Source organism: Tursiops truncatus, chromosome 3 (assembly GCF_011762595.2).
Source record: "Tursiops truncatus isolate mTurTru1 chromosome 3, mTurTru1.mat.Y, whole genome shotgun sequence".
Lineage (NCBI taxonomy): Eukaryota > Metazoa > Chordata > Mammalia > Artiodactyla > Delphinidae > Tursiops > Tursiops truncatus.
The window spans coordinates 33,836,380-33,980,558 of NC_047036.1; the positions used below are offsets into that span (position 1 = coordinate 33,836,380).

The 144,179-nt window shown below is 38.3% G+C and overlaps 1 protein-coding gene and 1 long non-coding RNA gene across 2 annotated transcripts in view; one reads left to right on the forward strand and one right to left on the reverse strand.

The window, feature by feature from the left end:
• Positions 1 to 20,252: 20,252 nt before the first annotated feature.
• C6 (complement C6) lies at positions 20,253 to 106,403 on the reverse strand. The gene is made up of 17 exons (XM_019929166.2): positions 106,261 to 106,403; positions 104,634 to 104,790; positions 103,210 to 103,354; positions 98,636 to 98,777; positions 93,786 to 93,924; positions 88,897 to 89,097; positions 74,952 to 75,192; positions 69,585 to 69,707; positions 59,818 to 59,984; positions 57,238 to 57,463; positions 56,161 to 56,332; positions 55,710 to 55,821; positions 52,435 to 52,567; positions 51,345 to 51,533; positions 46,537 to 46,624; positions 37,335 to 37,576; positions 20,253 to 20,665 (listed from the first exon to the last, which is right to left on the reverse strand). Exons 1-17 carry the CDS (start codon positions 106,401 to 106,403, stop codon positions 20,490 to 20,492), a joined length of 2,796 nt encoding a protein of 931 aa, XP_019784725.1. The 3' UTR covers positions 20,253 to 20,489.
• Positions 106,404 to 132,954: 26,551 nt separating this feature from the next.
• The window catches only part of LOC141278182 (uncharacterized), a 20,568-nt gene continuing 9,343 nt past the window's right edge, over positions 132,955 to 144,179 (forward strand). The window contains exon 1 of the long non-coding RNA XR_012330523.1: positions 132,955 to 133,146. This is a non-coding gene — a long non-coding RNA (uncharacterized lncRNA). The remainder of the gene's footprint in view (positions 133,147 to 144,179) is intronic.

The following is a 144,179-nucleotide window of genomic DNA, read 5'->3' on the forward strand; positions in this document are numbered from 1 at the left end:
ATTTTTGGATTTTGGTTGTAAAAGGTTGGATTAATCATGGTCGCTGGATCACAATACATTTTCATCACTGGTTTAGGCATGGCCTTCTTTTAGTTCTTTGTTTGTTTATGGAATAAACCTTAGACTTCTATTTTACATATAAATATTCATGCAATTAGAAACACATTGTCATTTCCAATAAGTGGCTAGACAAGAGTAAAGTCCTTGAACGGAACTCTCCTATCTTTTGCTCATGTTCAAAGGCAAAATAAGGTGTTACCAAAAATATTTGCATCTAATTAGCGGGAGTTGGTAAACTGCATATAAATATGTTTTCATTGGCATGAGAGTAATTAAAAATATTTTGAAAATTGAATTTGAATGGCTGTAGGTGGTGTATATGCTGCAGGTTCATCAAAAGAGCCCTCCCCCATTCTCTATTAGCACAAAACCCAATCTTTACCCATCTTATGTCCTGGCTCTGAAAGCACTGGCATTTTCCACCCATGTTTAAAGCTTCAAAATTAATATTTGACTACTCTTGGACACTAGACTTCTAAACACACTCTTCACTGTCTATGTAAAACAGACAGACATCATAGTACTGAAAAGAATTCCTAGAGGAAAGTAAGTTCACTATGGTAGAAAGTACTGGAGTAAGAATCAAGAGACTTGGATTCTAGTCCTTGTTTTGCTACTAACTAGTTGGTAATCTTAGGAAAGCCTCCCAACTTCTATGGAACTTCCCTCCGCTCCCTAACCTATTCTACTATCATTCTACTCCATCTTGCTCAAGTCAGAAACCTGAGAGATCTTTGCTATCTTTCTTTCTTTGATCCATTACATTCAAACCATGAGCAAGGCCTGTAGCTTCTACCTCCAAAATATATCTTGAATCTAGCTCCTTCTCTCCAGATCTTCTACAGCAATCCCAGTCGAAGCTACCATCATCTCTTAGCTGGGTTAGAGCTATAGCTTTTTAGATGATTACCTTGATTCTTCTTTTTAAAATGCAAATTGGGTTGTTTTCCTTTCTTACTTAAAACTATGACTTAGAATGAAATTAATACTTTCTACCATGGCCTAAAAGACCCTGAATGATCAGCCCCTGCTTGTATCTTCAATCTTATATTTCATTCTCTTGTATGGTCCAGCCACATTGGCCTTATTTCTCTATTTTAAAAGTATTTTGTTGAACATAATGATCATACTTATTTAAATGTCCTATGTCCTAACTTCAATATCTGGGTCACATGACAGTCTGTATTTATTGTCTACTTTTTTCTCTTGGTTATTGGTTTTATAACCATTATATGATCCTGTCTAGTAATTTTTAGTTAAATATTAGACAGTATATATATATATATATATATATATATATATATATATATTTTTTATTTTGGCAGTACACGGGCCTCTCACTGTTGTGGCCTCTCGCGGAGCACAGGCTCCGGACACGCAGGCTCAGTGGCCATGGCTCACGGGCCCAGCCGCTCCATGGCATGTGGGATCCTCCCGGACTGGGGCACGAACCTGTGTTCCTTGCGCTGGTAGGTGGACTCCCAACCACTGCGCCACCAGGGAAGCCCAGTATATATATATTTTAAAAAATGTAGAGGCTCCAGTTAATGCTATAACTCATCAAGGAACTTTCCCTCTTTTCTTTGCTAGGGAGATAGAGGGCAGCACTGATGGCCTTAGTCTACTCATTGACTGAGCTTGGTTGAGGTTGGATTACAGTTTATCCCAGGTCACCCCTGTTCTTAGGACTTGGTCTTCTGGGGCTTCTTAATGAGTGTCTTGTGGAACTGCATCTTCTCAGTGGAGAGATATGGTGTGGAATTTCTACTCTGATTTTGAGAGTTTTTTATTTAATAGCTTTTTTGAGCTATAAAATTCACCCACATTAAGTGTACAGTGGAATTCAGTGTATTTACAGAGTTGTGCAGCCATCACTACAATCTAATTTTAGGCTATTTTGAGAGGTTTTGGGCTTAGCTCTTTAGCCTCCTACCGCATGAAGCTTCGGAATTGACAGATGTCTTGAGGGAGAGACTTACTGTGTGCTGAAGCCCGTAAATCTCCATTTTTGTCACTCTCCTAGCCTACAGGACTGCTGGAAGTTCTGCTGGCTTTTCCATACCCCACCTGTGACACTGCCAGGAACCAGCCTGGATTTTCAGTTTCTAGAAGTGCTGATGTTTCCGTATCGGCACATGCCCTCATGTAAAATGTGGTAAGATATTGCCAGGGTCATCTCATCATTCCCTCAAGGGCTCCCGACTCTTACTTGTTCTTTTCCTCCCAGGTCTTTTGCTCCTAAGCACTGGGAGATTGCAAGAAATCCCTCTGCTTTTCTAAGGTCTCAGTTTAATGTTTTAGCCTCCTGTTCTGTATCTTTGGAATGTCAGTGAGGGAGAAAGTGGCCATGTGCCTGAGGCCGTTCACTTCTCCAGTTTTATCACTCCATCCTGCACAACCAAAAGATCCCACTGGTTTCTCTGTCTCCCAGCATTGGCCCCCTGCCTGTCCTCGCCCTGATTTTTGGCATGTAGCCAATGTCAGGATCAGCATGTGTCCCCGGGGACAGAAGCAAATCCTCAGCTCACTTCTTGAAAGTTCCTTCTCTGAAATGTTATCCCGTTTGGTCCTTGTTGCTTCTACAGCTTTCTTATGCCTTAATATATAATTTAAAATTTGTCTGGCTTTTCTTTTGTTTTCAACAGCATATTGGCCTCCAACCTACTTGAAAGCAATAGTTAAATTAGCCTCACTTCTTGGAAAGGCCCCAGTGCCTTTCTCGTCTCAGGGTCTTTACCTGGGCTGTTCTCATTGTCTGCTCCACTTGCCCTCAGACTTCACGTGCTGTCTGGCTTCTTCCAGTTCTTTGGATCTCATCACAGTTTGTAATAACTTACTTATTAATACTTAATCATTTATTTTCTGTTTTTTCCATAATAATTTATGCTCCATGAGTAAGAGTCATGTTTGTCCCTAATAATGCTTCTAGTAAGCTCTCAATTGAATGAATAAATACTAAAAAGAATTAGTGGATGAATAATTCAAAAAAGAAAATTGGGCTTTATTCTCTTAGGGAAATTATTTACTTATATGGTTTTTTTGTGTCACTGGTAGATAACTTCTAAATTTATATTTCTAGTCCAACATTTTCTTTATTCCTCTTATGCTTTTACTTTATTCAATTAAGTATATTTTGATCACTTGCTGTATCAGTAGCTCTGTGCCAGTTATTTTGAGGTTTACTACGAAGGATTTTAGTATAGCTCCTTTCCTCATATATAGTGCTATCAATTTTAGTAGACAACTCATAAAACTTACAATATATATAACACTGAAACATATAGTAAACATTCAGTATATTATTATTGTTGTTGTTGCTGTTATTATTTAAACAAGTACCCTAGGTCAAGTATACTTGCAGTGCCTTCTGAGAACCGATTTTTGCTGGTTTTCATGGGACAAGGAGTCTACGACAGAATGCATGTGAACTTTATTACTAATTACACTGCTTAGTTTAGCCTACTTTTTTATTTTATTTTTTTTAAGCAAGACTTTGTGGATAAAGGAAGCAGTTTGTTGATTTACATTTTGGTGCTAGCTCATTATCTTCTTGGAGACCACAATAAATAATTCACAGACAAGCATTTTGAGTAGCACTACTTGAGATGATTTCGGTACAGGTGATCTTGGCACCAACTTTTGAGTTAGAGGAGAAATTGCCTACCTTTTTTTTTTTTTCCCCCCCAGATTACCAGCCATTTACTAGACAAGAAAAAATGAAATAAATGAATCCAGCAGTCAACTCAAGAAGCAAATAATAAGAAATATAAACCAAAGGAAAGCAGAAGAAATTCATTCATAAGTATAGAAAAACATTAGTAAATGAAAATGCAGAAAAAAATTGTGTTTTCCTAAAAAATGAGAAAGAATAGATGATCCATTAACTGGTCTAATTAAGAAAAAAAGGTGAAACTCAGCAAACAAAATTAGGAATACACCAGGAGCATTATATATACAGAGGAACAGAAAAGAATTATACAAATATTCTACAGACTTCTATGTTAATAACTTTTAAAATTTAGATAAAAAGGAAATAATTCTAGGACTACATAGTTGTAAAAAGATGATGCAGAAAGAAGTGAAATGTTTAAATAGCTCAGTAAGCATAGGAGACACTGAAAAAAAAAGTTTTCAAAGGTACATTTTTTTCATATCTTAAGTTTTAAATATTCCTAAACTATTGAGACAGTTCCAGGGAATAGTGAAAAAAAGGAACATTTCATCTTTTTACAAAGCCAGAAGCTAGAGTGACGCTGACAAGCACACCTGACTTTCAAAAAGATTTTTACAGGCTGGAGAGAGCAAAAGAGCGGGGGAGGGAGAGAGAGAAACTGGCGATTTCGCAAGGACTTCACAAAATGGATCTAAGGAAAACTAAATTTTACTATCCAAGTGGGAGGCCAGGAATAGGCCTTAAGCCTTCTAAAACTCCTGTTGCTGAGGAATGAATGGCCTGGGGGATCAAAGTATTTCCTTGATTCTAAATCTCCATTAACTGTAAAACCATTAATTTTTTTTTTTTTTAGTAGCAGCGTGAATCAACATTTTATTTAATTTGAGAACTTACATTATACTTATGATTTTTCTTGCCATAATATATTTTAAAAAGACAAACAACTGTCTTCACACTTGGTTACTAGTCTTTCTTATTACTGATAGTGTGGAAGTTAGCAATGCCTTTTTTGTGGCTGCTCTTTTTTCTTATTTAACATCTTTATTGGAGTATAATTGCTTTACAATGGTGTGTTAGTTTCTGCTTTATAACAAAGTGAATCAGCTATACTATACAGGTATCCCCATATCCCTTCCCCCTTGCGTCTCCCTCCCACCCTCCCTATCCCACCCCTCTAGGTGGTCACAAAACACCAGGATGATCTCCCTGTGCTATGTGGCTTCTTCCCATGATTTATTTTACATTTGGTAGTGTATATATGTCTATGCCACTCTCTCACTTCGTCCCAGCTTACCCTTCCCCCTCCCTGTGCCCTCAAGTCCATTCTCTACATCTGTGTCTTTATTCCTGTCCTGCCCCTAGCTTCTTCAGAACCAGTTTTTTTTTTTTTTTTAAGATCCCATATATATGTGTTAGCATATGGTATTTGTTTTTCTCTTTCTGACTTACTTCACTCTGCATGACAGACTCTAGGTCCATCCACCTCACTACAAATAACTCAATTTCGTTTCTTCCATTGTATATATGTGCCACATCTTCTTTATCCATTCATCTGTCGATGGACAATTAGGTTGCTTCCATGTCCTGGCTATTGGTAAATAGAGCTGCAATGAACATTGTGGTACATGACTCTTTTTGAATTATGGTTTTCTCAGCATCTATGCCCAGTAGTGGGATTGCAGGATCATATGGTAGCTCTATTTTTAGTTTTTTAAGGAACCTCCATACTGTTCTCCATAGTGGCTATATCAATTTACATTCCCACCAACAGTGCAAGAGGGTTCCCTTTTCTCCACACCCTCTCCAGCATTTATTGTTTGTAGATTTTTTGATTATGGCCATTCTGACTGGTGTGAGGTGATACCTTATTGTAGTTTTGATTTGCATTTCTCTAATGATTAGTGTTGTTGAACATTCTTTCATGTGTTTGTTGACAATCTGTATATCTTCTTTGGAGAAATGTCTGTTTAGGCCTTCTGCCCACTTTTGGATTGGCTTGTTTGTCTGTTTGGGTTTTTTTGCGGTACGCGGGCCTCTCACTGTTGTGGCCTCTCCCGTTGCGGAGCACAGGCTCTGGACACGCAGGCTCAGCGGCCATGGCTCACGGGCCTGGCCGCTCCGTGGCATGTGGGATCTTCCCGGACCGGGGCACAAACCCATGTCCCTTGCATCGGCAGGCGAACTCTCAACCACTGCGCCACCAGGGAAACCCTGTTTGTTTTTTTGATATTGAGCTACATGAGCTGCTTATATATTTTGGAGATTAATCCTTCGTCAGTTTCTTCATTTGCAAATATTTTCTCCGATTCTGATGGTCGTCTTTTCATCTTACTTATGGTTTCCTTTGCTGTGCAAAAGCTTTTAAGTTTCATTAGGTCCCATTTGTTTATTTTTGTTTTTATTTCCATTTCTCTAGGAGGTGGGTCAAAAAGAATCTTGCTGTGATTTATGTCATAGAGTGTTCTGCCTATGTTTTTCTCTAAGAGTTTTATAGTGTCTGGCCTTACATTTAGGTCTTTAATCCATTTTGAGTTTATTTTTATGTATGGTGTTAGGGAGTGTTCTAACTTCATTCTTTTACATGTAGCTGTCCAGTTTTCCCAGCACCACTTATTGAAGAGGCTGTCTTTTCTCCATTATATATTCTTGCCTCCTTTACCAAAGATAAGGTGACCATATATGCATGGGTTTATCTCAGGGCTTTCTGTCCTGTTCCGTTGGTCTGTATCTCTGTTTTTGTGCCTAAATTGCCTACAATGACACATTCTTTTCTCTTTCATCGCAGACTGTCATAGTACTTTCATTTTACTCTCCACCATTTTTCTCTCCTCATTTTTCCTCCATTCCTTGCTATTTTAGAGCAGTAAACATTCTAGAGGTAATGGGTAGGAATGAAATAGTTCCCTTAACCAGTGGGTGTGGATTTCTGTGATTCCTGAGCTTAAAGCTAGAGTCAGCCAGTGCATCCAGCCAAGGTGGAGGACTTGAGCACAATCTGTAAGGGAACAAACTTTCAGAGAAAGGTTCAGGTAGCCAAGTGATCTTATTGCACTGGTACAAACCTGGGAAAGGTGTGGAGGCTTTAAAGTGGGTGTAAGAAAGTGGGTGAGGGATAGAGTTTGGATTAGCACCAGTGTCCAAGGACTCAGAACAGGTAGGTAATATGATTCCTGTTATAAATTGCCTGCCTCAGCCCAGATCTGAAAGAGTTTTCCTGATTGGGCTTTTAATTGAATGTGTGCTTTTATTTAAGTTCTGGAGATTCTATTTTAGTAGATGGAGGTGGGACTTGGGAGTCAATATATATATATTTTAATTAATTTATTTATTGTTGGTTGGGATGGGTCTTCATTGCTGTGTGTGGGCTTTCTCTAGTTGTGGCGAGCAGGGGCTACTCTTTGTTGTAGTGCACGGGCTTCTCATTGCGGTGGCTTCTCTTGTTGCAGAGCACGGGCTCTAGGCACGTGGACGTCAGTAGTTGTGGCACGTGGGCTCAGTAGTTGTGGCTTGCAGGCTCTAGAGCACAGACTCAGTAGTTGTGGGGCATGGGCTTAGTTGCTCCATGGCATGTGAGATCTTCCCGGACCAGGGACCAAACTGGTGGCCCCTGCATTGGCGGGCAGATTCTTAACCATTGCGCCACCAGGGAAGTCCTGGGAGTCAATATTTTTAAAAAGCTCTCCAAATGATTTTGATGATTACCAGGTTGGGGAACCACTGCTAGGAGATTTCTTATTGTGGTAACAGTGTCTCCACTTTCTGAGGGAGGTATCGTTTTCGAAGCTTGTTGTGACATTGCACTGCTGTATTAGTTATGGTATCCGATCTCAAGGGGATTGCGCCCCTACCCCCCCACCTCTCTCTCTCTCTCTCTCTTCCAGAGTGCTAGTGCCAGAGCTGCTTTGCTCTACATGACCTTGCTCTTTGATCACAGTTGATTGGTCTAGAGGTAGCCATCTTACTGAAGCAGGATTTATTTATTTATTTATTATTTGGTTGTGCCAGGTCTTAGTTACGGCAGGCAGGCACCTTAGTTATGGCATGCATGTGGGATTTAGTTCCCTGACCAGTAATCGAACCTGGGCCCCCTGCATTGGGAGGGTGGAGTCTTAACCACTGCGCTACCAGGGAAGTTCCCTGAAGCAGGATTAATGAGAGTCTTTCTTGGGGTTTTAACTTGAGACTCAGAGAGCCAAGTTTTATCTACTCATTATTTCCTTAAAATCTGGCTATCATGTTTTCTACTGTGGGATAGAGCTCATCTGTGGAGATAGAGAATAAAGCAGAATGCTTATAGAAACTTAAATATGAGATAGGGAGACAGTCTTGATAATATTCAAATCCAAGTATTTTGGAAGGTTCTAGCAACTGTGGTCCCTTGTTATGGGGTCAGGAGCAAAGAGGGCAGGATATCCTTACTATTTGCAGGAATGATGTTGGTCTTCTGCTTTGTAAAATGATTTTTTTAATTAAAAAAAAAAACAACTTCCAAATTCATGGAGAACTCTGATCTGTTATGGCTAATGACATGTGGGGTATACCAGATGTGGCAGACAGAACTGTGACTCCCCAAAGCTGTCTGTCCTGATCTCCAGAACCTCTGACTGTGTTACCTTACATGTACAAAGGGACTTTGCAGATGTGATTAGCTTAAGTATCTTGAAATAGGGAGATGATCCTGGATTATCTGGGTGGGACTAATGTAATTACAAGGGTTCTGATAAGAGAAAGTGAGAAGAGAAGAGAGAGATAAGGAGGAGAATGTGATGACAGAAGCAGAGGTTGGAGCGATGAGATTTCTGGGTTTAAAGGTGGTGGAAGGGAACCACATGCCAAGGAAGGCAGATGATCTCTAGAAGCTGTAAATGACAAGGAAAGGGATTTACCCCTAGAGCCACAAGAAGGAATGCAGACTTGCTCTTAGCTGAGATCCATTTTGGTCTTCTGACTCCCAGACCATAAAATAATAAATGTATGTTATTTTAAGCCACCAAGTTTATGCTAATTTGTTATAGAGGCAGCACCCGGTGAAAGCAAAGGCGCAATTGAGACTTTCTTAGTGTTATTGGCCAATCCTGTGGTGCTAAGGGGATGGCTTCCAGTGACTGAGGACCCAGAAGCCACACTCCTGAGTTACTCTCAGTTCAGTTGCCCATAGCTCCACGAAAACATGTCTTATGGTCATTGATTCTGGTACCCTTGCATTAACAGACAGAAGATACTGGGCTTGGACCCGATCCTCCTTCTTTGCTCCTGCCCAGCCACTCTCTTTGGGAAGGGAGGCAAGCAGTAAAGTCCTCCAAAGACTACAGCCATTGTTTAGACAGAAGAGCAGAAAGTCACAACAATCTGAAAAATGAGATCTCTGGTCTTGAGTAAAATGGGCATATTGATCGGGTGAAGAAGACAGCGTCCACAAAGTGAAATTCAACCCCAGAGCTCTGCTCTTTCCCTCTGTCTACTCAGGCCCCATAATGAGAGGCTTGTGAGCAATCAGGGCTGTGATCGCTAATGCTCAGTGCGGAATGATTAGCTGCCATCAGCCAGGCAAAGAGTACTAACTGATGCTTGTTTATAGTTAAATAGAATCCAGCTCTTTTTGTTTGCTTTTTTAATCTGCTCTCACCTAGGTTTTTGGCTTTATAAGAGCACGCAACTCTCCTTTGGAGAGTGGGAGACCCTACTCAGTGTCTCAGTGTCTTTTAAACACTTATTCAAACAAACATTTTGGAGAGCACACCATAATTGCATGTTACAGTTTTACAAAGCCATATTTTGGATAGAAAATGGGTACATGTTAAAATACGTCCTATGTTCCAGATCAGACCACAATGCTGTGTTCTGCTTACGTGGTTGTCTCTTACTCTGAGGTGAAAAAGAAGCTCTGTTTTACTTCTGAATATCTCCCTTCCAGACTGAGATTGATGTGCAGAAATGGAATGAAGTGGTTTGTATCATGTGACAACAAAAAATTAGATATTGCTTTGGGTTTTTACTATGATTTTATAAGGTATGATGTCTCATACGTGTAATGGTGGGAAGCCCATGGCTTCTCTCTTTTTACATTTATTTTTAAACAGTTTCAAACTTACAAAACATCTCAGGAATAACACTAAGAACTCGATACACATTTCACCAACCAGATTCACCAATTGTTAACATTTTGCCACTTTTATAATTCTTTAATATATATGTGAGGGAATTTATATATTCTATATTCATATATATATTTCGCACCCCTGAACCATTTGAAAGTAAGACGTGGACATCATATCCTTTATTCTTATGTACTTCAATGTATATTTCCTGAGACAGACATTCTCGAGCATAATTATTCTAGTTATCTACTGCTATATGACAAACCAGTTCCAACTTAATGGTGTAAAACAACAGCTATTTTGTATTGCTTATGGATTCCGTGGGTCAGGAATTTGGAGTGAGAACAGTGGAGATGGCTTGCCTCTGCTTTACGCTGTCTGGAGCCTCAAGGGGGAAGACTCAAACCTCTGGAGATGTCTTAAACACTGGAATCTGGAACTACCTAGAACTTTCTTCATTCACATGTCTGGTGTCTGGACTGGTTATCTCAACATCTGGGTTAAGTTGTGACTGCTGACCAGGACCCTACATGTGGCCTCTTTGTGTCTTGGTTTCCTCACTGGGTTTCCTTACTTGGGTTGCCTCAGTGCTGTTGGGTGTCTGCGATGGCAGTTCAGGGCACTAAGAATGAGTGTTTCTGTGAACAATGTGAAAGCGTCAGGGCCTTTTTTGGACAGCCTCAGAGTCACATAACGTCACTTTTGCTCTACTTCCTTAATGAAAGTCGTCAGAAGTCTGCCAAACTTCAAGCGTAGGGAGATTAGAACCCACATCTTTTTAATTTATGTTTATTTATTAATTTTGGGGGGTAAGATATGCAAAACATACAATTTACCATTTTAACTATTTTTAAGTGTATGGTTTAGTGGCATTAAATACGTTCACATTTTTGTGCAACCGTCACCACCATCCATCTCCAGAAATTTTCCGTCTTCCCATCTCAAACTATGTACCTGTAAAACAAATAACTCCTTATTCCTTCCTCTCCCCAGCCCTTGGCAACCACTATTTTACTTTCTGTCTCAATGAATTTGACTATTAGAAGAAACTCATACAAGCAGAATCATACAATGTTTGTTTTATTTCACTTAGCATAATGTCTTCAAGGTTAATCCAAGTTGTAGCATATAGTCAGAATTTCTTTCCTTTTAAAAGCTGAATAAGGGCTTCCCTGGTGGTGCAGTGGTTGAGAGTCCGCCTGCCGATGCAGGGGACACGGGTTCGTGCCCCTGTCCGGGAGGATCCCACATGCTGCGGAGCGGCTGGGCCCGTGAGTCATGGCCGCTGAGCCTGCGCGTCCGGAGCCTGTGCTCCGCAACGGGAGAGGCCACAACAGTGAGAGGCCCGCGTACCACAAAAAAAAAAAAAGCTGAATAATATTCCATTGTATGTAGTATATACTACAGTTTGTTCATCCACTCATCTGCTGATGGACAATTGTAGAACCCATATCTTAATGGAAGAGTGTCGGAGATTTGCAGCAATCTCTATAACCACTACAATAACCACAGTATAATTATAAAATCAATACATTTAGCACTGATACAGTACCGTTGGCCCCTGGTTCTTGAGTTAGACTGGCCAAGTTTGGAGTCTGTCCCTGCTTTTTATGAGGTATAGACTTTTGGTAAGTAGCTCTGGCCTCTGATCTTTAGTCTCCTCATCTCTAACTACCTATGTCTTAGGGTGGCTGTGAGGCCTAATAAAATACTTACGCGATGATTCTGGCACCCAGTAGTGGCTGAGTAAGCTTTAGGTCTCCCTTTCACCTCAGAGAATTAAACATGTCACTGAGCGCTCAACAGGCCTACAATTAATTACTGGTTGGCTGGGAAGCTTTAGAGGCAACTTTGGTTTTCTAAGAAATAATGAAGAAATTTATTATACACTTAAATTGTTGCCTTATGAGTTCCCATTTCTGAAGGTTCATCTTCTTTTTGTTAGATGCAGGTTAAGCATCATCAACCAAGAGAGAGAATTCTCCATTTATTAAAAACAAGTTATAGTCATTTAAAAGAAAAACGTATTATCAATCTACCAGCATCATGAAGGTACAGCAAACCTAATTTCTGAATCAGGATACCTTTGGCTACAAGTAGTAGAACACCCAACTCAAAAATAGCTTAAGCTATAGAGAAATTGTATTATTTTATAAGAGGAAGACCAGCAGCATGGATGCTCCAGAGTTGGGTAATTCAGTGACTCAGTGATCCCACAAGGGTCCACAAAAGTTTTGGTCTAAGAGACCACAAAAACCTCTATTGGAGCCTCTTCCATAGGTTGGCCTAGACCACAAATGGAAACCTTCTCATGGTGGCAAGATGGCTGCAGTAGTTTCCAGCATCACATTCAGACATGGCAACATTCAGAAGAGACCATCTTTTCCTGTGAACTCTTGGAGAGTGAGAACTCCTTCTAAGAAGCCCTCCAGAAGATTCTCCTCACTGCTCATTCATCAGATTTGCATCACTTGCCCATGTCCAAACCACCTGTGGAAGGGAAATGGAACCCCCATTAACTGACTTAAACCAATTGTGGTTAACTTCTTGGGTCTGGTGTTGGGACTGGCACCAGCCTCTCCTGAAATACTGGCCATTGGCCGGGAGCTGAAAAAATGTGGGAGGAGGGGCAATAAATACTACCTGCTACAGCAGCGGTCCCCAACCTTTTTGACACCAGGAACTGGTTTCATGGAAGACAATTTTTCCACGGGGTTGGCGGGCAGGGAATGGTTCAGGTGGTAATGTGAGTGACAGTTCAGGCAGTAATGTGAGCGATGGGGAGCCATGGGGAGCGGCAGATGAAGCTACCTATGCTCCCTTGCCTGCCGCTTACCTCCTGCTGTGCGGCCCAGTTCCTAACAGGCTGCGGACAGGTTGGGGACCCCTGTGCTACAGTATACTAGTTAGATTTTGTTATATCCAAGCATTAGAAATTAGAATGAAAAATCCATTTTTGTATATCTGCATCATTAGCAAATGCCTGAAGTTCTTTAGAATGTAGTTAAGCAATTGACATGAAACATAATAGTAATGATTTGGTAATCAAGAAAGATGAAGTAGATATAATTAACTTTGAAATGCTTTTTAAAATAATAAGTGTTTCTAAGAGTCTAAAAAACTTCCCAAGTATAGTAAGGAGTTTGTTAAAAGTGTGTTCACCATTTTTGCATTTATGTTTCTTTATAGTCTTAGCAGGTAAACTCTCTATGTAAGGATTTATTTTCTTGCAATTTTAATTTTCCACTAATCAATTTCTCTGTAAAATGATGGGTGCAATTAAGAATGTATTTAAGGGGCTTCCCTGGTGGCGCAGTGGTTGAGAGTCTGCCTGTCGATGCTAGGGGACATGGGTTCGTGCCCCAGTCCGGGAGGATCCCATATGCCGCGGAGCAGCTGGGCCCGTGAGCCATGGCCGCTGAGCCTGTGCTCTGCAACAGGAGAGGGCACAACAGTGAGAGGCCCGTGTAACGCAAAAAAAAAAAAAAAAAAAAAGAATGTATTTAAGAACTAAGTATAATCACTCCCTTTTGCTAATTTTAATTTCTTCTGTATTTTTGTCCCAAGCATACTAGTGATTATAGGCCATGTTCACAGCAGTACAATTCCTATTTACTCAGTAATGCCCATAGGAAAACCGAAATTTGCACAAGTGAAAGAGATCAGCTTCCCAGGTCATCATGTCATCTGTTACAGTTAATATCAGACAAGTAGGCTAGATAACAGTGTAACAAATATACCCCCCCAACCCCAATCTCAGAAACGTTTATATTTTGTTCATGCCATATACCCATAGAAGTTGAATGGAGTATAGAGGACTCTGCTCATGCTACTGACTCAGGGACTCAGGTTGACGGGGGAGCCAGCATTTCAAATGTGCCACAGGGAAAAGGGGGCTTGGGGGAAACTTCACGCCAGCAATTACACATTTTGTCCAGAAGCTACACATGTACTTCTAGTCATTTTATTTGTCAGAACCAATTACATGACACCCTAACCCATGGGGGCCAAGAAGTATGTTCCTGCCAAGTCCCTGGGAGATGGAGAACCAGCAACACTGGTGAGCAGTATTTTTGACAACTGCAACAATGTACCAGTGTATATCACTGTCTTTCAACGGGAGGGGAGACATGCCCTAAGGAACAATTAGTCCTCAGTTGTTATAACCAAAATGGAAATGCTTCAGTTAGGGTGGTGCTCTATACCCTGGTATGACTACAAATACAGCTTCAGCAAGGACAGAAAATCTCATCTCATGACTTGAACTGCGGTATGGCTTTTCCCTCATGTTAGGTAAAAATGTAGCCTTTTTCAAATCTGTGTGTCACTGCATACTGGAAGGGTGGTATCAAGCAAGTAATCCTTGGAGTGTATTTCCAGCTGCCCAGTCTAATTTCCTCTTCACTTTCTAATCATGGGTCTTCTGTCCACATTGCTTGATATCATAGATTGTTAGGTTTTTGATTGTAAATGTTGGGCCATCTCCATTTATTTGGTATAAAGGATGATTCATTCTAAAGAGAACTTAAAACCTTTATTGCTGATTTTGATAATTGTGGTCATGCCTGTGCAAGCACAGTGAACAAGTACATTTAATCAACTTAGTCTGAAAACTTAGTCTGAATATTTAGTCTGAATGCTCCAGCCATTTCTCGCCCCTGAACAATCTAAGTCAGTCCATGGACTCTTTAATAAATCAAGCTTCAATGGCAAGAATGGCAATAGGGGAAGTGTCTCATGTGACAGGAAATAAAGGGAGAAGTCCAGCCACTCTTCTCCATTGGTGTTAAATAATAATAGTAATAATAATAATAGTATTTGAATAGTTGAATGCACATTTCATTCTAGGCTCTTTAGTAGTTGCTGTGTGTATGTATGTGTGTGTGTGTGTGTGTGTGTGTGTGTATATATATATATATATATATATATATATATATATATACACACACACACAAATATATAGTACACTCTAGCCAATCCTCAGCACAAATAGAGTGAGTTGGCTGGTATCGTCTGGTTTTCATATGAGGAAACAGTCTCAGATGTTTGTCCAAGTTCAAACAGCTACTCAGTGTCTCCAACTGTAACAAAACTTTGAGAATTTAGGCTTGATTTTATTTTATTAACTGTCCAGTTTTCTTTTAATTCCCTAAAGATGTTATTTGTACCTGTAATTTTTAAATAGCTTTCTATTTTGTATAATACTGATTTAATTATATCTTTAAAATCTTCCCAGTGTACTGTAAGTACGTCCAAAATCTTTGCAGAATTATAGGTCTAACCCTGTGACTTAGCAGGTATTCAGACAATGCTTTCAATGAATGAATGCATCCGTGTGAGGTTCACATGTCTGGCTGAAAGCTACTACCTGCTTTACGCATGCCAATCCAGACCAGTTGAGCTGGCTTGAACTCCAAGGCCTATTTGCTATCAGTTTTCTAAACAAGCAGAATTAGCTATGTGTTTTTTCTATCTAAGTAGAAGAGAAGATTTAAGAATGATTTTCATGACTGATTATATTAAAAAATGCATGCTGAATAATATATTTAACAACAAACAACAACAAATAATAACAAATGTGTGAGCGCAAGAACAAATCAAAATGAAAATAACTTATTAAAGAATAAATTTTGTACTGTATTTTCTAAAGTTTTTGCAATAAGCTTGTGTTACCTTCATGACTGGAATAAAAACAAAAAAGATTTTAAAAAAATGCATGCTGACTGTAGAAAATCTAGCAAATGCAGAAAAACATAAATAAGAATATAAAAATAACTCCAAATTCCAGAGATTCGTTCTCCCAGTCATTGTTTTTAAAGGCATGTGTATACACACAGTTTACACAACTCTCAGTATATATAGTATTGCAGCCTGACTTTTCACTTTATTATGTCCTTTAAAATCTTTTTTAAAAGATGCTTGTCAGTGGTCTCATACTGTTTCATCATATAAAGGGGGCATAATTTATTATTGGACGTTTAGGCTCTTGTCATTTTTTTGCTATTATAAATAATGTGATGAACATCTTCTATATAAATCTTTGTGAGCATGATTTTCAATGTACCGTCCGTCCTTTGGAGTCCCTTGACTGGTGACACGTACCTCTGCTAACTGATATTTGACACATGGGGCTGAAGCTGTGTAGCTAGAACTTATTAAGAAGACAAATAGTGTAGCAGTGGCCTGTCTCATGCTCATAAAATAAAATGGATACAAGTATAATTTTGCAGGCCATTTATTTGGTTAAAAACTGGATGCCTCATTGATTCCACACACAATATATCCCAAAAGAATGAAGGTGACCTTGGAGACAGCCAATCATTCAGAATCCAGTTAATCAAGCCTCAGGGTATTTGGTTCCCAACACCAACCAGAGCCATCATGATATGTCAGATTCTTGTTACTCAGGATTTAGGAAGGGATGTGGGTTCTGTTTAGCTTGTGGGTGCTCTTCTGGAAACAACAGAAGATCTCAGTCTTTAACTCTAAGGAATGTTGGTTGTGGGAGTTGCAGGCTTTTGTAGAAAGAGTAACAATTTAGTCTAAAATTTAGTGAGCTTTACTGAAGACCGCCAAAAAGAGGAAATCATCATTTAAACTTGAATATCACCCCACCAGAAGACTGGAAAAAAGCACAGTCTTAGAACTCTGTGCTTCTAGGACATCTGAGATATATAGCGCATCTATTTATAAAGTTCTTTAAACTGGGGTCTCATTTATTTTGTCAATATCTTGCAGAATCAACAAAAATTAAAATCCATGTTAAAAAAAAGACCTGAGTTGCTTTCCAGTTATTTAAGCTACAGGCACCAAAGCTTAGCATTCATCTCTAATAGCCTAAGAGGATGAAGATTTTACCTTTGATCTAGAATTTGTTTAATCTTCTAGGACAGTGCAGGAGATTCTAGGTCCAAATTCCAGGTATTTAATATGTTTCAGTTTTGCGCTCTGCTTCATGATGACAATTTTATCACTAGCTCTTAACACTGTACTAAATTGCTATATTAATATTAATGTCATATAGCTGATTCACTTTGTTATACAAAAACTAACACAAGGTTGTAAAGCAATTATACTCCAATAAAAACGTTAAAAAATATTAATGTCAAAGTGTGAAAAATTCAACGGGTAAATGGTATACAAATTAGCCTAATGCAAACTTTAATGGATTCCTGCACTAAAAAAATCCTTTGAAACAAAGGTAACTAAAGTGGTAAAAAAGACCAACCAATGACCATTAAAAGGGAAGATTGCTACAAGTTAAAGAATAAAATACTTTAAAGCAAACAAGCAAGCTTGACTGATTTTAATCAAACAATATGAATGCAATAGCTGGTATAAACCTTCGATTATATTATGGGGTATAAACAGGAAACATTTTTTTCCCAGTCACAGTGCTGTGAGTTGAATTGTGTCTGCAGTAAAAGATAAGTTGAAGTCCAAACCCCTGGTACCTGCGAATGTAAACCTATTTAGAAATAGGGTCTTTGCAGATGTAATCTAATTACGATGAGGTCATTAGAGTGGACGCTAATCCAACAAGGCTGCTCTCCTCATAAGATGATGCACATTTGGGCAGACAGACATGCACAGAAGGAAGGCAGTGAAGGTGGCCATGAGGTAATGGAGGCAAAGACTGGAGTGATGCATCTGCAAACCAAGGAATGGCAAGGATTTCCGGCAAACACCAAAAGCCAGAAGGGGCAGGGAAGAATCCTCTCCTAGTCTTCAGAAGGAACGTGGCCTGGTGGACAGATTGATTTCAGATTTCTGGCCTCCAGAACTGTGAGACTATGTTTCTGTTATTTTAAGCCACACAGGTTGTGGTACTTTGTTATGGTAGCCCCAGCAAGCTAATAATAGTCATGGTTTTCTCTAGGTTCTGCCAAATCCCTGTCTTCTCTTGCCTCAATTACGTCTGAGACAGATCACATGGATTGCTGGTCAGTCACTATTTTAAAAAGTCAGTCCAGTTTAAGCCTCTAATCTTATATCCAATTTACATCTCATCTCTTTCCCCACCTGCAGTGTCAGCCAGGCTTCTGGGTCAGAGGACTTGGGGTCTTGATGAGGATTGTGCTTGCAAATTTCCTACCCCTCATAGAAGTGATGGAGAGGCATGTCTCATTCTAGGACACCTTGTCCCCTGCATCTGCTGGATCTGGTGTTGGAAGGAAGTGGACTCAGAGAGACGGCAGGAGTCAGTGATGGGGTGTCCCCTTTGGTCTTGTTCTCAATGAATCTGGTCCTATGTTATTGGTGGCCCCTGTGTTTCCCTGGGGTGGTGTTTGCTTTTCTCCTACCAACACTGTCCCCCAGAACTTCCTGTGAGAGAGACAGCTAAGTCTCCATTTGGTGCTTCCCGTAGGTTCATGTCCAAGATGCAGGGTGGCCTCAGAGTGCCTGCTTTTCCTCTTCTCTCTGCTCCTTCCTAGGGAGCCATGGGAACCACCAAAGTTCTCCATTCTTTCCTTACACCCTGGGACTGAGATGGAGAAAGGGCTGCATCCATCTTTTTCCCAGTCATGCCACAGCACTCACTTGTCACTATGGAAACAGTGCAGACCACTCTGTCATCATCCTGTCTTCAGCATGCCCTAGGCAGGAAGTGGTCTTGTGCTCCTGTAAGAGAGAACTCTCCCGGTGTGAATCCATGCCTCCCAGAAACTCCTCCAGCAACCTGCTCACCAGTGGCAGCTCTGATTCCACAGCCTCCAGCCGTCGAGGGCAGCACTGTATATCCTGGATGTCGGTGCCCTAACAAATGATTCTTTCAAGGCTTTGGTTGCCTGGCTTCAGTGGATACTTACAGCATCCTCCTCCTCGGCAAGGAGAAGAAAAGGACTTGAGGGAGATAACAGGACTCTTACTATGAGCACTGCCTTCCTGCGCCTGCAGCTCCCTATGGCTCCCCTCCCACCCCTAGTCTTGCTGTACAGCCCGGAAAGGTGTGGAGCTGGTGTGAGAATCGTCAGTCCTGAGCAAAGTGTCTTGACTCAGTTGTTGGTGGTTCTCCTTTGAATGTGGGAATATTTCATGCCTAAACTTTGCCCTCACTTTGGCGTCTTGGGAGTGCTGAAGGCGCGAAGCTTACAAGAGTGGCCTGCACCATTTTTGTAGTGAGAGGGGTGTAGGGTGGCATGACTGGGGAAAAGATGCGTCACTGACTCCTGGGCAAAGATCAATTCCCACTCAATTGCCGTTACACCAGGAAAATGTGTTTTCTCTTTCTTGGTTTTTCCCTTCCTCATGCTTAGCCTTTGATATTCCAAGATGTTTTATATTTTTGCCAAGATCTTATGATTAATGAGACGGAGGAGTGAGATTTAATGTATAAGGTCTAAAGAGGGTGCTGCCAGGTGCTGTGACTCATAGACCCCTTCCATTAGCTGGGCATCCCAGTGAGTTTTAGAGGAAGGGAATCTGCTTCCACTCACCTGCTTGGAGATTGGCTGGCTGAAGTTTTGAGATCATTATTTCAGTAGTTGTATTAGCTGTTTGATGACTCCATTTCTAGGCTAAGTGTTCTCACAATGCGACACCCCTGATCATCATGAGCAGTCCCACATGGAAAGTTGTTAGAAATACAGATTCTCAGGCCCCACCCCAGAACTATTGAACCAGAAACTGGGGCTAGGTCGCAGGCATTTATATTAGCAAATGCTCCAAGCGATTCCACTGTGCACTCGTGTTTGAGAACTGCTGTTCCAAAGATGTTTCTCTTCCCCAATTCAAAATGATACTCTAAGAAGTGGGTGTCTACTTGGTATGGCCTAATACGAAAGATATGCCTTACCTTAAAAATTATTCCTTTGAAGTTCTCTTATGATTTTCCATCCATCACACACTTTAGCTTAAAAGCTTTCTGATGCACTTTAGCTGAGGCAAAGAGAGTCTCCTAAGGAGAAAACTCCAGAAGTTTATTAACTACTTCAAGCAAGGCAACTTCCACTTGAGTCCAATCATCCTTACTGTGATGCTTATTAACTATAGAATATTTCCTCGTGTAAGACGAGGATTAAGGATGGGACTCACCTTTCCTTGCATTATCTTCTCCATAGCAATTATCACCATCAAACATACCATATATTTTATTTGCTTATTTTATGTTCTGTATGTCCTCCTCCACATGAATGTGAGCTTTATGAAGGCAAGGGCTTTTGTATGTTTTAGTCACTGCTGATTCCCCAGCACCTTGAACAGTACTGGGAACATTGTAGACATTCACAATTATTTGTTGAGTGAATGCATGAAGGTTGGTTTTCAAGAATGTGTTATACAAGTTGTTGTAGATTTCTATGCTTATTGATTCATTGAAGAAAATTACAGTTTTTGTTCTGATTTCTACTTGTCAGGATGCTTAATACCACAGGCTTCATAAGGTCCTCAGAAGTCCCATCATTTTAGTGCAACATGAACAGAAGAATTTATTAGATTGATGTGGACGTTATTACCTAGGGGTATGCTACAGAGCATCATGGATGGGAACTGGACAGGGGAGAAGACACGGGAGGCAGGGAGAACAATAATGTGAAATGAACACAAAAGGATTTATGTTGGTAACTCCTGGGTATGACAGTCTGCTGTTGGTTCAGGAGTGTCCTTTTGTAGCGATTATTTTGGGGCAGTAAATCTGTTTATCAGTAACTGTGTTAGGTCTAACACATCCCAGGATGCAGTATTTCCACTTTCCTGTTGGCACACCTGACAGCTCCTACTTCACAGATGTTCACTGTTCTCTGGCTCATTGATGATCCCATTTTGACGCAGAAGAGCTGGTTTCCACTCTTGAAGCACTGGGAGGGCAATAGGCAGACACACTTGGAGGTGGCAGCTGCAATGAGAGAGACAGTGTGACTCACCACAGTGCTTTAAGGTTTGATTTTACCTAACTTGTCCCCAGAGCAGTGAGCACTTTGGTGGCAATGAGTGAGAATGCTGGAACAAAGGCAATGACCCAACTGTGGCTGAATGGAGTGATCTGGGTATAAGAGAGGAGAGGGCACTGGTAAGTCCATAAGGTGCAAGAGCTGGGCTACCTCTGACCCCTCCCTCTCACTCACTGCCCACATCCAATCAATCCATTTACACAATGTCTTCAGTCTGTCCTTCATGTTCTTTTCTCATTGGCATCACCTGGGAACAGTTATATAAGGTATCATTTATTGAGCCTGCACCATGAAACCACACACTAGGCCAAGTGCTTTGTGTAATTTATTTCATTTAATTCTCACAATAAACATATGAACTATATGGCATTATACTAATTCTACAGATGAAGAAACTCAGCTCAGAGAGGCTAAGTGATATGCCTATGGTCCCACAATTAGTAAGTGGTAGAGGCATATTTTAAATCGTGAATGACTCGCAAGCCTGAACTCCTTTAACATAACTCTGTGTCACATTTTAAATTTCTTTCTAGACTATTCCTGGGTTATGACTAGGGATCTGGATTTTTAATAAGCAGTTAAATTGGGTGATAATTTTATAAGGCCTGGTTTCAAAACCACCCCAACACTTCATAATTCATATAAATCTTGTGTTCATGAAAGAGTTTTAAAATGATCATTTAGGGGTAAAGTTACCAAAGCCAAGCATATTAAACCAGTTTTAAGTAAATGGATATAGGCTCATTTATACATACACATGTTTTAGTCAAAGTTCAAGGTCCTCCACAGATGGTCTCAACATCCCTGCACAACATTATCTTTTCTGCTTTCTCTGTCCCAGGTAGAGTGACTCCCTCTCTCTTTCCCAAACAAGACCCCGAAGGTGTTCCAGGTTGTGTCCTTTGCCCACACTAGCCCCTTCCTTTGCCGGACTGATGTGCTCTTTCCAGTTCCCCACATGTCTGATGTCTACAAGCCTCACCTCTTTCATGAAGCATTTTATAGGCACATACCCCGACGGATGTTTCCTTTAAATAAACTTTAATGGTGTAAATTTGTCAGCACTACCTCTGATGTTTTCATACTTTCTTGTTAGTTAGCTTTTCATATGTCTTTCTCCCAAGACAGTTATAAGTGCTTTGTTAGAGAGCAGTAACTGTGGTTCTTCCATCTGTTTATCCCATTCAGTTGTTAACAAGGTGCTCAATTAATTCTGCTTCATCAATTGATTTCAATTCTGAATTTGAGGGTGCAGGTATAAGTATTCAAAAAGAAATGTATTTGGTGGATCTGTGATAATTTATGTTGCCAAAATATCTGAGTCAGCCTGAGAATCAGGCTCTAGTCTCTTTGGGGCAGGTATCAGTTCTTTCCCACGTGTCTCAACTGATGGGAGAAAATAGGGAAAGGGAATGGGGAGATGATCATTAAGCGTATAAGCTTCCTGTCCTCAGTAGGAAATAGTTCATGAACAGGCGTGAATTTCCCTTTTACACCTTTGCCAACCAGCTAGAGAAATTCTAGATGGGGAGAGTCTTGTTTGTTGTTGGAAACTATAGGGTTTGGTGAAGGACAAGAGACTGTTCTACCTCTAGAGAGGATGTCAGTTCCCCAGGCTTGTGGAAAGGCCATGGTCACCACTCTTGTAGTATGGTTATAGCTTAAATACTTTTAGCAAGATGATTTTCAGATTATTAGCATGAAAAGGCCCTTCCTGTCACCTCCACTAATTCTTGTTTCCATCCTTATGAAACCCTTCCTGGCCAGAAGGTATTTACCTCTCTTACCACTTTTGTCACATACTGTCTTATATTAAAGTTATTCATGTAATCATTTGAAAAGCTGTGAAAATTAACTCCCCAAACTGAACAATTCGAGGGTACAAAGCTCCTTTATCATCACACCTCTCACCTTACTATGTACAGTGACTTTGGCGTATTGGATACTAAATGGATGTTTACTGAATACATTTTCCCCTCCTGTTGGTTGATCCTGGATATTTTTGAAATTTAGATAAAACATTTCATAGCTATAAAAGTAGGCTCCTTGGGGAGGCTTCTGTGTTCTAAGTTTTGCAAAGTGAACTTCATGTCACTTTGGAGTTCCATTTTAAACTTTTTATCATTTCATTTTTGATAGAGAAGGAAAAGAGTAACAAAGTAGTACAAAATGTAATCAAGAACACAATTTAATCAAGGTGACATTCAATTCAATCCAAAATTAGTAATATCCCAATTTGCCATGTGTGGGTTGGGTATAAAATACATTTTTAGTTTCCTCTCTTTATAAATGCTGTGGTTTGTACACTGACTCTGTTCTGTAGTGCTACAGGAACAGAAATCTCTGTGACACTGACTTTTGCTCACCAACTAAGAAGGCTGGCACAGGCAGACCATATCTTTAGGGGGAAAAAGGCTTTCAGTTTTCTAACTGTGTGTAGGATCAAAGGATATTTTATTTATTTATACATTTATTTATTTTGCGGTACACGGGCCTCTCACTGTTGTGGCCTCTCCCGTTGCAGAGCACAGGCTCCGGACGTGCAGGCTCAGCGGCCATGGCTCACGGGCCTAGCTGCTCCACGGCATGTGGGATCTTCCCGGACTGGGGCACGAACCCGTGTCCCCTGCATCGGCAGGCGGACTCTCAACCAATGTGCCACCAGGGAAACCCCAAAGGATATTTTAAATGACTTAAATCTCTCATTAAGAAATGTTCATGTTTTAGTATGATTACCCCAAGACATTCTGCTAACTTGACCAGTATTGGTAAGTGTTCAAACTTTTTATGTTCTTTTATTTTTTTTTCTGAAGGTAACAGTAGTTTTTTTTTTTTTAATTGCACACATGTCTATAAACCTAATAAATAGGTTTTATCTTTTTTTTTTTTTTTTTTTTTTTTGCGGTATGCGGGCCTCTCACTGTTGGGGCCTCTCCCATTGCGGAGCACAGGCTCCGGTCGCGCAGGCTCAGCGGCCATGGCTCACGGGCCTAGCTGCTTCACGGCATGTGGGATCTTCCCGGACCGGGGCACGAACCCGTGTCCCCTGCATCGGCTGGCGGACTCTCAACCACTGTGCCACCAGGGAAGCCCTATTTTTTTTTATATAGTAGGTTCTTATTAGTCATCAATTTTATACACATCAGTGTATACATGTCAATCCCAATCACCCAACTCATCACATCACACCCCCACCCCTCCGCGGCTTTCCACCCTTGGTGTCCATACATTTGTTCTCTACATCTGAGTCTCAATTTCTGCCCTGCAAACTGGTTCATCTGTACCATTTTTCTAGGTTCCACATATATGCGTTAATATACAATATTTGTTTTTCTCGTTCTGACTTACTTCACTCTGTATGACAATCTCTAGATCCATCCATGTCTCAACAAATGACCCAGTTTCTTTCCTTTTTATGGCTGTGTAATATTCCATTGTATATATGTACCACATCTTCTTTATCCATTCGTCTGTCGATGGGCATTTAGGTTGTTTCCATGACAGGGCTATTGTAAACAGTGCTGCAATGAACATTGGGGTGCATGTGTCTTTTTGAATTATGGTTTTCTCTGGGTATATGCCCAGTAGTGAGATTGCAGGGTCATATGGTAATTCTATTTTTAGTTTTTTAAGGAACCTCCATACTGTTCTCCATAGTGGATGTATCAATTTACATTCCCACCAACAGTGCAAGAGGGTTCCCTTTTCTCCACACCCTCTCCAGCATTTGTTGTTTGTAGATTTTCTGATGAAGCCCATTCTAACTGGTGTGAGGTGATACCTCTTTGTAGTTTTGATTTGCATTTCTCTAATAATTAGTGATGTTGAGCAGCTTTTCATGTGCTTCTTGACCATCTGTATGTCTTCTTTGGAGAACTGTCTATTTAGGTCTTCTGCCCATTTTTTGATTGGGTTGTTTGTTTTTTTTAATATTGAGCTGCATGAGCTGTTTATGTATTTTGGAGACTAATCCTTTGTCCGTTGATTCGTTTGCAAATATTTTCTCCCATTCTGAGGATTGTCCTTGTGTCTTGTTTATGGTTTCTTTGCTGTGCAAAAGCTTTTAAGTTTCATTAGGTCCCATTTGTTTATTTTTGTTTCTATTTCCATCACTCTAGAAGGTGGATTAAAAAAGATCTTGCTTTGATTTATGTCAAAGAGTGTTCTTCATATGTTTTCCTTTAAGAGTTTTATAGTGTTCGGTCTTGCATTTAGGCCTCTAATCCATTGTGAGTTTATTTTTGTGTATGGTGTTAGGGAGTGTTCTAATTTCATTCTTTTACATGTAGCCATCCAGTTTTCTCAGCACCACTTATGGAAGAGACTGTCTTTTCTCCACTGTATATCCTTGCGTCCTTTGTCATAGATTAGTCGACCATAGGTGCATGGGTTTACCTCTGGGCTTTCTATCCTTTTCCATTGATCTATATTTCTGTTTTTGTGCCAGTACCATATTGTCTTGATTTCTGTAGCTTTGTAGTATAGTCTGAAGTCAGTAAGTCTGATTCCTCCAGCTCCGTTTTTCGTTCTCAAGATTGCTTTGGCTATTTGGGGTCTTTTGTGTGTCCATACAAATTTTAGGATTTTTTTGTTCTAGTTCCGTAAAAAGTGCCATTGGTAATTTGATAGGGATTGAACTGAATGTGTAGATTGCTTTGGGTAGTAGATTCATTTTCACAATATTGATTCTTCCAATCCAAGAACATGGTATATCTCTCCATCTGTTAGTATCATTGTTAACTTCTTTCATCAGTGTCTTATAGTTTTCTGCATACAGGTCTTTTGTCTCCTTAGCTAGGTTTATTCCTAGGTATTTTATTCTTTTTGTTACAGTGGTAAATGGGAGTGTTTTCTTAATTTCTCTCTAAGATTTTTCATCATTAGTGTATAGGAATGCAAGAGATTTCTGTCCATTAATTTTGTATCCTGCTACTTTACCAAATTCATTGATTAGCTCTAGTAGTTTTCTGGTGGCATCTTTAGCATTCTCTATGTATCATGTCATCTGCAAACAGTGACAGTTTTACTTCTTCTTTTCCAATTTGTATTCCTTTTATTTCTTTTTCTTCTCTGACGAGGCTAGGACTTCCAAACGTATGTTGAATAATAGTGGTGAGAGTGGACATCCTTGTCTTATTCCTGATCTTGGAGGAAATGCTTTCAGTTTTTTACCATTGAGAATGATGTTTGCTGTGGGTTTGTCGTATATGGCCTTTATTATGTTGAGGTAGGTTCCCTCTATGCCCACTTTCTGGAGAGTTTTTATCATAAACCGGTGTTGAATTTTGTCAAAAGCTTTTTCTGCATCTATTGAGATGATCATATGGTTTTTATTCTTCAGTTTGTTAATATGGTGTATCACATTGATTGATTTGCGTATATTGAAGAATCCTTGCATCCCTGCAATACATCCTACTTGATCATGGTGTATGATCCTTTTAATGTGTTGTTGTATTCTGTTTGCTAGTATTTTGTTGAGGATTTTTGCATCTATATTCATCAGTGACATTGGTCTGTAATTTTCTTTTTTTGTAGTATCTTTGTCTGGTTTTGGTATCAGGGTGATGGTGGCCTCATAGAATGAGTTTGGGAGTGTTCCTTCCTCCTCAATTTTTTGGAAGAGTTTGAGAAGGATGGGTGTTACCTCTTCTCTAAATGTTTGATAGAATTCACCTGTGAAGCCATCTGGTCCTGGACTTTTGTTTGTTGGAAGATTTTTAATCACAGTTTCAATTTCATTACTTGTGATTGGTCTGTTCATATTTTCTATTTCTTCCTGGTTAAGTCTTCGAAGGTAATTGCTTTCTAAGAATTTTTCCATTTCTTCCAGGTTGTCCATTTTATTGGCAAAGAGTTGCTTTTAGTAGTCTCTTAGGATGCTTTGTATTTCTGTGTTGTCTTTTGTAACTCTCCTTTGTCATTTCTAATTTTACTGATTTGAGTCCTCTCCCTCTTTATCTTGATGAGTCTGGCTAATGGTTTATCAATTTTGTTTATCTTCTCAAAGAACCAGCTTTTAGTTTTATTGATCTTTGGTATTGTTTTCTTTGTTTCTATTTCATTTATTTCTGCTCTGATGTTTATGATTTCTTTCCTTCTGCTAACTTTGGGTTTTGTTTGTTCTTCCTTCTCTTGTTCCTTTAGGTGTAAGGTTAGATTTTTTATTTGAGATTTTTCTTGTTTCTTGAGGTAGGCTTGTATAGCTATAAACTTCCCTCTTAGAACTGCTTTTGCTGCATCCCATAGGTTTTGGATCATCGTGTTTTCATTGTCATTTGCCTCTAGGTAGTTTTTGATTTCCTCTTTGATTTCTTCAGTGTACTCTTGTTTATTAGGTAACTTCTCCATGTGTTTGTCTTTTTTACATTTTTTCCCCTGAAATTAATTTCTAATCTCATAGCGTCGGGGTCAGAAAAGATGCCTGATATGATTTCAGTTTTCTTAAATTTACTGAGGCTTGATTTGTGACCCAAGATGTCATCTATCCTGGAGAACGTTCCGTGCGCACTTGAGAAGAAAGTGTAATCTGCTGTTTTTGGATGGAATGTCCTATAAATATCAATTAAATCTATCTGGTCTATTGTGTCATTTAAAGCTTCTGTTTCCTTTTTTATTTTCATTTAGGATGATCTGTCCACTGGTGAAAATGAGGTGTTAAAATCCCTCACTATTATGTGTTACTGTCGATTTCCTCTTTTACAGCTGTTAGCAGTTGCCTTATGTATTGAGATGCTCCTGTGTTGGTTGCATATATAATTGTTATATCTTCTTCTTGAATTGATCCCTTGATCATTATGTAGTGCTCTACCATGTCTCTTGTAACATTCTTTATTTTATAGTCTATTTTATCCGATAGGAGTAGCGCTACTCCAGCTTTTTTTTTGATATCCATTTGCATGGAATATCTTTTTCCATCCCCTCAGTTTCAGTCTGTATGTGTCCCTAGGTCTGAAGTGGGTCTGTTGTAGACAGCATATATATGGGTCTTCTTTTTGCATCCATTCCGCAAGCCTGTGTCTTTTGGTTGGAGCATTTAATCCATTCACGTTTAAGGTAATTATTGATATGTATGTACCTATGACCATTTTCTTAATTGTTTTGGGTTTGCTTTTGTAGGTCCTTTTCTTCTCTTTTGTTTCCCACTTAGAGAAGTTCCTTTAGCCTTTGTTGTAGAGCTGGTTTTGTGGTGCTGATTTCCCTTAGCTTTTGCTTGTCTGTAAAGCTTTTGATTTCTCCATCAAATCCTAATGGGATCCTTGCTGGGTAGAGTAATCTTGGTTGTAGGTTCTTCCCTTTCATCACTTTAAATATGTCATGCCACTCCCTTCTGGCTTGTAGAGTTTCTGCTGAGAAATCAGCTCTTAACCTTATGGGAGTTACCTTCTATGTTATTTGTCATTTTTCCCTTGCTGCTTTCAATAATTTTTCTTTGTCTTTAAGTTTTGCCAGTTTGATGAGTATGTGTCTCGGTGTGTTTCCCCTTGGGTTTATCCTGTATGGGACTCACTGCACTTCCTGGACTTGGGTGGCTATTTCCTTTCCCATGTTAGGGAAGTTTTCAACTATAATCTCTTCAAATATTTTCTCGGGTCCTTTCTCTCTCTCTTCTCCTTCTGGGACCCTATGACGTGAATGTTGTTGCGTTTAATGTTGCCCCAGAGGTCTCTTAGGCTGTCTTCATTTCTTTTCATTCTTTTTTCTTTATTCTGTTCTACAGCAGTGAATTCCACCATTCTGTCTTTCAGGTCACTTATCTTCTTCTGCCTCAGTTATTCTGCTATTGATTCCTTCTAGTGTATTTTTCATTTCAGTTATGGTATTGTTCATCTCTGTTTGTTTGTTCTTTAATTCTTCTAGGCCTTTGTTAATCATTTCTTGCATCTTCTTGATCTTTGCCTCCATTGTTTTTTCGAGGTCCCGGATCATCTTCACTATCATTATTCTGAATTCTTTTTCTGGAAGGTTGTGTATCTCCACTTCATTTAGTTGTTTTTCTGGGGTTTTATTTTCTTCCTTCATCTGGTACATAGCCCTCTGCCTTTTCATCTTATCTTTCTGCGAATGTGGTTTTTGTTTCACAGGCTGCAGGATTGTAGTTCTTCTTGCTTCTGCTGTCTGCCCTCTGGTGGATGAGGCTATCTAAGAGGCTTGTGCAAATTTCCTGATGGGAGGGACTGGCGGTGGGTAGAGCTGGGTGTTTCTCTCTTTATGTTCTTTTTTAAAGACAAACTTAGACTCCTAGGAATTGTGGTATTTAGATATACGTCCTGCAAAGGGCTAATGGTAAAGGTAGATTTTGACTAAATCATAAGCCACCTATTGTTAGACAGGCTTGGAAAGAATTATTTGTGGGAAAAGGAAAAAAAAAAAAAGAAACTCTTTGCAGTAGAAGAGTTCCATGAAGTTCTTTCTCCATGATAATTAAGGAAAACAGATGCTAACACTAAACACATCCCCAAATACCTGTACTACCTATTGTGGTACAGACAGGAACCATTTATCCTCCCTGCTGTCCAAATCCCTTTTATTTTCTGTATGTATATTTGACAATAATGTTTGTACATTATAATTTTTAGAGAAAAAGTTATATTTTAAATACACTATTTAAATAAATACATAGTTGCATAGTATTTTCAACTCTTGTCTACTGCAAATTATTTTCTCTGAGAGAGGTGTCAGTTGGATAATGGTGTGGGTCAGGCAGCAAAAACATGAGTAGTAATGTTTACCTACGTGATGATTTAATAATGATTAGAGTTGGGCACTGTACATGTCTGGCCCTAGTTTGCAGTCTCTTACATGAAATTGCCTTGTTTCGATATGGTTGAAGGTCAGAACCCCCAGACACTGACCTGCTGAGTTGCCACCATCAGATGGCCTGCTGACTGTGCCACCCATGGTGACCCTCTGTCATGGATTCAATCCCACCACCCGTCAAGGGAGCTGGGTCTTGATAATCAGTTTTAAGTGGATCAGGAAGAACCTAGATGTGGGTTATAAGGTCTCTCCCCTTTTCAAGGACTGAGTTGAAGAATATTGGTTTGAAAAGTGAAAGAGAAGCTAAGGGTAATAATAAGGTTTTTGTCTTTGTTTTTGAAAAGTAACGTGGTTTCGGCAAAAGTTGGATGTTAGCAATTCCATAATTTTCCATTGCTTAATTTATGCCTTGATTTCAGATGAGTTTTTGAAGATGTGCCATAAGGGAAATCTAGCTGCTTATTTGAGTTCTGTTAAATCCTATTCTTCAACCCATATTTATGTATTATATGAAGCTTAATTGGACTATTTCAGGTTCCAATTTCATCTTAGACAGAGGTACTGCTGTGAAGTTTCTGTTTTTAAGCAATTCACAAATGAAATGCCTATAGGCAATACACTTACAGAAAATGGAAAGGTAATGCTACCTCTTAAGTATCAAATAGGCAGAGCTATAAAGGGGTAACAGTTCCAAGTTTTGGTGAGGGTATGGAAGGCAGTCTTTATGACGCATGGTCAATATGAATTTAATATGATAAAAACGTTTCTAGAAAGCAAGTTGATACATTGTACCAAGAAAGACTTTATATTTTAAAATAATATTTATCTAGAAATTCCATTTTCTAAGGTATAGCCTAAAGAAATGGTCTTAGAGTATAGATCTATCTGTGATAGATTTGTCTATTACAACACTGCTTATAATAGCAAAATCTTGGGAAAAATCTGAACGACTAACAGGAGATTGATTAAGTAAATCACAGAATGTCCATATAGGCTTTTGCAGACATTGAACATTATGTGGAAAGAGGCCAGTCACAGGTTTGTTCAAGATGGTGAAGTAGAAGGACGTGCTCTCACTCCCTCTTGTGAGAGCACTGGAATCACAACTAACTGCTGAACAATCTTCAACAGGAAGACACTGCAACTCACCAAAAAAGATACCCCACATCCAAAGACAAAAGGAGAAGCCACAGTGAGATGGTAGGAGGGGCGCAATCACAATAAAATCAAATCCCGTAACTGCAGGGTGGGTGACTCACAAACTGGAGAATACTTATACCACAGAAATCAACCCACTGGAGTGAAGGTTCTGAGCCCCACGTCAGTCTTCCTAACCTAGGAAAGGCGGAGAAATTCCTAGAGAATCAGACTTTGAAGGCTAGCAGGATTTGATTTCAGGACTTTGACAGGACTGGGGGAAACAGAGACTCCACTCTTGGAGGGCACACACAAAGTAGTGTGCACATCGGGACCCAGGGGAAGGAGCAGTGACTCCTTAGGAAACTGAAGCAGACCTACCTGCTAGTGTTGGAGGGTCTCCTGCAGAGGTGGGGGGTGGCTGTGTCTCACCATAAGGACAGGACACTGGCAGCAGAAATTCAGGGAAATACTCCTTGGTGTGACCCCTACCAGAGTCCGCCATTGGCACCAACAAAGAGCCCGGGTAGGCTCCAGTGTTGAGTTGCCTCAGGCCAAACAACCAACACAGAGGGACTCCAGCCCCATCCATCAGCAGACAAGCGAATTAAAGCTTTACTGAGCTCTGCCCACCAGACCAACAGCCAGCTCTACCCACCACCAGTCCCTCCCATCAGGAAACTTGCACAAGCCTCTTAGATGGCCTCATCCACCAGAGGGCAGACAGCAGAAGCAAGAAGAACTACAATCCTGCAGCTTGTGGAACAAAAATCACATTCACAGAAAGATAGACAAGATGAAAAGGCAGAGGGCTATGTACCAGATGAAGGAATAAGATAACACCCCAGAAAAACAACTAAATGAAGTGGAGATAGGCAACTTTCCAGAAAAAGAATTCAGAATAATGTTAGTGAAGATGATCCAGGACCTCCAAAAAAGAATGGAGGCAAAGAACGGGAAGATGCAAGAAATATTTAACAAAGACCTAGAAGAATTAAAGAACAAACAAACAGAGATGAAGAATACAATAACTGAAATGAAAACTACACTAGAAGGAATCAGAATAGCAGAATAACTGAGGCAGAAGAATGGATAAGTGACCTGGAAGACAGAAAGGTGGAATTCACAGTTGTGGAGCAGAATAAAAAAAAAGAATGAAAAGAAATGAAGACAGCCTAAGAGGCCTCTGGGACAACATTAAACACAACAACATTCACATTATAGGGTCTCAGAAGGAGAAGAGAGAGAGAGAAAGGACCCGAGAAAATATTTGAAGAGATTATAGTTGAAAACTTCTCTAACATGGGAAAGGAAATAGCCACCCAAGTCCAGGAAGTGCAGTGAGTCCCATACAGGATAAACCCAAGGAGAAACATACTGAGACACATACTAATCAAACTGGCAAAACTTAAAGACAAAGAAAAATTATTGAAAGCAGCAAGGGAAAAATGACAAATAACATAGAAGGTAACTCCCATAAGGTTAAGAGCTGATTTCTCAGCAGAAACTCTACAAGCCAGAAGGGAGTGGCATGACATATTTAAAGTGATGAAAGGGAAGAACCTACAACCAAGATTACTCTACCCAGCAAGGATCCCATTAGGATTCGATGGAGAAATCAAAAGCTTTACAGACAAGCAAAAGCTAAGGGAAATCAGCACCACAAAACCAGCTCTACAACAAAGGCTAAAGGAACTTCTCTAAGTGGGAAACACAGAGAAGAAAAGGACCTACCAAAACACCCCCAAAACAATTTAAAAAATGGTAATAGCAACATATGTATTGATAATTACCTTAAACGTGAATGGATTAAATGCTCCAACCAAAAGACAGAGGCTCACTGAATGGATACAAACACAAGACCCATATATGTGCTGTCTACAACAGACCCACTTCAGACCTAGGGATACATACAGACTGAAACTGAGGGGATGGAAAAAGATATTCCATGCAAATGGATATCAAAAGAAAGCTGGAGTAGTGCTACTCCTATCAGATAAAATAGACTTTAAAATAAAGAATGTTACAAGAGACAAGGAAGGACACTACATAATGATCAAGGGATCAATTCAAGAAGAAGATACAACAATTATACATGCACCCAACACAGGAGAACCTCAGTACATATGGCAACTGCTAACAGCTGTAAAAGAGGAAATCGACAGTAACACAATAATAGTGGGGGACTTTAACATCTCACTTACACCAATGGACAGATCATCCAAACAGAAAATTAATAAGAAAGCAAGGGCTTTAAATGATACAGTAGACCAGGTAGATTTAATTGACATTTAGAAGAAATTCCATCCAAAAACAGCAGATTACACTTTCTTCTCAAGTGCACATGGAACATTCTCCAGAATATATCACATCTTTGGTCACAAATCAAGCCTCAGTAAATTTAAGAAAAATGAAATCATATCAGGCATCTTTTCTGACCACAACGCTATGAGATTAGAAATCAATTACAGAGAACAGAACGTAAAAAACACAAACACATGGAGTCTAAGCAATACGTTACTAAATAACCAAGAGTTCACTGAAGAAATCAAAAAATACCTAGAGCCAAATGACAATGAAAATACAACGATCCAAAACCTATGGGATGCAGCAAAAGCAGTTCTAAGAGGGAAGTTTATAGCTATACAAGCCTACCTCAAGAAACGAGAAAAATCTCAAATAAAAAATCTAACGTTACACCTAAAATACCTAGAGAAAGAAGAACAAACAAAACCAAAGTTAGCAGAAGGAAAGAAATCATAAAGACCAGAGCAGAAATAAATGAAATAGAAACAAAGAAAACAATAGCAAAGATCAATAAAACTAAAAGCTGGTTCTTTGAGAAGGTAAACAAAATTGATAAACCATTAGCCAGAGTCATCAAGAATAAGAGGGAGAGGACTGAAATCGATAAATTTAGAAAATGAAAAAGAAGTCTTAACAGACACCGCAGAAATACAAAGCATCCTAAGAGATTACTATAAGCAACTCCATGCCAATAAAATGGACAACCTGGCAGAAATGGACAAATTCTTAGAAAGCTATACTTTCGAAGACTTAACCAGGAAGAAATAGAAAATATGAGCAGACCAATCACAAGCACTGAAATTGAAACTCTGATTAAAAATCTTCCAACAAACAAAAGTCCAGGACCAGATGGCTTCACAGGTGAATTCTATCAACCATTTAGAGACGAGCTAACACCATCCTTCTCAAACTCCTTCAAAAAGTTGCAGAGGAAGGAACACTCCAAACTCATTCTATGAGGCCACCATCACCCTGATACCAGAACCAGACAAGGATACTAGAAAAAAAGAAAATTACAGACCAATATCACTGATGAATATAGATGCAAAAATCCTCAACAAAATACTAGCAAACAGAATACAACAACACATTAAAAGGATCATACGCCATGATCAAGTGGGATTTATCCCAGGGGTGTAAGGATTCTTCAATATATGCAAATCAATCAATGTGATACACCATATTAACAAATTGAAGAATAAAAACCATATGATCATCTCAATAGATGCAGGAAAAGCTTTTCACAAAATTCAGCACCCATTTATGATAAAACTCTCCAGAAAGTGGGCATAGAGGGAACCTACCTCAACATATTAAAGGCTATATACAAAAAACCCACAACAAACGTTATTCTCAATGGTGAAAAACTGAAAGCATTTCATCTGAAATCAGGAACAAGACAAGGATGTCCACTGTTGCCACTATTATTCAACATAGTTTTGGAAGTCCTATCCACGGCAATCAGAGAATAAAAAGAAATATAATGAATCCAAATTGGAAAAAAGACATAAAACTGTCACTGTTTGCCGATGACATGATACTATACATAGAGAATCATAAAGATGCTACCAGAAAACTACTAGAGCTAATCAATGAATTTGGAAAAGTAGTGGGAAACAAAATTAATGCACAGAAATCTCTTGCATTCCTATACACTAATGATGAAAAATCTTAGAGAGAAATTAAGGAAACACTCCCATTTACCATTGCAACAAAAAGAATAAAATACCTAGGAATAAACCTACCTAGGGAGACAAAACACCTGTATGCACAAAACTGTAAGACACTGATGAAAGAAATTAAAGATGATGCTAACAGATGGAGAGAAATACCATGTTCTTGGATTGGAAGAATCAACATCGTGAAAATGACTATACTAACCAAAGCAAGCTACACATTCAGTGCAATCCCTATCAAAGTACCAATGGCATTTTTTACAGAACTAGAACAAAAAATCTTAAAATTTGTATGGAGACAAAAAAGACCCCGAATAACCAAAGCAGTCTTGAGGGAAACAAATGGAGCTGGAGGAATCAGACTCCCTGACTTCAGACTATACTACAAAGCTAAAGTAACCAAGCCAATATGCTACTGGCACAAAAACAGAAATATAGATCAATGGAACAGGATAGAAAGCCCAGAGGTAAACCCACTCACCTATGGTCAACTAATCTATGAAAAAGAGGAAAGGATATACAATGCAGAAAAGACAGCCTCTTCAATAAATTGTGCTGGGAAAACTGGAGAGCTACATGTAAAAGAATGAAATTAGAACACTCCCTAACACCATACACAAAAATAAACACTAAATGGATTAGAGACCCATATGTAAGACTGGACAGTATAAAACTCTTAGAGGAAAACATAGGCAGAGCACTCTTTGACATAAATCGCAGCACGATCTTTTTTGATCCACCTCCTAGAGTAATGGAAATAAAAACAAAAATAAGCAAATGGGACGTAATGAAACTTAAAAGCTTTTGCAAAGCAAACTACAAACAAGATGAAAAGACAACCCTCAGAATGGGAGAAAATATTTGCCATCGAATCAATGGACAAAGGATTAATCTCTAAAATATATAAACTGCTCATGCAGCTCAATATTCAAACAACAAACAACCCAATCCAAAAATGGGCAGAAGACCTAAATAGACATTTCTCCAAAGAAGACATACAGATGGCCAATAAGCACATGAAAAGCTGCTCAGCATCACTAATTAGTAGAGAAATGCAAATCAAAACTACAATGAGGTGTCACCTCACACCTCACACCGTCATCAGAAAATCTACAAACAAATGCTGGAGAGGGTGTGGAGAAAAGGGAACCCTCTTGCATTGTTGGTGGGAATGTAAATCGATACAGCCACTATGGAGAACAGTATGGAGGTTCCTTAAAAAACTAAAAACAGAATTACCATATGACCCAGCAATCCCATTACTGGGCATATACCCAGAGAAAACCATAATTCAAAAAGACACATGCACCCCAATGTTCATTGCAACACTATTTACAAGAGCCAGGTCATAGAAGCAACCTAAATGCCCATTGACAGATGAATCAATAAAGACAAGTGGTACATATATACAATGGTATATTACTCAGCCATAAAAAGGAACGAAATTGTGTCATTTGTAGAGATGTGGATGAATCTAGAGACTGTCATACAGAGTGAAGTAAGTCAGAAAGAGAAAAACAAATGTCGTATATTAACGCGTATATGTGGAACCTAGAAATGAACTGTTTTGCAGGGCAGAAATTGAGACACAGATGTAGAGAACAAACATATGGACACCAAGGGGGGAAAGCGGTGTTGGGGGTGGTGGTGTGATGAATTTGGAGATTGGGATTGACTTATATACACTAATATGTATGAAATGGACTGCTAATAAGAACCTGCTGTATAAAAAAATAATTAAAATTAAATTTAAAAAAGAAAATTGTGTGGCAGAATAACATATTATGACATGGAAATAGTTTCATGATATATTTAGTGAAAAACAGCAATATATAAAATAAGATGTAGTAGATGATCCTATTTTTTAAAATACTTGTAATATAATCAATGCCACCTCTGAGGTGTGTGAGGCCCCAGGGACATTTTTTAATGGGGTGCCTCTTTATATAAATGATTAAAGTCACTTCAAATTAGTGTCAGCACCATCCTAGCTGTCTGATCTCAAGCAATTTGGAGAAAGACTACCTTGCTGGCCAGTGGCTCACCAGGCTTCTCTCTGGGAACGAGGTCTAGCTGTGAGTGAGGGATGACTCTACAGGTGGAGTCCCAGAGCTCCTTGGAACATCTGGTTGACCCCATGCCTGGTGGGGGAGAAAAGCAGGAGAGGGTAGGAGAATGTCCCACAAGGAAGAAACAGGGCCTTGGCCCATGAGGGTCTATGTGTGGGCTCAAGACATCCTGCCTATATAACCCTGCCAACCTGGGGTGATTCCAGGCACTGCAAGAGGACTTCAAAAAATTTGAGGCAGATGCTTCTGGTAATTGGTATCCATGTCTAGGCTCAGGGCACTGTACCTGTGCTGGCCCCAGCTGGTTCCAACTGCCAGAGGAAACTTAGACAATTTTGATAAAGGCCCTCCAAAGCTGGGGATGGGGAAGAAGAGTACCTAAAGCATAGATCAGGATGGGTGTTCTTCTAAGTGGGGTCTAAGGGTGGGACTGATTATGTATGTGCAGAAAAAGATTGGAGAGATTTACACCAAAATTGTGGATGGGCTGGGTTCTACTTTTCCCTTCTATTTCAATCAATTCATAAATTTTTTTTACAATGAAAAGAATTATTTTTGATTAAGGAAAGTTATTTTAAAGAAAGAATGTATAAATGCAAGTAAGATATACTAGTTGAGATGAAGGTTAAGTGAGAGCTTTTCTAGTATGTGTCACTGCTGGAGCTTACCTGAACATTTTTCCCAGTCGTAGCAGGTGTCATAGCCACAGGATTCTTTCTTTGTGCTACTGGATGAAAGTTTTGTCCTTTCAAGACCCCATTCTAGCTGTGGACCATCTTGGCATGAACCAATATGTAGAAAATGGAGTTGCTGATTGTTTAAACAGTTCTCGGCCAAAAACTTACAAGCGGTTGAAGTAAAGTGATGACTGGAGCGAGTATCAAGCACACAGATATCTTCTGAATAAAGGCTGTCCAAGAGAGGAAAGCAAGCATTTATATGTGAAGACTAGAAAAGATGGCGTGCAGCCAACTCAGATGTTAACTTACCACCCAGCTATTCTTTCCCCCAATTTCTCTCCTTTCAGGCTCTCATTTTATCTGGCATGCATTGGGATTCCTCTTTCTAAAATTTCACTTTAAGCATGGTACTACTCCCAATTGCCTTCAAATTAAAGTCTGAATTATTAAATTCTGATGATCAAAATCTTCCATATTTTGACCCAATCAACTTTTCTTTCTAGAATCATTTTTCCATCCTCCTTAATCCCTCTTTATCATCTGAAAATTTGACAATTTTCTAAACTAATAAGATTATTGTTCCTTTGCTACCATGCCAAGCCCTACTCAATCAGTGTCGTATTGTCTCTCCTCTCTGCCTATCTGCATCCAGATCAATTCCTGGCTACATTTTGAAGCTAATCCTGATCGACCTAGCCGATGGTAGCCTGTACCTCCTCTGAACACTTTTTAACACTTATTAATTGTAATACAAGAGTCTTATATATAATTTTATATATATATAATTATATATATATATATATATAATTATATAGCTTTGTAAGTGTATTTGTATTGTGGTTAAGAACATGAGCTTTTAAGTCAATTAATCCCTGGGTAACTTGCTAAATCTAAGTAAATGGATGGGTCCTGCTAACAAAAGGTTAGCCATAGTCCTTCTCTTGCTGAGAGGACAAGAACGCCTTGATTACTCCAAATATGAGTTTCTTCTCTAATGTCAACTTTAGAGTTAACAATCAGTGCACCAGTATGTAAAATTGTTTCCAGAAACTGAAGCCCATAGCTGAGAACAAAAGGCCACTTTCTGAGAACTTAAGCTGTGGGGTCAGTCACTCTCAGAAACATCCTCAATGCCATATAAAAGAGGACTGAGGAGTATAGAAAGGGGCTAGAGAGGTAAGACTGAGCTGAAATTCAGACAGTTCCAGAGGACAGTCTGTATTCTCATGGTTGGGTATTGCAAAGATGAAGATAGAAGTTTCCTCTGGGTTAAATGGACAATGGGAACATTTTAAGTACTCCCTTAAAAGGCCATTTGCTGGGTGAGGGGACCCCAGCTGCAAGAAGCGCATACAAAGTGGACCACTTGTGGTTAATACTGAGGAGGGTAGATAGAGCCATCCTTGGGTTGAATTCTATCAGTGGAATGTTACAGAAAAAGACCCTGTAGTGTTCTCATAAATAAATAAACAAACAAATTAATGTGTCCCTACAAGTGTTTGTTCACTTGTAGCTCAGAGGAATGTGGGAGCGAATCAGTGTTAAAAGTGAAAAAAAAAAGCTGGTGCAAAGAAATAGAAGAAAAATTTAAAAGTAACAATTATGGACACACAGTTTTAAAGATGAAAATTGCCTTAGAACAGTCTGCATTGTTTATATATTTCAAAGTAAAAAAAAGTGAAATATCACAGCTGGGCACAGTCTGTTGGCTTCCTACTCCGTTATTCATTCTCTCCCTCAGTCATGTAACTCTAATTTTATTCAAAAACGCTTTTGCTTCTAGCCAAAGAACTGCATTTCGTAGCCTCCCTTGCAGGTCCACCGGGCCATGTGAATAAGAGAAGAGTAATGAGATGGACGCCATGATAATTTTCCCAGGAACTCTCCTTAAAAAGAGAGACTGTGTCCATTTCTGGTCTTCCTTCCTTTGTACTCCAGCAGGGAAGTCTTGGATCATGAAATAAATTTAAGAATGTCAGAAAAGAAAACTTTACTTTGATAAAAATAAATAAATAAATAAAGTATCAGTTACACTTCAATAAAAAATAAATTATGAATATTAGATTTTAAAAAAATGAATGGCAGAACAGAAAGCAGGAAGGAGAAGCAGTCCTATCTGAAATGAGAGAATCACCAGACCATCCCTAGACTGCCTTCCCCCACATTTATTTTGTGAGATAGAGAAACAAAACTTTACCTTAAGCTAATGTTATTTCGGATTAAATTCCCCTGAAAGCATCCCTTAAGTTAATAAGCACCCTTGACATGCCAGGGTTAGTTCATGTAAAAAAAGGCAGTTAGAACAGCAGAGAGTCGTGGCAGCCATATAAGGATATATCATTTTTCATCAAGCTCTCTGCCACCACATGAAAGACTAATCTCACAAAGGGATGTGTGTGTGTGTGTGTGTGTGTGTGTGTGTGTGTGTGTGTGGAGTCCATGCTCACACCTCTTTCTCTATTCCAAGCTTTTGGAGGCACAAACTTGCCCTATATTTAGGGGGAAGAGAAAGCCTTTGATATACATGAGTTTGATTTTAAACTGGACAGGAATGAGTCTTTAACATCAGAATGAGACTATTTTTTTTTAAAACATCTTTATTGGAGTATAATGGCGTTACAATGTTGTGTTAGTTTCTGCCGTATAACAGGGTGAATCAGCTATACGTATACGTATACCCCCATACCCCCTCTCTCTTGCCTCTCCCTCGCACCCTCCCTATCCCACCCCTCTAGATGGTCACAGAGCACAGAGCTGATCTCCCTGGGCTATGCAGCTGCTTCCCACTAGCTATCTGTTTTACATTTGGTAGTGTATGTATGTCCATGCCACTCTCTCACTTCGTCCCAGCTTACCCTTCCCCCTCCCCGTGCCCTCAATTACATTCTCTACGTCTGCGTCTTTATTCCTGTTCTGTCCCTAGATTCTTCAGAACCTTTTTTTTTTTTTATTCCATATATATGTGTCAGCATGCGGTATCTTCACTTTCTGACTTACTTCACTCTGTATGACAAACTCTAGGTCCATCCACCTCACTACAGAAAACTCAATTTCATTTCTTTTTATGGCTGAGTAATATTCCATTGTATATATGTGCCACATCTTCTTTATCCATTCATCTGTTGATGGAAACTTAGGTTGCTTCCTTTTCCTGGCTATTGTAAATAGAGGTGCAATGAACATTGTGGTACATGACTCTTTTTGAATTATGGTTTTCTCAGGGTATATGCTCAGTAGTGGGATAGCTGGGTCATATGGTAGTTCTATTTTAGTGTTTTAGGACCCTCTATACTGTTCTCCATAGAGGCTGTATCAATTTATATTCCCACCAACAGTGCAAGAGGGCTCCCTTTTCTCCACACCATCTCCAGGATTTATTGTTTGTAAATTTCTTGATGATGACCATTCTGACCCGTGTGAGGTAAGGCCTCATTGTAGTTTTGATTTTCATTTCTCTGATGATCAGTGATGTTGAGCATCCTTTCATGTGCTTGTTGGCAATCTGTATATCTTCTTTGGAGAAATGTCTATTTAGGTCTTCTGCCCATTTTTGGATTACGTTGTTTGTTTTTTTGAGCTGCTTGTAAATTCTGGAGATTAATCCTTTGTCAGTTGCTTCATTTGCAAATATTTTCTCCCATTCTGACGGTTGTCTTTTCATCTTGTTTATAGTTTCCTTTGCTGTGCAAAAGCTTTGAAGTTTCATTAGGACCCATTTGTTTACTTTTGTTTTTATTTCCATTTCTCTAGGAGGTGGGTCAAAAAGGATCTTGCTATGATTTATGTCATAGGGTGTTCTGCCTATGTTTTCCTCCAAGAGTTTTACAGTGTCTGGCCTTACATTTAGGTCTTTAATCCATTTTGAGTTTATTTTTGTGTATGGTGTTAGGGAGTGTTCTAATTTCATTCTTTTACATGTAGCTGTCCAATTTTCCCAGCACCGCTTATTGAAGAGGCTGTCTTTTCTCCATTGTATATTCTTGCCTCCTTTACCAAAGATAAGGTGACCATATGTGCGTGGGTTTATCTCTGGGCTTTCTATCCTGTTCCATTGATCTATATTTCTGTTTTTGTGCCAGTACTATACTGTATTGATTACTGTAGCTTTGTAGTATAATCTGAAGTCAGGGAGTCTGATTCCTCCAGCTCCATTTTTCTTTCTCAAGTTTGCTTTGTCTATTCAAGGTCTTTTGTGTTTTCATACAAATTGTGAAATTTTTTATTCTTGTTCTGTGAAAAATGCCGTTGGTGGTTTGATAGGGATTGCATTGAATCTGTAGATTGCTTTGGGTAGTAGAGTCATTTTCACAATGTTGATTCTTCCAATCCAAGAACATGGTATACTTCTCCATCTGTTTGTATCATCTTTAATTTCTTTCATCAGTGTCTTATAGTTTTCTGCATACAGTTGTTTTGTCTCCTTAGGTAGGTTTATTCCTAGGTATTTTATTCTTTTTGTTGCAATGGTAAATTGGAGTGTTTCCTTAATTTCTCTTTCAGATTTTTCATCATTAGTGTATAGGAATGCAAGAGATTTCTGTGCATTAAAGTAGTATCCTGCTACTTTACCAAATTCATTGATTAGCTCTAGTCGTTTTCTAGTAGCATCTTTAGGATTCTCTAAGTATAGTATCACTTCATCTGCAAACAGTGACAGTTTTGCTTCTTTTTTTCCGATTTGGATTCCTTTTATTTCTTTTTCTTCTCTGATTGCTGTGGCTAAAACTTCCAAAACTATGTTGAATAATAGTGGTGAGAGTGGGCAACCTTGACTTGTTCCTGATCTTAGAGGAAATGGTTTCAGTTTTTCATGATTGAGAATGATATTGGCTATGGATTTGTCATATATGACCTTTATTATGTTGAGGTAAGTTCCCTCTATGCCTACTTTCTGGAGGGTTGTTTTTTTTTGTTATAAATGGGTGTTGAATTTTGTCGAAAGCTTTTCCTGCATCTATTGAGATTATCGTGTTGTTTTATCTTTCATTTTGTTAATATGGTATATCACATTGACTGATTTGCGTATATTGAAGAATCCTTGCATTCCTGGGATAAACCCCACTTGATCATGGGGTATGATCCTTTTAATGTGCTGCTGTATTCTGTTTGCTAGTATTACATTGAGGATTTTTGCATCTATGTTCATCAGTGATATTGGCCTGTAGTTTTTCTTATTTTGTGACATCTTTGTCTGGTTTTGGTATCAGGGTGATGGTGGCCTCGTAGAGTGAGTTTGGGAGTGTTCGTCCCTCTGCTATATTTTGGACCAGTTTGAGAAGGATAAGTGTTAGCTCTTCTGTAAGTGTTTGATAGAATTTGCCTGTGAAGCCATCTGGTCCTGGACTTTTGTGTGTTGGAAGATTTTTAATCACAGTTTCAGTTTCAGTGCCTGTGATTGGTCTGTTTATATTTTCTATTTCTTCCTTGTTCAGTTTTGGGATGTTGTGCTTTCCTAAGAATTTTTCCATTTCTTCCAGGTTGTCCATTTTATTGGCATATAGCTGCTTGTCATAATCTCTCATGATCCTTTGTATTTCTGCAGTGTCAGTTGTTATCTCTCCTTTTTCATTTCTAATTCTTTTGACTTGAGTTTTCTCCCTTTTTTTCTTGATGAGTCTGGCTAATGTTTTATCACTTTTGTTTATCTTCTCAAATAACCAGCTTTTAGTTTTATTGATCTTTGCTATTGTTTCCTTCATGTCTATTTCATTTATTTCTGATGTAATCTTTATGATTTCTTTCCTTCTGCTAACTGGTGTTTTTGTTCTTCTTTCTGTAATTGCTTTTGGTGTAAGGTTATGTTGTTTATTTGAGTTGTTTCTTGTTTCTTGAGGTAGGCCTGTATTGCTGTAAACTTCCCTCTTAGAACTGCTTTTGCTGCATCCCGTAGGTTTTGGATCATCATGTTTTCATCGTCATTTGTTTCTAAGTATTTTTTGATTTCCTCTTTGATTTCTTCAGTGATCTCTTGATTATTTAGTAGTGTATTGTTTAGCCTCCATGTGTTTGTATTTTTTATAGTTTTTTTCCTGTAATTGATATCTAGTCTCATAAGATTGTGGTCGGAAAAGATACTTGATATGTTTACAATTTTCTTAAATTTACCAAGGCTTGTTTTGTGACCCAAGGTATGGTCTATCCTGGAGAATATTCCATGAGCACTTGAGAAGAAAGTGTATTCTATTGTGTTTGGAAAGAATATCCTATAAATATAAATTAAGTCCATTTTGTTTAATGTGTCATTTAAATCTTGTTTTTCCTTATTTATTTTCATGGATCATCTGTCCATTGGTGAAAGTGGGATGTTAAAATCCCCTACTATGATTGTGTTACTGTCTATTTCCCCTTTTATGGCCGTTAGCATTTGCCTTACGTATTGAGATGTTCCTCTGTTGAGTGCATAAATATTTACAATGGTTATATCTTCTTCTTGGAGTGATCCCTTGATCATTATGTAGTGTCCTTCTTTGTCTCTTGTAATAGTCTTCATTTTAAAGTCTATTTTGTCTAATATGAGAACTGGTACTCCAGCTTTCTTTTGATTTCCATTTGCATGTAATATCTCTTTCCATCCCCTCACTTTGTCTGTATGTGTCCCGAGGGGTGAAGTGGGTCTCTTGTAGACAGCATATATATGGGTCTTGTTTTTGTATCCATTCAGCCAGTCTATGTCTTTTTTTTGGATCACTTAATCCATTTACATTTAAGGTAGTTATCAATATGTATGTTCCTATTATCATTTTCCTAACTGTTTGGAGTTTGTTATTGTAGGTCTTTTCTTTTTCTTGTGTCTCCTGCCCAGAGAAGTTCCTTTAGCATTTGTTGTAAAGGTGATTTGGTGGTGCTGAATTATCTTAGCTTTTGCTTGTCTGTAAAGGTTTTAATTTCTCCATCCAATCTGAATGAGATCCTTGCTCGGTAGAGTAATCTTGGTTGTAGGTTTTTCCCTTTTATCCCTTAAAAATGTCCTGCCACTTCTGGCTTGCAGAATTTCTGCTGAAAATTTAGCTCTCAACCTTATGGGGATACCTTGTATGTTATTTGTTGCTTTTCCCTTACTGCTTTTATTATTTTTTCTTTGTATTTAATTTTCGATAGTTTGTTAATATGTGTCTTGGCATGTTTCTCCTTGGATTTATCCTGTATGGGACTCTCTGTGCTTCCTGGACTTTATTTCCTTTCCTATGTTAGGGAAGTTTTCAACTATAATCCCTTCAAATGTTTTCTCAGACCCTTTCTTTTTCTCTTCTTCTTCTGGGACACATATAATTCAAATGCTGGTGCATTTAATGTTGTCCCAGAGGTCCCTGAGACTGTCTTCAGTTCTTTTCATTCTTTTTTCTTTATTCTGCTCTGTGGTAGTTATTTCCACTATTTTATCTTCCAGGTCACTTATCCATTCTTCTACCTCAGTTATTCTGCTATTGATTCCTTCTATAGTATTTTTAATTTCATTTATTGTGTTGTTCATCATTGCTTGTTTGCTCTTTAATTTTTCTAGATCCTTGTTAAATGTTTTGTATTTTCTCCATTATATTTCCAAGATTTTGGATCATCTTTACTATTATTACTCTGAATTCTTTTTCAGGTATACTGTCTATGTCCTCTTCATTTGTTTGGTCTGCTGGGTTTTTACCTTGCTACTTCATCTGCTGCATATTTCTCTGTCTTCTCATTTTGTTTAACTTACTGTGTTTGGGGTCTCTTTCTCCCAGACTGCAGGTTTGTAGTTCCCGTTCTTTTTGGTGTCTGCCACCAGTGGGTGAGGTTGGTTCAGTGGGTTGTGTAGGCTTCCTGATGGAGGGGACTGGTGCCTGTGTTCTGGTGGATGAGGCTGGATCTTGTCTTTCTGGTGGGCAGGGCTGCTTCCAGCAGTGTGTTTTAGGGTGTCTGTGAACTTAGTATGATTTTAGGCAGCCTCTTTGCTAATGGGTGGGGTTGTGTTCCTGTCTTGCTAGTTGTTTGGCATGAGGTGTCCAGCACTGGAGCTTGCTGGCCGTTGGGTGGAGCTGGGTCTTAGGACTGAGGCGGAGATCTCTGGGAGAGCTCTCCCCTTTGATATTACATGGTGCCGGGAGGTGTCTGGTGGTTCAATGTCCTGAACTCAGGTCTCCCACCTCTGAGGCTCAGGCCTTACCCCCGGCTGGAGCAGCAAGACCCTGTCAGCCACATGGCTCAGAAGAAAAGGGAGAAAAAAAGGAAACAAAGAAAAAAATAAAATAAAATAAAAATGTTTTTAAAATAAAAATATTAATAAAATTTAAAAAGTAATAAAAAAAGGGAGCAACCAAACCAATAAACAAATCCACCAATGATAACAAGCACTAAAAATTATACTAGGATAAACATAAAAATCAGAAACTAGTCAGTCACGTACAGCAATCCCCAAGTCTACGGTTGTTCCCAAAGTCCACCGCCTCAATTTTGGGATGATTCGTTGTCTATTCAGGTATTCCACAGATGCAGGGTACATCAAGTTGATTGTGGAGATTTAATCCGCTGCTCCTTAGGCTGCTGGGAGAAATTTCCCTTTCTCTCGTTTGTTTGCACAGCTCCTGGGGTTCAGCTTTGGATTTGGCCCCATCTCTTCATGTATGTTGCCTTCTGGCATCTGTTCTTCACCCAAACAGGACAGAGTTAAACGAGTGGCTGATTATGGTGCTCTGGCTCACTCAGGCTGGGGCGACGGGGGGGTACAGAATGAGGGGCGAGCCTGTGGTGGCAGAGGCTGGCATGATGTTGCACCAGCCTGAGGCACACCTTGTATTCTCTCGGGGAAGTTGTCCCTCGATCATGGGACCCTGGCAGTGGCGGGCTGCACAGGCTCCCAGGACAGGAGATGTGCATAGTGACCTGTGCTTGCACATAGGATTCTTGGTGGGTGCAGCAGCAGCCTTAGCGCTTCATGCCCATCTCTGGTGTCCGCACTGATAGTTGCAGCTCGTGCCCGCAGAATGAGACTGTTTTAGTAACAAAAGCCATGCAAACTTAGTGGACAAGGGTGAGAGGCAATTAAGAAAGCTTGCTACCAAGTGGGGAAGGAAGAATTCAACAGAGCATAGGGAGTATTGGTTATGTGAAGAATTAATATGCTTTGTGTTCATGGTTCAAGAAGCCTAGCTCCTCCATTAAGTTGGTTACACTAGACTGGTTTTCCATTTCTAAACAGAGTCCATAGAGTATCTCTTACCCACAGTCTTCTGGAGACATGCAAATGCATTCAGATCCCAACTGTTTTTGTCCTGGTTGACAATTGCCTTTTAAGAGTTCCAAGGTATCTGAATCAAAAGAAAATGAAGATAAGAACAATGCACACCATGGATTTCAAGTGATAAGTTTGAATTTAGGAGAAAAGGCAGTGGTGAAAAGTTCTCATTTATCTTTTGGAGTTAGAGCATTCATTTTGGCTTTTCCAAATATGTTGTCATGAAATAGTCCATCTGAAAGGTCCTTTCTAGCTCTAGGAGCTGTCGTTTTCCAACCTAGAACTGCTGCTAAGTTCAGAGAACTAAAGAAAATGGAATTGGTGAAATTTTTGCTCATTTGTTATTCAAACATTTATTGAGCGACTATGATTTCCCAGCACCGCCATAGGTTCTGGGGATAGTGGGTTGAGAAAAATTTGACCCAGATCCCATGCTCTCAGAGCTTCTAGTCTTGTGGAGCAGACAGACATTAATCCAAAAAACACACTGTACACATAGAATTGCTGCTGTCATTAGTGCTATTGAAGAGAAAGCATATAATCAAGAAAATTGATGTAGCCAGGAAGGTTATGAACAGTAAAATGGGAAGAGAAAAGGGAGTGTGTTTGAAGCAAAGGCAATAGCAGGCATAAACATGGTCAAAAGAGAGGTAATGTGTGACTTTCTTGGAACTGTAAGAAAGCCAGGGAAACAAGGGCATGGAAAACGTACAGCCAGAGAGATGGCTGTGTGGCAGACTGTGTAGGGTCATAAAGGGCTTTCAAAGGATTTTTCTCTTATTTTATAAGCAGTGGCAAGTCTTTGATAGGTTTTAGCAGGGGGTGGTGTGACAAAATCAGGTCTGGATTTGGAAAAGAAGTTAATTTTGGTTTCTCTGTGGAGAATGAATTTGGAGAGGCATGGTGGTCAAGAGAATAGACAATTTATGAGGTTATTATAGTAGTTTGGGTGAAAGAGAATGGGAATTTTGACCAAAGTGCTAGAGGTGGAAATGGAGAGAAGTGGATGAACTTGAGACATTTTAAGCACATAAAATGGATGATATTGCATATTGTGGGTAAGTTATGAGAACTGCCAAGTATAATTCTTAGGTTTATAGTTTGCATGAGAGAATAGATATTGGTGCCTTAACTGAAATAGAAAATACTAGAAGATGTTAGTTGTAGGGAAGCTATGGTGATGACTCAAGAATTCCTCTCTGCATATGTTGAATTTATAGTCTCTTTAAGACAGCCAAACAAAATAGACACATAGGAATTTGAATATTCAAGTCTAAAACTCAGTGGAGAAGTCTGTGATAAAGATTTAAATTTGTTATTAGCCTATGGGGGAATCATTGATGCTATGGGTATGGGTGAGATTCCCCAGCAGGAGAGTGTAGCATGAGGTGAAGGGACAGATCTGAGCCTTGAGGAACTACATTTAAAGTCCATGCAAAGGCAGGAGCCTGCCAAAAATAGAGGGCAGCAGCCAGAGAGGTAGAAGCTAAACCAGACAGCGCTGTGTCTTGGAAGCCAGGGAAAGAACGAATGTGCAGAAAAAGGTCAACACTGTTGAATGCTGCTGAGAGGGCAAGGCAGATGAGGACCAAAATACTGTCTATTCTGTTTAGCAATATGGATGTCAGTGACGACAATGGTGTGAATGGATTTGGGGGGATAATGGCTTGAAAGTCAGATTTTTCTTATAAGAATAATCAATGAAGGAATGCAACTCCCAAATGTGGCTATTTATCCCTATGATATTCTAGATATTAGGATGTTATGTGGAAAAAAATGGAATGAAAACAGCAGTAGTCCCGTAATAGTGGGAAAACAGACATTAATCAAACAATCATAGTGATGGGTTTATAATTAAAGGCAGAGATAGGTGTTTTGAAAAAATAAAGTTCCAGGAGATCATATCACCAAAAAAATCCAACTGAGAAATATAAGGAAGATCTATAAGGAAATGATGCTTGACCTAAGATGAGCAATTGAATAGTGTGTATGAGAGGAAGGGAGATTAAAATAGAAGGAAGAACACTTGGATGTATTATATGGAAGTGGAAATCTTGGTTATCTTTGCTTTTGTTCAGGCTCATCCACAGAAGCTTTAGACTGGTTGAATTAAACCTGGAGCTGACATCCTGAGCCTCCTGGATGAAACAGTCTAGTCCCTGGACTGGATCTGACTAATCAGGCATCCACAGAACCACAGTGGCCTCTGTAAGCAAGTAATTGTCAAAGGAGGGCTGTAGGCAGGTATATCAGGCAAGAGGTTTGGTAGGGAAGGAAGTTTATGTTAAAGGCAAAAATAAAGATTTAGAAAATTGGTAGGTTTTCTTCTTTGCTGCTATGCATTTCCATTCCCTATTATTACTCTCTGTTAGGACCCTCATTCCATCTGGTGAAATTTGGCTCAGAATTTTCATGAACATGGAGACCTATAGCTGATGGTAAAGTCTCAGATACTAAGATTTCCATTGACATGGGCTCGTTTTTCTTTGGTTTCTGTGTGGCCTTTGGCTTTTGTAAATAAATCCACGCTTAGGTCAAGGAGGGACCCTAAGCTATACATTGTTTCCAAAGAGCATCAACTCTCAAGCACACAGAGCATTGTTCCCTCCCTACCGATTTGACTCACCTGCAAGGACTCTTTGCTCCCTCACTAAGCGTCAGGTGGAAGTCCAAACTGGCCTTCAGCTGCCCATGCTGCCTGCTCTGCACAGTTTTTGAGTAACACGGAAATGAGAACATTGCGATTTTTAAGTGCTGAGGGCAAGGGGGTCTTCTGGAGGTGTTGATTTCTTAGAGGAAGGGAAAAAACTAACAGTGGAGGTGTGCAGCATCTCATTTCTTCAGGAAGCAAAATTCTTTTTCACATTGAAAGAATTAAAAGTCTTCCTGGCCAACAAATGACCTGAAGTCTCTTTATCACACAGCTCCTCCCGCATTGACAGGAAAGCGTGCTCAGTTTTATTGATGATTTTCTTTCTTTTTCTGTGACTCCCTTCATTGATCTTCCTGCCAACGTTGTTGAGAGAAAGTATATGAGATGGGATATTTCTTTCCTTTATCTTGATGTAGAACATTTTGTTGTCTCTCAGTTTGGAATATAATTTTAATTTCTTTTCCAAACACGGAGACGTGTGTGCATTTGCATGTGTGTGTGTGTGTGTGTGTGTGTGTGTGTGTGTGTGTGTGTGTGTACATATGCTGTTATTTTTATAAAGAGGAGGATGCTACCTAAGATGCCCAGAGGATCTTAACTTTCTAAACCCTGTGGTCCCCAAATGCATTCATACCTCTGACATATATGATCAGGAGTCGAGTGAAACCAAGCTACAATACTGACCTGAAGTTCTCACAAATTTCCATGTGGTCTCTTTATCAATAGTTTTAAGGTTTTTATAATAGGTTAAGTCTCCCCTTTTCCTTCACACATGGTAAAAGCCCAGAAGAGGATAAAGAAGGCAAGATGGCAGAGAGCTTGAGGAATTATCAGAGCTGCTGCACAGTTCTTGTTTGACCCAAACTGTCTGACTTTGGGTCTAATTTAGCCTCTCTGTGCCTTTGGTTTTTCCTTGACAAAATAGGCTTAATCATGTCTGAGCTCAGAGAGACCATCAGGAATTCTCTGATTAAAAATGAGACATTATTTGAAAAAGCATGTTGAGAAATTTGGAATATATGAATTAGTAGAAGCTCCCTTAACTGTCCTCCAAGTAACCAACAGGCCAGACTAACCAGGGTTTTCAGCTGCTCCATGCCAGCTGCCTGTCCAACACTGAACTGCAAGTTTTATAGGCTCCTCTCTTCCACAGCTTCACACTTCTGCCCCTACCAGTCCAGCTATAGACTTACCAAGAGTCAGTTTTGTTTGTTTCCAAGTCTATTTATGCCAGTTACTATTGTAATTGTGTAAGTTGATTAAACATATCAACTGATAAAGGAGGAAAAAAAGTTATTTTTATAAAAACTAAGTTGAAAATGCTGAATAATTGAAAGTGGTTTGCAAAAATTTTCCTTTGAATTAATGTGGATAAGACTACTATAAAAGATTAAGGAAAAATAAAAGCATTTTGTAGTCAAGTTTGCTGCAAAAGTTGCCTTTAAGCTTTCACCTCTCTTCAAAAGAGAGATAATTCTCAACTTTGTCTGTATCTGGATTAACTCGGAGAGATTTTATACAAACACAAAATATTGGGCCCTCCCAGCTCAATGACATCAGAACCAGGGGATGGGACTTAAGCAGAGGTGTTTCTTAAAGAAGTGCCCCACTTGGAGTTAAAAAACCCATTGTTTTAGAGAAACTGATATGGGATAACATAGATGATGAATTATGTATTTGTTTTATTTGAGAAAAATCTTGAAATCAAATCAGGAGACCCTTTAGGAACTAAGAGGTTGGTCCTATGTCAGAAAATTGGTGAATATTTGTGTATTTCTATGTTCTAAGTTAAAATGTTTAATTAAAAAGTAGTGTGGACTACTTTTCTATGGCTCTCCACTTGAACTAAATTTTCAGTTAACCATCAATTCTGATTTTTTCATATGAGAGCACTTGCACTCCCTCAAAATCGTGAAGTATTAAATTGGAAAAGAAAACTGACCTCACTGTCTAATATTTGAAGATATCCACTTGACCAATAGCTACTTATGTGCTGCCTGACCTCATCATCGACACGGGGTGAAATACAACCCAGGCTGCCAGTGAATCTTCTTAAGAAATAGCTCCTCTGTAGATGCTACACGACCAACCACAAAGGACACCAACTTAGCAGACCCCAGTATCCTGAGCAGCTACTCACCTTTTTCACAGGTGAGTGAGCTTGAAATGGGAGGTGTCCAGGAATCCCCACTGCATGTGTACCTTGATGGCCCAGCAACAACAAAGCCTCTGGGGCAGGTTAGCTCAATGGATTCACCAATTTTATATAATGTCTGAAATGGTGACAGTGTCAGTACTTCCTGCACCACTGGCTTGAGGCACTCTGTCCCTGCAGAGAGAGAAATATTTCAGATGTATTTGGTGGAGCAGAATACTCAGTGGATACAGGCAGATTTTGTGCAATCCAAGAAGTGATTTTAATATGATTTACCGCATTGGTTCAGCTTTAATGCTGCCTTTTGATGAGAAAGACTGGGGGTTGAGGGTCCCAGTTTAGAAACTGGGAAACTGTCTTTAGTTCCATTAACTGAAGAACTTGCTAAGGAACTGCCTTCAGATACTCCTTTCATTATATCATTGGGAGCTTTTCAAGAAATAATCTTTTCCATTCTTCTCCCCAGTGAGTTTTCCCAAAAGCAAGTCACCACATTGTGGGTGACACAGAGACAGGATGTTCTAATTGACACTGGTCTCAACTCTTTGTCATGATATTCCAGAATAACTCTTTGGAGTCCCCATCTGAGCCTTGTTTAATCGCATTTTGACTTTCCTGAAGCATGGGTATGTGGGGAGCCTGCAAACTCCTCCTCTCTCTTTGAGCAAAGGATGTGGATGTGCTCCAAGGAGAAAATTGCATTTCACAAAAAAAATCCCATCTCTGATACACAAAGAGTGTAAGTATCAGCTTCCTGGGACTCATTATTTCGCATCTCTTTGTACATTGGGCAAGGCAGATGCCTGTGGTTAGATGCAGTTAGCAGACTTCCCAGATTTCTTCTTAAACACATGCCTCACAGTCCTGCTAATACTCAGGGGCAGGAAAACTAAAATATGAAGATAGTTTGAAATCTAATTTGAGCAGATGAATCCTACTTTCTGCCTTACTAAACCTTTTCACTAGAGTTACTAAAAAAATAGTAAAGTGTACTAATCTAAGGGTGTGACTTTGCTCTATTTGGGGCACATCCATTCTCTAGCAGAGTCATGTGGAAGGCCTGCCCAGTTCTCACGTTGGCATTCCACATCTCCTCGCCTCCAGGTTCTGTCTGGTAAGCAGCTGAAGTACTGGTATCCAACAGGTTTGAAACCAGTAAGGCATATGATTTCAACTTCTTCCCCAACGGAGTACAGTTTCCTTTCATTCTAGAATTAAAACAGAAATCAGCACATTACTAATGTTATGAATAATACCTTCAAACACCTCGGGGTCCTCCTGGATTCTTTCTGTTCCTTCACTCTTGTATCTACTCAGAGTCTGCTCAATTTCTACTTCTAAATATGTCTCAAAATTCTCTCCTTTCTTTTGCCATCATCATTGTCTTTGCTTACAGCATGTATTATCTCTTACCAGAACAACTATCTAATCGGTCCCTCTTCTAATCCATCTTCCATATTGCTGCTTCAATTGATTAGAATATATATACTTATTTTAATTAATAACTTGCTCCCCTCTGTATATGAGATGGCTTACTATTGCAAGAAAAAGAAAACTATATATGAATCCTGTAGTGGCTATAAATGGAATAAAAAATGTATTCTGCATACGCAGCAAATATATGCAGATGCTATGGTAACACACTGACTACAAATCATTTGAAAGTGTTCCTAATAACCTATTTATCATCATATACTTTCCCAGTTAATGTGTAATTAAAGTACAACTCCTGGCATTTGGGGTTCACTAAAAGATTTTAAAGATAAGATGGGTTTTATATTCTTAGCTTGGAATATGAGATTTAACCCACTTTCCCATCCTCACCTCTTGCCATTTCTTCCAATAGAACCTATCATCTAGCAAAACAAAGCCTGCTATTCTTTGCACATAATACTCTCTTTCATGCCTCCCTGTCTTTACCTGGCTGTTCCCTCTATCCTCAACATCTTCTCTCTTCCGTTCTCTCAAGACCCAACTCAAATAGAACTTCCTCTGTGGAGAATCTCTTTCATTTCCCCAGCTTCATCCGGTGTACCATCCTTTCAGTTTTGGGGGGAAACTTGTCCAAAGCTCTAATTTATGTTTATCACATTTATCATCCCCACCCATACACTTGAGTGGCACTTCTATTACCAGGTCTCCCCTCACAAACCTTTACACGGGGCTTAATAACTCTTTGCTGAAAAAATGCAAAACACTCTCCTTCTTAGGAAGACAGTAATGTAACAGTAATGAAACTCTTTCCTTACCTAGTGGGAGACAAGTACAGAGAATTGACTAGGAAATTATTCTCTGAGAATCGAAGTTGGGAATTTTGAGGGAGGTGAAAGCTCAGTCGTCAACATTTGTTATTACTTGGCCATGTGATTCAACTTTTCTCCTAGAAGATGATTAATTTCCTGAATACAAAAAAGAGCATTCCATCTTTGGTTATTATGGGTATGGCTGTGTTTCCAAGGGAAATGGCATGATGAGTAGTATTAATGATCTAGATGTTTTATTCAAAGACTGCACATTCATCCTGAAATAAATTATTGTCATAAACTTCTGCTTCCATTTCTTTTATGAAGCTATAACGTATAAGTGTATGTTGCAACCATCAAGCTTTGTCCAACATATCTGCTAGACCGACTAAACAAGAACCCTTAGTCACTGTCACTTGCCAATGGGGGTAGGACCTGTGTCTTGGTCACTGAAAAGATATCTTCACGTGCAATGACATGATTGCTCTAGCCTGAAATGAGGCATACCTGCCTCTGTTTGACTCCATATAAGGAGCATTTTGCTACTAGGAATCTAGAAGGTACTCATTAGGAAAAGTTAAAATTGTATTACTTTTGTGCAAAAACTATCATCAGGTAGGAATTAGGCCTTAAATAAAGAACAAATTAAAACAAGGAGTGAACCTATTCATGGAAATGGAAACATATAATCTAATTTTGTAGAGTCATTAGAAGAATGAATCACTGTTTAAACCTTTTGTGTGTTTTTAAAATTAGAATGTCAATCATTTTAATACTTTATTTAAGCAGCTGGCACAAACAGATTAAAAATTATTTAGGTATCTGGATCTGATAAAATGTAATTCTGAGGATACTGTTGTAGGGCAGGGACTGGAAAACTTCTATAAAGGGCCTTGATCATCAATTGCAGGTCAGGCAGTGTCTGTCACCTTGTGTCACAGTTGCACAAAACAGCTATGGTCATTATGTAAACAAAGGAATGTGGTTGTGTTCCAATAAATTTCATTAAAAAAAGAAAAGAAAAGAATACAGAGGGCAGGTCAGATTTGGTCTGTGGGCCATAATTTGTTAACTCCTATTCTAAAGGATTCGTTTCCAAAGTGTGACTTCTGAACTAGCAGCATCGGTATTACCAGGAATCTTGTTAGTTATGGAAGTTTCTGGGCCCTGCTCAAGATTAGCCTCTAGTGCATCTGGAGTGTGAGAATCTCTGGTTCTAGAGTAAAGACTAATCGACATTACTCCCCCTCCAATATTTCCTCCCCCTCACAACTTTAGGCCTGGTACCTTATACATGAACAGAAGATGAATGAACAGGGAAGATACATTAGCCCAGACTAAGCTCCATGGATATTTATTTGCTGGCCCTGGAGAATCGAGGGTATTGATTTTTGATCATAAATATGATACAGTTGGAAACAGATTAAAGGCCTTACTGGGTTTAAGAAAGGTAAACTTTTTTTAAAAAAAGGTAAAATTGATTAGGGCCCATGCCTCCTGTGATCAATTTTGAATATTATCTATCTCCTGAAAGTTTATATCTAAAGCCACAGAACTGTCTAACAAAAAGTATTTAGTTGTTTTTAATCATAGAAACATATAGTGGTTTAATGAAAAATGATAAAATTAAAAGGTATTAAAACTGTACTGACTGCTTAAGAGTTCTATAGGTTTTTAACCTAAGAAGCCATTACAGACTCAACACCTCCTATGTTACAGTCAAGACTAGTTTGTTTCTCTGATAACGTGCCTTACATAGGGGGTTACTTTGCTCAGATTCAGAAATAAACAGTCAGATCTTAGTTGCAGATTCCTACAGAAGTCATCCAAACCATTCTCCACTCACATAAATGTACCACCACACGAGTTAGTAGTGCCAAGGCACACAAAAGTGTGTGTGTTAGTTTGGTCTAGCAACCAGGTATGAGGACACCTCCAGGGAATTCACAGGGAAAAGTGATGGAGACTTTCTAAATATTCCTTTTTTACTTTTTAAGTCAACAGGTATTAAACTAAGAAAAAAATAACTCTAAATAAAAGAAAGTGCATGTTTCCTAAGTTCTATTTTTTTGGATTCCAAACCTAAAGTAAAGGTCAGGATGCTTACCCGGATAAATGCATTTTCTGGAGGGACTGGTTGAGGACACCCTGAATCTGATTCTAATTCAGGGAGGTCTATTTCTTTCACTTCCTCATCATCACTGATGCATGGTTGTCCACTAAAAGGGAAAAATAAACGTGTGTATAATACAGTAAATTTGTGTGTATATATATATATGTATATACACATTTACATGTTTGTGTATACACATATATGCATGCGTATATACACATTATATATGTGTGTATATATATGTATATAATACATTTAAAAAAGAGAGAAAACAGAGAGAAAAAGGGGTAGCAGCCGATCTAACACCTCACTGATATGTTGCGTTGGAATAGGTAAAATTCTAATCATTTCTTTACCTAGCAGTAAGAAAATAAATATCTTAACTGTCTAGTTCAGTAGCGGTGTTGGGGGAGATGCCCTGCTCTCTCCCCGTATCCATCCTTACTCGTTCTGCATTATGGAAAATGTGCAGTGCTCCACTTGCCGCCTCTTCCCCTCACAGCTTTTCCCTCCTTGCTGGGGGGCAGGGTTGTTGCATTCTCGGGTTCTCGATCTCTTGTAAGTAGCATCACACGTGCTCCAGGAAGACCAGCAGCCCCAGTTCCCGTCTACAGCATCTGGAACACAGGAAGACCCATCCACCGATCATGGTGCCTCTGGGAGAATTGGGGCTTTGAAGCCAGGTCCACTTGGCTTTCTCACAGTTTAGCTGTGGGAGCCTTTGTGGAATATCATAGGATTATTGTGAGGATTAAAAGAAATTATCTGTGCAAAGGGCCTGACATATCACCTGATTTCCCTTTCCTGTTCCCACAGCCTGAATAAAATGGCAACAACTATGAATCATTTTCAACTATCAGCAACATATCTCACACATACATATATACATAAATATATGTATACATGTGAACTTCTTCCAAATAGAATATATATAAAATTACATTTTTAAAGGTAATAGACTATATTCTTACTCCCATGACATATCCTCTTTCTAAGGAGGGTTAGAGGTATGAACATTGCTTGGTCCTGTGTGAAAACTTTGGTTGTGTCTTAATTTATCCCTTATTACAAGCCACCCTCATTCTACATTATAATGCACAAGAGGTTAACAAGAGCATCACATATTTTACTTTACAGTGTGTTTTATTATTTTATCTATTTTATGTTATTGGCATTGTGCTGTATATTTTATATATATATATACACATATATAATTTTGGGGTATATAGTGGCATTATCCCCATTTTATGGATGAACAGACTGAGGCATAGAGAGGTTAGGTGACTTTCCCAAGGTCACATAGCTGGTAGGTTACAGCTGAGATTCACACCAGGACTGTTTGACCTTTGAGTCTAACTTTCTCCAGGCCTGTTTTCCTTGTGAGTTTGCGTAAGGTGGAAATTGCTTATGCAGTTCTCTTATGCAGAGAAGTTTTGTTTTGTTTTGTTGTTTTCATTGACCAACCTACAATACCTTTGGGAGGGGAAAGCTTCCTACCTTATAGCAAGTTACTGACACTTACTAGATTTGTAATCCGGAGAGCGCCTCTCACAGTTCTCACCGTAGGTGCCGCTCTGGCACACGCACAGACATTCAGTCCCTGAGAGCGTGGGGTGGCCGTTATTAGGGCATTGAGCACATTGGCAGGGGTCAAACTTGGCTGCATAGTCTCGATAAGCTCTCATGAGGTTGTTCCGTCTTGTCACCGCACAGGGGATATTTCTTACCAGGTCTGTAATGGGAGCAAGCTAAGAGCAGATGGGAGAGAGGAGGTCCAGTCAGAGTCACATCTCTTTGGCATATGTTGCCATCATCGCCCAATTCTCATAGAATGAGAGGCAAGGTATGGAAAATCCCACACTTCAAAGGGATTGTTGTAGAATATGGTATATCTGTCAATTGGACTAGTGGAGAAAAGCCCTTCCCATGAGGGTGGGGGAGCTTCTTTCCCTTCTACAGTGGGTAGAGCAGCTATCTGCAAGGTTAGCTGGCTTCTGTTGTCCCTAAAACATGGCAGGTATAAAGTATCTGGAGCTTACTTTCCCCAGAATTCTACTATGGAGGAAGCCTCACGTGAGGTGTCGCTTACTTGGATTTACATCGACTTGTTTATTAAGCATCAAATGCATGCATCAAAGTACTGAGAAAAGTGACCAAGAGTTAGGCAGCTCAGGAATGCTTTGCTGAAGGCTCATCAAGTTTGACTCAAGGAGAAAAATCTGGAAAGGGCGAAGAGAGGCTTTCAGTGTTCTCTGTTTTTCCAGGGACACTACTACTGGCTTTTGATGGAACCAGATGAGAAAATGTGGAGAGACAAAATAGAGAAATGAACTTGCTGGTAGGATCAATAGAAGAATTACAGTAACAAATATGGAGCTAACACAAAATCGGGGTTCATTTTTTTTTAACATCTTTATTGGAGTATAATTGCTTTATGATGGTGTGTTAGTTTCTGCTTTATAACAAAGTGAATCAGCTATATGTATACATACATCTCCATATCCCCTATCCCACCCTTCTAGGTGGTCATAAAGCACCGAGCTGATCTCCCTGTGCTATGTGGCTGCTTCCCACTAGCTATCTATTTTAAATTTGGTAGTGTATATATGTCCATGCCACTCTCACTTCGTCCCAGCTTACCCTTCTCCCTCCCCATGTCCTCAAGTCCATTCTCTTCGTCTGTGTCTTTATTCCTGTCCTGCCCCTAGGTTCTTCAGAACCATTTTTTTAAAAATTCCCTATATATGTGTTAGCATATGGTATTTGTTTTTCTCTTTCTGAGTTACTTCACTCTGTACGACAGACCCTAGGTCCATCCACCTCACTACAAACTCAATTTCGTTTCTTTTTATGGCAGAGTAATAGTCCATTGTATATGTGTGTCACATCTTCTTTATCCATTCATCTGTCGATGGACCCTTGGGTTGCTTCCACGTCTGGCTATTGTAAATAGAGCTGCAATGAACATTGTGGTACATGACTCTTTAAATTATGGTTTTCTCGGGGTATATGCCCAGTAGTGGGATTGCTGGGTCATATGGTAGTTCTATTTTTAGTTTTTTAAGGAGCCTCCATAGTGTCTGTATCAATTACATTCCCACCAACAGTGCAAGAGGGTTCCCTTTTCTCCACACCCTCCCCAGCATTAGTTGTTTGTAGATTTTCTTATGATGCCCATTCTAACTGGTGTGAGGTGATACCTCATTGTAGTTTTGATTTGCATTTCTCTAATGATTAGAGATGTTGAGCATCCTTTCATGTGTTTGTTGGCAATCTGTGTATCTTCTTTGGAGAAATGTCTGTTTCGGTCTTCCAGGGCTCATTTTAATTAACATTTTAAAACCTCAGAGGAATGACTCTCTAGTGAAGTGTATGACTCACAAGTGCCCAGATGGGCAGCTGGACCTCATTTTCCTACCGTAACCTGTAGAGCTCCAAGTATCTTCATGCTACATGTAAATCATTCTGCCTTCATGATGATTGAACTCCTTTATTTTCATTTAAATGAAATGAGCAGAATAGCTCCTTAAGGAGCTTTTTAAAATGTGCTTATGTTTTAGGCAAAACTGGCTCAAAGTGGCATATGACTGATTTGTGGACAAAGTATTTCATACCTAATAAAAATCACCCTTTAATGTAATTACAACAAATATAAGACTGGTAAATTTAATCAATGGTGATAGAAACAGAAAATCAAATGGGTCTAAAATCCCATTTACCCCACAGAGCTATAAATGAAGATTTAGCAGGGCTCATCAAATAAAGAATTGCAAGAAAAGTACAGAAATCAAATTTATTACATACATGGGGAGTAGAACACTACTCCAGGTAAGTTTAGGCATTTTCATGCACTAAACTCCCTCTTCTGGTATTTAATGTGTGCTGGGAATTCTAAATGCTGTACTACAGAATGCTTGTTTGAACAGCATAAACAAGAGATGTTTAATTTAATGTTTTTTAAAAAGGTATGTTGTGCATACACACTAAAGAAAGACATTTCTTTTATCATCTGAGAAGAAAATGGAAAAGGAATTGTGTGATGTACAGTTTGGGCTGCCAGAGAACTGCCTTAGCTCTTACCCATAATGCTTTTCAATCTTACCTTAAAGTCAATCACAGTAGGATTTTCCTTCACTGATTCTAACCACTCAGAAAATGTCTTCTCTTCTGGACCAGAACTCCCTTTCTCCCACGCCAAAGCTGCTGCATACTCACTCCTCCCGCCTTGAACCAGGGATATGGATTTCTCTGATCCCTGAATAAATGAACCTGCAAGGTATTTCAAGAAAATTACTCGTTTAATTTTATTGCAAATTCAAACTTGAAAGTAAAGCCTATTTGCACAGGAGAAAGAAGCAGATGGCAGAGTCATGTAGCTCAATTAAGTAAACTAAGTGAAAAGCAAGAGAACACGTCTCTTGTCCCTATAGGGAGTTTAATAATAGAAATGATAATAATAGTGCCAACAGCTACCATTTATTAAGCAACACATGTATGCCAGGCACTCTGCACTCATTATTTATGTAATTCTCTTAACAACCCGGAGCAGTAGGTTTTACAAACATGGACATTGAAGCCAGAAGTAATTTGGCCTGGAACACATGGATACTAAGGGGGCGGAGGGGGGCTGGGATGCAGATGTAGCCCAAGGCCTGAGGACTCTGTCTCCTGCTTTTTGATGCCAAGCCTCCCACTTTTGACTTATATGGGCATATGTCTTGGGCCCCCGGAATAACGTAAACCACATGGTTTCTGGTACCCAATCAGTTGACTGCCATGCCATAACTGACTACAATTACAGAAAAATGTTGATAGAATACCTTTAAGCTTAAAGATAGGAGTAAAAGTACAACTAACCAAAAAAAAAATTAAATCTCAAGTTAAAAGTTGGCACAATGTTGCTTTAGAGGTACTGGCGTTTACTCTATACAGCACAGATCTTTCATATAAATTTTCAAAACTATTCCTCTTAACTAATGGTGTCTTTAATATGGGTAGGAACTGAGTAATAAGAAATTATAGTGAGAAATAAAATCAAATGGGAAAGAGGCTAGTGATATGGGTAATAGTTAATGGCATTAATCTGGTGTCTGTTCTGGAGTGTCAGTAAGGATCAGCTATGCCCCCAACTGTTTAGAAATTCTACAGTAACAGAGTCTAGGATGATTAGAACAATGGGTGAAATACTCTCTCTATGAAAAAAGTATGGTCCTTTTCAAAGTGAGCTGCTTAAGAGGGGTATAAGAAGAAATTTTTAGAGTTTTTTTGCATTTAATTTTCAAATAAAATAAGGGAGAAATTATTATTTGCCAATATATCATATACCTATTGACAGTGACTCTGATATGCAGATTGATATATGTCATAAATGGATTGACACTGGTAAGAGCTATATATGCTAAGAATGGGACCCTGAAGAAAGAACTAGTTAAGTCTATTTACTATTCTATTAGCTACTTTGAACAGAACGCTTACAAGTGAATAAATTGCTTAAAAGGATTCCAGAAAGAAAATGCAGACTGAAGATGATACCAACAGTGCAAACATAAGGAAAACAACTAATAGAAGGAAGAGCAGACACTTCTATTTCTTCCACAAGCTTCTCATCAATCACAACATGAGTTTGACAGCAAGCCACTCTCAAAACATATCAAAAATTTTAAGGAATTTTATGAAGTATTATCATTATGATATGAGCAAGACAAGGAAAAAATCTGTTTATTTCATATAGATTATCTCTTGATATTTTCTGTTTGCACACTTGTATCTATTTTTGTCCATAATGTATTTTTAGAAATAATATATTCATAAACATTTGTTAGTAAGTATACATATATTAGGGATATATCCTCAAAAAAATTTAATGGTACCATTACAGATTATAAAAGTTTGGAGTCAAATGATTTAATCAAAGTAGCTCAGGGTTAGAAATAGACAAATCACAGCTCTTTTAAAAATTTTTATTTCTTTTATACAGCAGGTTTTTATTAGTTACCTATTTTATACATATTAGTGTATATATGTCAATCCTAATCTCCCAATTCATCCCCCCCACCCAGCGCTTTCCCCCCTTGGTGTCCATATGTATGTTCTCTACATCTGTGTCTCTATTTCTGCCTTACAAACTGGTTCATCTGTACCATTTGTCTAGATTCCACATATATGCGTTAATATACGATATTTGTTTTTCTCTTTCTGACTTACTTCACTCTCTATGACAGTCTCTAGGTCCATTCACATCTCTGCAAAAGCCCCAATTTTGTTCCTTTTTATGGCTGAGTAATATTCCATTGTATATATGTACCACATCTTCTTTATCCATTCGTCTGTCGATGGGCATTTAGGTTGCTTCCGTGACCTGGCTATTGTAACCAGTGCTGCAGTGAACACTGGGGTGCACGTGTATTTTTGAATTAGGGTTTTCTCTGGGTATATTCCCAGTAGTGGGATTGCTGGGTCATATGGTAATCCTATTTTCAGCTTTTTAAGGAACCCCCATACTGTTCTCCATAGTGGCTGTATCCATTTACATTCCCACCAACAGTGCAAAAGTGTTCCATTTTCTCCACACCCTCTCCAGCATTTGTTTGTACATTTGCTGACGATGCCCATTCTAACCGGTGTGAGGTGATACCTTTTTGTAGTTTTGATTTGCATTTCTCTACTAATTTGTGATGTTGAGCATCTTTTCATGTGCCTCTTGGCCAACTGTATGTCTTCTTTGGAGAAATGTCTATTTAGGTCTTCTACCCATTTTTTAATTGTTTTTTTTTTTAATATTGAGCTGCATGAGCTGTTTATATATTTTGGAGATTAATCCTTTGTCTGTTGATTCGTTTGCAAATATTTTCTCCTATTATGAGGGTTGTCTTTTCATCTTGTTTGTAGTTTCCTTTGCTTTGCCAAAGCTTTTAAGTTTCATTAGGTTCCATTTGTTTATTTTTGTTTTTATTTCCATTACTGTAGGAGGTGGGTCACAAAAGATCTTGCTGTGATTTATGTCAAAGAGTGTTCGTCCTATGATTTCCTCTAAGAGTTTTATACTTTCCGATCTTACATTTAGGTCTCTAATCCATTTTGAGTTTACTTTTGTGTATGTTGTTAGGGAGTGTTCTAATTTCATTCTTTTACATGTAGCTGTCCAGTTTTCTCAGCACCAATTATCGAAGAGGCTGTCTTTTCTCCATTGTATATCCTTGCCTCCTTTGTCACAGGTTAGTTGACCAAAGGTGTGGAGGTTTATCTCTGGGCTTTCTATCCTGTTCCATTGATCTATATTTCTGTTTTTGTGCCAGTACCATACTGTCTTGATTACTGTAGTTTTGTAGTATAGTCTGAAGTCAGGGAGTCTGATCCCTCCAGCTCCATTTTTCCCCCTCAAGATTGCTGTGGCTATTTGGGGTTTTTTGTGTTTTCATACAAATTTTAAGATTTTTTTGTTCTAGTTCTGTAAAAAATGCCATTGGTAATTTGATAGGGATTGCATTGAATCTGTAGATTGCTTTGGGTAGTATAGTCATTTTTACAATATTGATTCTTCCAATCTAAGGACATGTCTCGTCTTTGATTTCTTTCATCAGTGTCTTATAGTTGTCTGAGTACAGGCCTTTTGTCTCCTTAAGTGGGTTTATTCCTAGGTTTTTTATTATTTTTGTTGCAATGGTGAATGGGATTGTTTCCTTAATTTCTCTTTCTAATCTTTCATTGTTAATGTATAGGAATGCAAGAGATTTCTGTGCATTAATTTTGTGTCCTGCAACTTTAACAAATTCATTGATTAGCTCTAGTAGTTTTCTAGTGGCATCATTTGGATTATCTATGTATGTATAGTATGATGTCATCTGCAAACAGTGACAGTTTTACTTCTTTTCCAATTTGTATTACTTTTATTTCTTTTTTTTCTCTGATTGCCATGGCTAGGACTTCCAAACCTATGTTGAATAATAGTGGCAAGAGTGGACATCCTTGTCTTGTTCCTGATCTTAGAGGAAATGCTTTCAGTTTTTCACCCTTGAGAATGATGTTTGCTGTGTGTTTGTCATATATGGCCTTTATTATGTTGAGGTAGTTTCCCTCTATGCCCAGCTTCTGGAGAGTTTCTATCATAAATGGGTGTTGAATTTTGTCAAAAGTTTTTTTCTGTGTCTACTGAGATGATCATATGGTTTTTATCCTTCAATTTGTTAACATGGTGTATCACATTGATTGATTTGCATATATTGAAGAATCCATGCATCCCTGGGATAAATTCCATTTGATCATGGTCTATGATCCTTTTAATGTATTGTTAGATTCTGTTTGCTAGTATTTTGCTGAGGATTTTTGCATCTATATTCATCAGTGGTCTGTAATTTTCTTTTTTTGTAGTATCTTTGTCTGGTTTTGGTCTCAGGGTGATGGTGGCCTCGTAGAGTGAGTTTGGGAGTGTCCCTTCCTCTGCAATTGTTTGGAAGCGTTTGAGAAGGATGGGTGTTAGCTCTTCTCTAAATATTTGATAGAATTCACCTGTGAAGCCATCTGGTCCTGGACTTCTTTTGTTGCAAGGTTTTTAATCACAGTTTCAATTTCATTCTTTGTGATTAGTCTGTTCATATTTTCTATTTCTTCCTGGTTCAGTCTTGGAAAGTTATACTTTTCTAAGAGTTTGTCCATTTCTTCCAGGCTGTCCTCTTTATTGTCATAGAGTTGCTTGTAGTAGTCTCTTAGGATGCTTTGTATTTCTGCCATGTCCATTGTAACTTCTCCTTTTTCATTTCTAATTTTATTGATTTGAGTACCCTCCCTCTTTTTCTTGATGAGTCTGGCTAAAGGTTTATCAATTTAGTTTATCCTTTCAAAGAACCAGCTTTTAGTTTTATTGATCTTTGGTATTGTTTTCTTTGTTTCTATTTCATTTATTTCTGCTCTGATCTATATGATTTCTTTCCTTCTGCTAACTTTGGGTTTTGTTTGTTTTTCTTTCTCTGGTTCCTTTTGGTGTAACGTTAGGTTGTTTATTTGAGATTTTTCTTGTTTCTTGAGGTAGACCTGTATAGCTATAAACTTCCCTCTTAGAACTGCTTTTGCTGCATCCCATAGGTTTTGGATCATCCTGTTTTCATTGACATTTGTCTCTAGGTATTTTTTTATTTCCTCTTTGATTTCTTCAGTGATCTCTTGGTTATTTAGTAGCATACTGTTTAGTCTCCGTGTGTTTGTGTTTTTTATGCTTTTCTCTCTGTAATTGATGTCTAATCTCATAGTGTTGTGGTCAGAAAAGATGCTTGATATGATTTCAATTTTCTTAAATTTACTGAGGCTTGATTTGTGACCCAAGATGTGATCTATCCTGGAGAATGTTCCATGTGCACTTGAAAAGAAAATGTAATCTGCTGTTTTGGGGTGGAATGTCCTATAAATATCAATTAAATCTACCTGGTCTATTGTGTCATTTAAAGCTTGTGTTTCCTTATTAATTTTCTGTTTGGATGATCTGTCCATTGGTGTAAGTGAGGTGTTAAAGTTCTCCACTATTATTGTGTTACTGTTGGTTTCCTCTTTTATAGCTGTTAGCAGTTACCTTATGTATTGAGGTGCTCCTATGTTGGGTGCATATTTATTTATAATTGTTATATCGTCTTCTTAGATTGATCCCTTGATCATTACATAGTGTCCTTCCTTACTTCTTGTAACATTCTTTATTATAAAGTCTATTTTGTCTGATATGAGTATTGCTACTCCAGCTTTCTTCTGATTTCTGTTTGCATGGAATATCTTTTTCCATCCCCTCACTTTCAGTCTGTATGTGTCCCTAGGTCTGAAGTGGGTCTCCTGTAGACAGCATATATATGGGTCTTGTTTTTGTATCCATTTAGCAAGCCTGTGTCTTTTGGATGGAGCATTTAATCCATTCACGTTTAAGGTAATTATTGATATATATGCTCCTATTACCATTTTCTTATTTTTTTGGGGTTTGTTTTTGTAGGTCCTTTTCTTCTCTGTGTTTCCCACTTAGAGAAATTCCTTTAGCATTTGTTGTAGAGCTGGTTTGGTGTTGCTGAATTCTCTTAGCTTTTGCTTGTCTGTAAAGCTTTTGATTTCTCCATCGAATCTGAATGAGATCCTTGCCGGGTAGAGTAAACTTGGTTGTAGGTTTTTTCCTTTCATCACTTTAAGTATATCATGGCAGGTGGATTCTTAATCACTGTGCCACCAGGGAAGCCCCTGCCCTTTCATTTTGTCTATCTTTCTGTCCATGTAGTTTTTGTTCCACAGGCTGCAGGATTGTTGTTCTTCTTGCTTCTGCTGTCTGTCTTCTGTTGAATGAGGCTATCTAAGAGGCTTGTGCAAGCTTCCTGATGGGAGGGACTGGTGGTGGGTAGAGCTGGGTGTTGATCTGGTGGGCATAGCTCAGTAAAACTTTAATCCGCTTGTCTGCTGATGGGTGGAGCTGAGTTCCCTCCCTGTTGGTTGCTTGGCCTGAGGCAACCAAGCACTGGAGCCTAGAGGCTCTTTGGTGGGGCTAATCTGGGAGGACTCCCACCAAGGAGTGCTTCCCAGAACTTCCACCGCCTGTGTCCTTGTCCCCATGGTGAGCCATAGCTGCCCCCCACCTCTGCGGGAGACCCTCCAAGACTAGCAAGTAGGTCTGGTTCAGTCTCCTGTGGGGTCACTTCTCCTTCCCCCTGGGTCCTGATGTGCACACTACTTTGTGTGTGTCTTCCAAGAGTGGAGTCTCTGTTTCTCCTAGTCCTGTTGAAGTGCTGCAATCAAATCCCACTAGCCTTCAAAGTCTGATTCTCTGGAAATTCCTCCTCCTGTTGCCAGACCCCCAGGTTGGGAAGCCTGACATGGGGCTCAGAACCTTCACTCTAGTGGGTGGACTTCTGTGGTATAATTGTTCTCCAGTTTGTGAGTCACCCACCTAGCAGTTATGGGATTTGATTGTATTGTGATTGCGCCCCTCTTACTGTTTCATTGTGGCTTCTCCTTTGAGTTTGGATGTGGGGTATCTTTTTTGGTGAGTTCCAGTGTCTTCCTGTCAATGATTTTTCACAGTTAGTTTTGATTCCTGTGCTCTCGCAAGAGGGAGTGAGCACACGTCCTTCTACTCTGCCATCTTGAACCAGTCCATCCAAATCTATGTTCTTAAGTGTGCTTTGCTTTTAGAAAGCAACATAAATGTGTCTCTGTTTTTAGGCAAATTGTCAGTGTGATTAATAAGCATTAGTTGAGAATCTGCTATAAGCCAGGCACTAAAAACTTGGGTTGGGGAGTTGATACAATTCAGGAATATTAGCAGTGTGTCAGCTGGGCAGGATTGATAGTTGATTAACCAGTTTGGAGACTATTGCAATAGTCTCTGATTTTGCAGTGTCCCTACAAGCTGAAAACTAGAATTCATATTTGACATTTTCTCATCTCTATGTTGGATGGATTTTATAATCGAGTAGTTTTTTTTCAGTAAGTATTCAAGAATGAATATTACCAGAATTCTCTCATGTTTTGAGACATCTTTCTGTTACCTCTACATATGAACACATTTTCTTTTCTCTTTTAGAAATTTGTGGACATTCCTCTATCATCTTGTAGCTTTGCATTTTGTCAAGAAGTCTGACGCCAGCCAGATTTTGTTGTTATTCTGTAGGGAACTTGTTCTTTCAGCTAGGATACTTGAATTCATTTTAAAAATCTTTGTATTTAGTTAATTAACTAGAATTTGTCTTGAAATTGTATATTTGAACAATATTTCTGATACAAATAATGAAGACAAATTTCTTCCTTTATTTCAGGGGCTATATATATATATATATATATATATATATATATATATTTATTTATATATATTTTTAAAAATAGTTTTTCTGTTTCATTTCTTGGGCTCTCTATTTCAGGAACACTAATTCCCATCTATAGAATTACATTTGTCATTCCATTTCCATTAGATATTCTTTAATAATGGTTAACATCTGGATTTTTTCTCTGCATTCATTATGAATTACTTTAGATTTTTCTTTATTAATTTTATCTTCAGACAATTATATTTTGAAGTTGCAGTGTCTATTTATAACTATAATGGCAATACTTTTCAATATTTGCTGTCTTTGTATCTTAGCTTTGAAATCCTCCTTTTCAATTAATTCTTATATTTAATGTTTTCATCTCTGAGCTTTTGATTTACTGAATTCACATTCTTATTAAATTATTCTATCACAAGACAAACTGGTATAGAATCTGTACATTGTTTGGTTTATATTACTAGGTTGATTGTTTGCATACTGTTCTTTTTTGGGGGGTATACAAATGTGTAGTTGTCATGTCAGCTCTCATTTTGCTTATGCTCAACATGGGCATCCACATGTAGACCATTGATAGGCTCTGATATTTAAAACTACCTATTTATTATTATAGTAAATATGATATTATTATCTGTTCCTTGGCTGTCCTCCCATGACCATATAAATTTCATATTTTGGGAGTTTTTGTGGTTCTGATTTCCTTTGTTCTGAGCAGAAGTAGCAATCAGTCAGGAAGAGTAAGGAAATAAGAAAATTTTACACAGAGGAAGGAGCTATTTATAATGGCAAGGCACAGAAGAGAGCATGACTTATTTAAGAGACTGCATAAAGTTTAGCTAGGCAGGGAGAGAGGCAGGAACCTATCTTCAAGGCTGTGTGAAACCATGGCAAGTTTAAGGCATGGGTGTTTCATGGTAAGATGTGCCTTGGAGAATATTCCTTTAACAGAAAATGTGTAGAATAGATTGGAAGAAGGCAAGACCAGAGGCAAGGGAATGAGTTGGGAGGCCTCTGTGGTAATCCAGGTTGGAAATGATGAATGGAAGGCATGTCTATGGAAATGAAGAGCTGGGGAGAACTGGGAGAAATATTAAGGAGGAGGAATGACTACTTATTGGATGTAGAGGCTAGAAAGAGGGAGGGAGAAATCAAAGAGAGCACTCAGGTTTCTGGCTTTGTTGCCTGAGCTTTTTTTAATGTACTTCTCTTACAACTTATTTGTCTTTTTTTTTTAAATTGAAGTATAGTTGATTTACAATGTTTTGTTAGTCTCTGGTGTACAGCAGAGTGATTCAATTTTTCATATATATGGATATATATACACACACACATATATAATTCTTTTTCATATTCTTTTCCTTTATGGTTTATTACAAGATACTGAGTATAGTTCCCTGTGCTATAGAATAAGACCTTGCTTATCTATTTTATATATAGTAGTTTGTATCTTCTAATCCAAAACTCCTAATTTATCTCTACCCCCCTTCTCATTTGATAACCATAAATTTGTTTTCTATAATATGTCTATGAGTCTGTTTCTGTTTTATAATAAGTTCACTTGTATCATATTTTAGATTCCACATAGAAGTGATATCATATGGTATTTGTCTTTGACTTACTTCACTTAGTATAATAATGTCTAGGTCCATCCACATTGATGCAAATGGCATTATTTCATTCTTTTTTATGGCTGAGTAGTATTCCATTGTATATATGTACTACATCTTCTGTATTTTTAATGGTTGTCTATATGTATCCTTACTTTGTAAGTTCCTTGACTGGAAGACCTAGTTCATGCCCATCTGTACTTTACAATGCTTAATACTGAGTTTGGCCGATAGGAAGAATCAATAAATGTGCATTCAGTTAAACAAACTAAATAGGAGATAAAGAAAATCTTAACCATGTCCCCTTTTAAGTAGTACTAATATTTGATTTGCTCCCTTCCCCCACCACACATAGGGCTCTGAGGCAAACAAATGAAACTAATGAAAAGTGAAAAATAGTGTAGTCACAATCATGTGCAATATGGTACTTAAATTATGGCCAGTCAGGACGCACTGGGTAAGCTGCTAAGAGAAAGCATTGTTACCTCCATATTTCTCTGACAGCTTGTTAGTGGTGCACCGGTCTTCCACTTTTGTTTTCGTAAAAAAAAGGAAGCGTTTCTTTGTTTCAACCCAGATGCAGTTTTGGGCTTCTGCCTTCGTTAGACCTAGGAAATGGAATACAAGCAAAAAACCCTGAGAATGTACCATGGAGAATTCAGGGAAGAGGAACATGAGGCTCTGGGCACTTGGGGGAGCTACAGGTACTCCATATCAGCACACAACTCCTCCAGTTCCCGTGAGCTCAAATGATTAATGGCTTTTACTACAGAGGCAGTCCTTCACAGGCCCTGGGACGTGCTGAAGAGAAGAGGTATATATGAGTCCCTGCCGTCTCCCCCATGGGGATCATGTTGGCGTCTCCATGTTGCCTACACACAATAAATCTCTAAGCTTTCCTGTCCTGCTGGCCACTGACCTTGTATAGCCCAACAAGTCAAGAGATAAACACATGCTCTGTTTGGTGCCCCGCTGACAGGCCTTCTTTTGGGACCACAGCTGATTCTGTGAGAACTGAGTCCATATCACTTCTTCCCCTGTTCACCACCTAAAATGTAGATCTCATGGGTCACCTCTCCTTCCCAGAACGCTCATTCTCATACTTGGCTATGCTTCCTCTCCCTGACTTAGCTGCTCACTCCACTTCTACCTCCAAAACCCTTTCATTTTACTATCAGAAATTCTGACTTCCTGACTCATGAACTCTTCTTTTATGTCCTCGATGACTGTTCACTCTTTCTCCTCATCTTAATTCAAGCCTATACTTGATATATTTCCACCGTTGTCTCCAAGGGAGGTTGATGCTGCCTCATTCCCAGCCTCTTTAGGAGTTGGAGCTGGGCTTGATATCTTCCTAGTTTCCCAGTGCTGCTTTCATAGGATGACACTCCACAGTTTTATAACTCTTCTAAAAGTCTTGTTGCTCTGAAGCTCAGGACATCCAATTCTAATTCCTTTGGTCTTCATTGTTCTTATCTTTTAACAAACTTCAAAGCATCATTTGTTAAAGATTTTGGTATCTGAATCAGTCTTTTCCACCCCAATGCTAGCCATTATTCTTAATGACTTCAAAACCGATGGGGATGTCAGGGATTGAGTGGGACAGAGCACAGAGAAACAGGTCTGGCTGTTTGGAGGCCAAGTTGTACTGCTTATCTGGGGTAATTGAGAAGAATAAATGTTTCCTTTTTTTTTTTTTTCCCCAAGTCACCTGACCTGGTACCCAAAACACCTAAACTAGAATCCAGTTTTTTTGATGTTTAGTTAAAAATTGCCTTGAAAAATACAAGCTCATGAGAGATAGAGCTGTTACGTGAGCTCTTAAGCAACTTAAAGCAAAGTAGTTTATCAGATACTGATTCTTAGGGTTGCAGGTTACAAGAGGCAGGGAAGAATGTTTTCAGAGCTGGATGTGTCATGTGAGTATGATGCTGAAATTTAAACCTGAGGGCGCAGATCAACGAGGAATGAGGCTGAGTAGATGGGGATGGGGCTTCCTACTTCACCGTTCTTTCAATAGTTTGACCCATTCAAAGAGATGTATTACAGGTTGGAGTAAAGAATTCTTGGTTTGATGGCTGTTTTGGTCAGACTGAATAAACACAACTCATTTTTCTTCTGGTAGTATTGTTCTTATAAGTGGGTCAGGCAAATGTTTAGGGCACGTGAGGAACTTAATACGTCTGTGGTGCACAACTCTTATCCTTTCATTAGGTTTCTATGATTTATAAGTGAAAATTAAATTGTATGTGACCAATTCACTAATTATAACATAATTAACTGTAAAGTTAATTACATTTGCTGAGGGTTATAGGAGAATGCTTAAAGATTTGAATGATTAATCTCTCTTATGAGTTATCGTGTTGGTCATGCAGTGATCAAAATATCAAGGAAGGCTTTATCAGTGAATTTCTGTGCCGGCCTTTTCTTCTTCACAAGATGTCCTATAGCTTGTGCCTGACCCATATCTACACTGACACAGGAGTTTCTTGATGCTAAAGCACTTGCCGTCTCAAGCCTGAGTGTCCCTCTGATGTGACACAGAGATGAGTATTTCAGAAATGTCCTCAGCTACTCTGACTGGGCAAAGGTCAACAGTGTCAATCAAAAATGTCATACTGATAGGGGCTTCCCTGGTGGCGCAGTGGTTGAGAGTCCGCCTGCTGATGCAGGGGACATGGGTTCGTGCCCCTGTCTGGGAAGATCCCACATGCCGCGGAGCGGCTGGGCCCGTGAGCCATGGCCGCTGAGCCTGCGCGTCCGGAGCCTGTGCTCTGCGGCGAGAGAGGCCACAACGGTGAGAGGCCCGCGTACCAAAAAAAAAAAAAAAAAAAAAAAAAAGTCATACTGATAAATAGTGGGGTGTATAGTTTTTCCCCTCTAATTCAGAGCAGAAAATGACTTCCCAGTCAAAGGACTTTAAAATTCCCATCTTGTATAACATGATATTTTAATTGTTTAATGTTGTCTCTGTATTCCTGAAATTCTTTTCACCTTGCACGCTGAAGCAATTCCAACTTTTATTCAAGGTTTTAAATTGACTATGGGACACTGTGCAGTAGAGGAATAAATCAAGGGATGCAAATAAAAAGCAATTTAATTTTGTTTTATTCTTCTTGCACTAGAGAAAGTACTATGAAGTATTCAAGTCATTTAAAAAAATAATGACAAGGGATATAATTCTTATTGAATAAAGCAAATAATTCTTATTGAATAGAGCAAATAAAAACTAAGCCTAAACTCTAACTCTACATTATTGAGAAGTAAGGGGAGAAGGACTAAAAGAGGGAAAAGGGAGGAGGCCAGAATATGTATTCATCTGAAGAGTGGGCAAAAACAGGTAAGCACACCTACTGGAGAATTCCATTTTATTGAGATTTGTTTCTGTCTGAGTGAGCTTCATCTTAACCACAATTAAAATTGAGCTCCAATATTATTATTGTGACTCAGAGAAGTATATATATACATGGAAATGCACATATTTAATGACTATAAGAATATATATTACATATAAAAATATTGAATATAAGGATATATATCTTAATATATTAAATATATACACATACTATAAATACTATGTATATATATAGTGTGTGTGTGTGTGTGTACACATAGGTGTGTATGGTTATATATTTCCAGTTTTATATCATATCTCAAACTCCCTTTCTTTCTCTTATTATGTGTGGCTCTGTGTCTGAAGTCTCTGTTTTTATTTAAAGAGAAAAAGATGGAAGGTGAGAATATTTCAGGAAGTATAGCTCATCACTCTTCATTTTTGTTATGGGGCTTCAACTATTAAAATGCTGGATGGTTGATTAAAGATTCACATAGCTCTTTAACTGACCTGAACTCTAAGCCTTTAGAGGCTTTGCTGTGAATGCATGATGAGTATAGCTTATCAAGTGAGAAATTATTCTTGGCTACAGCAGCAGTGACCAGAATAATTTTATCCCAAGGGTGAGATGAAGCCAAGTCAAGGGCCAGAGACTTCCCCAAACGATTTTTGCTCATCATAAATGTTGATTAAATTCATCAAGCAAACATTGCTCCAGTGGAAAGGATAACTGTAAGGAAACATAAGAGGCAGGCAGTGTGGAAAGCCCATCACCGCATAAGTCTTTTGGATTTCAGTAACTCTGTCAGGCAAAAAATTTTGAAGACCTTCTTACTGAAAATCTTTCTCAAAGACATTTATCCCATCTCCTTTCTTAAAAAGCAGATCATGATGGACATCTGATCAATTAAGGTTTAGAAGGACTCAGGGAAGCCCCATTAAACATTACCATTTGCCATAATGAGATATAAGAACAGAAGGATTGAAACGCTATTGACCTCAGAGTTGGCTTGGTGTTTTTTAAAATAAATTCTTAATTTCTTTTGTATAAAAGTTAAATGATCAGGGCTTCCCTGGTGGCACAGTGGTTGAGAGTCCGCCTGCCGATGCAGGGGACACGGGTTCGTGCCCCGGTCCGGGAAGATCCCACATGCCGCAGAGCGGCTGGGCCTGTGAGCCATGGCCGCTGAGCCTGCACGTCTGGAGCCTGTGCTCCGCAACGCGAGAGGCCACAACAGTGAGAGGCCCGCGTACTGCAAAAAAAAAAAAAAAATGATCAAGAATTCTGATTTATTTAGGGGAATCTGTCAGTTGGGTTCTGGTTATTATACAGTTTCCTAACCATGTTCTCAAGATAGAAGCAGCACAAGGATGCTGTGTCATTTCACACAGGAGCCTGAAAAATTTCACACAGGAGCCTGAAAAATTTATACAAAGGTACTTAAGTAATAGTAATTAATATTGGCAATCTAGGATAATAAGAAAGCAAGATTTATTTTTTATTTTCTTAATTTTTTTTTTTGCGGTACGCGGGCCTGTCATTGTTGTGGCCTCTCCCGTTGTGGAGCACAGGCTCCGGACGCGCAGGCTCAGCGGCCATGGCTCACGGGCCCAGCCGCTCCGCGGTATGTGGGATCTTCCCGGACCAGGGCATGAACCCGTGTCCCCTGCATCAGCAGGCGGACTGTCAACCACTGCACCACCAGGGAAGCCCCAAGATTTATTTTTTAAACCAAGGTTTATATTGTTATTTTATATGTAAGCAGAAAAATATCACTGATTATATCCCAAGATATAAAATTGCAATCTTTCCTCAAATGAAAGTGCTTCCCATCTGGTTTCAAGTTTTGTCACCAGTAGGTGCATATCTGGCCCATATTAACTTAGTCCCTTGTCAAGTCCTTAATTGCTTTTCATCCTTTGCCCTTGACTTTCGGTTAAAATCATTAAAAGAAAAAGAATTAGTCCAGTGGCTAGGACTTTGCGCTTTCACTATTGAGGGCCTGGGTTCAATCCCTAGTCAGGGAACTAAGATTCCAAAAGCTGCTTGGCCAAGAAAAAAAAAGAAAAGAAAGAAAGAAAGAAAAAAGACTGCCAGTGGATTTGCTGTAATTACAGTTTTATAAAATTATTATCTCCTATAAAATTGCTATAAGTAAATTATCTTCTAGAGTTTAGTTCCAAGAAAAATTTTGTTTTCCTTGAGGTGATGGCATGCATCTCTCTTTAGTTTACCACTACTAAGTAGCTTATGATAGTCTTAATGTCAGGAAATTCTGGGTCAAATCTGATGCCCAAAGAGGTGAAGCCTATTTATTTTTCCTTCTTCTTTTTGTCTGAATTTTCTATTTCTATTTTATTTCCTTGAGTGTGTACTTTTTGGTTTTTCTTCATATCATTTTGGAAATAAAGCAGGGTCGAAATAAAGTCAATAAAGAAGAACTAAAAGGATAGAGAAAGAGAAAAATGTATTGCACACTATCTTATCAGTTAAAAATGAAGGTTGAAGAAAGCGAACCTGAGTTCTTTAGTTCTTCCTTGCTAAACTGATAGAGGAGATCATACACGCCTCCCAGGGAGCCAGAGGTGAAATAGTGAGTCCCGAAGTCATCAAATATCCGGCTGTATAAAGCAGAGTTGTATTCTAGAGGCAGATGGTTAAGTGCTTTCAAAAAGACATCAGAAAGCTGCAGATCTTTAGTTTTCATTGTGAAATTTAAGACTTTTATCACTTTATGGATCCTAATAAAACTGGAATCCTAAATGGAAGAGGAGAAAGGATTAAAAAAAAAGATTATTAAAGGTAATGAAAGCTTGAGGGATCAAGCATTAAATGTTTACCATCAGCTTCATTCTAACCACAGCATTACAACAATTGTTAACTCTCCATTGCATGTTCCCACAGACAAAATGATAATTTTCATTTTATTTTTTTCCAGTACCTCTTCCTCAGATGTTCAAAATGGTAAACAGATTAAGATGACCTCAATCATGTAAACTGTGTGCCTGAGGCATGTGCTCTCTACCAAAAAGAGATCAAGTATCAAAAAGTAAATCTTTCTTTCTTGATGGTCAATTGTGGGTGCACCCCTACCACGTTATTATTTAGAAAGCCTAGCTAATGCAAATAATTGAACAAAGATTGTGTAAATTTTCAACTGGAAGTTACCCAGTGAGATTCAAGTCATAACTTTGTCATAGACTCAGGAAAAGCATGTCAATTCTCTGGGCCTCAGTTGTCTGGGAAATGTCACCTGCTGCACAGCCTTCATCTGTGACATTTCACACCCCTTTCAACTCCAAAATGTTATGACTTAAAATTATGTAAGGAGTAAAATTAAACAAAATTATTTGTATTCTCTCTCCTCTATCCGTAAACAGAAATATTTGTTTGGAGGTTCTTTGTTCTTTAATTGTCTTTTGTTATGTCAAATTAATTTAGGATTAGGTGATTGGTATTATGCCCCAAATTTCATTTCATTATACTGTCCTTCTCCATAGCCACTGTTTTATGTGTGTATCCATGTATACGGTTCTTTTAAAAAAAATTTATATACTGTAACTGATTTCTCAATTTTAGCAAATTGTAAAGTTTAATAAAAAGAGAGAGGGGCATATTTTAGCCAAAGGTCTTTATTAGTTAAATTGTTAAATTTATTAATTAAATTATTATAGCTGTAAATTATTAAACAGCTATCTTTCTGTGTGCTATAATTGTGGAACAAAATGACTATTAACACAAAAGAAGAAAAACCTCACAAGGCTTGAGGAAGAGTCAATATTCATCTACCTCTCTCTCTCTTTTCCTCTCTCTTCCTCCCTCCTTCTGTCCCTTTCCTTACTCTTTCCTATCTGCTTACCTTCAATACATTTATCTCTCAGCTATCTCATATGCAGTGGACATAGATGTGAACAAGGAAGAAAAAATTCAGGTCTTTATGGAGCTTACATTTTAAGAGTCCATAAATTCTAATTTTAAACTTGAATTTTGTCATGGAGGTGTGGCTTTGGAAAAGTAGAGGGACATTGTGCTTTTAGAAAGAAGCACACTTAACTTCCTGAATAACTGAAACGTGCCTGTTTGGATATGCGCATTGAAATGGATTGTTAAAAATTTCCAGGTTGCTTTAAAAAATGAAATTGTGGAAAATACAAGTGAAATTTTGGTAACTCGACTTAGCACAAGCACCTCCTTGGTGCCCCACTTGTCAGTGCCTGGTGGCTAGAACTGGCTATTCTGGACTAAAAAATTATGTGACAGTATGTTATTAACCATGTGTGGTCTATTTCAACATTCTGTGAGAGCTTGCTTTATTTTAACCATCTTTTTGTTGGTTCAATTTTGTAAAAAAATTCAAAAAAGCACTGAATCTTGCTGAGATAACTGGTATTTTGACTTGAAACAGACTATCTGCCCAACAAACGTTTAGTCAGATCTTTTAGTGACAAGATAAATAAAGCATTAAACTCCACTTAAGGGCTTGGATTGATTTTCAAGTTTGTGGGATGTTATTTTATCTACTTGAAGATTAAGAGAGGTTGCAGTAGCATTTTCTCCTTAACCTGAGATATCCTTATTCTGCTCAGATCTATAATCAAAGATGTTGGGTTGAACCACACAAAGTTGACAATCTTGTAAGTCAAAAATGGTTGAATATCAGCAGTTTCATATGTTCAACCCTGATACTGTGAATAGCCTGAAATGTTTCCACTTTGGCTCAGACTATTAGAGATAAAATAACAGCTGTTTACCTACAGATAAGGGTTTTACAAGTGTTCTCTAGCATGTTTGAAACATTTATAAACAAATTCTGTGAAGCAAACCTTAATTTTGAGGCTGGTATATATTTATAAATAATAGATTTGCTTCAGAGCAAGCTGGGGGACTTACTGAAAAAAAGCCAGACTCACACACCCAATCCCAGACATGCTGAATCAATACATTAAAAGAAGGGTCTGGGGAGGTGTCTTTTTACCTCCTGGTAATTCTGACACTAACTTGTCTTAAGAATATAATTTGGTAAGTGTGAGGGGAACAATATGACCCAGAGTCCATTCAAAAGTGAACTAACAATCTGTGTTATAAAAGGAATTTATTTTATTCTTTTTCAACATGCTCATATCACCAGAGCTATACTCTTTCCAGAGTTTGGTGAAATGATGAATAAAGGAATGAATGAATAAGCAAGTAGCTTGAGATATAATGTGGTAGATGTGATAGTGGGAAAAAATTAGACAATTGATTTTAATTCCCAACTCTGGCATTTACTCATAGTAAGATCATGGGAGTGACTTGACTTCTTGGACTTTAGTGTAGTGCCTGACACATGGTAGGTATTTGATGAATTCTGTTGAATTAAAAATAAATATATGGACTTCAATTTACTCATCTGCAAAATGGTGTTAAAAACATCTACTACTGAGGGGGAGGAGTCAAGATGGCAGAATAGGAGGATGCTAAATTCATCTCTCCTCACAAGTACATCAAGAGGGAGGGGATATATGTATACATATAGTTGATTCACTTTATTGTACAGCAGAAACTAACACAACATTGTAAAGCAACTATATCCCAATTAAAAAAAAAATAGAATACATCTACAAATGGAAGAATTCTCACAGAGCACCTGCTGAACATTAGCGGAAGACTTCAGACACCTAAAAGGACTAGAAAAATCCCCTCACGACTGGGTAAGACAAAAGAAAAGAGGAATCAAAAAAAGGACCAGTACCCCTGGTAGGAAGCCAAAGGTGAGGAGAGGTTCCTGCACTCAGTAAAACCCCCTCATGGTGGGGAAATCAGCTGGGACAGAAAGGGACCTTCAGAGGATCAAAGGGGAATGCAGCAGACCGTCTGTGGAAGGCAGGACAAAGTAAGAGCTGTGCGCATGGTCTACAACACAGCTCTGCACATCCCAGCCTGAGTCGTGTGTCTCCTGGTGCAGAGGGGGGCTGGGTGCTGGAAAGTGGGGTTTGGAGCATGGACCCAGGGAGGGGACAGCTGTTGGCTGTGAAAGGGACAGGAGTGAGGAGATCCACAACCGGAAAAATTTGCAGAAGCCTGAGACACCATGGAAGCAAGACGTCATTGTTGAGTGGCACACAAGGGGTGGGGCCACCATTGTAACCTCCTTCCCCACCCAACTGTTTTGGCCTCCATGGGCACTGGGAGGAGCACCCATCTGAGCAGGCTCACCTGCCCCTCAATCCAAGGCCTCCTCTCCCTGCATAGGCTCCAGGTTCCTGAGCATTGCCCATGCCAAAGCCTCCTCGGGAATCAGCGCTGGGTGCTCCTGCCTGAGATGGGAATCTGCCAGTGCTGGCAGGGGCTGAGTGCTAAAGTGTGGGGTTAAGAGAGAATATCTGGGGAAAGGACCACTGTTGGCTGCACGGATACAACAGGGGACAGGAGTGAGGGGCTCTGAGGCCAGGAATGCCCCTAGAGGAATTGTGGTCTGCCTAGGAAACAAAGTGCCATCTTTGAGTGGTGTTCAAGGGGCAGGGCCACCACTGCCCCCACATGCCAGCCCCTGCCTCTGCGGCACTGGGAAGGACTCCCACCAGAGTGAGTGCATCCCAGTCTGTTGCAACTGCCTGTTGGTCTCTGCTGGCACAGACACTTCACACACACCCCAGTTGTGGCTGCCATACCCCTCCCTGGCCTGATAGAATAAGTGTGCTCCAATCAAGTGTGGCTTTTGCTCCCTCTTGCCTTGGCAGGGAACAGATGCTGGAGGGGGGCACACATGCAGAGGTGGGGCCAAAGCCAAAGCTGACCCTCAGTGGTGGTGTGACTAAGGAGGAGGAAATCACTCCACGCAGCTGTACAAGCCGTGGATTAAACCCGCATTATCAGCTTGGTAAATCCCGCATCTGTGGAATACCTGAATAGACAATGAGTGTTCCCACAACAGAGAACTGTCTAGCTTTAAAAGCAGTGGACTTTGGGGGCAAGTACACATGGAAGCCGGGCCAGGTTGGAGTCTGAGCTGTCCCTACAGAGCCCACAGAGGGTTGAGACCTACATAGAGGTATTGGAGGGCCTCCTGGGGAGGTGGATTTGGGCTGTGGCTCACTGTGGGAGCAAGGACACTGACAGCAGAGTCCCCAGGAAAATATTCTTATCACTATTCTTTTTTGTTTGTTTCATTTTGTTCAGTTTTTGTTGTTTTTATTTTTTATATTTTATTTTTTAATATTTAAAATTTTTTTTCTATTTTTACTTCACTTTTTTGTTGGTTTGTGTTTATTTTTCTGTTTTTGTTCTTTTTTGGTCATTTTGTGTGTTTGTTTTATAGTTTCTTTGCCTTTTATTTAGTTTGCTTTCTTTTTTTGTTTAGTTTTTTATTTTTGTTAAATTAGTCTTTGATGGTTTTCATTTTTGAGCTCTTTTGTTTGTTCTCCTGTTTTTTTGTTTTCTTTGTCTTTTTTTATTTGCTTGTTTTTGTTTTTATTGTTTGTTTTGGGTTTTGTCTGTTTTCTTTTTTCCTTTTTTTGTGTTGTTTGTTTTTGTCATTTGTATTGGGTTTTGTTTATCTGTTTGTTTTCTTTTCCCTTTTTTTCCTTTTTTCTCTGGACACACTGTGCAGCTTGTGGGCTCTTGGTTTCCTGCCAGGGATCAGGCCTACGCATCCAGGGTGGGAGTGCCAAGTCCAGGATGCTGGACCACCAGAGAATTCCTAGTACCAGGAAATATTAATCGGTGTGTGCTTTCCTGGAGATAACCATCTTGACACCAAGACCCAGCTCCACCAAACTGCATGCAGGCTCCACTGCTGGACACCTCACACCAAACAACCAGCAAGACAGGAACACAACCCCACCTATCAGTGGACAGGCTGCCAAAAGTTGTACTAAGCTCACAGAAACACCAAAACACACCAACTGATGTGGTCCAGTCTATCAGAAGGAAAAGACTAGGCTCCACTCACCAAAGCACAGGCACCAGTCCCTCCCACCAGGAAGCCTACACAAGCACCTGGACCAACTTCATCCACCAGGGAGCAGACAACAGAAGCAAGAGGAACTACAACACTGTAGCCTGCTGAAAGGAGACCACAAACACAGTACGTTAGACAAAACAAAATGACATTGAAATATGTTGCAGACAAAGGAGCAAGTTAAAAACCCACAAGACCAAATAAATGAAGAGGAAATAGGCAATCTACCTAAAAAAGAATTCAGAGTAATGATAGTAAATATGATCCAAGATCTCGGAAATAGAATGGAGGCATGGATTGAGAAGATACAAGAAATGTTTAACAAGGACCTAGAAGAACTAAAGAACAATCAGTGATGAAGAACACAATAACAGAAATGAAAAATACATTAGAGTAATCAGTAGCAGAATAACTGAGGCAGATGGGTAAGTAAGCTGGAAGACAGAATGGTGAAATTCACTGCTGCAGAGCAGAATAAAGAAAAAAGAATGAAAAGAAATGAGGAGAGTCTCAGAGATCTCTGGGACAACATTAAATGCACCAACATTTGAATTATAGGGGTTCCAGAAGAAGAGAAAGATAAGGGTCTGAGAAAATATTTGAAGACATTATAGTTGAAAACTTCCATAACATGGGAGAGGAAATAGTCACCCAAGTCCAGGAAGTGAAGAAAGTCCCATACAGGATAAACCCAAGGAGAAAAACGCCTAGACACATATTAATCAAATTAACAAAAATTAAATACAAAGAAAAAATATTAAGAGCAGCAAGGGAAAAGCAACAAATAACATACAAGAGAATCTCCAGAAGGTTATCAGCAGATTCTTCAGCAGAAACTCTGCAAGCCAGAAGTGAATGGCAGGATATATTTAAAGTGATGAAAAGGAAAAACTTACAATCAAGATTACTCTACCTAGCAAGGATCTCATTCAGATTTGACAGAGAAATCAAAAGCTTTACAGACAAGCAAAAGCTGTGAGAATTCAGCACCACCAAACCAGCTTTACAATAAATGTTAAAGGAACTTCTCTAGGTGGAAAACACAAGAGAAGAAAAAGACCCACAAAAACAAACCCAAAACAATTAAGAAAATGGTAATAGGAACAAACATATTGATAATTACCTTAAATGTAAATGGATTAAGTTCTCGAACCAAAAGATATACACTGGCTGAATGGATATAAAAACAAGACCCATATATATGCTGTCTACAAGAGACCCACTTCAGACCTAGGGACACATACAGACTGAAAGTGAGGGGATGGAAAAAGATATTCCATGCAAATGGAAATCAAAAGAAAGCTGGAGTAGCCATACTCATATTAGATAAAATGGACATTAAAGAATGTTACAAGAGACAAGGAAGGACACTACATAATGATCAAGGGATCAATACAAGAAGAAGGTATAACAATTGTAAATATTTATGCACCTAACTTAGGAGCACCTCAATACATAAGGCAAATGTTAACAGCCATAAAAGGGGAAATTGACAGTAACACTATTATAGTAGGGGACTTTAACACCCCACTTTCAACAATGGACAGATCATCCAGACAGAAAATTAATAAGGAAACACAAGCTTTAAATGACACATTAGCCCAGATGGACTTAATTTAAATTTACAGGACATTCCATCCAAAAACAAAAGTATACACTTTCTTCTCAAGTGAACATGGAACATTCTCCGGGATACATCATATCGTGGGTCACAAATGAAGCCTCAATAAATGTAAGAAAATTGCAATCATAGCAAACATCTTTTCCAACCACAACACTATGAAATTAAAATAAATTACAGAAAAAAACTGTAAAAAACACAAACACATGGAGGCTAAACAATACGTTACTAATTAACGAAAAGATCACTGAAGAAATCAAAGAGCAAATCAAAAAATACCTAGAGACAAATGACAGTGAAAACACGATGATCCAAAACCTATGGGATGCAGCAAGAGAAGTTCTAAGAGGGAAGTTTATAGCAATACAATCCTACCTCAAGGAACAAGAAATATCTCAAATAAACAACATAACCTTACACCTAAAGCAGCTAAGGAAAGAAGAAGAAGAAGAACAACAAAAACCCCTAAAGTTAGTATAAGGAAAGAAATCATAAAGATCAGAGCAGAAATAAATGAAATAGAAATGAAGAAAACAATAGCAAAGATCAATAAAACTAAAAGCTGCTTCATTGAGAAGACAAACAAAATTGAGTCTTTAGCCAGACACATCAAGAAAAAAAGGGAGAGGACTCAAATCCATAAAATTAGGAATGAAAAAGGAGAAGTTACAACTGACACTGCAGAAATACAAAGGATCATAAAAAACTACTACAAGCAACTATATGCCAATAAAATGGATGACCTGGAAAAATTGGACAAATTCTTAGAAAAGTACAGCATTCCAAGACTGAACCAGGAAGAAATAGAAAAGATGAATAGACCAATCACAAGTAATGAAATTGAAACTGTGGTTAAATCTTCCGACAAATAAAAGTCCAGGACCAGATGGCTTCACAGGCAAATTCTATGAAACTTTTAGAGAAGAGCTAACACCTATCCTTCTCAAACTCTTCCAAAAAATCACAGAGGGAGGAACACTCCTAAGCTCATTCTATAAGGCTGCCATCACCCTGATACCAAAACCAGGCAAAGATATCACAAAAAGGAAAATTACAGGCCAATATCACTGATGAACATAGACACAAAAATCCTCAACAAAATACTAGCAAACAGAATCCAACAACACATTAAAAGGATCATACACCATGATCAAGTGGGGTTTATCCCAGGGATTCTTCAATATATGCAAATCAATCAATGTGATACACCATATTAACAAATTGAAGGATAAAAACCATATGATCATCACAATAAATGCAGAAAAAGCTTTTGACAAAATTCAACTCCCATTTATAATAAAAACTCTCCAGAAAGTGAGCAGAGGGAAACTACCTCAACATAATAAAGGCCATATACAACAAACCCACAGCAAACATCATTCTCAATGGTGAAAAACTGAAACCATTTCCACTAAGATCAGAAACAAACAAGGGTGTCCACTCTTACCACTATTATTCAACATAGTTTTGGAAGTTTTAGCCACAGCAATCAGAGAAGAAAAAGAAATAAAAGGAATCCAAATTGGAAAAGAAGAAGTAAAACTGTCACCGTTTGCAGATGACATGATACTATACATAGAGAATGCTAAAGATGCCACCAGAAAACTACTAGAGCTAATCAATGAATTTAGTAAAGTTGCAGGATACAAAATTAATACACAGTAATCCCTTGCATTCCTATACACTAACAATGAAAGATCAGAAAAAGAAATTAAGGAAACACTCCCATTTACCACTGCAACAAAAAGAATGAAATACCTAGGAATAAACCTACCTAAGGAGGCAAAAGACCTGTATGCAGAAAACTATAAGACACTGATGAAAGAAATTAAAGATGACACAAACAGATGGAGAGATATACCATGTTCTTGGATTGGAAGAATCAATACTGTGAAAATGACTATACTACCCAAAGCAGTCTACAGATTCAGTGCAATCCCTATCAAATTACCAATGGCATTTTTCACAGAAGTAGAACAAAAAATTTTACTATTTGTTTGGAAACACAAAAAACCCTGAATAGCCAAAACAATCTTGAGAAAGATAAATGGAGCTGGAGGAATAAGACTCCCTGATTTCAGACTATACTAAAAAGCTACTGTAATCAAGACAGTATGGCACTGGCACAAAAACAGAAATATATATCCGTGGAACCCACCACCTATGGTCACCCAATCTATGAAAAACGAGGCAAGACTATACAAGGAAGAAAAGACAGTCTCTTCAATAAGAGGTGCTGGGAAAACTGGACAGTTACATGTAAAAGAATGTAACACCATACACAAAAATAAACTCAAAATGGATTAAAGACCTAAATGTAAGGCCAGACACTGTAAAACTCTTAGAGGAAAAATAGAGCACTTTTTGACATAAATCACAGTAAGATCTTTTGTGACCCACCTCCTAGAGTAATGAAAATAAAAAACAAACATAAACTAATGAGACCTAATGAAAGTTAAAATCTTTTGCACAGCAAAGGAAACCATAAGCAAGATGAAAAGACACCCCTCAGAATGGGAGACAATATTTGCAAATGAAGCAACTGACAAGGGATTAATCTCCAATGTATAGAAAAAGCTCATGTACCTCAATATCAAAAAAAACAAACAATCCAATCAAAAAATGGGCAGAAGACCTAAATAGACATTTCTCCAAAGAAGACATACGGATGGCCAAGAGATACATGATAAGTTGCTCAGCATCACTAATCATTAGAGAAATGAAAATCAAAACTACAATGAGGTATCACCTCATGCCAGTCAGGATGGCCATCATCAAAAATACGTACAAACAGCAAATGTTGGAGAGGGTGTGGAGAAAAGGGAGCCCTCTTACACTGTTGGTGGGAATGTAAATTGATATAGCCACTGTGGAGAACAGTATGGTTCCTTAAACAACTAAACATAGAACTACCATATGATACAGCAATCCCACTGCTGGGCATATACCCAGAGAAAACCATAATTTAAAAAGACACATGCACCCCAATGTTCATTGCAGCACTATTTACAATAGCCAGGTCATGGAAGCAACCTGAATGTCCATCAACAGAGCAATGGATAAAGAAGATATGGTACGTATATACAATGGAATATTACTCAGCCATAAAATATTACATCCAGCCATGTGGATGGACCCAGACACTGTCATACAGAATGAAGTAAGTCAGAAAGAGAAAACAAATATGGTATATTAATGCATATTTGTGGAATCTAGAAAAATGGTAATGATGATCTTATTTGCAAAGCAGTAATAGAGACAGATGTAGAGAACAAAGGTATGGATACCAAGGGGGAAACGGGGGGTGAGATGAATTGGCAGATTGGAATTGACATATATACACTACTATGCATAAAATAGATAACTAATGGGAACCTACTGTATAGCATAGGAAACTCTATTTGGTGCTCTGTGTGACCTAAATGGGAAGGAGATCCAAAAAAGAGGGGATATATGTATACGTATGACTGATTCACTTTGCTGTACAGCAGAAACTGACACAGCAGCGTAAACCAACTATACTCCAGTTCAAAAAAAAAAAAAAATGAAAGGAAGGCAAGCAGAAATCTTGGGGGAAAGCTTGTAGATGGAACAGCTTGTGCAAAGGTCCTGGGGTAAGAGTGTGGCCCGCCTGTGTTTGAGGAACAGTGAGGAGGCATTATGAGCTGAATTGAATGAGGACAGGGGAGAATAATGGAGGATGAAGGCAGAAAAATAATGAGGGGTCTTGTAGGTCAGTGGACAGACTTAAGCTTTTAATCTTCGAGGGTTTGAGCAGCGGAATGGTATGATTTATAGCCAGTATCCAGTCAGTATCACTCTGGCTGCTCTGTTGAAAATAGACTGAAAGACAGTTAAAGAGGAAGGAAGAAGACCCCTTGGATATCTATTGGTATTATCCAGGCCATAGTGTCTTGAGCCATGGATGGTAGCTGTGGAGGTGATAGAACATGGTCTGAATTTGGATGTATTTTTAAGGCAGAGCCAGTAGGATTTGCTGATCGATTGTATATAGGGATGTGAAGAAAAGAAAGGAATCAATCATGTCCTCAAGGTCTTTACTCATAGCCACTTGCATAGTTAGAATTGCCTTTCCCAAGATGGAGAAGACTGGGAAAAGGACAAGTTACAGCAGGAAGAAAAGTCAAGAGCCCAGTTTTGGACATGCTGTCTTTGAGTTGCTTATTAAAATCCAAGTTGAAATGTTGAAGAAGCAGTTGGAATAGAGTTCAACTGACAGTGCTGGAAACATAAATATTGGCTTCATCAACATATAGGTAGTATTTGAAGCTGTGAGTCTGGTTGGTATCTCCAAGGGCCTGAGACTGCTAGAGAGAAGAGGCCAGGAACTCCAAGGCCTGAGACAGCTAGAGAGAAGAGGCCAGGAACTAAGTCCTGCATTCCTCCACTTGGAGGTTGAACCTCTGCTATGGATGTGGTACATTTGGATTTCAGCAAAACAGTGATCAGTCTCCCATTCAAAGAACACTGGTATCAAGTTGACTTCACTAGTGACACAACTGGACTCTACAGTACATCAAAAAATTATTATCCAGAAACATGGATGGACCTAGAAATTATCATACCAAGTGAAGTATGTCAGACAGAAGTAAGTCAGAAAAAGCCAAATATCATATGATGTTGCTTATATGTGGAATCTAAAAAAAACAACAGTACAAATGAACTTATTTACAAAACAGAAACAGATTCACAGACTTCGAAAACAAACTTATGGTTGCCAAAGGGGAAAGGTAGGGGGAGGGATAAATTAGGAGTTTGTGATTAAGAGATACACACTACTATATATAAAATAGACAACCAACAAGGTCCTACCATACAGCACAAGGAACTATATTCAATATGTTGTAGTAACCTATAATGGAAAAGAATCCAAAAAAGAATATATACATGTGTATATGTATGTATGTATGTATATATATATATATATATATATATATAAAAAACTGAATCACTTTGCTGTATACCGGAAACTAACACAATATTGTAAATCAACTATACTTCAATTATAAAAATAAAGCAAAAAAAAATTCACTATTACCTTTTAGGGTTCTTTTGAAGATAAATGAAATGCTTGGAAAGATTATCTGTGTAGTGCTATAAGTTCTTATATTTACATAAATGTATGGATTAATAAATAAAAAATATGAGGGGCACTACGGTAAAAACAGGAGGAGCCATAAAATGGTTCCCTCCAGTGTTGGTGCCATTGGTTCTGGTGTTGGTACCTCTGTCTATTCTTTTCACCTCTCCCCTCAGGTTCTATGATTCAGGGCTCAGTCTCCCCATTCGTCTCTTTCAAAAGAACAAATCCTACTTAGAGTGGTGGTTGTAATGAGGAACAGATACCATTTTAAAAGACACTTGTAAATGTCTCAAAATGTCAAATAGAAAATGTCTATCCCCTAAATCACTTAAGAGTTGGAATACATATCTAGGAGATTTTATAAGCAAATAATAAAAGAAACAGGAACAGATGAGGAAAAATTAATGGATGAAGATGCATTTTTATATATTGAAAGAGTTCCATTAGTTTCTGGCAAGATTAGTGGAAAAAGTCCAATACTTAGAGTACAAAAATATTGTAAATTTCCAGAGAGAAAACAAAAGAAAGATCAACTTACATGTAATTTTTCCTATGTAACAATAGAAATTAGAAGATAGTGGAATAACATCCACCAACTATCAAGAAAAGAAGACAATGTTCCAAGATTCCTTTATCCAGCCATGATGTTCTTTATCTTTATTGCTCAGTGAAAAGGTAGGCATTTGTAGATACATAAGGATTTAGGGTATATACTTTGCATGTATCCTACCTGAAGAAAATACTAAAAATATGGCTATTGAATGAGAATAGGATCTCAAGGAAGGGAAGATGAAAGAAGAGGCAACAGTAATGAGTATATGGGATGGATATATACATATACATATATATATATATATATACACATGCATATACACACATATATAAAATATAATGCAAATATAAAATACAGATTATGAACTTGGAATTTGTAAGTGTTATGTGAGGAATTGTTCATTGGGAAGACAAGAACCAGAATAAATTACAAATGAACATATATAATATATAAACGAATACAAAACAATCCCTAGGAATCCTAGGAATAACTTGAAATACAAAGATTTTGAACTACCTCAATAAAACTGAGGTTTTGGAGCCCTGTTATTACAGTGTTGGGAAAAAGACAAGCAAATATATTTTCAAGGAGATCTTTGGAATGGGATGTGGGGAATAGGTAAATAAAACATCCTTTGGGAGGCTACAGATATTACTTCAAGGGATAAAAGAAAAACATATGTTTAATTATGCTTGTTAACTAGAGAAAGGTAACTACCAGCAGAATTTAAAAGTTTAGTAGAACTTCCAAAATAACCAAAAGGACAAAAAGGAGTAAACAGAAATGTGACCAGACAACTCGAAAGTAAAGAAATAGGCACCCAGCAATAAAGTTGAGTACAAAAAATTAAAGATGGAAGAAATATGATCAAATATTTCAGGGAATATACTAACTATAAGTTGGCTGAATTTCTCTAGCAAAGACCCTAGACTGTCAGATCACACTTAAAAAGGAACATTTTGTGGCATGTGATTTACAAGAAATACACCTAAAATAATGAGAAAAATGTTAAAGAGAACATAACCATAAACACAGCCAAATGCATGCAAAAAAGAAGCATTATTATACATATTATCTCTATAACTTTTGAAGCGGGATATAACCACAAAAAAGTAAGTCTATTTAAATCTGTGTTAGAAATCCTATTCATTTGATATTAAAAACTCTCTCCTTCTCCTTGAATGATTGCCGGAATTGGTGTTAATTTTCAGGAAAGAATAAAAAGATCAGGAACCATTTCTTTACCTTTTTGTAGGAGGCTTGAATGGCTTGTTTGAAGGCAGAATTATGGATGCTGCTTCGCTTTCTCTTTGAGGAATAAAAAATTGGTACATGAAAAGAGCTCTTCTCTTGGCCTATAGCTAAACTTTGTTGATCTTTATTATCATCAAGAGAAATTAAATCCTCATAGAAATCTGTTTCCAGATCATCTTCTTCAGTTTGTACCTGGAGAAAAATCCATATGAAGTAAGACATAATTTAGGAAATATTGGAGTTACTTGTGAACACTTAATGCAATGATCATTCATTCATTTATGCATTCAGTAAATGGTTTGTTGAAGACCCATCTTGCTAGAGAACGAGGTATAGTGTTAGTCCCTGTCTTCAGGGAGTCAAAGTTTAGTGAGGAAGAAAGATAATCACAGACACTTAATTCAATGTGGGTAGTGTTGTGTTGCCAAGGGGAGTGCCACAAATAACTATAAAACTCAGAGAGGCAATACCAGGGAAACCTCTGTCAAGGAAATGACTCCATAACTGAGATTTAGTGAGGTGACAGGAATAGAGAGTTATTTTTAATCTGCCTGTGAATTTGATGCCATTTGCAAGCTAATGGAAGGTATCTTTCAGAAAAGTGAGGCCTAGAAAAGGGGAGGGCAGATCCTGTCCTACCCTGCTCTGGCTCCATCACCAACCCTTTAGTCTCATTCATATGTTGGGCATTTGCACTCCACTGGCCAAGTCTGCAAGACAGAGGACAAATAAATAATCCATTGGTTCTGCCTGGTGGGTGGTTATCAGTTTTCACCTGACTGGGTCTGGGAAGAAGAAAAAAAAAAGCCAGTGGGACTTGAATTATGAGTGGAGCAGGTATTTGCCAAGTCCAAGGTAAATCTTTGTTATGATTATGCTGGTAAGAGGAGAACAATGGACAAATTTTTTAAAGTTGCAAAGTAAATTGATTGAAGAGTACTTCTTTATGTTAAAAATGCTTGTCTGTACATCTGAAACTAACACAACATTATAAATCAACTATATTCCAATTAAAAAAATGCTTGTCTGGTGTGCAATGGAAAAATCCCTTGTTTTAAAATAGTCAATATTAAAATGCACTGTGAGGCAAACCACATGTCACAATGAAATAGCTTGCACAATTAGTCAAGGGAAGAAATAACCCAGCTGTAAGAGAATCTTGCTCAACAGTAAAATACAGTCAAAAGTTCAGTGTTCCTTTGAGACATTGCAGGGCCTGCTAGTTAGCATTTAAAATATCCACAAATGAGGCTCATCTGCTAACAAAGCAGTACCACCATATTTAAATGTAGTTGCTGACATCTCTTTACCATTTGCCTAAAATAATTCAGACTACAAATATTTTATTTTATAAATTAACTCTCACACAAGAAAAGATGTGTCAGCCTAAAGAAAACAATATTTGCACGTAAGGTAGGGGCATTGGGTATCCTGGGCAGAAGCTCAGAGAAAATCTGACCACCTATATTGGCTTGGTGGGAAGGCAGTTTTATAGATGAGCAGTGCTGGAAAATTAGATTGAACTGGGAAACTGGGGCCTGGCCTTGTATGCCCTGCTAAAGCATTTGAATTGACGTCTAAATGCAAGATTTTGCATCTGATAAGTTCTTTAAAAATATTATTTGAGTGACTGAAAACTTGAGAATGTTGTCATCACATTTGTTTTGCAAAGATCATGTTAACTACAGATAACTAAAGTAGAGGCAAGGAGAGCAGTTTAAAAAACTGTTGCAATCAGCCAAGTGATTCAGGAGAATGGCCAGGTATAGGGGAATGGTGGTTGGGTAGAGAGAAAGTGGTGGATTTGACAGATATTTAGGAGGTAAGTCAACAGAAGTTTTTGACCAAGTAAATGTGTATGTGTGTGTGTGTGGGGGGGGGGGGGGGAGAGAGAGAGAATGAGTGAATGAATGGGAATGCTGTTTCATGAATGGGAATATGGAAAGTCAAGACAACATTTGAAAGGAGGAAGATGAGCTCTTTTCGTGAGGTGTAAGGAGCAGCTGGTGGGCTCTGATTAGCTCCATCTTCCTAGCATTTCCCAGGAAGAGATGTTAAGCAAACTCTGGGGAAAAGGTTTAATCCTCATTTTACATCTTATTCTTAGCCCTCCTGACTACCTGTGGATCTTGTGGGCTGATGACCTCCTGGGGCTCGATATGTGTTGACACTTCCACTTTTGTGTTTGAAGAAAGGAGCTGGGTTTGTAGGGAGGGGCAGAAGAGAGTTAAGAGAGACTTGGGGAATGGAGGGGACAGGGTGACACCTACTTTCTGTGGTGTGAGGGTTAGAGACAGAACCTGAAGTTGTGAATTTCACAAGGGATTTAGGGAGGCTTTGGGGGCATTGCAGATCTATGAAGGCTTGAGGCTTTGGGATATAGCAAGAGACCTTGTCTAGGTAGGTCAGTATATTGGTAAGAATCAAAAGTCTAGTGGTAACTGCACTCTGTAGTTTGCTGGTGACAGCAAGTGCTTTAGCGTACACCCAGTAGCGAGCAGCAGCTCCAAAGAAACGAGAGGAGGATTCCTGAGACACTGATACAACTCTGGGGACTGGTGCAGGGATCTTATGGTATTTAGCTCTGCATTTAGCGTTTGGAAGATCCCTGAGGGACAGAATTCTTCCTATGGTCTTCCATTCTGACTTCCTGTCCAATTGTCTTCCTTTCAGGAGCCCCCTCTAATCTTTGTGTGCCAGCCAGCCCATGATTTCATCTGTCTCAATAAGCTCCGATACTGTAGAAGAAAGGAAGTCAGATGCCTGCTGAATTTCTCTTCCTCTACTGTTTTCAATAAGGAATAGCTTAGATTTGCACAGCTGCCTGTTAACGGTATGAACAAAGTAATAAAGAGATCAGTGGAAAGTAAACCAATAGCTGTGACCTTGGGTCTGTTCTTTTCCAAATCTTTGAAGAAATATCACCATGACCTTCCTCAGCAATTGAATATTATCTAAAATTCAATGACGTATAGTTAGAGATCAGCTCAGGCAGCATCTTAAGGTTGGACAAGTTTCAGAACTACACGGATAATGAGATGAATCTACTTTCTTCTGAATGAGGATTTTTCAGGCTGTATTTCCTGATATAACTTGCCATACACGCTTGGGTTACTAAATTATATGGGTGGATCCAACATTCTGCTGGTAAATGTTTAACAACCAATTCTTTGAGAGGGAAAAAAAAAATCTGTGATTTACTACAGCATTTGCCTTTTCTTGTGCCATAAATATTCCTACTATAGCTGATTTCAAGCTACCTATATGATACCCCTGAATTCAAACTTGGGAAGAGATGCACAGTAGCAAATTATTAGTACTTTTTTGGTGGGACAGCTAATGGTTTATAATGTTTAGCAAGGACTGACAGTTGGCTTTGATGGTTAAGTGTTTTGTCCTGCAAATTATTATATAGTATTTTTAAGATACAATAGATGTAAGTAACCTCAAGGGCATAGTATCATATAAGTGTAAAGTGTTATCTAAGCCCATGTTTGCTCTCTTGTGCTGAGCTTAATTAACATTTGTCACTTGTAAAACTGTATAAAAGGGATGCTTGCAGAGAATATAGGCAGTATGTTTCTTTGGAAATTATTGTATTTTGAAAGTAAGCTTATGGATTGGTTGTTTAGGAGTTAGAAAGCATCCTCCAACATAATGATATTATATGTAAATGTCTGGGTTTTAGCTCTGTCTACAAAGCCTACTCAATACATCGTAAGAATAGAATACATCTTCCATCATTGACAGACTTTTTGAGGTTATTTTTTCTTTGGAAAAAGGTCTCTTTTGAGTTCCTATTCAGCATACCAGCAAGACCTTTTCTACCTCCCTTGGTAGTGGTGGACCCTCTGGGGTTAGCATCTTCTGGATCTGTGGGGAGATAGTGAGTGTTCTCTTTACCTGGTCAGAGTCACGTGTTACTCTTGTCGCATCTACCTCCAGGCAGGGATGGGACTTCTCAGGGTAAGTCTCCCCAAAGGTGTTTGAATTTGGCAGTTGGACCCCAAGGACATTTCCCCACACCCATTAACATATATTAGATGGTTTTTAAATTGAGTTTGTCAAATGCCTGTATTTATATGAATATAAAAATTTTTTTTTAAATTTTTAGAAGAGATTTAATGAATTTTGCTGAACACATACTATCTGTAAAGTGGTCTCAGAAATCATTAGATTTTCTGAAATTCTCTCTAGTATGTCAAATTTGTATGCATGGATGTAGCCATTAAAGTCATGTCTTTCCTGTTTCTCTTATAAATTAAAAGAAACAAATTGTTTAGTTCAGCAAGTATGGAGTACTTATCATGTGTAAGGCACTGGGCTAGATTCTGAGAATATATAGTATGCTGCTTGTTACCTCTCAGGAAAACAAACAGAAAACCAAACCAACTAATAAAATGGGGTGGAAGGTAGGCAGAAGTACCCGCATTACACTTAAATTCATCTTAATTTTTTTTTGGAAGCCAGGCCCTCTTTTATGTCTAAATTTTGTGGTTATCCGAGAGAACTAACTATGGTAGAAGAAAATTCTGAATAAACCAAGTCATTTATCTGAGTGGGGACATGTTACAGCTATTTGTTCACGGGAGAAAGCATGAACTCTGGAATTTGGAAAAGTTATGCTTAAATCTCTAATCCACTACTTACTAGCTGTTTAACTTTGGACAAATTAGTTTCCTTATTTTCCATCTGTAAATTGATGATAATAACACTGACCTTACTGGGTTGTGGAAGGATTAAACACCAACACATAGAAGGTGATGAAAAATGTTCATTACCTTTTTATTCTGTCCCTTCCTTCATGACTCATTTTTCATTGGAAATTTAGCTTATAATCACCATTGGCACTTGGAGTGCCCCATGATAAGCTGTCGTACCTCGAAGTTGACATTTTCCAGATTGGCAGGGAAACGGTATGGATTACTTGCTCTACTGCTTTTGACAGTTTTACATATTCCTCCAGTGAAAGAGTTATCGAGGACTTCTCCTCTGGCTTCTCCTGCCAGAAAATGAAACCTATAAACAAAGTAATTTTTAAGAATTCAATAGATGTAGAGCAATCTTTAAAATTTACTGTATATGAAAGAAATTATTCTCTTAGATGTTTTTGACTCATGACAAATGGCTTGAAGGAAAGCCCATTTTTTTGTAGTTTATGGTGAGGTATCCAAAAAGGGCTGGAAGCCAAACTCAGCCCCTCTGGCTCTGTTAGGTTCTCCCTATTCCATTTATTTAATTGTTCTAGGCTTTCATCATGACATAAAATTTGAGTTTATAATTATTTCATGAGTTACAGAACCAGTACAAACTTTGGAAGTAGATTATGAAATAAATTATTACATAATGCCAATCTGGGTTCACTTCCTTCAGTATGATACAGTAAAAGAATTTTTATAGAGAGCTAATAATGAAATAGTAATAGCAATATTTTAATAGAATTGTAATCATATTAGTTTGTTTTTATTAATAACTATAATGATATTTAAAATTTGTTTAACAAATGCTTACATAATATTTACTATAAGTCTAGTACTGTTTGATCTGTATTTAATATTATTATATTTACTTAATATTTATGATAACCATGTGATATAGATATAATTATTATACCTATTTTACAAATGAGGAAATTGAAGCATAGAGAGATTAATTAGCTTAGTACAAATCAAGTATTTAAGAAATTGTTTTGTGGTAGATGAAAACTTTTTCAGAATGCTAATTGTTTTCCAAGTTCTTATAGATATTAATATGTATTCTGTGAAAAAAAAAGTTTTGTGTCAAAAATTTGATAATGCTGGATTACATAAGATGAGATAATAGAAAATATATGTACTGGTCTCTGCCCCCCATTTCCTGGACCAGAGCTCTCAAAACCCTTGCAATTTCCTGAATGATGAGAACACTAACAGCATCTTTTCTTCTAGTATTTGTTCTTTGACCCCAGTTTTTGACACAGAGCTCCTAAATCCCTTGGAATTTCTTGTGTGACAGCAGCGTCTTTTGTTCCAATGAGGTGACTCTTGGTGGGCTCCTGGATGGGGGCTGGTCACCAGAAAGATCATGCCATGATTCAAGGCTTGGAATTTTTTGCCCTACCCTCCATTCTCCAAAGAGGGGAAAGAGGCTAAAAATAGGAGTAATGATCTATCACACGTATGTAATGAAGCCGCCATAAAAATACCCAAAGTATGGGGTTCAGAGAGCTTCTGGCTTGGTGAGCATATGGAGTGTGGGGGAGTGGTACCTAACCAGGGCATGGAAGCTCCTTCCCCTTCCCACATCCTTGCCCTACCCATCTCTCCCAGTAGGATGTTCATCTGTATCCTTTATCATATCCTTTTATAGTAAACTGGTAAATATAAGTAAGTTATTTTACTGATTTCTGTGAGCAGCTTTTGCAGATTAATCAAACCCAAGGATGAGCTCTTGGAAATCTTCGATGTGTCAGAGGCACAGGTGAGAACCTGAACTTGCAATTGGCATCTGACATTGCAGGGGGCAGGGGCAGTTTTCCAGGACTGAGCCCCTAACCTATGGGATCTGACACTATCTCCAAGTAGATTGGGTCAAAATTCAGTTAAACTGTAGGGCTCCTGGCTGGTGACACAGAGAATTGCTTGGTTGGGGGAAACCTACCCCACATCTGGCATCAGAAGTGTTGTGAGTGTGGCAGTCGTGTGAGAATAAATGAGGTACACAGCAGGAGGACCCATATGTGAATCAGATCTCAGTAAAGCTGTTTTTTTAAAAAAGAGTGATGCCTGTGGGTTCTGTAACTTGTATCTCTTAGTCAAATTCTCACCCTTATTGAATTTGTACCAATGGGTATTTGAGAGAGGAAATAAGAGGAGCTGGTCTGGAAAGAACTTTCCAAAGTACTTAAATTTGCATGACAAACACACGTATTTAAGACTCTTTCATTTTCTGAGTTAAGAGGGATCAATGAGGAAAAAAGAATTGTTTACCTTTTGCCTTATACCATGTACTATAAATTTGTCACAAACAAGAAAGGGCTTGAGAAGAATGGTTCCCAGGTCATGAGGAATCTATGAAGGTAGCAGCTGCTGGCAGAGAGCCTGAAGGTAGGATTTCTGTGGAGGTGACTCTGTCAGAGTGTGTCTGAGGAAACTTTTAGGAGTGAAGCCAACTATGCAGCCATTTTGAGCTCTATTCTTTCTCCTCCCCTCTGTGGCATTTAAGTTGACTTTAAATATTTTGGTGTTTCAACTACATTGTGGCTTTTAATATTTTAGGTTTCTAAAGTGCTTTATCTAATTTGGCTTTAATGTTATATTTTGTAACTTTTTGACTTTAATTAAAATTTTCATATATACAGATACATAAATATGCATGTGTGTTCATGTATTATACGTGTGTGTGTGTGTGTGTGTGTATTTGTGTACGCGTTTGTACTTTGGATGAGCCTGAGAAAAAGCAAACAGCATACTACTATCGCCTGATTCTTGCTTCAGATTTCAGACCTTGTGACTGATGTTGACAAAGTACCAATGTTGGTATGTCTTATTAAATTCCTTCCTGGAGAGATGCCATTTAAAAAGAGGGATAGCTACCCCGGAAACTTCTTATTTTGGGTAGAAATGTGTTGGCGGGAGGCAGAGATTCTAAGGCCAGCAGGTTAGAGAGATTCCAGTAAGCAGCTCTCAAAACTCTCAATCCCTGGGGAGGCGAGGAGAGGACTGGCTGTCCCTGAGCCAGTAGGTTTTGCTCATTTCTGAGAACTCTTGGGACAACAGCTCTGGTTGGCAGGGGCCCACACGGTCCTTCTGCCAAAGTACACAGAGCATGTGGTCCTCCCCAGCTGTAACTCGAGAGTCTCGACCAACTGAACAAGAGGTGAGTTTGTAATGTCATCCCTAACCAATCAGAACATTAGAAAATGTGATGATCAGTGGGAGTTTCTGGCTGAGTTTTTCTTCCAAAGAAAGGAAAAAAAGAAACCATTTCTGTACCCTGATAAGATGCTGTTGAAACATTCTCGATGAAATCAACTCTAATTAGGAGTTCTTAGGACAGAACCTCAAATCAGTTTGTAGTCATCCAACATACAGATGAGGGAACTACAGCCCAGAGATATTCAATTACTTGATCATGATCTAGTGAATTAATACAGAAGTAGGTCTAGAACACAGCTCCCCTTATTTCCAGACTAATGGCTGTTCCATTGTACTGCTGTCCTTGAGTTTGTTTCAATAGCTTCTAGTTTTTATTCTAATCAAATGAGGTTGTATTTGCAATTTCTGTTGTTTGTCTTTGGTGCCTCAAGATTTCATTTTATGCAAGTCTGGCCATACAAGTAAAGACAAAAAAAACCCCACTACAAAGCAATAAAAGTTTGTAGAAAACTATTTGTTTTCTGGGCAAAAATTGAAAGAAGAATTCTTTACCATGAGAAAAGGAGAGTACAAGAGATTACTGGGTTTTCTTATGCTTCCAACTAAGGTTTAGCTCTTGTTTTCAATTTTTCTTGTATTTCCTCAAGTTTTCTCAGACACTGTCTCAGTCTAATGAATTTAGAATCCCTTGCCAAACTTCCAATGTCCTCATGACCTAAAAGAGGAACATTAGAATTTCTGAGCATTATTTAAAGATCAGGAGGAGGGTTGCGTGGCCCACCGAGGTTTCTTCCATTACGTTCTCATCTCTAAGGTGGATATTGTCCCAAATCAGAATGAAATGGTAGAAATAACCCAGGTCTTGGAGTCTGGGTTTGAATCCTGTTCCTCCATTTACTAGTTGTTAAACTTGGACAGGTTAGTTAATCTCTCTGAGATTAACTCCTTTTCCTGGTTTGTAAGTTGGGCAAGTAGAACCAGATGGTAATGCAGGTCTGACCTTCTGCCTTTAAACTGTACTGACCTACCCATACATCACATAGTCCATGTAAGAGGAAGTTTTGGACGCCCTCGCCATGTTCACATCTCCTCTTACTCCCCTACTTTTTCACATCATTGTTTTTTGATCACCCTATTTTTTCTGTGTTTGCCTGACTCCTTTCCTTCTGGCTCTGTCTCCACTATTGGCTTAGGGCTTCCCTCTCATGCTTGAAGAATGGTTTTGCTTCTTTAGTGTTTTCACTTTCAGTACACTCACAGGCATACTTTTTGATACCCTTTTTCTCCATTGTCAGTAGGCGTTTTTGGCTGAGGTTTTCTTCCAGGGAATGGAGAAGAAGGAAACGATTTCTGCACATTGGTAAGGAGATGCTGTTGAAGCGCTCTCATTGAAATCAACTCTAATTAGGAAATTTTAGGACCTAACCTCAAATCAGTTTGTAGTCTTCCAACATACAGATGTGGAGACTGCACATTTCTGAGTGGGTCCTCACCCTTTCAAGATATAGTCCCGGGAATCCACCCTGGTACCTCCCAGCTTGGCTGCCCTCCCACCAGTTTCCCCCGATCCCCTCCAGAGCTGTCAGAAGGCTATAAAAGAATTAAAACAAACTATGTTTATGAAGTACTCACAGCATTGTCCGCTATGAACTAAATATGAAAATGCTAAATTCTTTTATTCCTTAGGAATGAGGATTATGGCCTGTGTGAGCTGCTTGAGCGTGGTAGCCTAGTGTCCGGGACAGGGCTGGTGAGAGGAGTAAGACATTCATGAGGAATGTAGACAATGGTGGGTCTCATTGCTTCATTGTTGCTTCCAACTCATTAGTTCTGAGATGGTCCTACTTCCCAAATGATAAAAAGATGATACATACCCAGTGCCCATCAGCTGTACACTAGGGATGGGATTATACTGCCGTGAGCATACTGATTTTTTTCTCCCACAATCCCTTTCATCTGAATTGTCTCCACAATCATTTTCTCCATTGCATTCCAACTTGCTCGCAATGCAGCGACCTAGTCAAGAAACAGCAACATTGACAACAAATGATCATTTAAGAAAGTATTTGCTGATTTGAAACATGAGTACTTTAAATTTCAAGGGAAGGTTGAAGGCAAGTTTTCATTATTTTTGATAAAAAATTAGGAAATATGGAAATGGAATGACAAACTGATGTTTTCCCTTATTTTTTAGGATTACAAGAGTCAGGATATAATTATTTAGTCACTGTTGAGCTCATTGTCTTAAATAAGGGAAATAATTCTAGAATCCCATTACCATTACAGTGAGCTTGCTGCAGAAATCATCTTCTGTAGGAGAAAATTAACAATAGGCTCAGAATTTTTTTTGATTCAGGATAACAGACTCAAGGTCACTGTTTTTTTCAAAAAAACTATAATTTCACACACGTCTACTGGTACACATAACAACGTGGCTGAATGTCTGAAATTTTATGTTGGGTGAAATAAGCCCGACACAGAAGAGTCATGCCGTTTGAATCCTTTATCTGATGTTCAACAACAAGGAGGGAGATTAACTGGAAAGAGGAAAGCAGGAACTTTTTGGGTTTATGGAGATTTTCTGTACCTTGATTGGGGATTGTTTTCATGGGTGTATATAATTGTCAAAATCAAATTGCACACTTACTATCAGTGTATTTTACTATACATAATTATTACATATTTTAATGTAGATATTCACTGTTTATGATTACTGTTAATAATTGTTTCACTGCATATAATTTACTATATCTAATTATTTTATTTGGACAAATTAAATGCCTAGGTACTACGGTATTAGGTAGCAGTTTGAGTGAATTTAGATAATAGTACCAACTCCATGTACCCAGACAATTCCCTTCCTTTTTAAACTTGATGAATTTCATAAGGATCCTAGGAATCAGTATGTGCCTGTATATTACTGAACTTGAAATGGTTTATGTACAATGACAGATAGCCCGCCTCCTGCCCCTCAGCCTCTTGCCTATAGTCAGGGATGCTGGCATCTGTACCATTACGTACAGGTCTCACGACAATGATTAAATGTTTTACTCAGGATTATCTGGTTACCTATTTTAAATTGTGATCAACATCTCACTACAGCTATGCATGACTATTTGGACTAACTGAAATGCTTGGGGAAATTGGGTATTCTATTGAATTAAATTTTTGTACTAATAGAGAGTTCCCCAGAAAGTACTTAGTTTTTTGGTTAATAACATTCAGTAAGAAGGTAGAATGTAATGAAAGTAATTAAGTCCTCCTTTGATTATTCAAAATCTTGTATCGAGACCATTATTATAGTTCTGAGCATCATAAACATACAAGACTGAAAATACAGAGGGAATTGAATTCCTGTCATTCCCAAGATATAACCTGAAAGACGCTCTGTTTTTAAAACAGCACATCTCTAGTTTTTCTGTTTGCTTTTCTTAGGGCAGAGCAGAATGGGTAATTTAGTATGCAATAGAGATGATTTTCCTAAAGAAAAAGAAAGGACAAATATGACAGTTTTTAAAAGTTTTGAACCTAGCACTCACAAATTTGAACAAAAGCTAATTTTTGATACAGTTACATTAAAAAGTATCCCATTTTATCAGGTGGAGATAGGGGTACACATGTAAGGTACAGTTCTCATTAACCTAGGTTTGTGAGCAGGGTACCAGATATGTTAGGAATTCAATTATTCATTTGGTACTTCCAGAGATATTAGAGAGGATTTATTAGCAAGGGTAGGGATGAAAGCAAGAGGAATTCTCTTCAGTGATGTTTAGGAATGGGTGGCAGGAGTGATATAGGTCTGTGATGGGACAGAGCTGAGAATGATTCCAGACCTTGGAAACACAATGGAATAGGAAGCACAAGGGGAGAGAGATTGTAAGCCATAAATATATCCTATACCAAAGAAGGAATGGGAAAAATGAAGGGAAATTTGGATAGTACAGGATTTGTAGAAGTCAGCCTGCTTTAGCCAGCACATGCATATATATACTTACACCTGGAACTATGTAGTCATTTGAATGGTACATGATTTTCCTATTTACTTGAACTGATTGTGTTACTACAATGGTATATTATTTTTATAACTAGTTGCAAATTCTCATCTTTATGCTTAAAGTTACAACTTTGAGAGAGGAGTTGGCATAGCGCATGGGGATTATCCTCATGGGTACTTCTCAAAGATCCATGTATACATTAAAGTAATATATTCAGTCTTGGGGGACTCTGAAGATGCAATCATGAGAGAGGAAAGGAAAGATAGACACTTTTTGATGTTGTTAATTGAGCCAAACATCATTCTGAATATCCTGAGTCAGACAAATAATGGTCCATTCAACATTGTATTCCCTTTCAGAGTGGCATTAGTGGATGTTTCTAGGAGAGCACAGTGGTATATCATCTTCAGTGGAATATTTAACAACCAACAGGCCATGGTACCACTCAGTCAGAATGGATTCCAACCATATTTGTGCTAGGGATTAGCTGGTTAGTGGTTGGATCCTAGGAAGATCTAGAGATTCTTGGTGAAGGGATCTGGATAGTAGGGCAGAGGTCACTAAGAGACCTCAGGGTAGCAGCTGCTTACCCACCATTACAGATGTATTTCAACAGTTCAGTTTCTATCACTAGTTATGGACATATTGCTGATGAACTAGAGATCAGCTGTGCCTATACCACTAACTTTCCTGAACTCCCTCATTATGAATTGTTAGCTCATGGATGTATCTAAAGCCTTCTCAACCTTGTGGATATTTCTGGCCTAAACAAAGCTCTTTTGTAATAAATCTCATAGATTTATCATCTATTGAATAAAAGAGTTCTTCCCGGTAATCTGTTCTAAAAACTACCCTTCATGGTTCAAATAGTTGTGCTTCAGTTCTAAATTTTTATCTTAATATTCTGGTTCTAATGTTAAGGTCTGCATTCCCCTGAGCTATTGCCATCAAGATTTTTCTTATATTCCCTCTTTTGTCAATATGTGACATGACCTTATTTTTGTAGGCATAATGTCTATCTCCCGACCCATGTCCCACCCTCACATCTCAGGTTTGGGGGATGAGGTACAGAGGGAAAACCCTGACACCAGCATTCCTGCCTGACATTCAGAAAAGATTGGCAAAGCTGAAGGCAGCAAGCAAGGAGTAAGAAGAGAGAAACATTAGACCCAGGTCTGGGGTCAGTTTTCTATAGGAATTTGAAATCTGCTATTTAGTTCTAAATACTTTTCAGTGTATCTCAGAGTACACAGAAATGATGGGATTTTATTCATCTGAACTCTAATTTTAACTTTAAAGTGACTATTTATATAAGAAATCAGTGAACTATGGCCCATGGATGAAAACTGACCTGCCACTTGCTCTTGTAAATAAAATTCTGTTGGCACACAGCCATGCTCAATTGTTTATCTACTGTCTATGGCAGCTTTGATGCTAAGATGCCAGAGTTGAACAGCTGCTGCATAGACTGTATGGCCAGCAAAGCCTAAAATATTTGGCATCTGGACCTTTCCTGAAAAAGTGTGTAGAAATCTCATCTAGACTGTTCAAATTGTTGAGCTTTGGAGAGCCATTAATTAGCAAGAGAATACATAGATTAAGTGGTATATTCAAAATTTGATTATAATCTAATGATACTTAAATTTAAAAATTTACAATTTTCTGAATGAGAATTGTACTTGAAGTTTAAAAAGTTTGAAGTTTGAAATGGTTGCCACCATTTAAATCATTTTCAACCTCCTCTTCTGACAATTACCTTTGGAGTCATTCAATGGACCACACCAGAAAATTTGTCACATCATCTCTAGACATCCCATTGACATACTATCTTAGCTTTAATATTCTTATCTTAATAAACTATATTAAAATTTTAAAACTCTGTCACCCCTTTTCAATTGCTTATTCTGGATTTGTGCTTCTTAATAACCAATTTTTTTTTTTTTTTTGCGGCACGCGGGCCTCTCACTGTTGCGGCCTCTCCCGTCGCAGAGCACAGGCTCCGGACGCGCAGGCTCAGTGGCCGTGGCTCACGGTCCCAGCCGCTCCGCGGCATGTGGGATCCTCCCGGACCGGGGCACGAACCCGTGTCCCCTGCATCTGCAGGCGGACTCTCAACCACTGCGCCACCAGGGAAGCCCTAGCCAATTTTTAAAAGTATCTGCCTCTTCCTCCGTTTCCTTCTCCTCATTCTCTTCTTACTGCTGTATCACAGTGTAGGAACCTGGGAGTCGTACTTGATGAGCAAATGAATCAAATAAGTGGTCAAGATGATTATAGCTTGAAAGCTGTAATTTTACACATGAATAGCATGTAATTGGTAGCATAACACCCCTGTCCCCACAGGCTTAAAATATGGTGGGACTTCTCTATCATGACTTTCACTGGGAGTCAATTGGAATAAATTTATTTAGTCATTTTTAATGAAGACTGAACATTTTCCAAAAGTACATTACCACTGTCACAGCGGAACTTATTCTTGCAGTCAACCTCTTCAATTTTGCAGAGCTTAGAAGGGATGCATGGTTGAAAGGTCATGAGGGGCTCAGTACATGGTTGTCCTCCAAACTGACTGGGGCGCAAGATGGACCTAACTTTAAACTGAAAGAAAAGGAGAGAAAGGTGAGTAACTGAGGCTGGGTCAAAGCCAAAAACTATCTAAGAAAACTGGGCTTCTCAATCACAGTAGTGATTTTTCCTATAGTGGCGTTTGCTGAATTAAATAATGACTTTTTCCAGTTCTATTATTGTGTGTCCTTAGGGAAGTCAATACTTTTTGGGTCTCACTTTTCCAACCTGTAAAATGAGGAACGGGGACAAAAGATTTCTTAAGATTTCTAACTCTGAAATCATATGATTCTAAATTGAATAGAAATCAAATGCACACATATTTACTGAGCGTGTCCTGAGTGCAATAAATCTTCCAGATAATAACAGTAGCTCTTTTATTCCTCAAAGATAGTGTGACGTGATAAATGTGAAAGGATTTGGGGGCTCTTTTGCATGAGGAAGTCACCATGGAAACCAGGGCTGACACATTCTCCACACTTTAGAAGATTTTAAACAGGCAGTAGTAAAACAAAGAGTCAGAGAGGGAAAGAAATAGGACAGGATTAAAAAGTACTGACTTTGAAGTCAGAAAAATCCAAGTTCGAAATGTAGTCTTCTATTCATTAGTGGTGTATTCTTGGGCAAATTACTTAACCCCTAATGAGCTGTCACTTCCTCATCTATAAAATGGGTAGAAAAACAATGTGATGTGAAGTTTGAATAAGGTGATGTATGTAAAGGGCGTAGAACAATTTCTCTCAGAGAGCGGGTGCTCCAATAATGAGTTCTGTGTACTTCCCTAATGTCTGAATGCTTAGCCCCTGACCTGACTGGGGTTCACATGGGCCAGTGTCCTTACAGGAATGAGCTTGAGATGGGTAAATATTGCAGCTGGGAACAATAAGCAAATAGAGGGACTTTCCCATGGGGAGAGGGATGTTAGAGGAAAGGCAAGGAGTCATTTTAATTAATGCCCCTCATTTCTGTCTGATTTTAAACCTTGGACTGAAATCCCCATTTTTTAGCACTTGTTTTTGCTTTGTGAGCTCTCAGAGGGCACAGGCAGTGGAATTCAGAGCTGGGCGAGTGCAATACCAATTCTGGGGGGTAGAACATTGTTTTTGGTGTTCACATGACAATAAACCATGCATAATGAATCCTCCTTCCCCCCCAACATGTTGCTAAATGGAATTTTCCTTCAGTGGAAGCTGGGACAGTTCATTTTCAAATATTGAAGAAATTCAGCATTTCTATGACTGTTGAGTCTGTCAGGGAATTCGAGAATTTTACTGTGATTCTGACTTCCTGAATACACCCACATATCACCTACCTGTTTTTCAACACAAGGGTCACAGTCTGACCACGGTCCATAATCTCCCAGGAGGCAATTGATAGGACAAGTTTGCCAGTTACATTCTCTGGTCTCCTGCTTGGTGCAAAGCTGGTCACAAAAGTTTTCCAGATAGTACTGATTCACAACGATGTATCTGTAACAGTGAGGAAAAAGCTGCTTAGAATGAGTGTATTCATTGTGGCTCCAGCTCCATAAGAAAAAGATCATTGACTCAATTACAGTGAATACAAGGAAAGAAGGTTTTCATGGAAAATCAGGCAGTGTGGCATATGTGCAATTCTTACCACTTACTGGAACTCAGCACTGGGTCCATAATTTGTTGGGCCCTGTGCAAAATGGAAACGGGGGGTGCCTCACGTTCAAAGCTTATTAAGAATTTCAAGAAAATGACTGCAGAGCATTAAGCCAAGCACAGAGCCCTTCTCAGTGTGCGGTCCTGTGTGACTGCACAGGTCACACGTCCATGAAGCTGGCCCTGACTGAATTCCTGGAAGGGACTGAAAGGGAAAGAAAAGGAAGAAGAAAGTTTCTGCAAATTGCTTAAAAGATGACAACACAGGGTGATAAATACAATGATTGTGATAGAGCCAGAGTGCCGTGGGCCCAAAGAGTAAGGGAGAAAGTGACATGAGAGATACATTTTGAAAAATTCATGTGAATTTCCCAGGCAAGAAAGGGAAGGGCATTCAGAAGGAAGATCATGTGCAAAGATTAGAGGTGGAGAGTATGACACGTCCGTGAAGGGACTTGTGGGACGGACCTGAGAAGTGCATAATTGAGAGGGATGGAATATATTGTACTTTATTTGGTAGGCAGTAGAGAGCTACTGAGGGACTCTTGAGTAGAGAAGTATTATAAACAAATCTGTTCTTACATCCTTCGTGGATGGTTTATTGGGGCAGTCAGTTGGTGATTTAATGACACTCACACTACATATGTAAAAATAGTTTTCTAACATAGATCTCAAAAAAGTGCTATAACAGTTAAAACACATTAAATATATACCTTTCTCCTCCAAGTCATGTGTGCATCTTCATGGACTAGAAATATCTAACAGATTTAAAGAAACTGTGGGGGATGAGTAGTCTGAATTGATGAAAAGGCTGAATTATTAAATGTTATCAAGTAAACACAGTTTCTTGCCTACTGGTCCATGACAACAATCAAGCTAATAGGTAGCAGTGCTGATCAATTGAGGTCCTGTTAGACTCAGTTGAATGAGTAGAAAATTCTCTATAATTAACTCTTTAACTGTAGGCAAGCAGAGTTATGTGCTGATTGAAAAAAAGCCTGAGTAGTGATTCTAAGTAAGTTAGTCAACTGAAAATATTGCACAGATTCTTAATTAAATTTCTTTGAAACACCTCAATTTTCGTGGAGAACAAAAGTAGACTCCATTTCAACCTTATGTGGAAAAGACCTCAAATTCCATCCAAATTCATGAATTCTTTTCAGAATTAAAAAAAAATTGGATTATAGTCTGTAAAAGTTATACTTTTAGATATATTTTTTTCCCATCACTTAGTGTGGCACTTTTGATTTTGCTAACCCTGTCCTTGAGGTTTTACAGGGTACAAAGAAAAGCTACAAAGTCCACACCCACCTCTGTCTGGTCTGGGTTCCAGAATTACAGGTTTTTGAGCAGCTGGACCACTGAGTCCATGGGTAATGATCACAGAAACAGGCTTGGCCCTTGTCAATCAGAGCACTCAGCAGGATGAAATATAAGATGGAGTGTCTGGCCATGCCTGGAGAGCCTCCAGACCCTGAAAAGAAATGATATAAAACATACCAAACATCTGTGAGGTAAAACTTTATAGGTCATTCTCAGTTACAACCTCAAATATGATCTTAGAGAACATCTTGCCTTCCTTAAGGCAGAGTATCACCTGTAAATTCACATGCTTATGAGTATAAATGTTATTTCTAAAGATTTTTAGGGTGGACATTCCCATAGTTACAAACCCCAGTACTAGTAAGTTTCTCTGAACTGTCAGTGATAGGCTACAAGACAAACTATGTAGTATATATTTGTATCTCATTTCATTCCTAAATGGAAATTTTTATGTAGTCTTATACTTTTCCAAATAACTGCTTATTGTGTGTGGACAGTGCCCTCAAGTACCACCTAGTACTACCTTTCAGTTTTTCATACTTTTCTGGGCCTGGGGAAGGACTTTGGAACCCTTCTTTTTGAAGCTCTATTTACTTTTCTGGCACCTTGGAAGCTTGTTAAAGAGAGTTCACTGTCCAACTATCTCTAGTTTTAGAGTCATAGAAGTTAGAGCTGGAACGGATCTTTGAAACCTTCAGATTAAACTCCCTCATTTTATGGATGATGAGACGGAGGCTTAAGCAGGAACAGTAAGGTTGAGACTACATGACAAGTAACAGCCCAAGACTCCTCATTCTTGGATGAGATGCATTCCTTCATTGAATTTCTAATAACGCTAACTAGTGTTCCTGGAGCATCTAGATGCTTGGAACTCCACTACCCAGAACGCAAGAGGGTTTATTCAGATGTGGCTGAATGCCAGAGAAAACTTGGACCAGTGGTTCCTCATGTGCTGTGGAGCCTTGAGGATCTGTGTGTTATTGGATGGAAATTGCAAAACCGTTATCTGCCCTCCCAATATTGCCATTTTGATTTTTGTATCTCTAACAAAACACACAACATGGTTAAATATGTACAGAAAATGCTGCTGTAATTAGTATAGTAACTTCCATTTAAAGAAATATTAATAGCACGCCATTCACCTAATTTCTCTGTGTCTCAGTTTTATTATCCATAAAATAGGGATAATACTTTTACCTTCTTCATAAGACTTTTGTTAGGATTCAGTAAGAAGAAAATTCATGTAAAGTGCTTAGAACAATCCTTGGTATAGAATCATCACTCAATAAATATTAGTTTTTCAAAAGAGTAGTAACACTTGAGTGTTTCAAAGTTAATTGTAGCTATCGGTCATGAATTTTTCAAAATAATGGGCTCCTCAAATTACAGCAAGAATCTTGTGAAAATTGGAAATATGTTTTGATGTTAAATAAGACTATTCATGTTTAACATGATTTAGAAATACGGCTTTAGTTACTTTTCAGCTTACAAATAAAATCAGATCCCTGACCATCTTTTTTGAAATTACAATTTCCCACCAGTGTTTCCTATCCTCCTTCACTGCTTTATTTTTCTCTGTCATTCATACCTTCCTAATATATAAAGTACTATGTAATTTAAATAAATATCTCCTCTTTCCTTTCTCCTTCTTCACTAAAATATGAACACCATGACAGTTGATCTTTTTTGTCTGTTTTTTCATTTCAGCATTTAGAAGAATGAGAGCAAGCATACCACGCAAAGAATAAATGTTGTAGAATTGAGTCTAGGAAACAGTTTAGAAACGGGTTTTGATGAAATCTGAATAATGTAATTTAAGTCCATAATTACAGCCACTTCTGTAATATTATTCTCAAAATTTCTGCCCGATTAAGTATATTTCATAGACTAGAAATGAATTTGTCTGTTCAGTTGTCACCCATTGTTTCAGCAATAGTGATAGTTTGTAGCATAACTGGTTTATTTCTAGTTTGTTGTAATAGTTGATTGAAATAAAAAACTAGATCTCTTGAGATTCAAATTTATTTTTAGAACACCATAATATATTAAGTTAGTCTGCCTCTTATTTATTTGATAATATTTATTGTGTTCTAAAATATATAGAAATGCATGAAGAAGAAAATTAAGATGATTTATTATATAACCAGAAAAATTCTGCTGACATTTAAAAAATACATATAATATATGCCTGCATTTGAAAAGTTTAAAAAGAACAGAAAGAAAAATGTAACACCTGAGATCTCTTCTACCTATAGCCAGAACCTCTTCCTACACATAATCACTTTTCTCTTTTTATAGGTAGAAAATGGAGGGAAAATTCTTCCACACATTCCCTTACACATATACATGTATGCATGTTCTTTAAATATATATACAAAAAGGAAGTATGATGTATATTACTCTGTACTTTGTTTTTCCCATCACAGTATACTGTAAAGATATTTCCGTATTAATAGATGTATATCTACTTCAATTTTTTCCCTTAGCATTCTCTTTTTTTTTTTTTTTTTTTTTTTTTTTTTTTTTTTTTGCGGCACGCGGGCCTCTCACTGTTGTGGCCTCTCCCGTTGCGTAGCACAGGCTCCGGACGCGCAGGCTCAGCGGCCATGGCTCACGGGCCCAGCCGCTCCGCCGCATGTGGAATCTTCCCGGACCGGGGCACGAACCCGTGTCCCCTGCATCGGCAGGCGGACTCTCAACCACTGCGCCACCAGGGAAGCCCCCTAGCATTCTTTTTTAAAAAATTTTATTTATTTATTTGGCTGCATTGGGTCTTTGTTGCTGCACTTGGGCTTTCTCTAGTTGCGGTGAACAGGGGCTACTCTTTGTTTCAGTGCATGGTCTTCCCATTGTGGTGGCTTCTCTTGTTGCAGAGCACGGGCTCTAGGCATGCGGGCTTCAATAGTTGCTGCCGGTGAGCCCTAGAGTGCACGGGCTTCAGTAGTTGCGGTGTGTGCGCTCAGTAGTTGTGGCACATGGGCTCAGTAGTGGTGGCTCACAGGCTCTAGAGCACAGGCTCAGTAGTTGTTGTGCAGGGGCTTAGTTGCTCCATGGCATGTGGGAATCTTCCTGGACCAGGGATTGAACCCGTGTACCGTGCATTGGCAGACATATTCTTTTTTTTTAGATGTTGGGGATAGGAGTTTATTAATTAATCAATTTATTTTTGCTGTGTTTGGTCTTCGTTTCTGTGCAAGGGCTTTCTCTAGTTTTGGCAAGCGGGGGCCACTCTTCATCGCGGTGCATGGGCCTCTCACTATCGCGGCCTCTCTTGTTGCGGAGCATAGGCTCCAGACACGCAGGCTCAGTAGTTGTGGCTCACGGGCCTAGTTGCTCCACGGCATGTGGGATTCTCCCAGACCAGGGCTCGAACCCATGTCCCCTGCATTAGCAGGCAGATTCTCAACCACTGCGCCACCAGGGAAGCTCTGGCAGGCATATTCTTAACCACTGTGCCACCAGGGAAGTCCTATCTACTTCATTATTATTATTATTATTATTATTTTTTGTGATACGCAGGCCTCTCACTGTTGTGGCCTCTCCTGTTGTGGAGCACAGGCTCCGGACGCGCAGGTCCAGCGGCCATGGCTCACGGGCCCAGCTTGCTCTGCGGCATGTGGGATCTTCCCGGACCGGGGCATGAACCCGTGTCCCCTACATCGGCAGGCGGACTCTCAACCACTGCGCCACCAGGGAAGCCCTACTTCATTATTTTTAATGACTGCATAGTTTTATACTGTATAGATGTATTATACTGAACTTAACCATTATTCTAACTGTAGACTTTTAGTATACATACATAATGCAATAAACATCTTTATATTTTAGCATACTTTTGTAGTATATCCATGGGACCAACAAATATTCCTAGCAGTAGAATGACTCAGTCAAATGATATAAATTTTTAAATGTTGATAGATTTTGCCAAGTTGCCCTACTGAAATATGGCTCCCTCAAAAGTCTCAGAGGATGAGTTAAAATTATATTTTAATGTGTTTACTTTATGTTTTTTTTAATTGGATGAAAGGATACTTCAGTTAAAAAAATGAGTCTCCTCATTTTATAAATCTTCATTCAAGCCAAGAGTTTGAGATCAGATATAAGAATTGTTTCCCCACAAAAAAATTTTTTTCTCCAATATGCTCAGAAGTTAGAGCATTTCTTCATAATAAATCAGTAAGCATTTAAAATTTTTTTAAATTTTTAATTGAAGTATAGTTGAACTACAATGTTGTGTTAGTTTCTGGCATACAGCAAAGTGATTCAGTTATACATACATAACTGAAAATATATATATATATATATATATATATATATATATATTTACTCTTTTTCAGATTCTTTTCCATTATGGTTTATTACAGGATATTGAGTATAGTTGCCTGGGCTATACAGTATGACCTTGTTGTTTATCTACTTTATATATAGTAGTTTGTATCTGCTAATCCCAATTTCCTAATTTATCCCTCACCTACCCTTTTTCCCCTTGGGTAACCATAAGTTTGTTTTCTATGTCTGTAAGTTTGTTTTTGTTTTGTAAATAAGTTCATTTGTATCATATTTTAGATTCCACATATAAGTGATATCATAGGGTATTTGTCTTTCTCTTTCTGACTTACTTCACTTAGTATGTAAGTCAGTAAGCATTTTTAAACTGTCTTACAAGCTCAGAGAAAACTGCTAGAATAAAAGCAACTAAATCCCCTGACATATGGCTGAATATACCCTTCAATTTAAAATGGAATTGACACACATTTGAGTATCCATTGAGTGAGATAAAAAGAAACAGAATTCATTATCATTGTCTGGGGAGGGTAGAGAGAAACTGAAGATGCTCCCCATGATTTTTATCCAAGCTTTTTTATCCAACTCATAAGATAAGCTGCTACGGCCCTAAGCTATTTCAATCATAAAAAAGAGAGGCTCCTTTAAAGACCACTGCACTTGCCTGCCAATTTTATTTCACTGGTATGTAACTCACATTTTCTGGTTTTCTTCAGCAGCACAGAACCATAGACTTTGGGACAAGAGTGTCCAGAAATTAGGCTGTGATCAGACCAAATACATAGTATGAGTCCTATACCCTATACATCAGACCCAAGTTGAGATTGGTTTTCAACTCTCTTCAGGGCCCTTGGGAGCTTAGGCTCCTAAACAATGTGAAGTTTCCCTGTTAATCACTAGACAGACCACCACCCCATCCCCCCACCCCCAAATTGGGATCTTCTCATATAGAAACTGCTTCAGCAAGGAAACGTAAAAGAGGGGTTTTTGTTGTTGTTTGTTTTTCTTATTAAATTTTGAACAGATAGATATTTTCCAGAATAATTCAATTCTAGAGAAAACAAATTCTTAAAGTATTTTTTGGAATCAGCATGTAAACAATAGGTAGAAGTTGAATTACAAGAGATTACCAGTTCTCAATTCTCAGCAAATGCTATCTGTTTTAACTTCCAAAAGCTTGAAAAATATAGGTGGATTTTATTCCAATTATAATCAAAAACTGCAAGAACAGAACTCATGTAAAATATTCTGATCTCTTCTTTGGCTATAGTATTCTGAGACAATTTGGAAAATGCTAAAATGAAGATGGTAATGCCAAAGCTTCTTATTTGAGGAGATGCTAATAAAAGAGCTAATTGGTTCTCTTTTTATAACATTTTATTGTTATAAGGAAAAATTGTTTTATGTTAAAATGATAATTTTCATTCAAATAAAGAGAATTATTTCTCTTATTTTTTTATTAGCATAGCCCAGCATCTAGTATTAAATGCTTCCTTATTTATTAATTTTCAACATCTCTAGGCATTTTGGAGATATCCAAAATTTCATGCAGGCATTATACCCATTACCATACAATTTTCTTATAAACATGGAAGAAAAAGAACGTTCAGTGAATAGAGGAAGATAGTTATGAAAAATCTTCCACTGCAGTAACATAGTAGAAGAGCAGCAGTCTGCAGTTTTCTCATAATTGTCATCCCCTCTTGAACTCTAAAAATTAGTGATCCCATTGAACCATTGAAGATGGCTTTTGTGAGCACTTGGGGAATTCTAGCACAGGATGAAATCCATTTTATTCTGACCTGTCACCTTCCCACGTCCTTGATTTCCATGAATGATTTGTCCCTAAGGCAGTTCAGCACATCTTACCCGACAGGTTCAGAGGATGCTCTAGTTTGCCCCCAACTGCAGGTTCTTCCTTTCCATCTTCTTGTAAATGTCTTGAATCTCTTATTTCTTATTTTTTCCTTCCACACATGCCCTGGAAGCTCAAGAAATTATATTTACCACTGCTAGGGCAGGCTGGGGCGTTCTGGCACATGACTAGTCTTTGGCTAAACGGTATGTTTGTTTTACTTTTAACTGTAGATTAGCTCATAGAAAAACTTGATTTCACCAAGGCAGCTCTCTGGAAGGACACTTCTTTAAGAAATATAAATATTTTGGTTCTTGTGAGAATTAAGCAAAATCGTTATATCTTATATTAAAAGAAAGACAAATGGCTGTAAGCTCTTATGTTTTTTCATGCATGAAAGGGTAAGTTTGTTAGAAACATTATATACGATTTTGAAATATTAAGAATACAAAGGAGATCATTATGTCACTCACCTTAAACAGAGTTTGTGGTATCCAGGGAACTAATCTGCAATGGCTAAGGAAACAATAGGTACTCACAGTGAAAAGGGTTTATAAGACAATCCAAACAAGTCTTTTTTCCCCATTGCTAACTAACACAAGGTCATGTCCCAGAGATCTAACAACACCTAGAGTGCTGTTAAAATAAACATTCCCTATAAACTCTGGACTTTGCAAATGATCACTTAAATCAGCAGTAACCCTGCAACTCTTCAGAGTGAGATATTGCACAGGGTCCTGATTTTTCAATGATTTTCCCATTCAAGTAATATTGTAATGGGTATTGCTACTGAAAAGTTTCTGACTTCATTTCCAAAAACTTTTAGAATAAATTGTTTAAAATTGCCTTCCCCCTTTAGGAATTTGTCCATTTAATTTAAAAAATATAGATTTTTTTCTAATTATATAATATTTATTGAGAAAGATTTAGAACATGTGGAAAAGTATGAAGAGGAAAAGTAAAATCATTTTTTATAAACAAACAAAACCACTATTGATATTTGGAGTAAATACTTCCAGTCATATAATATGTATGTGTCTCTCTGTGTAAGTATACACATTCAAAGGAATGTGTGTGTGTATATATATATATATATATATATATATATATATATAGCATGATGTATAATTTTGTGACAGCATATATATATTTACATCTTTATTGGAGTATAATTGCTTTACAATGGTGTGTTAGTTTCTGCTTTATAACAAAGTGAATCAGTTATACATATACATATGTTCCCATATCTCTTCCCTCTTGGGTCTCCCTCCCTCCCACCCTCCCTATCCCACCACTCCAGGCAGTCACAAAGCACAAAGCACCTGTGCTATGCGGCTGCTTCCCACTAGCTATCTACCTTACGTTTGGTAGTGTATATATGTCCATGCCTCTCTCTCGCTTTGTCACAGCATACCCTTCCCCCTCCCCATATCCTCAAGTCCATTCTCTAGTAGGTCTGTGTCTTTATTCCTGTCTTACCCCTAGGGTCTTCATGACTTTTTTTTCTTAAATTCCATATATATGGGTTAGCATACGGCATTTGTCTTTCTCTTTCTGACTTACTTCACTCTGTATGACAGACTCTAGGTCTATCCACCTCATTACAAAGAGCTCAATTTCATTTCTTTTTATGGCTGAGTAATATTCCATTGTATATATGTGCCACATCTTCTTTATCCATTCATCCGATGATGGACACCTAGGTTGTTTCCATCTCTGGGCTATTATAAATAGAGCTGCAAAGAATGTTTTGCTACATGACTCTTTTTGAATTATGGTTTTCTCAGGGTATGTGCCCAGTAGTGGGATTACTGGGTCATATGGTAGTTCTATTTGTAGTTTTTTAAGGAACCTCCATACTGTTCTCCATAGTGACTGTATCAATTTACATTCCCACCAACAGTGCAAGAGGGTTCCCTTTTCTCCACACCCTCTCCAGCATTTGTTGTTTCTAGATATTTTCATGATGGCCATTCTGACTGATGTGAGATGATATCTCATTGTAGTTTTGATTTGCATTTCTCTAATGATTAATGATGTTGAGCATTCTTTCATGTGTTTGTTGGCAGTCTGTATATCTTCTTTGGAGAAGTGTCTGTTTAGGTCTTCTGCCCATTTTTGGATTCGGTTGTTTGTTTTTTTGTTATTGAGTTGCATGAGCTGATTATAAATTTTGGAGATTAATCCTTTGTCAGTTCCTTCATTTGCAAATATTTTCTCCCATTCTGAGGGTTGTCTTTTGGTCTTGTTTATGGGTTCCTTTGCTGTGCAAAAGCTTTGAAGTTTCATTAGGTCCCATCTGTTTATTTTTGGTTTTATTTCCATTTCTCTAGGAGGTGGGTCAAAAAGGATCTTGCTGCGATTTATGTCCTAGAGTGTTCTGCCTATGTTTTCCTCTAACAGTTTGATAGTGTCTGTCCTTACATTTAGGTCTTTAATCCATTTTGAGCTTATTTTTGTGTACGGTGTTAGGGAGTGATCTAATCTCATACTTTTACATGTACCTGTCCAGTTTTCCCAGCACCACTTATTGAAGAGGCTGTCCTTTCTCCACTGTATATTCCTGCCTCCTTTATCAAAGATAAGGTGACCATATGTGTGTGGGTTTATCTCTGGGCTTTCTATCCTGTTCTATTGATCTATCTTTCTGTTTTTGTGCCAGTACCATACTGTCTTGATTACTGTAGCTTTGTAGTATAGTCTGAAGTCAGGGAGCCTGATTCCTCTAGCTCCATCTTTTGTTCTCAAGATTGCTTTGGCTCTTCAGGGTCTTTTGTGTTTCCATACAAATTGTGAAATTTTTTGTTCTAGTTCTGTGAAAAATGCCAGTGGTAGTTTGATAGGGATTGCATTGAATCTGTAGATTGCTTTGCGTAGTAGAATCATTTTCACAGTATTGATTCTTCCAATCCAAGAACATGGTATATCTCTCCATCTATTTGTATCATCTTTAATTTCTTTCATCAGTGTCTTATAATTTTCTGCATACAGGTCGTTTGTCTCCTTAGGTAGGGTTATTCCTAGATATTTTATTCTTTTTGTTGCAATGGTAAATGGGAGCGTTTTCTTGATTTCACTTTCAGACTTTTCATCATTAGTGTATAGGAATGCAAGAGATTTCTGTGCATTAATTTTGTATCCTGCTACTTTACCAAATTCATTGATTAGCTCTAGTAGTTTTCTGGTAGAATCTTTAGGATTCTCTATGTATAGGATCATGTCATCTGCAAACAGTGACAGCTTCACTTCTTCTTTTCCGATTTGGATTCCTTTTATTTCCTTTTCTTCTCTGATTGCTGTGGCTAAAACTTCCAAAACTATGTTGAATAAGAGTGGTGAGAGTGGGCAACCTTGTCTTGTTCCTGATCTTAGTGGAAATGGTTTCAGTTTTTCACCATTGAGGAAAATGTTGGCTGTGGGTTTGTCATACATGGCCTTTATTATGTTGAGGAAAGTTCCCTCTATGCCTACTTTCTGCAAGGTTTTTATCATAAATGGGTGTTGAATTTTGTCGAAAGCTTTCTCTGCATCTATTGAGATGATCGTATGGTTTTTCTCCTTCAATTTGTTAATATGGTATATCATGTTGATTGATTTGTGTATATTGAAGAATCCTTGCATTCCTGGAATAAACCCCACTTGATCATGGTGTATGATCCTTTTAATGTGCTGTTGGAATCTGTTTGCTAGTATTTTGTTGAGGATTTTTGCATCTATTTTCATCAGTGATATTGGCCTGCAGTTTTATTTCTTTGTGACATCCTTGTCTGGTTTTGGTATCAGGGTGATAGTGGCCTCGTAGAATGAGTTTAGGACTGTTCCTCTCTCTGCTATATTTTGGAAGAGTTTGAGAAGGATAGGTGTTAGCTCTTCTCTAAATGTTTGATAGAATTCACCTGTGAAGCCATCTGGTCCTGGGCTTTTGTTTGTTGGAAGATTTTTAATCACAGTTTCAATTTCAGTGCTTGTGATTGGTCTGTTCATATTTTGTATTTCCTCCTGATTCAGTCTTAGCAGGTTGTCCATTTCTAAGAATTTCTTCCAGGTTGTCCATTTTATCGGCATAGAGTTGCTTGTAGTAATCTCTCATGATCTTTTTTATTTCTGCAGTGTCAGTTGTTACTTCTCTTTCATTTCTAATTCTATTGATTTGAGTCTTCTCCTTTTTTCTTGATGAGTCTGGCTAATAGTTTATCAATTTTGATTATCTTCTCAAAGAACCAGCTTTTAATTTTATTGATCTTTGCTATCATTTCCTTCATTTCTTTTTCATTTATTTCTAATCTGATCTTTATGATTTCTTTCCTTCTACTAACTTTGGGTTTTTTTTGTTCTTTTTTCTCTAATTCCTTTAGGTGCCATGTTAGGTTGTTTATTCGAGATGTTTCCTGTTTTTTTGGTAGGATTGTATTGCTATAAACTTCCCTCTTAGAACTGCTTTTGCTGCATCCCATAGATTTTGGGTCATCGTGTCTCCATTGCCATTTGTTTCTAGGTATTTTTTGTTTTCCTCTTTGATTTCTTCAGTGATCACTTCGTTATTAAGTAGTGTATTCTTTACCCTCCATGTGTTTGTATTTTTTACAGATCTTTTCCTGTAAGTGATATCTAGTCTCATACCGTTGTGGTCGGAAAAGATACTTGATAGAATTTCAATTTTCTTAAATTTACCAAGGCTTGATTTGTGACCCAAGATATGATCTATCCTGGATAATGTTCCATGAGCACTTGAGAAAAATGTGTATTCTGTTGTTTTTGGATGGAATGTCCTATAAATATCAGTTAAATCCATCTTGTTTAATGTATCATTTAAAGCTTGTGTTTCCTTATTTATTTTCATTTTGGATGATCTGTCCATTGGTGAAAGTGGGGTGTTAAAGTCCCCTACTATGAACATGTTACTGTCGATTTCCCCTTTTATGGCTGTTAGTATTTGCCTTATGTATTGAGGTGCTCCTATGTTGGGTGCATAAATATTTACAATTGTTATATCTTCTTCTTGGATCGATCCCTTGATCATTATGTAGTGTCCTTCTTTGTCTCTTCTAATAGTCTTTATTTTAAAGTCTATTTTGTCTGATATGAGAATTGCTACTCCAACTTTCTTTTGGTTTCCGTTTGCATGAAATATGTTTTTCCATCCCCTTACTTTCAGTCTGTATGTGTGTCTAGGTCTGAAGTGGGTCTCTTGTAGATGGCAAATATATGGGTCTTGTTTTGTATCCATTCAGCCAATCTGTGTCTTTTGGTGGGAGCATTTAGTCCATTTACTTTTAAGGTAATTATCGATATGTATGTTCCTATTCCCATTTTCTAAATTGTTTTAGGTTTGTTATTGTAGGGCTTTTCCTTCTCTTGTCTTTCTTGCCTAGAGAAGTTCCTTTAGCATTTGTTGTAAAGCTGGTTTGGTGGTGCTGAACTCTCTCAGCTTTTGCTTGTCTGTAAAGGTTTTAATTACTCCATCAAATCTGAATGAGATTCTTGCTGGGTAGAGTAATCTTGGTTGCAGGTTTTTCTCCTTCATCACTTTAAATATGTCCTGCCAGTCCCTTCTGGCTTGCAGAGTTTCTGCTGAAAGATCAGCTGTTAACCTTATGGGGATTCCCTTGTGTGTTATTTGTTGTTTTCCCCTTGCTGCTTTTAATATGTTTTCTTTGTATTTAATTTTTGACAGTTTGATTAATATGTGTCTTGGCATATTTCTCCTTGGATTTATCCTGTATGGGACTCTCTGTGCTCCTGGACTTGATTAACTATTTCCTTTCCCATATTAGGGAAGTTTTCAACTATACTCTCTTCATATATTTTCTCAGTCCCTTTCTTTTTATCTTCTTCTTCTGAAACCCCTATAATTCAAATGTGGGTGCACTTAATGTTGTCCCAGAGGTCTCTGAGACTGTCCTCAGGTCTTTTCATTCTTTTTTCTTTATTCTGTTCTGCAGTAGTTATTTCCACTATTTTATCTTCCAGGTCACTTATCCGTTCTTCTGCCTCAGTTATTCTGCTATTGATCCCATCTAGAGTATTTTTCATTTCATTTATTGTGTGGTTCATCATTGTTTTTTTCATCTTTAGTTCTTCTAGGTCCTTGTTAAACGTTTCTTGAATTTTGTCTATTCTATTTCCAAGATTTTGGATCATATTTACTATCATTATTCTGAATTCTCTTTCAGGTAGACTGCCTATTTCCTCTTCATTTGTTAGGTCTGGTGGGTTTTTGTCTTGCTCCTTCATCTGCTCTGTGTTTTTCTGTCTTCTCATTTTGCTTATCTTACTGTGTTTGGGGTATCCGTTTTGCAGGCTGCAGGTTCGTAGTTCCCGTTGTTTTTGGTGTCTGTCCTCAGTGGCTAAGGTTGGTTCAGTGGGTTGTGTAGGCTTCCTGGTGGAGGCGACTAGTGCCTGTGTTCTGGTGGATGAGGCTGGATCTCGTCTTTCTCTTGAGCAGGTCCATGTCTGGTGGTGTGTTTTGGGGTGTCTGTGGACTTATTGTGATTTTAGGCAGCCTCTCTGCTAATGGGCGGGGTTGCGTTCCTGTCTTGCTAGTTGTTTGGCATAGGGTGTCCAGCACTGTAGCTTGCTGGTCGTTGAGTGAAGCTGGGCGCTGGTGTTGAGATGGAGATCTCTGGGAGATTTTCACCGTTTGATATTATGTGTAGCTGGGAGGTCTCTTGTGGACCAGTGTCCTTAAGTTGGCTCTCCCACCTCAGAGGCATAGTACTGACTCCTGGCTGCAGCACCAAGAGCCTTTCATCTACACAGCTCAGAATAAAGGGAGAAAAAGTAGAAAGAAAGAATTAGTAGGGAGGGAGGAAGGAAGGAAGGAGGGAAGGAAGGAAAAAAAGAAAGGAGATAGAGTAAAATAAAATAAAGTAAGGTAAAATATAATAAAGTTATTAAAATAAAAAAATAATTATTAAGAGAAAAAAGAAAAAAATAATAAAAAGAAAACAACCCCCCTCCCCAAAATGGATGGATAGGACCGTAGGACAAATGGTGGAAGCAAAGCTATACAGAGAAAATCTCAGACAGAAGCATACACATACACACTCACAAAAAGAGGAAAAGGGGAAAAAATCATAAATCTTGCTCTCAAAGTCCACCTCCTTAACTTGGGATGATTGATTGTCTATTCATGTATTCCACAGGTGCAGGGTACATCAAGTTGATTGTGGAGCTTTAATCCGCTGCTTCTGAGGCTGCTGGTAGAGATTTCCCTTTCTCTTCTTTGTTCTCACAGCTCCCAGGGGCTCAGCTTTGGATTTGGCCCCGCCTCTGTGTGTAAGTCGCCTGAGGGCGTCTGTTCTTCGCGGGTTAAAGGAGCCACTGATTTGGGAGCTCTGGCTCAGCACGTAGTGCGGGGCGAGCCTGCGGCGGCAGAGGACAGCGTGACGTTGCACCAGCCTGAGGCGCGCCGTGCGTTCTCGGGGGGAGTTGTCCCTGAATCCCGGGACTCCGGCAGTAGCGGGCTGCACAGGCTCCCCGGAATGGGGTGTGGATAGTGACCTGTGCTCGCACACAGGCTTCTTGGTGGCGGCAGCAGCAGCCTTAGCGTCTCATCCCCGTCTCTGGGGTCCGTGCTTTTAGCCGCGGCTCGTGCCCGTCTCTGGAGCTCCTTTAAGCGGCGCTCTCAATCCCCTCTCCTCGCGCACCAGGAAACAAAGAGGTAAGAAAAAGTCTCTTGCTCTTCGACAGGTCCAGACTTTTCTCCGGACTCCCTCCCGGGTAACCGTGGCGCACTAACCCCCTGCAGGCTGTGTTCACGCCACCAACCCCAGTCCTTTCCCGGCGCTCCAACCGAAGCCCGAGCCTCAGTTCCCAGCCCCGCCCCCCTAGCGGGTGAGCAGACAAGCCTCTCGGGCTGGTGAGTGCTGGTCGGCGCCAATCCTCTGTGCGGGAATCTTACCCCTTTGCCCTCCGCACCCCTGTTGCTGCGCTCTCCTCCGCGGCTCCGAAGCTTTTCTCCTCCGCGGCTTCGAAGCTTTCCGCCTCCGCTTCCTAGTGTGTGGTAACCTTTCCTCCTTCACAGCTCCCTCCCAGTGGTGCAGGTCCCGTCCATATCCATTTGTCTCTGTTTATTCTTTTTTCTTTTGCCCTACCCAGGTACGTGGGGGGTTTCTTGCCTTTTGGGAGGTCTGAGGTCTTCTGCCAGCGTTCAGTAGGTGTTCTGTAGGAGTTGTTCCACGTGTAGATGTATTTCTGGTGTATCTGTGGGGAGGAAGGTGATCTCCGCGTCTTACTCTTCCGCCATCTTCCTGGAAGTCTGACAGCATATATTTTTAAAAAGATTTAACTGCACAGAATTTATCACATTCCACAGTGTATAGAACCATATCGTCATTGGTCTGTGCTAGATCTTTTACCTTTTTTTTTTTTTTTGCTGTACGCGGGCCTCTCACTGTTGTGGCCTCTCCCGTTGCGGAGCACAGGCTCCGGACGCGCAGGCTCAGCGGCCATGGCTCACGGGCCCAGCCGCTCCGTGGCATGTGGGATCTTCCCAGACCAGGGCACGAACCCGTGTCCCCTGCATCGGCAGGTGGATTCTCAACCACCGCGCCACCAGGGAAGCCCAGATCTTTTACTTTATTTCACTAATTTCCCCCATGATCTTGTTTCATTTCTTTTCCCGGATTAGTTATGTGTTAGTGTATTTCATGTTTGTCGTTACATATGATTATTTATATATATGTGTTTATATCGTAAAAATACAAAGATTATTTTCCATGTGTATTTTTGTAATTTACACAAATGGTATTTTGCTAAAAGTTTTATTTGGTTTTTTACTTCCTTCATTCAACATTATGCTTCTGAGCCTTATTCAGTGTAAATCTACTGGAACACAGACATTCATTGTATCCACTACATTTTATTTATCCACTCTTTTAGCAGGTATTTTTGTTGGCTTCAACTCTCTGCAGTTATAAACACAATTTGCTCTTTCCTTGTGAACCTGTGAGAAAATTCCTAAAGACTTCCAGGTTGCTCTTCAGAAAAACTATACACGTTTACACACTTACCAGCAGCCTATGTGGACTTCTTGCTAGCATGTTTTGTTAGCCAACCTACTGATATTACCTCTGATGCACGTAAAGTGGTATCTCAGGATGGTTTAAGTAGCATGTCTCTGATCAGTAGTGAACTTCAGTAAACCATTGCTCACCAGACATTCTGGCTATCTGTGAATTAACAATTCATATTCTCTGATTATTTTCCTATTGTGCTCCTTTATACTTTTGTTGCCTGATTTTCAGGTGTGCCCCATACATTCTAGATATTAGTGTCTTGTAAGATTTGGATTTTACAGATCTCTCTTCTCTCAGTCTGTCACCTATGTGTTAGTTTTATCTGTGGTATCTTTGATTGATGAGAGAATCTTAACTTTAATGTAATTTAATTCGTCTATTTTTCCCTAATAATTTTTGCTTTGGATAGTTTTTCTTTCGCTTAAGAAATCATTTTGTTTAAGAAATCTAAAGTCACAGATATAGTCCTAAATTTTCTTCAGTTAATCCTATAGTTTTATGTTTCAGAAATCCTCTTTAGTTCTCTATAGTTACACTGTAATTTTATAAATGGTATGAGGTAGAATAAAGTAAATGAAACAAAACCCAAAACACTTGTAGTTAATATCATAGTTAGTGGAAAAATATTGAACCTTTTCTTCCTAAGGGCAGAACAGAGATGCCCGTTATCACTACTTTGGAGCACAGGCTCCGGACGCGCAGGCTCAGCGGCCAAGGCTCACGGGCCTAGCCGCTCCGCGGCATGTGGGATCTTCCTGGACCGGGGCATGAACTCGTGTCCCCTGCATCGGCTGGAGGACTCTCAACCACTGCCCCACCAGGGAAGCCCCTATCACCACTTTTATTCAATACTGTACTGGAGATCTTATCCAGTGCAAGAAGGAAGGGAAAAAAAGGTATTATACTGAAAAGAAAGTAAAGAAAATGGTATTACTTACAGACAGAATGATTGTGTACATAGAAAATCCAAAAAGAGTTACAGATACATATTAGAATTAACAAATGAATTTAATAAGATTACTAGATACAACTTTATTACAGAAAAAATTATTTCTGTATCCCAGCAAAACCAAATAAAATATTTAGTCTGGAAAGACTTAAAATAGCAATGGTCAAATGTGCTCTTTACATCTAATGACAATTATGATTCTATGAAAGGTTCACAGTATAGCTTGAGAGTTGCTAATATGGGTAATTATGCTAAGGTGAAGTGAGACAAAATAGTGCAATAGAAAAAAAAGGAAAAAAGAAAACTAGGGATTGAGAATGTGGAGACATATTTTACTCTTGATTCTGCAATAACCAGCTAGGTGACTTTCAACAAGTCACTTTACTTCATTGTAACTGTTTCCTTATTTGTAAATTAAATGTTTTTCAAACTTTTTTTCAAAATAGTAGAAAATTTCTTTAAAAATACTAATTATATCCTTAATATGAAAAATGGCTAAAACAAATATTCTTCAGAAAAATTAAACTTTCACCAAGTGGCGGGGAGTGATTATTTCAGTGGGTATAAAGATTCGTAGAAGCACAGCAAGGAGCCAGTACTCCAAGATAACATGCTTTAACATGCATGGTAGTAACTTACCCAAGACCAAAGCGAGTCAGACTGAGAATACAGGTCTGTTTTCTTTCTCCTATACTGTACTGACACTTTAAATACTGAAAATTTAAGCTAGGAAGGAAGAGTGGTATGCTGCAGACCTGTGCTGAAGACACTTGGGGCTGGTGTAGCAATTTCACCCATGAGTACCTGAGACAATAAAGATGAGAGAAAATATTTTAGGACTGAGCAAGAAAATATATCCTTTAAATGTGTGTACTTCTTCCAGTTGGTTCTTTAAAATTTAAATACATTTTCCCTCAGGTCAGGGTGTTTGGAGTTAAGGGAAAATGCTAAAAGTCAGACCCTGGAGAGGCAAGAGTCAGGAGCCAATAGGATGAGGCTAAATAGGGTTATTAATTAACCTGGGCTATGAGAAAGACAGAGAAGTGAAAAGGTGTGTGTCATGGCACAGGAAAAACACAGGTGGAAACAGCTGAAGGCTGTATAGAGGACTTCTTGAGAGGGAGTGCAAATGTCTGTGACCCAGAACTGACCTGGCATCAAAGGAGAATCTAGCATCCAAATACATCCAAATGATGTATTTGGATTCTCCGTCTTGGGTCCCCATGAATGGTTAAATGACACATCCCACTCAAGATCCTTTTCTAGAGTAAGGATTGGCAAACTACAGTCAGTGAGGCTAATCTAGCCTGATGCCTGTTTTGTAAATAAAGTTTTATTGGAATAAAGTCACAGAATTAGTCATTGTCTATGGCTGCTTTTGCACTTCAGCAGAAGGGTTGAGTCATTCCAACAGAGGCTATATAGCATGCAAAGCCAAACATATTCACTATCTGGCCCTTTACAGAAAAAGTGAACCCTGCAGCCCAAAAGGGAGAGATTTCTGGTCTGATCAATACAACCACAATATCCAGTTGGCTTTGGGAAGCAGTAGTCTTACTTGGGTCTGATCAATGGATGACTGTTCCAGAGCTAGGAACTGAATGCTTGTGTGCAGTTGTGTTCAGGTCTGCCTCTGGGTGAGAATATGAGTGCTCTCTAAACAATATTTGGATGCATGTTGCTGAGAAACAAAGCATACTATGAAGTTTTCCAGAGCTGTTTAAGCAATGTTGGCTGGTGACATGGAATACCTTTTCGTACAAGATGCTCCGTATTTTCATAATGTAGAAATTTGCTAGTGAGCTTAAAGGTAGACTGATCGGTAGAAAAGGCTTTAATTGTAAAGGAAGAGAAGAATGTGGGAAGGACCCACAGGAGGAGGAGCCAGGACGTGGAAAGTTAAAATGGAGCAATTATCATTTTTCCAGAATGAGAATATGTATTCTGTTAAAAATATTTATGCCTGTCCTAATGATGACAGATTCACATCCAAATGGTATTTTCAGCCATGAAAATAACCCCAAACGTAAGATTACGATCAGTGGAAGCTGCTGATTCTCTGAAGGCTTTTACATATGCAAAATAGTCACATGCCAACTTTTCATTATAGCAAAAATTCTATAATTTCTCATTAGAGCCAAGACCAATGATCCCATCTATTTCACAAGTCCTTTAGGGTGTACTTTGTCAGTCAATGTGTGCATCGATAAAGTGAAATTGCAAATTAAATTATTTCACTCGGAGAATCATAGATCAAAAGTCTCAAGTGGAGAAAATAGAAGTTTGCTTTGGACCTCAGGCTGCCACGATCTTTTTCTCTTTTCCTTTGCTACTAAAATTATTAGAATAGTCTAAATTAACTGCATCTAATTTCTTATCATCTACTCCTTATTAATTTCACTACTTGCAATCTGGGTTATAAATACAACCAGCCTAAAGAACTATTCTCTCAATGACCATCAGTAACCCCCTAATTGCCAAACCGAATGACCACTTCTGAATCCTCTATTGGCTCCTGGACATGGTACAATACATCTTTTTCTCAGGAAATTTCTCTCTTTCCTCTCTTTATGATTCTCTTTCTACTCCCACCTGGAACTATATCCTCAGCCTCTTTTCTTTCATAAGGCATTTTATCTGCTTCCATGTCATTACCTTTCAACTTTGTGTTGATTGGTTCTTGTCCACCAATCTCTGTATTCTAATATTCGTTCACTAATAGTATCCAAATAGAACATCCTATCACAATGGTGACATTGACATTCTCTCTCCCCCGCTTCGTCTATTCTACTAGATGCTAACTTCTGTAACTCTTACCTCTGAAGTGTCTCTTGTCTATGCATTTCCCATCTTTTCCACCTCTTCACCATGTCTACAGCTACAGCTCCACCTCGAGCAACCATAAACTCATACCTTGAAGATAACATCAGTGGCTTAATTGGTCTCTGAGCCTTAGGACTCTTCCTCTATTTCCTTCTGAACTACTCTCTGGCAGGTTAGTCATTCTATAGCTCACCTCCCAGTGTCACAACACGACTCAAAACCTCAATGTTGCTCTTTTCAAAAGACTGTTCTAATACCTAATTTTTAAAACTCTGAGCAATTTGATCCTACATTACCTCTGTAGACTTATTTTCTCTCCTTTCATTCGTATTCTCCATCATCCAGCTATATTGGATAACTTGCTCTTCCTTCAAAATGGGATACAGTTTCTCCTACCATTGTATTTCTTTCTTGAAACTTTTTTCCCTCAATTCCAAATTCTGAAATATTAGTGTATTGTGCATCGTTCTTCTAAGGCCATTCCAAATATGTTTCCTTCTTAAACGTTTCTACATTTTATAGACATTTTTGCCCTTAAGATCAGATGCTATACGATTCCTTCATCCTTTTTTGTAACCTCTTATATGAAACTCATCAGATATTGCCAGGTATTATGATTATTTGTATGTTATCTCCTAGTCTCTCTTACTCCATACAATATATTCAAAGCTCCTTAATGATGGGACCTGAATAATATTCATCTTTGTAATTGATTAACATAGAAGTTAATTGTTAATTGAGTTAAGTTGTCTATACACAATGAGTTTGCAAGAAAATTGTTGAATTTTACATTATGCCTTTAGATACATGCCCTTAACTAAAATTCACCATGTATGTTCTCACTCTTTTGGCCTAAGAAGCAACAATCTTTCCTGCAGCAAAGTGCTCCAAGAATTGTTTTTATTTACATGCTGAATTATTGAGTGATGCATAATGATGATATTAAATTGAATAAAACTTTTGGTGATTCTTTGGAATGTAAAAAAAAAAAAAAATGTTAGTTAGGCTCCTAATCTAAAACTGGTTTAACAGACTTGTTGTTGCCAAGGGGTGGGGGAGGGTTGGATTGGGAGTCTGGGATTAGCAGATACAAACTTTTATGTGTAGAATAGATAAAAAACAAGGTCCTCTTGCATAGCCCGGGGAGCTATATTCTATATCCTGTAATAAACCATAATGGAAAAGAATATGAAAAAGAATTTTTAAAAAACTGGTTTAACATACAGTTATCTATGTAATAGATATGTATTTTAAGATAAAACAACTCAAACCTCTGCAAGCTTTTGCCCCTTCTAGGATTATAGAGAAACCTGGATTAGATTTCAATGCAGGGCCTTCTGGAAAAGGGCAACAAAAAAAGCTGATTGAGATCAAGCAGGTCTTGCCTAAGCTTTTGGGTCAGCTTCCTAGTTTTCTTCTTGACCTCTAGTTGCCCCATGCATCTTCACCACTGTTACCAAGATAATTTTCTGTCTTATTCGGTTTGGGCTGCTGAAACAAAAAAATACATGGGCTGGGTGACTTATCAACAACCGAAATTTATTCCTCACAATCCTGGAGGGAAGTCCAAAATCAAGGCGCTGGCAGACTGAGTGTCTGATGAGAGCCCACTTCCTGGTTCATAGGTCGCCGTCTTCTCTCTATAACCTCACATAGTAGAAAGGGCAAGAGAGCTCTCTGAGATCTCTCATAAAGGCACTAATCCCATTCGTGAGGGCTCTATTCTTGTGACCTAATCCCCTCCCAAAGGCTCCACCTACAAATACCATCACATTGGGGATTAGGTTTCAACATATGAATGTTGTGGGGACCCAAACATTCAACCTACAGCATTTTCCTAAAGCTCCACTATGATGAAAATAACAATCTAATATTTGAGTAGCATTTTATGTCTTGCAAGATACTTTTCAAAGTGCCATAAGAGTAATATTATCTATCCGCTTATTCCAGTCAATCCATAAATAGTGGGCACCTGTTATACACCAGACATTATGTTGAGACTTAAAAAGATAAATAAGTTTGGTTAATTCTTTCAAGAACTTTAGTTGAAAGAAAATGATAGTTGGTTAGAAAAAAAGGAATATGAGGAGTACGGAAGATTATAAGAAGCCTGTAATCAGAGAACTCATCCCCCTTGCATATGCATTCACTTTTTCTCTTGTCTTTAAGTCATATACACTATAATTACCACCATTATTATTATCTAAAGCCTTTTATTCACTCATTCAGCAAAAATTTACTGCAAGGCATTATTCTAGGTACTTGAACAGTGAACAAATCAGAAAAAAATATCCTGCCTTCATGAAATTTGCAATCTATTATGCAGAGGATAGAGGAAAAAACCAAAATATATATGCAAATTATATAGCTTTTTAGAAGTATTTATTTAATATTTATTAAAATATTGTAACTTCAAAAAATGCAGGTCATTCTCTCTGCCACTATTTTCTCCTTCTCCTATGCTTACTTGGAGAAAATCTGTCCATTCTTATCTCAGAATGTCAAATTTTCTGGGGCCTGCTGAGTTGGCTGCAGGTCTCATAATTCTGCCTCTTAGACACGGCTGATGGGCTATGATTGGGCATGAGTCAATTGGATTTCACGTACCAAGGCTGGGGATTGAGGCTCAGAAACTCTCGTTAGATATAATGGGAAGCTTACTTAAATCATATGCAAATAGAAGCAAGAATGTCCTTCTGCAGTGATGCAGAGTAAGAAGAATGAAGTGGGAACTTGAAAAAGTGTGTCCAGGGAGTGTAAATGTTGTCTGTCACGAGGCTCAGCACTTCCTTCCCTTGAATTCCATAAAGCACTCCTCTTCCTTTCAATAAATTATATATTTTTTTGCTTATGATACTTTGAACATACTTTTGTTACTTACAAACAAGTGATCCTTAACTAAGATAAATTTTGTGATTTTCAAACAATTGCAATTTCCAGCAATTTCAAAAAAGATATTTGAACAACTATATGATGTACACTGCACAATCAGAATGAACCCTGTCCAATTCATCCAAGCCATGTATCCCAGTTGATGTCAACCCTGAACCCTGTCCACAATTAAGTCAATGGTGCATATTGCCTGCTTTCTACAACCACCAGCATTGTAGAAATTAATAAATCCGTTAAATATTTACTAAAAATGATTTACTCTATTTCCTAGGGTAGCGTGCAAAGAGGAAGCTAGAAATTGGATAGCTTCCTTCAGGTAGAGCCATCTAGGCTCAACCTACAAGATGGAAGGGAAGAGGCTAAGAAAGAAAGGCCATCCAAAATTCGGGTATGGCTGTTGAGAGAGCTGAGTGGGCTGTATTGAACACTGTTTATCTTCAGGGTTGTGAGTAGCTAATGATTAAGGCAATAATAATGAAGAAAGACGTGAGGTCCTTGAGATAGTTCTGACAAAGCGCTTTGAGGGAATATTTTTATTCTGAACACTGACGCTGTGGAAAATTACTGAAAAGCTAATGATATCATCGATGTGATCCTCTGGGCATAGGGCAATAGCTGAAGCATGGAACAAAGAAAGAAATAAGTCCAGGTAAGAGATCACTGGGATCGTTTGTCTAAGTTTGAGGCTGCGAGGCAAAGGAAGAAATATTGTGCTGGGGCATGTATAAACATTTCCAATTTTTAACAACAGCCTAAGATAAAAGGCAATGAGAGACAGAGCACATCCTCTCTTTGCGATTTGGATCACACAAATAAATATCAATTTTCTTCAAGATCTTTAAGGGAGAAGTTGTTTTAATCAAGTGCTTGGAAGTCTAACAAGGCCATTAACAGGACACACACAGTGTTTTACCCCAGCAGTGCAAGACGGCATTTCCTTATTGCCCTTCTACATATCACTAGGTCTGTGGCCAAGGTAGAGAGGAAAATGAAAGAAATGGAATGAATTGAAGTGCTTAGGGAGCTATTGTGTGTCCGAGTCCAGTTACCAATGTTGTGGCTGGACCAACCTTGTTGATCTTATTATGACTGCAAGATGCCCTTCAGCAATAACCATCAGGAAACTTTGAAAAAATAAAGGTTTATTACTTACAGAAACTGGAAATCTCACAGCACCACACCTGGAGCCACACAGTGAGGTCTCGGGTAGAGAGAGAGTGCAAGTGTGAGGGATCAAGCGCCTGGGGTTCTTCTTTTATTGGGGTCAAGGGTAGGGGCCTAAGGTTTCCCTGGCTCACTCTTTATTGGTGAATTTAAAACATAGGCTCACTCTTTATTGGTAAATTTAAAACATAAGAGCGGGAATTTAAAGTTTGGGGAGGGAAAAACAGTGGCCCAAAACAAAGGCAGCTCAGTGGTGACTGGCAATGTGTTTATTCAAGATAGCTGTCTTTGAAGTCCACCACTTTTGCCGTGGATGCCTTGGCAATCAAAGCTTCAGTCAGGCACCTGCATTACAAAAAAGGAAGAAAAATGAACAAAAAACCCCCCACAACTGTCAGGGTTTGCACTACAGGAGGTCACTTTTTAAAATAACTGAACTCTGATGAATACTTGTTTTTTTTTTAATAGATAATGACAAAAGACAGTCTTACAGTGACAAAAAAACTCAACTTCTTTTGACATGGGATACTATGTGATACAAAGACAAAGAAGTTTCTTAAACACTTGAGAAAGTGAAACTGATCATTTAGCTGTGTTTATTTTTCTATGACTCAATAAAAGGCCACTTTTTCTTGCCAGTCTATCAAAATTTGATTTTAAGAGGGTTGATAATGAAGTCAAATTATTTCCAAACCCATCCTCAATCTGGAAGTATTTCAGAAAGCCTGTTTCCAGGTTCATTTTGGAAATATTCCTGGAGTGCCACCTACATGTTAGGGAATGGGTTCACTCCTGAATATGATTGTAACTAAAACAGACATTGCTCTCATGTGCTTACTTATAGTATACTAGGCAAAACTGATATTAAAAAAAAAAATAGACACACACACACAAAGTATTTAACAACTTAAAGTATATAATTTTCTAAAGTAATAACTTTAAAAGTATGCAATGAAATATGAAAAGTACCATAAAAATGATAGTGTGCTATGAGAAAGTATAAAGGGTACAGAATTTAGATATGGAGGCCAGGAAAGGATGGAGGATGAATTTGAGCTAAGACGTATTAGATGAATAAGGGTTTAGTAAGTAAAATGGAGGGAGACAGATAAAAAGTGGGTGTTTCTTCAAGCTAGAAAAGGTGTTGAAAGCTTCACTGTGACAGCCCTCTTTTTTTTTTTCTCCAGCTTTATTGAGATATAATTGACAAAACTGTAAGATATTTTAAGTGTATATTGTGGGGATTTGATGATATAAACACACATTGTAAAAGGATTCCCACCATACATGAACCCCAGTGTTCATAGCAGCCCCATTTACAGTAGCCAAGGCATGGAAGTAACCCAAGTGGCCATCAACAGATGATTGGTTTAAGAAAATGTGAGATATATATATATGATGGAATATTACTCAGCCATAAAAAAGAATAAAATATTGACACTTGCAGCAACATGGGTAGACCTAGAGAATATCATACTAAGTGAAGTAAGTCAGAGAAAGACAAATATTACATGATATCACTTATATGTGGAATCTAAAAAGTAATATACATGAATCTATATACAAAACAGAAACAGACTCACAGACATAGAAAATAAACTCATAGTTATCAAAGGGGAAAGGATAAATTAGAAATATGGGGTTAACGGAAAGAAACTAATACACATAAAATAGATAAGCAACAAGGATTTACTGTTTACATGACACAGGGAACTGTATTCACTATCTTATAATAACCTATAATGGAAAAGAATCTGAAAAAATATATATAGCTGAATCACTTTGCTGTACACCTGAAAGTAGCACAATATTGTAAATCAACTATACTTCAGTTAAAAAAAAAAAAAAGAGTCCAAAGACCATTGCATTGGCTTCGCTATTTCTGTGAATGGTCAGCACTGACCTTAAAAAAAAAAAGGATTCTCACCATCTAGCTAATTAACAAATCCACCACCTCATATATTTCTTTTTTTCTTTTTTGGTAAGAACATTTAAGTTCTACTCTCTTAGCAAATTTCAATTATAATCATATAATACAGTGTTATCAACTATAGTCACCATGTTTTAGACCACATCCTCAGGCCTTATTCATCTTACAGCTGAAAGTTTGTACCCTTTTACTGACCTCTCCCTAATTTCCCCCACACCCCCAGCTCCTAGCAACCACTTTTCTACTCTCTGTTTCTAAGAGTTTGACTTTTTTTTTTAAACAGTCCACATATAAAAGATACTGTATAGTATCTGTCTTTCTTTGTCTGGCTTATTTCGTTTGCATAATGCCTTCCTTCAAGGGTCATCCATGTGTGCAAATGATGGGATTTCCTTCTTTCTCATGGCTAAATAATATTCCATTATATATATACACCATGTTGTATTTGTCCATTCATCCATTGATGGACACAGGTTGTTTCCATATCTCGGCTATTGTAAATAAAACTGCAGTGAACATGGGAGTATAGGTATTTTTTTGATATCCTGTTTTAATTTCCTTTGGATATAAACCCAGACATGAGATTGCTGGATCAGACTGTAAGTTCTCTTTTTAACTTTTTGAGGAACCTCTGTACTGTTTTCCGTAATGGCTGCACCAATTTACATTCCCACCAACTGTGCACAAGGCTTCCCTTTCTTGACATACTTATCAACATTTATCTCATCTTTTTGATGATAAGTCATTCTGATTAGTGTGAGGTGATATCTCATCGTGGTTTTGATTGGCACTTTCCTTATGCTTAGTGATGTTGAGCACTATTTCATGTACATGATAGCCGTTTGTACAGCCCTCATCTTTATGCAGGTAAAGTATTATTAATAAAGGAGAATCTAAGACCATGTGTACTTTAGCGATTAGCCAAGTTAATGCAACAAATATATGGTGAAAAAGGAATTAGGGGTTGTCTGTTCTTTGGGAGAACTTGTTTTACTTTGTTCATTATTATCTTACAGTATTCCCATGGCCACTCCAAATCATTCTGTTATGCTTATTTATTTATTTATTTTCAGCTGTGTTGGGTCTTCGTTGCTGCGCGCGGGCTTTCTCTAGTTGCGGTGAGCAGGAGCTACTCTTCGTTGCGGTGCACGTGTTTCTCATTGCGGTGGCTTCTCTTGTCGTGGAGCATGGGCTCTAGGCACGCAGGCTTCAGTAGCTGTGGCACGTGGGCTCAGTAGTTGTGGCTCGCAGGCTCTAGAGCGCAGGCTCTGTAGTTGTGGCACACGGGCTTAGTTGCTCGGCGGTGTGTGGGATCTTCCCGGACCAGGGCTCGAACCCATGTCCCCTGCATTGGCAGGCGGATTCTTAACCACTGCGCCACCAGGGAAGTCCCTGTTATGTTTCTTTTCCTTGAACAGACTTACTAATGTTTTGAGTGTAATTAGAACAGAGTTCCTTTTATAAATCAGATTTTTTTTAAAAGACCTAATCTAATAAGCATTCTTGAACGTTTGGTTTTAATATTTTATTAAAATATCTTCTTTATTTTATTAAAGTGATCTATTTATATAGTTAAAAAAAATAGAAAAGTTTTAAGACAGCAAACCAAAGCCAGTACTTCACCATTTCCTATGTTTTCAGTCTCCTCTCCAGTACCAGTCACTTTCAAACTAGAACTTGTAGGGCAGCAAAATTTGCCACCCCAAAATGTGTCTCTTTGGCACAAGAATTAATTTAGACTGATTATTCTTAAGCAACCGAAGATTCAGGGAGTTTTTTTTTACCTTCCCTTTAGCAGCCTAAAAGAATTTAAATAGAGAAACTAGAAAGGTAAAGGAAAATTTCCTCCTCTCTGACAGGATAACTGGCGGGATTCAACTTTAGTGGCTGGACACTACTCACCCTGAGGCTGCTGCAGCTAATCGACCCTGGAACAACTGACAAAAGTCAGCAGAAGGTAAGAATTCTTACCGTGTCAGTCAATCTCCTGGATCTCTGACTTCAGGGTCTTTTGGGAATGAGCCTTTTCTCTTTCTAAAATTAGATTAGCAGGAGAAAATATTTGTGGAGTTAGTTCCTTGGACTTAGCAACCTTTGGTGATCCTTTTCTTCCCAGAGATATCACTGTTTTGCTTTGTCTCTCTTTTCTCTGTGTCATTTGTCATAAAGAGGAAAACCTTTGTTCTGATTAGTTTTTCCTTTTATCTTTTACTATGTCTTGAGTGCTTGGCATTATGACCAGTGAGAATATTCCTTTTGGTCTCCACCATCTGGAAGGTGCATGTACCAGTGTGCATTTGGTGGTCAGTCAAATAGACTGGGATTCCAAGCAACTATGGCTAATTGGTCAGAAGCACAGGTAACAACCTGGACTTGCAACTGGCATTCTTTGTCTGGCTCTGCCAACTCTCGGGGGAGTTTGTCATAGGGGGTCCCAGTTCATAAGGGACATTTGTAGTCTCAACCTTCATTGCTTTCTTAGTGCTCGCACTTCTTACTGCTTATACAACAGAGGACTTTGCTATCCTAGACTGTCTTTGACAGTGAGCTTTCTTGATTTTGTGATGTCTGCATACTTTGAACTCTCTTGTGGCGATGCCTCCTGCATCCATGTTTAAGTCATAAAAGACTTACTGATTTGAGTCAATATTGAGATCCTACCCATCAATGGCCAGATGATGGGTCTTTTGAACTGGAAAAACTTCTAAATTTGTAAATTTTTAGAGAGCTCTTATTTTAAATAGCTGTTTTATTGGTACCTATGGAAAGACCAAGTTAAAATGTGGATACAAGGAAATATAATGGCTAACCTTAAGAACTTCCTTAAAAAATGGTTTGGGAAGCTTTATCAAATTTGGTGTTTCAGCCTCCCCTCACGGGTCTTATAGACACTAGTAAAAACATTAGGTTTATTAACAATGGAATGGGAAGAAGCCAAGAGGAAAGTCAAGGGACCCTTCCCAACAAGGTAGAAAACTTTAAAGGGTTATTAAGAAATGAGGTAAATAAAGCAGATATTGAAAGAGGAACAAAGAGGAAGCAGAAAGGGAAGAGTCACGGGACTTGTCCCAGCAGGGTGGAAATCTTTAGATGCTTATTAAGAAATGGAACAAATAAAACAGACATGGATGGGGTTAAAACAACGTTTTTAATTCAGCGCTACCTAGAGTTGAATGGGCCAAAGGACCCCCTGCATTTCCCCCATTATTAAATGGCCCCCAACAATTACACTCTATTTACTTCAGTTTGCAGAAATTTAAAAAGCCAGAAGACAAAAAATTACATTGAGAAATCTGATCGGTAATCACTTGGGGCAACAGTTAAGCCAATTAATCACATTAAAAATTGACCAAAAGACCAGGGTCCCTTGGCTCGACGCCTCACTGGGTACCCAAAGCATATTACATAGAAATGGAAAAAACAACTGGGAGATGGAGAGAAGTTTCTGGGACTCCTTGAAGTGACAGCCGCACAAGCCGTGGTACCAAAACCCACTGGTAGGACCCTGACTTGGGCTATAATTAGATTGAGAAGATGTAAAAGTGCCAAGCTTGACAGGATTGTAAAGGTTGGAAAGTTTGAGCAATGTTATGTGAAGAGGTTATGTCAAAATTGCCTGAGTGTTTTTTGGGAATGTATGATATATCTGGCCAGGAGTGCTTCCCCTACCCAGAACTGTAAGACCAAGAGTTATTGATGAGGTCCTAGTGGAGGCTATGGTTAGAGGTATAAGAGTTGATGAAAAAGTTTGAGGTAAAAGTTTGTAGGAAAATTGGTGTATTTGAATGGGCTTTATGTAAAGTGGTTACATTTGTTTCACCAGATTGTATTGTGGAATAGGCATTGTGTCTCACTGGGGAAACTTTCCTCTGCCTAGTATTGTAAAACAGGGCATGTAAACCTGTTCTTTGGGCAATGTTAACTGAACATGCTAACGGGGGCCAACAGCCTGAGCCACACAATGTGAAATGGAAGCTGAAGGCCAGTATTCAAGGGCTAACAGAAGCAACAGTCTTTGTCTTGCAAACCTCTACAAAATCAGAAATGTAAGCATAACCCACAATTACCTGAGACTGAGCCCAGTTAATTCAATTGGTAGAACCTGAAAGCAAAGGAAAAAAATAAAAGAAGAAAAGAGGCTTTTTTAAAAAAAATTATTTATTTTTGGCTGCGTTGGGTCTTCGTTGCTGTGCGCGGGCTTTCTCTAGTTTTGGCAAGCTGGGGCTACTCTTTGTTGTGATGCCCGGGCTTCTCATTGCAGTGGTTTCTCTTGTTGCGGAGCACAGGCTCTAGGTGCGTGGGCTGCAGTAGTTGTGGCCCACGGGCTCTAGAGCGCAGGCTCAGTAGTTGTGGTGCACAGGCTTAAGTTGCTCCGTGGCATGTGGGATCTTCCCAGACCAGGACTAGAACCCATGTCCCCTGCATTGGCAGGCAGATTCTTAACCACTGCACCACCAGGGAAGTCCCAGAAAAGAGACTTTTTCAAAGTACAAACGGCTGGGAAGTCTTCCTCACCCAAAATCTAATTTACGGACTCTGTAATTAAGATTGTTTGTCAGGGGCAAATACAGATCTTAGAAGTCTTCTCTGCAAAGATATTATAGATTTTTTTTTCACTTTTGGATAGTATCGTCAAAATTAATTGATAAAAAGAGCTCTATTTAATTGGCTAAAGCAAACAAGTGCTTATCTAAAAATTCTCAAAAATATAATAGAAACTAATCCAAATATTTTTCAAGTTCACACGATCTAGGATTAATCTTTAGTAAATAAACACAAGTTTAAGGTTATCGGTTTAATTAAAACAGGCATGTCTTTAGAATTATCAGCACTAAATATAAAACTTTTATTTTACCTAGGTTTACAAAAAGTCAATTAAATTGATGTTATCTGTTACAAGATTTGTCAGCAAGAAAAATAGTTTGGCGTGATGGCTGACTTTGTCTAATGTTTCATGAAGTTTTCATGAGTACTTTAAACAAAATTGTTGAGAATAAGGGATTTAGATAGAGGTGAGTGAGCTAAGACTTAAAAATATCTTCCAATACCTTTTGGTAACTTAAAACTTTAGAGTTTTGCTAAGTTAACTTAAATGATAGGAATTCATTGAATGTCTAGATTATTTCCAAATAAGATAATTGTAGCTGAATAATAATTCTGAAACATTTATTGTTAAACCAGTCTATGTTTACCTACTTTTGTCTTCTTATTACAGAAAAACTAAAGATATTTGGGTCTTTTAGTAAATATGTTGTACCATATTGAAAAAAAATTATGCTGTAAGGACATGTTTTCTAGAAATTATGAAGTGTAGTCATAAGTTTGTCAGTCAAAAAATACTTGTATAACAAACAGTCACAATTGCTTACTTCTTAGTTTTCACTAAAATTAAGGTGTCTAACGGTTGAGAATTATAATTAACATATGTAATTAAAACTACTAAAATTAGTATGGAAAAAACATCTTTGTATGCAAGGAAATTTTTTAAAAAGTAGAAAGAATGGAACTGCATTTTGTTCAGGAAAAAGAAAGTAATTTTTTCCTAAACAGATGTTAGAGAGAGAGAGAAAGGGAAAGAGAGAGAGAGAGAGAGAGAGAGAGAGAGAGAACCTAGGAGGAAATCTGAATGTAAAAAAGAAGTTTTATAGAAAAGGAACCCAGAGAAGAGTTTTGTGTGTGGTCAGTACTGCCTAAGATTAGATTGAATTTAATTGAGTAAATAAATTTTATTCATTTATTTATTAAGTGAATGAATTTTAGTATTAAAAGTAAACTGGCGGGCTTCCCTGATGGCGCAGTGGTTGAGAGTCCACCTGCCGATGCAGGGGACACGGGTTCGTGCCCCGGTCCGGGAAGATTCCACATGCCGCGGAGCGGCTGGGACCGTGAGCCATGGCCGATGAGCCTGCGCGTCCGGAGCCTGTGCTCCGCAACGGCAGAGGCCACAGCAGTGAGAGGCCCGCGTACCAAAAAAAAAAAAAAAAAAAAAAAAAGGTAAACTGGCATAAAACTAGAATTTGGGGTTTCTCTCTCTGGTAAGAGGATGGTTTTCTTGAACAATTGATCTGCTTTTGAGAACAGTTTGTAAAAGTTTCTTTACCCTTTAAGTAATAATTTGTTGTAACTTTCTGTATTTGCTTTTGAAATCTTTTATTGTCACTTTAAGTGGGTAACTAAGTATTGTTTCACAGAGACCTATGCTCTTATTTAACTGTTTTAAAACCTTTTGATATCTTTGACAAACTTCTCCCAACAAATTCTAAATGAAGTCCTTTTGACCTCTAGCTAACTTTGGGATTCTTCAGAGGGCCCCTGAAAAATCTGAGAGAGACATTAACTACACTTATTGGGAATGTAGAATTGCATGGGAAACATTGTCAAATAAGTGACAATAAGCCTTCTTAGGTTATATTTTATTGGTAAATGCTATTAATATAAGTGTTCTAAAAATTATAGAAGGGCTTCCCTGGTGGCACAGTGGTTGAGAGTCCACCTGCCGATGCAGGGGACACAGGTTCGTGCCCCGGTCCGGGAGGATCCCGCGTGCCGCGGAGTGGCTGGGCCCGTGAGCCATGGCCGCTGAGCCTGTGCGTCTGGAGCCTGTGCTCCGCAACGGGAGAGGCCACAACAGTGAGAGGCCCGTGTACCGCAAAAAAAAAAAAAAAAAAAAATTATAGGAAATTCCTAAAAATCTGATGTGTCCTGGTAAAATTTTATGTCGTAATTTTAGTTATTATCTTAAATATTATGTGTCACAGAAATGACCAAATTTCTGTCAATTGCATTATAATTTATCAGATATTTAATCATGCCATTTTATGTCTTTTGTCATTTATAGACAATTATTTTACTCTGATGCTTTTGCAAAAATGCTTCATTTTCCAGAAGATTTATAGAAAGGTTTCTGATAACTTTCAGATCATACCATTAACCTGAGTAATAAATTATAAAACTCTAATGGAAAACCTGATGGCTTCATAAAACTGCTAACAAAAGGTCAAAATTAACAAGAATTAATTACATAGGACTGAATGAACTAATGAATATGATTATGATTTTTATGACTTTTTGTCTAAAGTATTACCGGTATTTTAATATTTGTTCCACTTATAAATAAACTTTTCCTCTCAAGCTAACTAAGATTTCAGCAATTTGGTAAATTATACTTTTGTAAGCAGAATTGAAGCATTTATCTTTTTCTCCTTATCTGATCCCTCCAGAATTTGGAGACTCTTAGTAAGCATTCTGATTTTCATGGCAATATAGTTATTTATATAAGTTCATTAAAATGCTGTTCTCCTTGTAATAGGACGCAATTGGAAATATTGGTTATATTACCAAAACTTTGACTGGAATGTCAGATTTGTGAATGTGCTTAGAATCAGATATAACCAGACCCTTTTAAGGAACTAAGATTAACTTTATGAAGCCATAAAACCCCTTGGAAAAACAGCCTGGTACCTTACTTACAGGGCTCCCAGAAGTCTCACCAGGTGAGTATGAAGGTCACTTCCTGTCAGGCATAAGAACCTCAAGATATTTTGGGGATCTTAGTAAGGGAAGAATTCACCCAAATTTATAGATATCACAGGCTAAGTCTGATGGTAAATATTCACCTTGGCTTCTTAGCCTTGAGAGGCTATTAAAAATTCAGTCTGGAGATTCCTTATGAAAAGTTTCAGAAAAAGAGACTTAAGAGGGCCTATATGGTCAATTGCTATAATTGCTGGACTTAATGTAAATAAGGCCAAGTTTAATGAAACTAAGCTTCTTTTTCAAACAAATCAGTCTTATTTTGGCTATCTTTGATAGAAGTGAGGTGATTTTAGAGAGAAAAAATATGTTTCAATATAAACTATAACACACCCTTGTGGACCTTAGATTCTAGTCCTGTTACTTATTTTTAAGTTTTTTTTTTTTCCACCTGTAAACTGAACTGGATCCTGAATTCTTCTAGTTTCCTCAAATATTTGGCTACAACTCTCTAAACTTACATTTTCAAATTTTTCCCTGATTTTGGCTTTGAATCATTGAGAACTAAAGCTGCCCTTTTTCTGAAGCCTTACAGACTGAAGCTGAACAACTTGATATAAACTTAAGAGGGACAACCGCAATAGTCCATGTTTAGATTATCTTCATGTCTGTTGTGTAAGCCACTTAGAAAATTTATCTCAACATTCAATGACACCATCAGAGACATTTCGAACTGCAGAAGATACTTTGACACTGACATCTAGAAATCTTCTTGACTTCCTGCCCCCTAGGCTAAGAAACTGGTTTATAATTTTCTCCAAACATTAACATTTGTGGGTTTTTTTTTTTTTTTGGTCTGCATAGAAATGTCTCTTATTAAATACCTGATTCCTGTACCTTGTAGGCATAACTTTGAGAGCCCACCTGCATCACCTCCTCCTGAAATGAATTTAACTGGACTAACCTATTGTCAGGACTATGAAACTGGTTCAGTGAGATGGAGCAATCTACTAACTCAGCTCCTGGACTGTGAAACTTCTCTAAGAAATCGACACTGTAGAGGAGCATAATTTGCCACCCAAAAATGTGTCTCTTTGGCAAGAGGATTAATTTAGGTTGATTATTTTTAAGAAACAGAAGATTCGGGAAGTTTTTCGTGTTACCTTCCCTTTCATTGCCTAAGAAACTTTAGATAAAGGCCCTGTTCCCAGAATAGAGCTATCACTAGATATATCTGGAAAGAATATGGGCTAGGTGTGGTGGGCAGACTCTGCAGGGCCTAGAGAGCAGATTTCAGCAATTTGGTAAATTATACCAAATGTGCCATTATCTCTTCATGGTGAATGTAGTGTACAGATTACCTATTTCTTGTGTTTTGATGTTTTTGTTTTCCTAGGAATTTGTTCATTTCTCTTTCTTTCTTCTATTTTTTGGCATAAAGTTGTTCAAAATATGCTTTTATGATAATTTTAGATTCTGTAGGCTCTCTAATCATGTCTTTTATTATTCCTAATATTAACATTTTTGTTATTAATATTTATTCTCTCTCAATATCAGTATTGATTAAATTTTCTCAATTGTATTGGTCTTTTCAAAGCTCCAGTTTTTGGTCTTATTAATTTTCTCTTTAGCACATTTGTTTTCTGTTTTATCAACTTCTGCTCTTTATCATTTCATTTGGGTTTAATTTTTTTAAAGTTTTAATAAACTTATAGCATTTGTTTTCAGTCTTTTCCCCCATAACACATAAAATTAAGGTTTTAAATTTACCTTTAAACATTGATTTAGCTTTATTCTACAAGATTTGATATGTTTCATTTGTTTTTCAAGTTAAAATATTTTTTAATTTCCATTTTTATTACATCTCCAATCCATAGATAATTTAGAAGTGTATCACTTAGTTTCCAGACACTTTAGAATACACATATATAGCTAAGTCCCACTGTTGTTTGAGAATATATTTATATATTACCATCCCTTTGAATTGTTGAGACCTGTGTTTTGACCCAATAAATGATCATTTACCAACATATGGTAGATATTTCACATATACTTGAAAAATGTGTCTGAAAAAGTTTTGTAGTCTTTTATCTATTTCAATTAGGTCAAATTTATTAATAGTATCTTTCAAATCTTCTACATCTTTACTGAATTTTGGTTGCTTGTTCTATAAGTTACTACTGAGCAGTGCATTAAAATATTCCAACATCATTGCCTATCCCTTGAGTTCTGGCTATCTTAGAAGTCCTACTAGCTTTGGGCTCCCTAGGACTATGAGACAGCAGAAAGCTCTGATCTCCTTTTTGTTAGGACTCTGGCCCATATATCAGACAATTCCTTAAAAGTAAAAGTGACAGAGAATTTGTCTTAACCACAATGGATTTTTCTTTTCTCAGGCTTCTTGATTGCTAAAGTATTTCTTGCCTTGGTTATTTGCCCTCTTTTTAATTTTAGAGTTGTTTTTTAAAGAGATTTGGTCGGATGGGAAGTACTCTGCCAGAGAGAGAATCAAAAGTCACACATGCAGAGTTCCTAACTGGTAAAGTAACCCTCATGTTGTGTAGAAATTTGGAAAGTCAGAAAAATAAAAAAAAAAATTTTTTTAATCATTCAACATTTTCACCTGGTTAATTCCTAGTCATCTTTCTGCTTGCAACCTCAATGAATTTCTTCAGTATAATCAGCCCTTACTTATATTCAATTAGATACTCTTCATAGCACTTTTTTTTTGTTAACACTTTTCACAATGTGTTATTATAGATTTATTTTTTATTTCTTTGATTAGCATTTGTCTCTTTCATTGAATTATTAGTTCCATTGTGGTAAGGACCATGTCTGCTCCTCTCTATAAACATAGTATCTATCACAGCCTAGAACATAACAGATATTTTATATTTATAAAATGTGTTTCTCTACCAGCATTATTTCTTTGTATATATATATTTAAATTAATATTCTATTATACATATCATTTTTATCTGCATTTTTCTATTTTCTGTATTTTTAAAATTTATTTAACAATATCATAAACATTCATCTATACAAAGATTTTCTTCTAATGCCAGCTCAGTCACCAATTATTTGACCTTGGGAATGTAAATTAACATTTTTAGGGCTTAGTTTCCTCATTTTAAATAAGGAAATGATAACTGCTCTAACTACTCATTTTGATAGTTGGCAAAAGTAAATGAAACCACTGATCTGCAAGGAAATTGTGGCATAAAAGATATTGGTAGTTAAACAATGATGAAAGATATGAAGATATGAAATAGTTAAACAATGATGCCTTAAACGGTTGCTACCATTGTTACTTCGTGGATGGCCTACAAAAAGTGTAACTGAGCTATCGGATGTGAGAGATCCATGATCACCTCAGATCTCTAAAGAAGGTGTAACTCCTTCTACGGACATCATAGATGGAGAAGCTCTGCACACGTAGAATATTCACATGATGGGAGAGGGATGGGTGTCATACAGCAGTAATGTGAGAAAAGAACATAGAGCTAAAACAAGATGCAGCTATTCCTGTTACAGAAAAGTAGGCAATTAACTTTTTGTAGTGCACTGTAGAGGGAGGCAAACACATCAGCAGAAATGTGATACTCAGTTGCTTCTAAGTAAGTGCATGAGCAAAAATAAATCATTGCATTTATTAATAAGGGATGAGAAGGAAAAAGAGCTCTCCCATCTTAGAAGATTTGAAAGAAGAACACTGTGAAAGAAACAGCAAAATCCAGGTGACACCAGATCATTTTCTTCTAGCTATGCTGGATTATCATCAGGTGATATGAGAACCTTACCTGTGTATACATTTACAGTTTAGTTAATTTTTTCACTAAATTAATTTGTTGTTTTCTTTTGGTTATAGTATGCATGTGGTAGTATTATCACTATCGAATATTGCTTCAGTAATTGCCACAAATATTTCTGTTTTCTTGATAAATCCCTGAGACTAAATTAAACCTTCAAGTATCACTATGTATGATACCTGGATGGGTAGATTTTGCTTAACCATTAGAGTTAAGTTTTGGTAGCCAGAGTTTACAAAACTAGGTGAACAATATGGAAAGCTCTTGCACAAGGATTATTCTTCCCAGGTGAACTTCGCAATATATCTTTTTTTGGAGCACCTGGTTGGTACCAAATAAATTAGACCAGACACATATTTAAAAGTATCCCTATAGAAATACCTACTTAAATGTAAAGATTACAGTAAATAGAATCACTTTGCTGTACAGCAGAAATTAACACGACATTGTAAATCAAATATACTTCGATTTTTTTAAAAAGAAAAAAATACAGTAAATAATTTTTGACTCAGAATTTTAGCCCAGAATGTTCTGAGTATGAGTAAAATTGTTTATGCATAGGAGACATGCCAACTGGTTTTTACTGAACATCAATATTTACTGTCATTGAGGTTTTATTGACTATGACTTCTCTTTTTAAATTTTTTTAACATCTTTATTAGAGTATAATTGCTTTACAATGGTGTGTCAGTTTCTGCTTTATAACAAAGTGAATCAGTTATACATGTACATTTGCCCCCATATCTCTTCCCTCTTGAATCTCCCTCCCTCCCACACTCGCTATCCCACCACTCTAGGTGGTCACAAAGCACCGAGCTGATCTTCCTGTGCTAGGTGGCTGCTTCCCACTAGCTATCTGTTTTACGTTTGGTAGTGTATATATGTCCATGCCACTCTCTCACTTTGTCACAGCTTACCCTTCACACTCCCCGTATCCTCAAGTCCAACCTCTAGTAGGTCTGCATATTTATTCCTGTCTTGCCCCTAGGTTCTTATGACCATTTTCTTTCTTGTTTTTTTTTAGATTCCATATATATGTGTTAGCATAAAGTATTTGTTTTTATCTTTATGACTTACTTCAGTCTGTATGACAGTCTCTAGGTCCATCCACCTCACTACAAATAACTCAGTTTCATTCTTTTTTATGGCTGAGGAATATTCCATTCTATATATATGCCACATCTTCTTTATCCATTCATCTGTTCATGGACACTTAGGTTGCTTCCATGTCCTGGCTATTGTAAATAGAGCTGCAATGAACATTGTGGTACCTGACTCTTTTTGAATTATGCTTTTCTCAGGGTGTATGCCCAGTAGTGGGATTGCTGGGTCGTATGGTAGTTATATTTTTAGTTTATTAAGGAACCTCCATACTGTTCTCCATAGTGGCTGTATTTACATTCCCACCAACACTGCAAGAGGGTTCCTTTTTCTCCACACCCTCTCCAGCATTTATTGTTTGTGGAATTTTTGATGATGGCCATTCTGACTGGTGTGAGATGATATCTCATTATAGTTTTGATTTGCATTTCTCTAATGATTAATGATGTTGAGCATTCTTTAATGTGTTTGTTGGAAATCTGTATATCTTCTTTGGAGAAATGTCCATTTAGGCCTTCTGCCCATTTTTGCATTGAGTTGTTTGTTTTTTGATATTGAGCTGCATGAGCTTGTTGTATACTTTGGAGATTAATCCTTTGTCAGTTGC

Coding starts and splice junctions, on each gene's coding strand:
- C6 (XM_019929166.2), bottom strand. CDS start 106,403: ATGGCCAGACACTCCATCTTATATTTCATCCTGCTGAGTGCTCTGATT. Junction 103,355..104,633: donor ACCCTTGTGTTGAAAAACAG/GTAGGTGATATG, acceptor CTTTTCTTTCAG/TTTAAAGTTAGGTCCATCTT. Junction 46,625..51,344: donor CTCACTCACCTGTGAAAAAG/GTGAGTAGCTGC, acceptor CTTTTGATTCAG/ATACCTTGGAACTCTTAAAA.